The following is a 118,430-nucleotide window of genomic DNA, read 5'->3' as shown; positions in this document are numbered from 1 at the left end:
AAGATGTATAAACTGACCAATTTTATAATCCTAGTTCTCAATTCATTAAAGATTAAACAACTGTAATATGAATTGAAACAAACATTATAAAAAGTGAAAGAATATCACTGTTACCTTAATATGAGGATATGAAGATGCTTACATAGTAAATAACTAAACACAGCATTGTGTTTCTTGAAACATTTTCCCTATATACTTCTATGTTGAAATTTGATAACATCTTGGGGCCCCAGCAATGGCCCAATGTCACAGTTTTTACAATTTTGAATATACACTTTGTTAGGGTGCTTGCATAGTAATATTACAAATTGTAGCATTGTAGTTCTTGAGAAGATTTTTAAACATTATCCCTATATATTTCTATGTTTAACTTTGAACACCTCTTGGGGCCCCAGTGTTAGTCCGGGAGTCACGATTTTAACAATTTAGAATCTTCACTATAACTAGAAACTTTGGTGTAAATATTTATAGTTCTGGTGCAGTGGTTCTTAAGATTTTTTATGACACACAGCCTATTTCAACTGTTTTTTGTAATTATCTCCCTTTAAACCTTTAAAAACTTTAAAGGTTTTGACCTTTAATTTATCAATGTAAAACCTTCAACCAAGTTTGGTGTTTTGCAAAGTGGTTTTAGAGAAGTGTCAAAAAGTTTACAGATGGACGTTGGACAACAGGTGACTAGAAACACTTGCTTGAACCTTCAGTTTAGCAATGATGAAAATGAAAATAAGGTGGATTGAAAGATTGATCACTATACTATACTATAGCACCTGAAGAGTGGGACCATTATTACTGTATGAATTGGAAAGGTTTTTTTTACTGTATTATTCTTTTAATGAAAAAAAAAAATATATTGCATTAATTAGTTTATTAATACATGTACATATATATTTTACATAAACATATACATGATATTTTTTAAAAAGTACATAAAAGTATAAATATTGCTGCACATAGATTATCACAGATACATGGTAGTCACTCATGGAATATAACAGACTGGAATGTTTTATATAGGAATGTTCCCTGACGAATGAGGCTCCATAGACACAGAGATACTAGACTAGAAAAGAGAAAACACTTGGCAGTCACTCCAACATACATTACACAAAATAGCTGCAAAAGAACAGTTACTCCTGATATGTTGTCTGATGCCTGAAGCTTTTTTTTTTTTTGGCCAGCCTGTCTTTTTGTGAATTGAGGGATTGTCTGGAGGCAATACCACTGGGGAATACTGTATTCGGGGTTCACCATATGTTTGCTACGGGTACAACCTCTTCTGATGAAAATCTCTGAAGAGAACTGCACACTTGCGATCTTAAAAAATTTAGTGATGAAACTCGGTCAGAAGCTGTTCCAGCTGTCTTGCACTAGCCTCCTGTAACAGAAAACATACAATAAATAATGAATAAATCTGAATATCACAAAGCTAATTAATTTATCCAATAACAATTCATTGCAATGACTGATACAGAATCTTTGTAGAATGGGCCAATCAGATCTGCAGCCATCTTCATGGTTTGCTACCTTATATTTTTGGTGCTTCATTTCCAGGTACTTGGCGTGGTCTCTCTCCTGCTCCAGCTCAGCCTGAAGTTTCAGCAGTTGGTGTTTAGTGTCCGTGTCTGCTATTTCTGCATAGTTAGCAAGCTGGTTGATTGTCTGTCTGCTGGTCTGTATTATTTAAGATAAACATAGAATACTATTGCAGATTTATAATTGAAAGTCTCTTGTTTGCCAATAAATTTTACAAGATATTCTCAACAGACAATACTTTTACACAACCATATAATTTAAATGTATGCACAAGACTTTGCAGTATTTTATTATTTTGCCTGTATATGCCTGTAAGGCATGTAAAGCCAACATACTGGTATTTCATTTACCTAGCATATACTCAGTACACACTGGCATTGGCAATTCAGATTCTAAAACTGTTGCTTAAACTTGATATAGTTAGTAAACCCAAACCCCAGAACAACCATAAATGTCCAATGGAGGCCACACAAATCATTTAATCATATACCAATGGCAAAAGGTGCAAAGTGTAAAAGAAAATGTGACTGAGGTAAAATGCCTTGATTCCATATCTGAAGGGAATGGTTGGACTAGATATCAGAGCTGTTGTGAACATTTACATTGATGGAATGTCTTAAATGGGGGGGGGGGGGGGGAGGGAGGGGTGTTGTGTTAAAGAAGGAGGCACATGTATATTAGTTGTTTTGGCCATTAAAGATTTTCCATTTAGTGCCTGATTTTGGCCAAAAATGTGACCAGAAGATTTCATAAAAAAATTTTTACGGTTGTTTTCCATAATCTTTCAAAAATCTTTTCGATGGCATCTCTTGCTGTGCAAAGTTTTAAAGTTTAATGATTTCTACCATACTGAAATAATTTGGATGAAATTAAGCACAAATGTGACATGTTAGTAGCTGCTCTAAAAGCTAAAACTATCTGTAACAATGTACCCCGTTTTTCTGCTTCTTTTCACTTTGACATGCCTTCACATAAATAAAAGACACAGAAATACATGAGAATCATCTAAAATTTTCATTGACTTTTCATTGACTTGCCCAATTGGTGTTAAAAGTTACTTTGATTTTGACATAATATATATGAAAATAATTTGATTAAAGAAAACATTACAGTGAATTAATACATTCTGATAAGACAATTCTTTATGATGTGACACTGAATCATGACTCATTGTCATGGAAACCAATTGCTAAGTTTTAATTGGCTACCTTTATCATGTCCCTGGCTTTCTCTGCAGCAGCGTGGGCTCTCCATCGCTCTGACTCCAGTTGTCGCTTATGCTCTTGGTTCTCACTTTCTAATACATTCTGGGTTTTTCTGTAAGACATATCATATTTCTATTTATTCTTTAATGACTATCAAGTTCAAGAGGCATTTTAGAATAAAATACATGTACCGTTAAAAGACCAACCTAATGCTGCCATTTTAATACCTTGAGTCTAGTATCTCCTGTTGCAGCTTATCAAATTTTGACTTGAACCATTCATGCGCATCCTGCAGATGACCCGATACCTGAAAATACATAACAAAATAACAAAATCATGACCATTATAATAATTTCCTTGCATTTGAGGACATGAAGTCAATTCTAATCTCACACATCACTCATCACATTAGCTACACATCTTATCTTCTATTTATATGCATCAAGATTGACCCCTGACCTCTATTGACTCATTCTGAGCTCTTCGGAGCCGATCCTCTGTCTCTCTTCTCATCTTCTCCACTTCTTCTTGATGGCGTCTTGAATCCTGAAAGAAATCAACATCTTGACAAGTTCATTTTGACTTTGGGCTATTCAAATTAATATGATAACATATTGCTTTGGTAAAGTTTTTATCTATGATAATATGTTAATTGTATTGATATCAATAATGATATCGATAAGTACCATGATCTTAAAATATCACATGTAAATCAGCTGAATCAGATTGGTTTCTGATTAAAAATAATTTTTCTTGTTGAATGATACTTCTTCCCTTTGTGATCTCACATAATTAACGTTACGGTTACATTCAACTGCAGTCAAAATTTGTTAAACATAATTTTTTCTTTTTTAGCTTGAAAATTATTCATTGTTTAAAATATCACAGCACACAAAACTGTTAGTGATGCTTAATTTTTCATTGTTTAAAAACAACAATTTAAATCTACAGATGGGAATACTGGGAGAAGTCTGAACCCAATTTCCAAGATAATTTTTTTTTTGGGGGGGGGGGGGGGGGGGGGAGGAGGGGGTATGAAAATACAAAACATTTTTTGTAAATCAGCAACAGTCTTGACGCCACAACCTGCAATCCTTACTGATATTAACTTTGTACATTGAATATCAACTATAGGAAGTACATCGTGCTACTAAGGGAATTGATAAAGTTGGATTGGATTTCTACATGTAAGGAAGAAAAATTTTATAAGATGATGAACAGAAATGTATCTGATAATTGGAAAAGGAATCATACGTTGGGATTTAAAAACCCATTAAAAACTCTTAATTCAAACAGTACAATTTATAATTCCCTTCTGTGAAATGTCATTTACTGATGAAAATGATATATACATGTATTAAGTTACATGTATAATTGTAGGTGCTAACTCCTTATGAAGCTCTTTGCAATTCTAAAACTAAAAGCAATTCAGAAGAAAAAAAATAAATGCAAAGGAAGAATTAAAACTGTCAACTTTGAAAAAAAGGACATTGATTTGCACTTTCTCTACATATCAGTTGAAAAATGCTTAAAGATGAAAGAAAGTTACATTTCTTTTCTCTTACTAGCTACCTGTAAGTGCAATTTACATATTGTGCAAACAATTACCGGTAAGTGGTATAAAGTAAAAAAAAAAAAAACAACAGTAACTGGTAAAATGTCTTTCTTTTCTGTGTACAGAAATACAGATGAGGAAGCACATTACTGGTAATTTAGGTTTAACAATTCATGGCTGGGTGAAAACTGCACAAGGTCACTAGGTCAGTACACGACATGCATCAGTGCACTGCAAGTTCCACTGTCTCAGACTCCGAGATACTTACCACTACCTTAGATTTATGCTTATGTTGTCCATTGTCTGCATCAGATGAATTCTGTCCAAATACACCCAATCAAAACTTCAACTCATTTATCAGTTTCAATAATTCAAGATAAAATGGGATTCCACACCCTTTCCAAAAATGATGGCTAAATCTTTCTTACCAAGCAAGCATTATCGGTGGTTAAAAAGTCTGACCTTGATTTTTTTAAAGTTTTGTTTATCGTAAATAGTTTTCCCTCTCTGAATCACTATCTACCTTGTATTTTTTCTTGAGCTCATCCTTCAGGATTTTTTCTTTCTCCAGAGCCTTGTCTCTCTGCTTGACAAGGTCATTTGTTCTGAGCTGAGCTTGAGCAAGCTGTTTAAGCTCGTCTTGGAGCGAGCCAATCTGTATCATGAACGAATTGATCATCTCCCCTTGTTCAGCGTTTCTGTGAATGTACTCATCTCGTAGTTTCTCTAATTCTTCAATCTCCTCCCGCATCATCTGTAGAAACAATTTTCTGTATACTCAACACCTACACACTGTACTTTAAAACTGTTTTTCAAATTCTACTAAAAATTGTGTTCAACAGAACTGAATGTTTACATTAAGCTTTCATGTTTTTTTTAAATAAACAAGTACTGATCTTGTTCTCCCACCAGACACCCCTACCTTCATCCTCTCTGAGTTTTCTTCAAGGTCTTTCTTTGACCTGTTCAGATACTCTATCCTCTTCTTCTGCTCCGACACTTTGTCCTTCAAGTTTTGGATCAGGTTGTCAGAGTCAGACTGCTTGTGGCGTAGATCCGTGTTTGCCTTCACCAACTCCATATTCCTTGTTTGTAGGTTATCATTCTGTTTCTTAATCTGTAAAACAAAACATTTTCATACACTCATATATACCATTAGTTTATCATGAAAATGTGAGAAAAGTTTCCACATTCGCATCGAAAATATATTTTGTAAATTTTACAGTATATATTACGGTAGAATGTTTCTTGAACTGTGTATATTTACCTCGCCTATGTCTTTGAGATTTTTGCGCTGTGATTTATCTCGCTCCTTTTTCAGGTCCCCTCGGAGGGCCTCCATTCGCTCCTCGAACTTCCTCATCTCGCGCTTCCATTCCTCCTGCTCCTTGTTTCTAAAGCATTAAGATTGAAAAAACAAATAAGAGAAAAATAAATACACAATTTATGTTTATAAATCAATAGAGAAAAAATAATGTCACAACTACACACTTGAACTCATTGAATACAAAAATAAATAGTTTATATGGTTTCTAAATCTTAAAAAAAAAGGATTGGATTGTAGGCACACTTGTCTTGATATATTCATGATAAAGTACATGTATATGAAGCAGAGTCCTGCAATTCCACTATAAGAATTTAACATTTCAGAAGTACAGGTAAGTCTGCTAAATATGATTACATGTACTGGTATATGATTAAAGCAAGTTTTGCCTGAGATACATATATACATATATACTGTACATTGTACCTGTATAAGACACAGGTATAGGTAATTGTAGGTTAATTCACTAAACAAATAAACTTACAATTGTACAAGATTAGTTCAATCTCACAACAATTCTTAAAGATACAAGTATACAACTGCAAAAAGTAATTGTGATACATATACATCAACTCAGAATACATGTAATGTCAGTTCTGTGGTATACATGAATTACATGTATAGATGAAGGAGTACTTTCTTCTGACATTTCATCAAGTACAGTGTTGTTATAGCACACAACAGTATATCTCAATGCAACAGCATGTAATATGTAATATTTCATATAAAGTGTATTAAACGTAAATGTGGCTATTTGAATAGTACATGTAAATCATAATGTTATTACAAATTGTAAACTCAGGACTGCAATGAAAGTGAAAAATTGCACTCTAAAGAAAGTGTTCAGCAACACAACTCACATTTCATAACTGAAATAAAATTTACACAGTCATGTGAAAAATAAATAGGATGAGTCTAATTGATTAAGCTTATGTATATACCAATTACCATTTGAAAATCTCAGTATAGTCTATACTAGATACATTGAATATGTGGCAAAAGCTGAAAACACAACTGATAAATCATCAAAAATACCGGTATATACCAGAATTAAAGCTTAATGATATACTTGGTATGTACATCTTGTCAAGTAATTCACTCTAGAACATTCTAATCATTTCATTTTCACCAAAAGTTAGCTTTCAAATACTAGTCAAACTGTTTTATAATGGTCCAATTCTAAACCACACCATATTCATGTACAAGGGGGGGGGGCTTCTCATGTTATCATACATCTGATTTTTTTAATGTGCACCAAAGGCCAGCTTGTTGTCTTTTGTCCTCATGGCCAGTATATAGGTATAAGGTATAAATAATATATAAGGGTCAGTGATTGTCTTACTTTTCTGACTTGAGGTGAGCCATCTGCGAGTCCTTCTTCCCGAGATCGACCTGCAGTCCCTCCACCACAGACTGTAGCTGGGAGTGAGAGGACATGACAGCCTCCAGGGTGGCAGCTATCTCCTTGTTGACCGCCTTCGCATCATCCAAATTCTTTTGGAGACTGCTCACCTGAAAATACAAAGTTTGTAGATAAATTGTTTGATTCATTCACAAAGAAATTTTTAAAAAACTGTATTTTTGTTTTGTTGATGATTTGATTGTATGATTTGCCATTGAAAGTATGGTGTGTAAATGATTGGAAAAAAATTGAAGAAATAGAACAAAAGCAAATTGATCCGAATCACTTTTTCTAGTATTTTTTCAGCTATTTTTTGGACCTTGTCCTATACATGGAGGTTAAAGTTACCAAAGTATACATATTGCTTTCCTACACCCAGGTTTACTTGCTAAGTATATATACATCAGTAGTAAGATATCACTGAGTATGAAATAAAGAGACAAGACACATAGTAACTGATGATTAATGTGTTAAAATGCTGTTAATTTTTCTATGAACATGTCGTTAGATAAGCAGATTTAACGTGGCAATAATCCTCGATCTGTCCAACAGCTCATCTGTACACAAAAGAACTAACACAGTCAATCATTACGAGAACATTTCACTTCAAACCTCTAATTCTGCCTCTGTTATCTGCAATACAAGTAAATTTTACTAGCAAGGAATTTCAGTTACCGTTACCCAGCATACCTCAAAGAGCAACTTTTTTTTTCAATCTGTAAACTAATCTATCCACTAATGATATTCTCATTTTGCCAATTAATTCTGGATTTTAAAATTTCTTTATGTTAACTTTGACTTCCCACCTTTTTCTTTTCCCTTTCTTCCACTTCTTTCAGTTTCTCCATCAATCCTGATTTCTCTCTAAGCACCTCATCACGTGTTGTTATGGCAAATGTGTAGTCTCGTTCCCTGGTTTCCATGGAACCCTGGGAAGTGCGGAGCTGGTTTTCCATTCTCTGAACATTGATCTTTAAATCGCTGATTTCCTTTTGAGCCTATATCAGTTATCAAACATAAAGCATACATTTTCTTGAACCTTACAAGTAATTAAGTTTTTAGATAGCAAAGCTTTATTAGTTACCGTAACTTTGACTGCTGTTGCTGAATGTATTGTTTTGAATGCAAAGTACAAAATACTGTGAACCAAACAAGATTTAATTCACAATTTTATATCTTTCATCTTGAATAAATTTGTTACCACACAAAAACAATCATAATACAGGTCTTATTATAGATTAACATGATAATTTTGAGATATCTTACTAGATCATATCTTGACTGTAGGCTGCTATTCTTGGCCCTGAGCTGCTCAGCGTCAGTACTGGAGATTTTGAGGATGTCCACCTGACCGCGGAGCTCCTGAACCTCTGTCTGTAGGCGGCCATTGTCGTACGCTAACTTATTCTTCTGCTCCATCATGTCTTTCATCACCTTCTCCACTCGGCTTTGGGAATCCTAAATGTATGTACCAACATAACAATGACATATACAATCAACCATAAATTGATAAATTTTTTTTGTGGGGGTGGGGGAGTCACATTTTTCCTCTTTATTTCTGAAATTCACATATCAATAGAGGAATGTGTTTCTGGTTTAAAAAAAAAGACAGATATAGATTGTTTATCACAAACTCACCCTCTGCTGGTCAAACTGAGACACCCTCTCCAGCAGAGAAGCATTTTCCTGCTCCAAGGCATTCCTCCTCTTGGTCTGTGATTCCAGCTCAGATTTTAGCTGATGAATTTCATTGGTCAGTTTGCTGTGTTCTTCCTGCATGGTGTCCACTGTCTGACTGACCTAAATCAAGAAAATTAATTATATACAGTAAAACATGGTTATAGCAAAGTGCCAGGGACAACCCAAATTTGTTATATCTAACAATATTACTAAATTCATTTCAGATATAAGAATAAACCTAATTTCACTATACCAGTAAATGTGAATACAAGTATCTCAACAGTTCACATCTTTTATCATACATGAACTGAACACATAAAATGTTTCCTTAGAGAAAAATAGACACTGGGATTGATGTTCTGACAATACACACATACAACAAAGCCTACTCAATAAGTACTACTCATACCTCTTCAAGCAGGTTCTCTTTGTCCTTGGTGAGTTTGAGTTTCTCCTTGCTGACCAGGCTATACTTGTGTTTGAGTGCGCTCAGTTCCTTCTCCAGCCCCTCTGAGGCCATGTTGTATTCCTCATCCTTGGCAACATACTTCTTGCTCAGACTCTGTAACTCCTTCTCAGAATGAGCCCTGAAATGGTCAGATAAAATTTTATATCACTAGTCAAAAATTAAATCAGGGATGGAAGACAAGGTTCCTTAAAATTGTTCATTTCACAATCCATGGTATCCAGGGAAAAGAATATCTACAGAGACACTTACTGCCAATCCTTTTTTTAAGATTGTTAATTACAATGAAGACAAATTCTATCTCCACAAATACATTAAAAGTCTGAAACTTTAATCTATCCACTTATTATCAATGTGTGATGTTAATGGAATAAAACTTAGAGAGGTTAAAGTATTACCTGTATTATACAGTTTGAGAAAAACTATGAGTTATCATATATTTTTAAATAAACATAATAACTTACAATTTTTTCTTGAGAGTTTCATTCTGTGATGTAAGTTCCTGTACTTTGAGTTTACTCTGCAGTGCTTCCTCTTCAAACTTTTGTTTTTCATTCACTCTCTTTTTCTCTGCCTGCACATGAACGTACACTCAATCATCTTATTAAGCTTTGGTAATCATCAAATTTTTAAAAATGTAAGGTTATGAAAACAATTCTGAGCAATGGTTTGAAACAATATGAGAATTAAATGCAGAGTAATATGGCATGAAAGAGTAATTGCCTTGGTTCAAAGAGTAATTGCATAAATTAAAGAGTTTTCATGTGAAGATGATACATGTAATGATACTAGTATATTATACATACATTGAACATAAAAGAATTCCACTTCCATTCAAATAACCCTTAATTGTACATATGATAATAGAGTGACCAGATTATGAATAGAACAATAGTGGATTGAACCCTATTCCAGTAAACCCTTCACCAACACACAATAACCTGTACTATGTCAAAGGCACACATCAACTACCAACAAAATAAGACAGCATCATTATACTCAATCCTTTCTGAAAAGCTTCTTTTATCTATTAAAACATTACTCTGTTTTTTCTGTTGTACCGTGTTTTACTGTCAATATTTATAATCTACAAGCAATATACATTACATTAAACAATCTAAGCAATATTGTATAAATTTATTTTATCACTGCATACATTATTTATTGCATAAATATACATTCATTTGATTATAATACATGTATATAACATGCGTATTCAGTTATTCCTTGACCATTTTGGTCAGCTGATTAATTCCTAACCAAGATTCATAAGAAAGAGGTTTCCTATTCTATCACACACAAGTACTATTACAGCTGAATCTATCACTAAATGTAGACGAATCGATGAGATGCTAATTCAATGTTCTGTAGATGCTGAGAACCTACCTCTAGTTCACGTTCATGCATGGACTTGATTCGCTCCTTCTCCTCTGAGGCAGAACTGAGGATTTTGTTAAGATGTTCATTCTCTTGTTCTAGCTTGGTGTTATTGGACTGATACAAACAGAAGCTAATGTTAGTCCTATACATGAACACAGTACGGTCATTCACATACTTGTCCTATATGGTTATCGATGGTGAATTTGTTATCTGACATTGTTAAGATTTTTTTTAAGTTTTGAGTTCTGAAAACATGATGTTATTCACAATGTGTTATATTTGTTTTTAATTAAAACACTTCAAATGTAAAATGATGCAATGTTAGATATATTCCTTATCCCATAATGCTTAGTTGTAATATTTCCCAGGTGCCCTACACAGGCTTACCTTCAAACGAGAAAACTGATTGGCTAATGTAATTTTGTCTATCAGAAGCATTTCCTGTGTAATGTACATATTATTTGAAGACTTTCCAACCTTTAAAACTTTTTTGTATAGTAAATGATCAAAGAATAAAAAAAAAGCAAGAAACATTAAGAATGTAAGCAACTCTTATGCCTACAAGAAAATAAATCTTACTCATGGGTGAAATTACTACAGTCAGAAGTAATGGGTATGATATGCTACATGTATGATGATCAAGAAGTTTATAACAGCTTTGAGAAAAATGAGTACCGGTACTTAGTCTAATAACTTTTGAGAGGAACTGTAATCAGATGTACAGTATACCAATTGAAAAAATATTCTAGAGGATAGTGTCTATCATGATTACACAGGTACCTTTTGCTGGTCCACAATGACTTGGGTCTGTTCCAGTTGCTTTATCAGGTCCTCATACTGAGTTCTCAGCCGTTGCATCTCCGTTATCAACAACTTCCTGTCAGATTCGGCAGATTCATAGTTCTTTCTGAGTTGTTCTGTTATGAAAATTATTTTCAAAATTCTTCCATTTAAAATTCTCATTTTCTGAGGTTGACACTCAATATTTCTCAAGTACAATTCATGGTAGCTTTATTCTATAACTAAAAGTACATGTATATTTATTTCGTATGGAAATCCTAAGCAAATTCTAATACATGTATCTCTTACCATTCTCCTGACTGGTTTGTGTGAACTGTGACTCATACAATTCCCTCTGAGATTTCTCATATCTCAATTCTTCACGAACTTTTACTGCATCACTCCTCAAATTGCCACAGTCATTTGACAAAGTTTTTACCTTGAAAGGATAAATTAATTAATTAATGCATGAAAAACAAAAATAAACCATTGCTCAACTTGATATTCTAATACAAAAATTGATTACTGTTTACACTTACACATTCAGTGCATTAATTGAAATAAAGTATAAAATGCACAATAATCCTGTTTTGTTCATGATTAATGCTTAGCAACATTATTACAATTATACATTTTTATACCTCTTCAGAGGACATTTTCCCAAGTTATAAATCCATGGCATTGACACAATGAAAAACAATCATTCAACATGAACAAAAAAAGGACAAACTAATGAAAAATGTCAGTATCTTTAAATGTCTTATAAAACAATGACATGTCAACGCATTACAGCTGTAGCATATAGTGAGAATATAAAATCTAATTCTGTTGTTTGAAAAATAAATACAAAGGTGGACAGAGCAAACAAATGTAAAAATTCTCATGTTGACTGAGTGTGTTACTGCTTATTGTTTTTTGTTCACCTGTATCCTGAACTCATGTCTTATCAACTAATGTACATCAAACCTGACCAATGACAGAACTAACATTTAAATCCTCCCGGTTCAGTGGTATCTACACAGGGATTTGAAAAAATTTATTGACATAAAAAGGACCTACATTCAAAGCAATACATCGGAACTTAGAAATAAAAATCTTTTTGATCCAAGATCAAGAAGGATTAATAGTTTATCAAAATATTTTCACCTATGTTCCATAGGTATATAAAACTGAGGCATGTTGGGCGCTAAAGTAACAGTTTGAAATACTGGAATAAAATCTCTCTAAGACATTGGTTGGTGTTACAAAGTTTTCTGCTAGAAATTGATTTTCTACAATGTACAGGTATTTTCTTGATGGAGACAAATAGAATTTTTATTGTTATTGTTATACTTCTCTCAACCAGAAATGTTGGTTTTGATTGAAATTTTGTACATGTGCATGTCGATTAAATTGTATTCTGACTAAGAAAACGCAGGTGTATTTTGCATTATTCACAGTCTAATTAATAACTCAGTGAGTGAGTTGTTTGAATCGAATGACACAAAACAACAAGCAAATTAAAAGAGAAATCAGAAAACATTACAATAACAAACAAATAAACAAAGAACCATGAAAAAAAATTTAATATCAGTTTTGATTTTATGTACCATATTTGGTAACACACTAGAGAAACAAAAAACAAATAGTTTTTTTATGTTCAAATGGATCTCTGTTTTATTGCCTTATTTACCAAATCTTTTAAGATAAAATACCCATAATCAGTAAATCTTACCTCTTTACTCTCTGACTCAACAATCGATTCCATTTCCCTTATTCTGGCTAATAAAGTGTTATGAGATTCTTCTAAACTATGTCGTAAACTTTTCTCTCTCTCTATTTCTTCTCGCAATTCATTAATACGTTTTTGGAATTTAGATTTCTGCGAGGACAACTCATCTGTTGCAGCACAAATAGTTTCCTACAATCAAAATTATTTCATATTACAGATAATTGTACATGTATGTAATTAACAAGTTTTCAGTAAGAGTGGAGCACTATTTGACAAATAGTTTCTAGAGATGGAAATTTCAAGTTATATAAACAAGAATACATGTATAAAGAAAAGTTGTATTATTATTTTTCTTATCATAAATCCCTATACATTTGTCTTTGGGAGATGGGATGGGGGTGAGTAAAGAATTATTTTGAAACTTTATAGAATGATACATGTATCGAATATATGAGGAAATGAGAATATGATCATTCTTTCTTATTAGGAATTTTATAAATGCACACACAGTGAGCATGATGAGTTAATTAATACATGTAATACATATCATTTACTGGAAAAAAGAGAAAAGAATTCTTACTTTTGAAACAGTAGCATTATCCAGTTCTGTTTTCAGTTGCTTTATTTCTTCCTTGGCCTTTAATCTTGCCTCGTGTTCTGTTTTTAAGTCCTCTGTCACCTGATTGAGTTTTCTTCTCATTTTTCCTAATTCTTGTTCATACGTCTCTTTTAACATATCATACTTTTGCTCATAATCTTCATCTGAACATTTCATTTTCAAATCCCTGTCACCTTGTAAATTTATCATGTTCAATTTCAGGGTCTGAATTACACTCTCCGTTTTACACACTCTTGACACAAGTGTTTCATAATTATCCTTTAGAATATCTACGTCCACTATTTGAGCTTGGTAAGGGGAAATAACTTCCCTTTGATCCATCACATCTCTTTCTGCTGGTCGAGTATTTTTTCCAAACCCCATTGTTCCCAATTTTTCAATCAAGTCTTGTGTGTCATGTTCTGCAGCCTCTAAGCGTTTCTCTAGAACCTCCAGAGTCTGTTGCGATGAGGGCCCCTCCATTGATATTGACATTGGTGGGATCACAGCTCTTGACATTTCAACTCATGCACCAACTCTCCAGTTTGTTACTTTGCTGTCTGAACCTGTATACAGCTCTTCATTGTTGAGATGCGTGATTCAAATCAGTTCTGTTGAAATGGATTAAAACCGGACTGTGAATCAAAGATATTAGATTTTATCTCAGCTTTTCAGCATGCTTCACACATTCTAAAGACAAAGTAATGATAACATTCCTAATTATGCTTGGCACTGACATTAGAGGTACATTTAAATCCCCATTGAGCACAGTGATCCAATAATGGGTTGGAATTCTTGCAACTTATGCCTGAACAAATAAAAGGTTGGATACAAGTTATTGACAACTTCAGAGATTTACTGATTTAAGATAGCCTACAAGACAGCGATATTTTCGCTGAACAAATCAACTGAACGAGGCAGTTAAACCTCTATGTGTATATAGCAAACATTCTGTAGGGGCTTTAATACATCAAGTTGTTGACTTTTCAGCTATATTTCATTGTAATATCAATGGAGTGTATAAACAATACAAAATGAAAGTAAAATATTATGCCCATTAGAATATATTGTATTATAACAAAATGTGCAAAAATGTACCGAACAGTTAGAGTTTAAATAGCACTCCGCGTTAATTAAATGTAAGCAAGAACACTATGCAAACGTGTCTATACATGTTACAAACTGCATGAAATATATTTCAAATTCAAGACATAGGAATTGAATAATTGATTTTTTTGTAATAAACATTGTAAATATCAGCAGCAATAGCTAAGACGAATGTTAAATTTGTCTAAATTATTTTTTTTTTTGGTCTTTGTGAACAAATGCGTCGATGGAATGTCAATGCATCACTTTCTTTACTGTAAAGCAAAAATTAAATATCTAATCATGAATTTAAATACTTTTTAAGGTGTCCCTGAACTTTTAAAACTTCATAAAAACTGTATGTAGTCTTACCTGATTCTTAAACAATTTTACATTCGAAATATGTGCTGTCTTTTATCTCGCAGACTCCATATTTGTATACAAAAAATTTGATTGGTCGAATCGCTTTGGCTTTAATCTGTTGAGTGTTTGACATATGGCTAATCATTTGATGTATTTTTCAAGCGCCTTATAGACATTGTCGATGCATTGTATAAAATAAAACCAAACCTTGTCTGGAATATTATACAATGACGGGTATTTATAATTTTATTAATATGTAAACGGTGTGACCGTTGGACCGAGCGCAGATTTAACACAGTGCAGGTTGATTTATGTATGATAAAATATATTTAAAACGCACACAGTAGGATCCGCTCATACCATTCGTCAAAGTTAAACTAAACGTCGCGTGCTCCGTCTACACATTATGACGTCATATTTCAGACGTAAAACGTTCAAGTTTTGTATTCGGAAATAGCCGAAGACAGTTACGCGATTCCGAATTTTTTTTATTTCTCCTTTTATTGTTCATCAATTTTATTCATATGAATGCCGCTGTAATAAAATTGTACTTTGTTCAGTATCTAAAAGATCAGTTCCTTGACGTTTATGTTTTTATTTTCAATCTGATAATTTGATAAGACATACATAGAACAAGTCGTGTTTCTTGATTGAAGCACTATTGAAACTTCTCTGGTTTCCTTTTTAATTTCTTTTAATTCAAATTCACTTCTATTGAAACACTAGAACCTATTAAAGCGAGTTTAGGGTCAATAAACATCGAAAAGTACCTGCAATCAATGATCGAACTAACTTTTTAAAAACAAAATGGCTGCCAATATGGCGGCGCCCAGGGCTGGAAGAATTTTTCTTTGGCCTTAGTACCCCTGATTCAACATTCATTTTTCACTGATTTTCTTATATATACGTGTTACCATTAATCCTCGCTTCGCGAGGCGGGCTTCGCCCGCCTCTCGCTGCGCTCGGTATTAAACGCAATTTCATGATTTTTTATTGACATAATAATGGCTGAAATCAGGGACTATAGTATACGTCCCAGACATATACTATTTTTTCATATTCTGTGAAGTTACAAATGCCTACCTGGATACTCTCAGGCTACTTTCGGTTTTACAGAAACGTTCGGACATGGATATATTAATACTGGCATGCCATGTATTTGATTTTGAAATGCTTAACTGTTTAATCTTTAATTTTCACATTATTTTTATCTATAGGGTATTCTAAGACTTAGTACAACGAATGACAGAATTGGACAATGGATAGCTGAAGATTGGTATTGCGCAACTTGACAATGTTCAGCAATTGACATGGAAACACACGAGGAATTACCGTATAGTCTGGTGATTGGTTCACTACTGATGGTCCTGGTGATGTCTTTTGTTGTTACACGAGTATTAACAGGAACATGTAGGTCATATTTGATATCAAACAATCTTTGTTTTATTAAGTCTAGTACCAGTGACGTACGTATATACTATTGTAGATACGTCCACAGCTCAGTTTGATTTTGACCTTTCCCTTATTGAATTTAGAAATTAAGTTTAATGCTAATTATGCCGGGAGATTCTTTGACAGACTCTAACACTTTCACATATTTAATGCACGGTGATATGGAGGGAGTTCACGTCAAAGAAGTCATGGGTTCTTGTACAATATATGCCAACTCTTTTTAAAGAATTTTTAATTAACAATAAGATAACTGAATACGCAACTAATGTGGATTTCTTCTGAATTTCGAGTTAGACACCTTTTAAAAAAAACCAAAAAAAAAAAAATAAATATGGGTTGTGTGGTTAGTTGTGATATTAACTAAAATTGTGTGCACTTTTGACGTGTTTTTTTTTTATACAGGTAAGAATGCTGCCGATTTGCGACCTGTACCAAAACAAAAGTCTAACTGAGTCATACCAGCTACACCATATCTAGCAATACGAATCGTCGATTTATTTATGTAATAAATACAATACAATAAATATATAAAATTGTTAATTTCAGTTTGTTTACGATTAGTAACCCCAATTTACTATATATGATATGTCAGAGTAGTATGTTTGTGTAAATATAAAGTGTATACACCTGTTCGGTCTGTTTATTTTTAGTGAAAGTTTCTCGATTTCCAAAGACCTTCACAGTCGCACATGTTAATAAAGTTTAACGTTCAAAACCATCTATATCTGAAAGCAAAGTGTGATAATGCTTACTTAACTATGCAAGTCTTAGAGTTAAACTATATTCTAATTGTTTATGTACACTCATCTAAAATACTACCCAGTATTCTTCAAAATAACTTCTATAACGTTATGACTAAAAGTCGTTACAATGGACTGAAAATGACAAATCTGGCAGAGAGTAGACCAGAAATCGGAAGCACATAACGGGTCAAACAGTAAACTTATCACCGTAGTTTGTGATGACGCCCAAACCCGTGACTATGTCTCTGTACTAGTGGTGTAGGAATACATAATCTAACGTATATCAATAGTAAATATAGTCAAGGAAGGTCATTCACGTGGGGTATACACCTCGTTACAAAATGACTAAAAGCCGTTAGACCAATCAAATCACACCTCTACCCATTCATCGTCATTTACGCCATATAGTCCTTACAACTGGCAGACACGCTTACCTACAGAAAGACCCCGAAATACGGCGGGGGTCGTACAGTAGAGGGTGACTTCATCCTGATTATATTATCTGATTTAATGTTATGCATGTATATATAACCAATAATAAGATACACATTGAATGAAACAGTCTTGTTGCCACAGAAACGCATTTTTCATTGCTGCAATTTCCAAAGCAATAACTTTTGCAGTCAATCATGCAGCATCAAAAATCAAACCCCGTAATATACTCAGTTCAGATCATATAACAGTTAACTTTAGCACGAGCTGTAAGCAATGAAGTGCATGGACCTTTGTCTGTACCATTCACAGGCACCTGACATGAGAAAAATACGTTAGGTGCCTGTGGTCCAATTTGCTAAAGGGAAGGGCTACCAATTTTATTAAGATAAGGATCTATTTTAAATAAAAAGTAAGATAAAGTATAGTGAATGTTACCTGTACTTCTCGGTTCTCTGACTTTGAATATCATAAAATTACTGATAGTTTGTACATCATTTATAGAATATAGTATTTATGATTATTATACTTTCATGTTAAATACTGAAATCTGATTGTTTAGACGCAGTTGATAATCCGTTCTATTACCCTCAGCGTTAGCAACACACTTAGCAACGGGTAACACAACGAATTGTTACATGCGCGTAAATTATGTGCGTACGGTTCGCCGTAGAATTCACGTCATTTCTATATAAAAGCAATATAAAAATTCTCTAGAATTAAGACATTCAGTATAATAAAATAAATAGTGCCTGTTTGGGATAACAGTTGAAATTAACACCCCCCAAAAACCATTGTCAACCTCCGCTTCGCGTCGGTTCATAATGGTTTCCTCGGGGTGTCAATTTCAACTGTTACCCTCCCAAACAGGCACTATTTATATAATATGACCTTCGAAGGGCTAAAGCGTCAGTGCAAAAGTAATAGTGGTCAAAATATATCCTTTTTAACCTTGGAGTTTTTTTCTTTATGTATGTAACATCTATTATTCATTGGCTGTAGCCTATTGCTTTAAGTTTCTAGCCTTTTGTATGCCATTGCATTAAGAGGTTAAAATGCATTTAACTTTAATCATTTTTAAAATGCAAAACTGAATTTTTCAAGAAAACCACGAGTCATTTTCATCTTATCCATTCACCTATGTTCTTTCAAACCAAAAGAGCCTCATATAGTCTTTCAAAATATAGAGCTTTCTTTGAAAATACATACACCTATTCTAGTTTTTACTGTAATCACTGATGTTTTCGCTGATGAAAAGAAAATCCTTTATTTTAAATTATTCCCGATGATATTATACGATTCAAAACCCATGAACTCCTGTTTTTCAAATTCTGCTTCAAATAATAATTTTTTTTTCATTAAGGATCGATATAAAGTAAGAGAAGATCGAAACTCAGAAACACCAATGACATACTTAATGTTACAGCCTTTATGTTGATGTCTGACCTAACGGGGTCAAGTGGTCAGGTGTTAAAACCTGTGTCGGAAGTTATTGTCCTAGAATCACCATACGTAACGATTACACAGGTGTCATTAGTATTACATGGGGGTTACAGCGATATCAAGATATCAGCACAAACATCGTATTTCTTTAATAAGACAAAAAATTCTTGGACTTTTTTATCACGATTTTCATCTTTAAATTAATAATCTTTTTTTGATAATGTTGCTTTTTATTTCTTTTTTTAATTTTGACATGGTGCATATAACAATCTATTAACGCTATGCAATATCGAACGTTCAAGGTCAAAGGCCAGAAAACGTACAGAACTCATTCATAATCAAAAGTGGGTGTTCAAGGGCATGTCCAAATGTACTTCTGTATGACACAGCATGCAATAATTGTAAAAAAAAAAAAAAAGTATGAAATCACTATTTGAACAAATGTTATAGTAACTGGAAATAGAACAATTTTTATTGACTGAATGATATACAGAACGTGGTATTACAATCTGTATACTACTACTTGGTCTTGAAATATAGGTTTGTACATATAAAAACGGAATATGATTTGTAATGAAACATGCACCTGAATGCAAATAATAACAAAATACCAAGAAATGCAATCCCCATCCTTTTAATATTGATGATTAATTCATAAATTTCAAATAACTGTGAAAAAAAACCACGTAGGACAAAATGTAATATGTTTGAAGGAGCCATATATTTGAGGTTTACTTTTGGAGTTTGTCCGTTTTACTCTGATCTGACTCACAGGACTGGACTCAATCTGAAAGAGAAAAAAGTGGTTACACAGTATAATAGTAGTTATATTGTACTATATACCCACCCTCTCTTTTTTGGCTCAGATTGAGTCAGATCCCTGTAGTTTGACTGTACTCTAACTTTGATCCGGAACGGACAAAAATGACATTAATTTTAGGTCGGTTGATTAAAATGAAGATTATCCAAATTCCCTTAAGAGTGTTTGACTTCGGATGAAAAAACTTGTCTTCTACTTGTTTTCAGGTTGAATACAACTGGTTAACACCATAGTATACTAGCAAATATGATTTAATTAAACATTGAGTTTTATAACTAAAATAATCGGGAAACAAAGGTTTGAAAATTAAGGTAAAAAGAACAAGATAGAATGACAGAAGATATTTTATTGAAAACTGTCACTTAGAATTATCCAAATGAAAAATATGTGTTTGGTTTTGAATTAGTTTATCAAAGAACCTTTTAAAATGCTCAACGTTAGTATTTGCTCCAAGGATATTCCTAAATCTAAAATTGATTTACAAACACTCGCTTGTTCAGAAATAATCTTACTGAAATCGATGGTGAACCAAAATCAACAGTTTTATTTCACTGCCCCGAGGCATTAACTAGTAGTGTATAAATGATACTGTACTTTAAGGTGTCAAAATCATTGTACACCAAGGAAGTTATGTTATCACAATCTGTTTACATAATTATTACACAGATGTCAACCAAAGATTACGTTGCTATTACAGTTACATATCAATAATAGCCTGACAAGATAAATTTATAAATCAATTATGGACGATTACATTTCATTTTAATTAAAAATAATAGGAATATGGTTTTCTCACCCTAGCAAGAATGCTGTTAACACTTTCAAATTGTTAAGTAACAGATTTCTACAAAAATTGTCCCATAAACTTGGAAAATATTGAAACTATACATATTTACAGCTTTCTTCTTTACTTATTACCATACTTAATATGATCCGATATACATATTTGCTATAAACGGATATGTCCATCGCAAAAATGAAGAAAAAAAAGAGTCCACACCCTGTTCTCTCTGCTGTCGATTTTTTTTACCCGATAGACACAATACACCCAGATAATGCGGATATTACCGACTACCATAAATCATTCTATAACCGGTGTAAGTGATTACGACATCACGTGTTCTCGATCATGTAACATTGTACACCGATATACATGTATACAGAAAAAAGGTACACTTCCCGGGACCCACGACAAATGACTTGTCAAGATAGATCTTATCAGCATTTTATCATCGCTTGTTTTCTGTATTTGATGCAAGCAAAATAGAAGTTAAAAAAAATGGCATATTTGAGTGTAATTAAAATGAAATTATATATTTTATAATGCCAAGATTTGTTCAGAAAATAAAATCCACTCACTGAATGTTTCCCATTTTCTTTTATTTATATTCAACAACATTGCAAACCTGTGAAAAATAGGCGGTTTTGTGCTTAAAATGCACACAAATCAAACTTATCTAATCCAACTAATCCTTGTTTTGTAAATTGCGAATGGTATGTCAATGATTTTTGAAATACGGTATTTCAAGCAACAAATTGCCGATGAACATGAATTCATAAAAGTTCCGGGGATATACCGGCATTTTCAACGTTAAAGAGACCCGCTCGTGCATCAAAAAGGTACACGTTTTCCGGAAGGCTAATGATTCTCTATGAGTAATTAGCAATATACCTGCCGACATTGCGGCAAATCTTCACATGGTCGCGGTCGGCGTAATGTACACTAACCTCAAAAGGTGCGACTTGGTTGAAGAACCGACCCATGACGTCGCTAATTAGCTGTAATGATTGGCGACAATTAATCACAAATAGTTAATGCGGATGTTAGTAAATAAGGTAGTATTCTGTTTCGATTCTTGATTTATCGCATCTGTTTGGTTTCATTGGTTTGCATTCTCGTTGCGACAAAATTTAAAAGACATTGCAACGGAGTTTTGCAATTTTAGAAGCCAAAACTAATTCAAATTTTAATGTAATATAATCATGTAACATCAGAAAACTATTAGAATGCAAACCCATCTTTAAAGAGCTTAGATTTGCATGGTAACAAACGAAATAATATATCTAACAATATTTCAACGACTTGATTTGGATTTGAACCCTTTTACACGACCTCCTATCTGTCATTCTCATTTTTGCCTTGAAATTTATAATGATATAAGACAGAGAGACTACCTTTGCACGTTTGAACACCAAGCCCATTTCATCTCCCTCCCTCCCTGACGCACACACACACAACCACAAAATCAAAGTAAAATTTAAATAAGTAAAATGTGTAAAAAAAAATAAATAAAAATATTGGAAATTATTTGAAAAAAATGACCCCCCCCCCCCAAAAAAAAAAAAAAAAAAATTACGACTCCCTCCAAATGTATCATATCAGTTTCATAGTTCCGAATACATTACAAGCAATTTAAACGCTAACAGAAGGAAATTTCATTTTTTTAACAAAGAAAATCAATTAATATCATTTGTCCACAAATAAAAAACTAATAAGTATAGTTTGGATATAGAAGGGTGTCTAGAGAACAATTTGGCGAACAGATCTATATTCTGTTCATTGACAGGTGCGTGATGGATGACGTTTACTTGTTGTAGTTGACAAGAGGTTACGGCACTGTGCCCCCGGCCCTCACTGAATAACAACCCACGGGACGCATTTCCTGGTCCTTCCTGCGGTACCTGGCTCCTATATCTACCCAGGTAACCCGCCCATCTCAGACAGAACCATCAGCACTCCAGACGGGTGAACATCAGCAGATAGAGCTTCACAAAGAACTTGACTTAATATCATTTCGGCAACATTTAGCTTACTTTCGCAGTTGTTTGTGAAGTTCATTTTACGTTGGATCTCATTTCTTAATATTCTTAAGAGATGTGGAAATTTATCATACTTTTAGGTAAGTATAGTGATTTCTGATGCAAAAAAAACGTATCAGGTTGATGTAAAAATTAGCTTTAGTTTTGAAAATAATTCATTTTTGATTAAACCTCAAATGTCTTAAATATTTGGAAAATGTCCGCAAGTGACCGATTCTCGATTTCTTTTGAATCGAAAAGCAGTCTCTTTTAAAGAGAGAAAAAAAAATCAAAATAAGATATAGAAAAGTAAAATAAAGCTGAAAAATATTAAGGGAAGTAAAATGTAAAATCAAATTTTAAATATAACCGTGTTCATTAATGTCAATATATTTTATATAACTAGAAAAGTATAGAATACTTCAAGTAAATATTTGGGTGCTTGGAAACAAATTACTTTTACTGAAGATCTTTACAACAATATCAACATATTAAGCTATCCTTTTCCGTATTAGATACGAGAAAGAGAGTCCTTAATGATCGCAATAATCACCGTTAACATAGGCATGGCCAAACAATGCGCGCTTTATGTCCATTTTATTTCGGACAAATCATAGTTGTCACCCACCAGCGAGCGCGTATTGATGATCTGACCATAATAAATCTATCTTATGCACCGATGTTAGCCTTATGTTAACTATCTACTTAAGATATTCAGCAAAGTACAATCATGACTATGACAAAATAAAATACTAAATGTTAAAAAAACACACACAAAAAAACAACCCGAGAATTAGTTAAACAATTCAAGTTTTCTCAATATTCATAATTCAGATGGCCATAGTTACTATATACTCAAAATTATATTATATAATTTGGGTAAAAACATTTGGAATTAATCTAAGAATTTTACTCGATCATCGTAAAGAACATATGAAATTCATTTTTTAAATGTTTTACAGGAATAACGATAGGTGGCGCTGCTGCCCAGGGTCAACAAGGTCAGCCTGGACAGGGACAGGGACAGGGACAGGGATCCCAGTTCAACTCGCCATGTCTACAGATGTTTGACCAGAATTTCAGGAAGTGTTTCAAAGATAATGGAAACTTTGAACTGGAGGTCATCTTCTCGCTGGTTACCAACGGTTCCAGTGGACCACTGCCACAAGGAACATCCAGACAACAGCTGATGCCGGTCGTCTGCGGGTATGTTCAATAAATTTTGGAACGAGTTTTATATCATTGAATTTTATTTCTTGATGATCATGTATAATTGACCAACATTTGAACAGTGCAATTTTTTTTTCTGACAGAAACCGAGAAAAGGTTGACGCATGCGTGAAACCCATCATCCAGAGCATCCAGGTACAGTGCAGTGATCGCGAGAATATGATGATGGACTCCACCATTCAGTCCACCGGAAGAGCCATCGCCGTCATGTGTGGTGTTACACGTAAGCTAATCTTTTGGAATTGAATAAAGATCAATTATAATATGTTCTAAGGAATTGTTTCAATTAATATAAGACCTATTTTTACTTTCACAACTGATGAATGTAATTTTTTCTACAGCTGAAATGCCACCTTGTTTGAAAAGGTTCGACGACAATTTCAAATCCTGCATGACTCAGCAGAAAATCAATCATGACAACTACTTCAAACTGTTGGCCAACCAGACCGAAGGAACTGGGATGACATTTCCACAACTTAGAGACAGCACCTGCAAGTAAGTGCTTCAAATGTTTTCATCAAATGATACCTAGAATTCAAAGACAATACAGCGTAATCAATCGTTGTCGCTTTTTTCGATTTATAAAAGAATAAGAAATTAAAATTGAGATCTGTATCGTATTTCAGCAAACCAACACAACAGGTCATCGTTGGTTGTGCATCAGGTGGTTTACAATCACTGGCCAACGAATGTACAAAACAGGAACAATTCATGGTCGGCCAGACGCTCCAGAACATGATGGCGTCATACCAGGCTGTATGCACGGGCCAGCCTCTTGTCGGTCCGGGTAGGGCTCCCAGTGCTTGTCTCCAGAAGTTCGAGGAAGAGTTGAACCAGTGTTCCATTGACACCATGGGCGCTCCTTTGAATGACATCATGATTCTGCTGACCCGAGGCCAGGTCCCAGAAGGACAGGACATCCAGAAACTTAACAAAACAATTTGCGAGTAAGTGCATTAATCCATTTTAATTCTTTACATAAATTCCAGTTAAGTAACGTTTAACACAAATGAAAAGTTTCAATTCAATGTTTATTTTGACATTTTTCTTTTTTTAAATTACAGCAACTTCCATAGTTTTGAAGAATGTGGTAAAAATGTGGTAATCAAGAACCAATGTAAAGGAAAAGACCTGCTCATCTCGGAGGGAACCTTCGCCAACGTTATCATCACGGTCGGGGCTTACTGCCACGACACCACCGTCCCCGGAGCCTGTATGCTCACCCTCCAACAACAGTTCACTAAATGCTTCGGTCAGGTCGGTCTTGACCCAGCTGTATATTTTTCCAATATCACCGCTCACAAAGGAGCCATTCTTGGAACCAACAAAGCTATGGCTGACAAATATTGCAGGTATAACTTTTTTTAATAGCAAAAAAGAATGAAAGAATTAAATTTCAACACAATACATGTTAAAAAATTATTACAGCATGACATTCTACTAAACATGCCATTAAAGCTTTATTCTTTTTAACTTTTTCCAGCAAAAAGAGCGAACTTTACACATGCATGAAGAAGGTTATGCACCAATGTCCAGGTGCCGAGCAGACAATGGCAATGACAGGATTTGATCTGGTGTCCATGGAACGGGCTGTGAGCATTCTTTGTGACGATATTCCAGAGTACCTCGCCGGAATCGATTGTTTTGCTAAGCCCAGTGACAAAGCTCGAGTCTGTATCGCTAACATGGGACGCGACATTACTCAAATGTCCGCAAACCAGATGGCCAAAGGAATCAGTTTAGATGGATTTTTGAACGAGTTCTGCAAGTAAGTGACTTGATCAATATTTACCTTTTTTGATTTCAAAATAGACAAATTCTTAATAAAGAACCATTAAATGACTTATCATTGAGTGTAATGTGTTATATTTCTTAAATTGCAGAATCCGTGTTGATCACGTGACCTGTGACTCCCAAGCCTGGCCAACCTGCGACCCCAGAGCTATTGCCCTTAAGACCAAATTTGAGTGCCACTTGCTTCCTGTCAGATGCCACGACGTAAACGAGGACGAAATCTCCAAAGTCTGTCCAGCTGATTGTGAGTATTTTGACTGTTATTTCACAGAATTACCTCAATGATTTATATTCTAGGCTTAGTAAATAATGCTAGACACGGTGTTAAACTTTTCGACTTTTTTTACAGCTCGAGTAAAGCCACATACATGCGTCGACGATGTGAAGGTAAACATTGGAAACTGTTTGGCCCCATACAACATCGATCCGGAGACCTTCATCGTCAACGTTACACATGACCGTAGCAACATGATAGGCAGCCGATCTCAAGCTCAAAACTTTTGCCAGTAAGTATCTTAGAAATCTTTTCAACTAACGATTCAGTTGAGTCCTTGAAAAAAAAACATTGACTACCGAGATTACAATATACAATATTGTTCTTTTTGTCATTTTAGGAATAGGCAATCCGTTTTCAAATGTCTGCGCGATACCTTGGACAGGTGTGCCGGAGCCTCCGAACTCTTAGCGTACTGGGGACACCAACAGGACCTTCTGGAAGATGCTTTGGATCTCCTCTGCCAAAACATGGATGGTAAGATCTTTTGATTATACATGTGATCGATAAGAAAAGATACACTTATTAACAGAAGATCGAAATGATTTGAAAAAAAACAACATTATAATATATTTTTATTGTTTTGTATTTTAGGATATGAGAAACTCTCTACTTGTGCAAGTGGTGCAACATCACAGATCAACCAATGTCAGAAAAATTCCGAGATGAAGATGGGAGATTTAACAAATCTAACCCCCAACAGTCAGACATCGTCTTCCTACTACACACAGTTCTGCAGGTAAGACACACATTATATTCTGCAAAAGAAACCCAACTAAAAATAATAATATTCCGAAAAAAGAACACCTCTGGAGCTATTTACTGATTATTTATTGATCATTGATCTTTTTTGCAGCGTCCGATTGGAACAACTTCAGTGTGACCTGAAGGCTGTCAAGAGTTCCTGTGACGCAGCCTCAGTGGGCCTGAAGACCGAGTTTGAGTGTAACCTTATCCAAGACAGGTGTCAGGGGCTGAAGCGGGCCGACTTCAACCGGATCTGCAATGTGAACAACTACGCACGCTCAAACCGAGTGCGTAATAGCGGCGGTTCACCACAGAATACGATCACCAATAACAAACCCAATGTACAAGGCGGACAGGAAGGCAATAATAGTGCTGGTGGACTATTTAACATCTCAGCTACACTAGTCACCATAGGTCTATCTCTTCTTGTATTCTTATAGATTAAACTGTAGTGATATTTACTCTAAATCACATGCCATTACCGAAATACCAAATTCTGTCATGAAGAAACCTTTCGTGTTTCTGATTTAGTCAATTAACTTTGGCTTATATTGAATATGGCATTAAGGTTGAAAAAACTGAAAAAAGCTTTTAGAATATGAATACTAGTAGGCTATTTTAGAGGAATCTTTAATGAGATATAGATAATCTGATGACGTCATACAGACCGAGGAAATCTGTGGGAGGAATAATGTCTCAAAAATTCTTATAGAAAAAAAAAGAAGAAAAAGAAAATGTGATAAAGCAAATCCTGTATAAAGCTACAAATGACGCAATTATACTGCGGTCGACATCCGCTCGGTGACCAAGGGTGCGTTGTATGCTGTGATGATTCCACGAATCCACTTTTTGTATTATGTGTGTTTTGTATTTATGTGTGTGCGTGTTCTTGCAAGAAATAATTTATGTATATGTTTTCCGATCATAATGAGCGCTCATTCTGATCCTGTTGATTTTTAATAAAAATATGATTTATAAAAATAATGTTCCTTATCATTTCTCAAACTGTATAAATAAATAAAGACTGAATAGCTTATCCATAGAGCAAATAAATCACAAGAAGCAAACGTGTTTTAAAATAACAAACAAACAAAAGAAACAAATACAAAAGCCAAGTACATGCGCTGTGAGAATCCAAAAAGTTCATATCGGAAAAATGTCCGACATTTTTTTGTGGATGACATCATTTTGCAGAATATCCTGCTTCAAAACATGGGAGATTTTGGGATGGGGGGGGGGGGGGTCTCAGGGGCTCCGAATTCGAGTGAATAGTTTAGACTTGCGGTCTCGCGAAAAAAATATTAAACTCATCCCTCTAAGCAAACAATTACCCAAATTAGTTGAAATATAGTAGTTTTTAGATCTGTTTTTTTTATGTATCCTTACGAAACGCTAGAATAGGCAATTTTGAAGAGGTTCCTGTTTTAGATTAAGTTACCCACCCGTCCTATATAAGATAAAGTGATTAAATCAACATTTGGTAAAATAGTATCCTTTGGGCTGATTTCAGCATTACATATATGATATAGATATAATAAACGAATTAATGAACATGAAATAGAAGTATATGATTGGTCGTCAGTACCCGCTTATGATAGAGAAAAGATGAATGAACCAGATCATCCTTACGCAGAATTTGATTGGATAACGAGGTAAGACGCTCTTGCGAGTGATTTGATTGGATTACGGCGTGTCGTATCTGTGACGATCGGGATGTAATTATGTAAACTATGATGTCACAGGGAAGTAACTCATTCATCATACCTGTCAGGACGGGGCAGGTAGGGCTGGGTAGATCGTAATACACGGGGAGACACGTCTATCAGTCGCCCGGTGTTTGTCAAAGGAATGAACATAAACACCCTCTATAATTCACAAATACTGTTGGAAGTAGATCTCATGCTATCTTTTTTTCCATATATTTATTATTTCGCTTCAGAATCTTAATTAAATAAAATACATATAATTATTTTTGCAATGAAATATGCATCTAATCTTGTTTGTGGGTATGTTTATTGTTTTGTATTTCATTTTTGTTTTATTTCATTCAGGTTTTGTTTTCTTTTATTAATCTGAATGTACAATTACAATGTACAATTTTTTTAATGAAAAAAGAATACATATTGTTTTACATTTGGCACACTAAAAGGACATTTTAGAGGGGCATGGTCACGATTTCTGTCAAAAATTATTTTTCTGATTTTAATGTTTACAATGCTTCAGTGAGGCATTTTTAATAGGCAACAATAATTTGAGTGTCATTCATTGAATTATTAGCCAGTTACAGAGCTTACAATTCTTCGATATGTAAACAAAGCTTTTGTTTACATTTTTAATGTTAAAGTAAAAATTCCAGTTTAGACAAAAATATGAATGTGTAAAACGTTTGAAATTGTTTATTTATGTTTAAAATGAAGATATACAAATCAGCTTGAAAAAACTTTTTTACTGGTATATTGAACTTATGTAAACAAAAACATGACAGAATTGTGATCCCTGTATCTTTCTTATATTTCTACGACTGACTCTCAAATTTCACTTGATCATTAGAAATGTATTCCTAAAGCATCGTAAATGATAAAAACAGAAAAATGGAAAATTGATCAAAATCGTGACCATGCCCCTTTAAAGTGAAGTGAATAGATGAGAATTATTTTATATTGGACTTTTGATTATTTCAATAGACTGTACTAGTTTCGATTAAATTTCTATTCACCAAAAAAAAAAAGCAAGAAAAAACAAAACAAAAAACAACCAACAAGCAACGAAATTTTTTTTTGTTTAACAAATTGTATTTTACATCATAATCTTTGGGAGAGTAGGGGTAAGATTGAGCTACATGTATATATAGTAGTCTGCAAAATCAATCACATTGCTTTGAATTTGGTTTGAGTTTGTGTTACGTTAATTGTGATGAAATCTGCATTTCTTGGGTATGAATGTTTAATTGATTTCTATGCAACACTTCAATAAAAAAAACAGAATAAGAATAAGAGAAAGTAGAAAAAACCGACGAAGAACTCAACCGGTATTATTTATCAACAGTTTATTTACAAAAGTTTTCACACATACATAACATGTATTCTAAATTGGAGTAAGGTAGAATAAATACAGTAAATCAAAAACATTTATTTTATATCTATTTATTTTTATCTGAATGGCAGCTGCAAAAATCTTCATGCATTTAGTATTTGGACAGAATTTGATCCAGAAAAAGATCATGTAAAGTCTTACTGTTAATTATAGTTTTTCTGTGTTAGTGAGAGTTACTCCCCTTTGTCAAAATTATTTAGAAGGCTGATAAATTATCGAGATGGTTTATCGTTTTCTCGTGCAGAGAATAAATACAAGAAATTTTGAGAAGTAAATCTGTAACTCATAATTAAACATCTATTTCTAATACAGCTCTCAAAACAACTATTATCTATTTATATATTCCCTCCCCCTTTTCCTATTAAGAAGTAAGCTGTACAAATAATGTTTGGTCGATAAACATGTTGTGATATACTTGCACGTTTTAAACTGATTCCACACACGTGATTTACTAGACAATGTTATATTTTTTACATTTCACACACAGGCATCTGACGTTAAAAAATATTTATTTTTATTAATGAAATAATTCTCGTGCCATAAATATGCAGGGAATTATTTTACTTTAAAAAGAAATATTTTTAACGTCAGATGCCTTTGATTTAACAAGACATTTTGGGAACACATCAGTTTTTATCTTAAAAAGTTAGCTCTAATTTGAAAGAGATAATTTCCAATTTCCATGTTTCCAATTTTTTTCCCGCTAAAAAGGTAATCGAAATGGAAAATGCAGAACAACTAAGGCTTGTTTTCGTTTCTTGGAATCTACAATATCTGATCCCAGAAGATGCTAGAAGCAATATACCAGTAAGCTAAATTATTAAATTGTTTCATTAAATATACTTCATGGGGATTACTAAGAATATGAGAAAGAACTTCAAAGAAGTCACATCAGTGCCCTATTTGATATGAATGCATTTCATCAAAGAAAAAATTAGTCCTGAAAATGTGAGCTACGAGCAAAAACATGAAAAAGTAGAATGGACATCAACAATTTTTTTTATAACGCACATCTTTTTAAATGACAGATGAATTATAATAGCAAGAATATCTACATCTTAGTAGCGCTAATGATATGAATGAAAAAGAACCTAAACAAACAAATAAATGTGGACTATTTAAATATTCATGCGCGTTTCCTTTGTTATTGTAGATATTTTGACTTCTTAAAAAGGTAATGTAATACAGTATGCGAATACGGTATAACAAAAACCTGATAACAGATTTCTACTAATACTTACTTTGTTTCTACATAATCAATTTCGATACAAAACATGAAATGTATATGATATGTCATTTTGAAGCAAAAGGAGAGTAGCAAAACCAAAATATATGGACGACCTTATCGGGTAAAACGCCTGCATTATTCATTATTTTCGATGTGTATTTAGAGTATCAATTTTTTTTAACACATACTGATTCTAGTTTGTGTTGGGTACCACTTTCTATAAGTCCCTTTTTTAGAACTACAACGCCTCTTAATCCATAGCAACGTCTGTGATCCATTTTTTGTCCTATTTTAATCATGGTTTAAAGAAAAGCTTGAAGTGATGATCAACTTTACATTACATATATAGTTTCCTAGCACCCCAGTTGAACGCTTAGGGAAATAATATAGAGCATCAGATTTTAGATTTATTGAAATTCTTTTTACGTGTTTGTTAAAATATTCTAACCGACTTTAGTAGAAGATTCGATTTGTTCATGATTTCATTAAATTTTGAAAATGTATCTTTCTGTTGTTTCAACAGACATTTACACGATTCCTATTTGCTAATGTTCTTTAAAAGCAGCAAACAAAAAGTGTCTTTTATAGTGTTATGAGTGCAAACAAATTAGAATGATTACGTCCCCAGGGTACATAAAATCTTATAAACATAAGTCATTATTAAAGCCTTGCGGGTATATCCATAACGCAAGAGATGACTTTTACAGCAAATATCAACACTCTTTACTTAAATATATATATAGAATGCAGATATGTAAAAAAAAAAAAAAAAAGGGGGGGGGGATTATAATTAAGTCACGTTTCTTTATTTGCTGCCATATTTAACAAATCCTTTTAATTCAAGATTAACAATTCAACTAAAAGTAAACATGAAGTCTACCCAGTGACAAGCAGTGTAAAAGCTAGTCAGAGGTGTCGGAATTCGGTGATGCATGGCTATGGAGAGCGACACCATGACGAATCGTTGGAATGCACGCTGGGTCATCTTGCTGCTAAATATTTCTACGATATAATAATTCACATGTATTAATCATCAATTCAATTACTTAAAGACTGCACACTCTTCACATTTGTTCATTTCAGTTTTTGGTCGGATTAGTGGTATGAGGCAAGGAGACACCATGTGGCTACTTCTTTTAATGACAGGTACGACGATATATAGTAATTTTGTTTAGAAACTGTTAATGCAGGTGAAAGCTATACTTAGAATATCGTATTTGTAAAAATTATCAGCACGTTTCAAATATTACCATTCTTAACGAATTTGGAGCGTTTTTCACCCTTCCATTGTACTTTCATTATTATTTCTCATAGCTTTGTGTAGTCCATATTTTTGCAATGGCCAACAACCTATTCCCCAACCTCCCATTAGCCAGTGTGTTCGAGAGGTACAACAACTCAGCGCCTCTTGCTTTCAGAGGTCTGGACTTCCAATGATGACTATTGATGCTGTTTTGACCAATGGAACTATTGCTCCATTACCCAGCAATTCAAATATCATGGACCTTAGGAAGAACCTTTGTGGGTAAGCATTCCAGTAACATAAAGACATAAACATTCGAAATTTTTGGCGTGTTATCTAGGCGTCTTTTGAATTTTCATTAAATGCTGTAATCAAGGTCGAAATTTAATCATCATATCGCATAATGAAAATCCATGTTTCTGATCTACTTTTGGAAGTACTAGTTTATGAATTTGTTATGGTAACTCAGTACATCAGGGGTTATTGATTATTTTAAGACACTACATCACAAGATGACGATATAAATGTTTTGTGAAATTGTATCGATCGATTTAGAATCATGATAGCTTAGTAGTCAAAGTATTGGGTTTGTGAACCTAGCAGGCTTGCTCAAGTACCACTTTTTAGTATAATGTGTATAATTATCTGAAGAGAAACATATGTTAAAATCTTACTTGAGCAGACCTGCGCTCTATACTTCCAAATGCAAAATTTAAAGCAAAAATGAGAATATTTTCTTCCGTTTGCAAATTTGCGGGAATAAGGTCATAAAGTTGACGTCATAGATAACTAGCCAATGAGCAATGGTGGTTAAAATCAAGATTAAAGTGATAGGCGTCCTCTGTACAATGATTTATGAAGATTTTATTTTTATACGACACTATTTAAAAATTGGTTAAAATTGGGGGCAGATATTAGACCATACCGCACATAGTCCTTTGCCCGATATGCTGTTTTTCCTCATATTTACTGAAAACCATTTTTAGTAAATCATATTTCTAAAATAAAAAAACTGTGTATTTTTCGCCTATTTGACTTATACGCTTCTTATGCATCATTGCTATTCTTCATGATCAATTTGTTTTCTGTTGATTTGAGAAACTACATATTATTCTAAGGTAAATTTCTCCACCTTATTTTAAAAAAAGGTGTTTAAAAAGCTTCTTTGAAGTTTGTTAAATTTTAAAAATGCAAGACAAACATTTAATTTTTCATTTTAGAATACATATTCACTTAAAATTTTGACTTTTTTCTTTCCTTTGTATATGATTTTGTAACAAGATTATTGCAATTGCGCGATATCGAAATTTTATTCACTATAGGTAGATACATGTATTGACATATACATGTATACTAAGCTTCTGACCACAGTCAGTCTCTCTTGACTCAATTGATGTCATCAATCAGCCCCCGTCGCTGACCATGGGTCAACACGCCGTAAAAAATTTATGACAGATGAACATGTAGATGTAATACATGAAAAATTAAGTCGTCATAGATTGCACATATTTAGTTGATATGTCATCTTTCTACGTTTTACTTATTTTACCTTTTTCCTTTTTCAAAATAACTCGGCTGGTGAAAGAATTTTCCTATATACAATATGATTTTTACCTTTCAGAATAAGGGCACAGATTATACAATGCGTCGTTCCACCCACACTGAACATGCGCGGAAAGCCTCCTTGCACAGACAGTGCAGAGTTCAATTTTGCCGAGAACCAAGTAGTCAGGAGACTGACGGCTTTGCAAAATGCTTGTGGTGCAGGTAATTTCTATTTTGATCCTCAGAAAATACCGTAGTTTAAATGGTCGTAAGTGCAAAAACTGATAAGAACAATTAAATATAAAAGTATACAGATATATGTATAAGTATAAATACTAGAAGTTACATGTATATATGTCTAAGAATTAAAAAGTAGTCAAGTTTGATTTTTGTAATTTATTTACTGTATTTTATAGGTGTGCTGCCACAAGCCAACTCTTGTATGCGCATGCTTGACGCAAACATGCAGCAATGTTATACCAAAGCTGGACTTAGTCCAAGTATGTTTGGCTCCAATGAAACCGAAATAAAAGGCGCCATTATTGGAAAAGACAAAGAGGCAGCGTCCAGATTTTGTGGGTGAGTAGCATCTATTTGTCAAGATGGTGTTAAATTTGATATTGGTATGGTAGGAGAGAGAGAGAGAGAGAGAGAGAGAGAGAGAGAGAGAGAGAGAGAGAGAGAGAGAGAGAGAGAGAGAGAGAGAGAGAGAGAGAGAGAGATGCAATATTACCATACTCTAATTGGAAGCATTCTAATCGGTGCCAATTTCTACTTAAAAACACCAGTTATATTTAAAATTTGTTAGACAAAAAGTCGAAAATACTTGAATTGTATAAAAATCACAATATTGAAAAGATAATTTCCGAATTTATAAAAGAACTGAATGACAGTCAAATCCGTAATCAAGGTAACTTATGATTATCTTTTTTCAGAGTAAGGAACACACTATTTTCATGCATGAGAAACGTAATTGACAGTTGTGAAGGAGCCAATGAATACATGTTATTGACTGGTTATGACCACGCCTCAATGGAGGCTAGCATAGACCTCCTTTGTGGAGATATAGATGGTATGTAAACGAGTCTGCAACACATTAAAGTAACAAATTAACAAAAACTTCTTAACAAACTCTCCAACAAAATTTTTACAAATTTCTTTGTGTTACCACTAATTTCAAAAACATTTTTTTTTCATTGTTACATTATATTAAGAACGAAAAAAAAAAACCCGATTAAAATCGGTTGATGTTATTTTGCGTCATTTCCTAAATCCGTTGATTTTCCTTTTTCAGTTTATGTAGAGGGTCTAGTGTGTTTCCAAAATCCAACAGACGCCGTACAAAAATGTCTGGACAGCATGTCTGCCAGTATGGTGGACCTGGCGGCGCGTCAGATCCAACAGAACCTCGATATGACGGGCTTCTTCTCCGAATATTGCAAGTGAGTGCATTGAAATTTGAAATAATACGCATGTGCAGATAGAAAGAATAATCAGTGGGTATTGCGTGAAATGAGCTACGAGCATTGTGACCCTCTTAATATCAAGACTGTAGTGGCCACTTTTATACGGTATTGATCTCCTTTAAAAGTAGAGCTCTCTATAAAAAAAATAAGAAAATACCCAAAATTTAACGTCAAAATTTATTGTGGTTTTCTTTAAAGTTAATAATAATTTATTGTTAAGGTAAACAAATAATATCTTAAATTTTAGATCTGATGGTTAATCATTTTTTTACCATTGTGCCTTCTAAACACCAAAAGAGAAAAGAGTGCCTGTTTAGTTTTATGAAAAGGAAAAACCATGCATATAGTTTGAACTATTCATAATGTAAATGTCAGCAATGACTGAACGTTTCCTATGATGCTTATACAACAAATAAGAGACACGTGTAGGACGTTATCTATCCAGTACTTTATTATACGTTGTACTTTCGATATTCTTTATACAGTACTAAAGCACTAGTAATCGATACAGGAACTTTATTATATTCTTTATTGCTTTCTCCTCCAGAATCCGCGTAGATCATCTTGGCTGCGACATGAAAGCATGGAAGCAATCCTGCAGTAAAGCCGGCGTAGGTCTGAAGAACGAGTTCGAATGCACCATGCTCCCTTCCACCTGCCAGAAAAATATCAATTTGCAGACGATGTTAAAAGACAATGTTTGTAATACTACCTCTTTCTACAAAGAGTTTCGCCAACCTGCCGGCAAAAACTCGGCGTCTCAGTTGTCTACAGTGCTGGCATCGGTAGTGACCCTCTTGTCTATGATATTAATTTTGTAAGAATCGATACGTGTGATCTTCTACACCAAGTACGTTTTGCCCTGCCGATTATTTAAATGTGAAGTTTGACAAAGCCTGTTGCTATTTGCAACCAAGATATCTTCTACAGTAACATTTAATTGGTAAAAAAAGGCAACGCAGGTAAATCCAATCGTTCAGATTAAATGAAAACACAGTTTAAAGAGATGATTAACGACATAATAATGAGTGCTTTAGTGTATATATATATTGTATATAGTTTGTACGCATACATTGTTGAAATATGTAGATTTCAAAGTACAGTGACAAAGAATGTGAATTAGAATTCAAAGTATGCTTTGGGTGATTCCAAGCTAAATACAGCAAATACCAAATACATGTAGCTACGAACCGATCATCGGTAGATTGTAGATTTTTTTTAAATTTGTGATAATAAAAAAAGTCATTGATAACAATTGTTAAGTCTTGATTATTATAGAATGTGTCAACTCCCCCCTTCCCCCCGGCGAAAATTTAATTATAAAACATGAATATGATATTATTGCAACTTGAAACGAAATATGTAATTTTGCAATAGTTGTTACTAATTTGTCATTTAGAACCACAGAATGCACTACTCTGAGACTGAAAAATGATTTTTAACGCATCTTATCATTGGAATATACAATGGCGGAATATTGACGCCTGTCACGTCAGGGCATTCACCATGCTTGTTTCTATTTTTATTTCATTTATTTTTTTTTTGGGGGGGGGGGGAGAGGGGGGTGGAATGAAATATTGTCTTGTCACTAATTACATCGCGATAAAAAAAAATCATAAGAAATCTTTCCTATAAGGACCCAAAATGACATAAGAAATTACGTAAAAAGTTGACATTTTCTACTGCTACAGTTGTATACGTTTGCTTTGGATTTGGGGAAACTTTCGCAACTTGTGTTGTTCAACGTAGATAATGCTCACGTTTGGTGTCGTAGATTCAATAAAGTCGGATTTATGCCCACATCTTTCGAAGAATATTGTTAGGTATAACCACAGGGGCATCGTATCCGCTTAACTCTCTATGACATATATATATATATATATATATATATATATATATATATATATATATATATATATATATATATATATATATATATATATATATATATATATATATAATACATTTAGTTATTATTTTTATATATGTCATAGAGAGTAGAGCGGATACGATACCCCTGTGGTATAACCTAATCATGAAGAATTTTCACTAAATGCATGAATTAGGAAATCAACGGACTACAATATTAATATTCTATTTTTAGACATTAGTACAGGCTTTGTTTGACTCTGTCAATGTCTCACCGACCAATATTTGTCTCCAACACCTTCTGTTTACTTTGTCTAATCACGGCATATGGCATCGGTAGCAGCACCAGACACCGCACATCGATACAGGGAGACTCAAATGGTTTGATGGTGGCCTATTTCTGCCCTCTGTGTCCGAGTTACATTTTTTGATAAATTATGTCGACATGCAATGCAAGATAATTATGTCGACATGCAAGGTAAATAAATCAACATTTAACACAACACTTTATAACTATTTTGTCTTGCAAGAAAAATGTTATCATGCTTTATGCAATTCTTGTATGGTTATATTTTTCTTTCATGTTCGTTCCATTAGGTATTCATGCTGCATGTTGACATGATATCTTGCAAGTCGACATAATATATAGAGTAGTAGCATTCAGGATGCAGAAATATGCCACGCACGCGTCACAATTTGTCATTAAAAAATTGACGCAAGCGTCAAAAGAACGGTCGCAAACCAAAACATATTTGAAAAGAAAAAGATCGAAATTTAGCATTGCATGAAAAATCCATTTACGAACATAAGGTCATAGTTGTGTACATCGTCCATATATATATATACATATAGGTACTGATGTATCATACATTTAATAAGTATTAAAAGATCCTAAAGCTAAATTTTTAAAAAAGATATAGATTTACTGAAATTTAATTTAAATTTTCACAACATAACAAATTCAACACTTTTGATATTTATGGTTTGAATACAAAACTAATACGTAACGCAAAAAATATTCTTTTTTATTCAATTCTTTTTGCTTTTGAAAACTATTAAAATGCGAAACACAGTAGCATTTGTTTCACTAAAATAAAATAAAAATTATTATATAATTTATAATTTGTCATGTTCAGCCACACACTCGCTACAAGGAAATTGCATATCACAAAGCGTCTGGTTGAACTAGACAATCATATGATATAGCCCCGCAGAAACGCATGGCTACTTTTTTCATATCATATAACCGCCATCTTTCTCACCATTGGATTTAAAGGACGAATAAACCTATTAGAGTTATATTTCAATTAGTTCTGAAAGAAATGCAACCCTTTAGATAAAATACCGGTAGAACTTATGTGTGTAAAGAACTTATATGTATAAAGTAAACCGTGGAACGCTTGGCATTGACAAGACTTAGTATATGGATTGTTCATTCAAAAAAGCTTCTGATAGAGACACAGGAGTTAATTTTGACCCCTATGGTATCAATCACCTTTTTAAAATAAAAAGTTTCAAGAATTTTTAATTGGTTTCTTATTTTGTTGCAGAGTTAATCCTTTAGTCATGTTTACTGATTTTTATGCACCTTCTGGCAGTATATGACGCAAGAAATGACACTTTTTTGCAATCCAATACAAAATGAAGTGTTAAAAACGGCTTTTTTTGGCAATTTAGTTTTTTAAGGAAATATAGCTCAGAGTTTGAACGAGGAAACGTTTTCTGCCAATAACTCATATCAAATGGATACATTTTGAAATGAAAATATTATAACTGTTTAGGCCTGCACTCATGTTTTCTGGAAGATAACTACTTGAAAATATACCAACTCAGGTTTCTGCAAAAATTCAAAAATGGCGGAAATGGTTAACAACATGTTGTAAATAACGTTGTAATTATAAAATGAAGGCAATCTGACCAAACTTAGAATGAGAAATGAACCTTCCATCTATATTTGTACAAAGTCAACCTAAGTTTACAAAATTTACTTTAACTAAAAAACTAAAATGATGATGTTCATTTTGTCCTTTAAGTTAGTTAACAATTCACATATGGTTGACATATCAAAAGTGTAACTTATTACAGAGTATCGATGAAATCGACTGACAAAATTTGACATCCATGTCAAATTTCTTGAAGAATGTCAAATCTTGGTAAATTACGAGTTAGTAAGTTAGAAGATTATTCTTCGTTACACAAGTGTCCTACATAATACTCCGTTTAGGTTTTTTCTTTGATGACGTTTAAAATTAGCTTCTAATATGTTATTAAATATTGCAATAAGATATATTTAACAAAGATAATATTAATAAATCTGGAATTACAATAGAGTGCTTAAGGGTAGCTAAAGGTAAGGCAACAGCATTAAAAAATAATTCAAAAGAAAATTGACTGTTGTACTATAAAATAACGCAATATCATAGAGTTGGGAATACTGCCATGGAGGAACATCGTTAAAATATGTCCAGCTGCATAATAACAATAAATAAAGTTGCATCAGAATAAAACAATGCAACTCAAAAATCGAAATAACTTAGTTTTAGAATACCTGATATTTTATCTTACAAGAGCGTAAAATTTCTACTAGATCTAATAATGATGGCCGATGAAAAAAATATGAGGTGAATCAATCAGGTGAAAAGAATACGATATTGCACGTGTGGGTGCTTAGCCCCACCCCTTCTTCATCTCTTTCGAAAATCGAGTGCATTGTTTTAGCAAGTTTTTCGCCAAACGTATACGGGTAGTCTTTTCTAGGCACATAGCATCAGAAGGGGGGGGGGGGAGGCTCCCCCTACTTTTTTTGCATAGATTTTTCTTAAATTTACATACAAAAAATTGAATTCACATGGAGTTGGCCCCCCATTTTATGTGACCATGTAAAAGGGTCAAAGTTGAATTGAAAATAAGGAATAAACAGTGAAGTTGAAGTGAAAACATGGAGCCCCCCCCCCCCCCACTTTTCTGTGACCATGTAAAAATTGAATTGAAAATAAGGAATCAAACGATGAAATTAAAGTGAAAAGTATACCTGCCCCCCCCCCCCCTCCACACACACACACACACACACGGATTAGGATTTTCACGAATTTGGGAAGTAACCTCCCCCCCCCCCTTTTTTTTTTGGCTTGTCAAGATTTTTGGGATGAGTCTGCCCCCCCCCCCCACTTTCAAAAACGATGCCACGTGCCTGTTTTCAACAGTGAAGCCGGGCCCAGGTTAGATTCATCCTTAAAGGCATTCACTATAAATTTTCATCCTCTGCGCATACTCGGTATGGATTGTTAAGTACCAGTACTTTATGGTATCTACCAAAATCTGTATCAGTATTACAGTTATATTTAAACTGCAATTGCATGAACTTATTCTTACGAAAATTAACATGTATAATTGTATATATAACAATTGGTTTACTATCACGTTGACGGTATTTAACTATACTATATATAAACCACGTGATAATTGCCGATCGGGGTCAGATAGGAAACATGACAATTGGCCTGCTTATTGTTATATTGCTCCAATTCGTGTGTTAGAAGGATAATAAGCCACAGGTCGTAATGTTGTCCACCCCAAAAATATGCAGGTTGGCTGAAATGCGTAACCTGTTCTGGAAATAGGTTGGAATTACTGGGCATTGCCTGAAAATCCAAGACAACCCGAGAATCTATCCTTCGGATCGATGCCATTGGCCAGGTATCATAGGACCGCGTTAGGATTCAGGCAGCAATTGTTCCTTCAGCTCTATTCTGTTACAGTCACAATATCAATCTGGATACTCTATATATTGGTGCATGTCGGCTTTTAATCGACGAACTCAAACCCTTGTGAAATACCGACAACAATTCAGCAAACGTCAGAGTGAGTATTTTTATTCTTCTTTACCTTAATCTTAAAAACCCTCTCAGAGGCAAGTCTAATCTGTTCCTATATTCTTCAATAATATAAGGACATGATGTTCAAAATAGGAACATAGTTTTTAATTTAAAAAAAAGGCTTTGCAGATGACATATGCAATGCAATAAATTAAAACAAAAACGAACCGAATAATTTGAGAAACAAAATTACAATATCCTTAAAAAAAAGAATGCTAATCCTTAATTAAAGGGGATGTGGGAACATATGAGTGGTTATTGGTTTTCCTATGACAAAACCTGTAAAACAAAGGGCAATAAAGTAGAGATTAATTCCTGCTTATCTTCGTTCTTACCGCGTCGATGTTTCCCAGTTGACAAAGCGCAGAGAATGGTGAAAGTCTGCAAGATAACGTGGTTCGCTGGGTGCGAGATGACAAAACGGCCATGATGGTTTATGACAGTGAAAATAAACGACACACTTTGCACCTTATCCTTCTATAAATATGGTAGAATGTGAATTCGATAGCGGACCCAAAGCTATTTCTGGTAAGCGTCTTTTACTAATTTTCCGAAGGAAAAAAAACCACCGTAAGGTGGTTCAGTACAGCTTGAAATAGCTTCTCAGATCAGTCGAGAATTACTTGATTGTGATATATAGCAAGATGGATAAGAAGTATATAATTCAAATAGGCGAAGAAGTTATTCAATTTTGGATAGAAACTTATTTAAAAATTTAATTCAGTAAATATGAACAAAAGCTGGCGGTAGATTCGAACTCATGATCTGCGATTCACAAGCCCGATACTTTAACCACTGAGCTATGATGATATTCAACGAAATCGTTAGATCTATACAAATATAAAACGCCGTCTTTTGACGTAGTGTCTACTTGATCTACTGAGGTACCATAAGGACTGGTCAGCAGCGATTATTGTTTAAATTGGCGAGATTGCATTTTTCATTACCAGTTCGCTTGGTGCTGAATTTAGTTACGAATATCATGATAGAAGTTACACAATTCAAAAAAAATGATTTATTCACAAGTTATGATCTTAAATCAAACGGCAAGACAAATAAAGGTTTTCGGTTAGAGTTGGGATTTATAATATGACATATTGCTTATTTTCCATGACAACACTTTGATTTGCACACCTTATCATTTTAAATTAAATTGATTTATAAAAGTGTTAAAGTAAGTATCCTCAAGTAAACCCTTGCTCAGTCTTTCATGCTACCAAAATGAAATCCAAAGAAATAAGTTTTTCCGGCTTTCTTTCTGTGTGTGTGGGGGGGGGGGGGGGGTAAGAGATGTTTTTTATTGGTCGTTTCATGTATGTTTCTTGTTCTTGTTTACAGTTGTAACTAACTGTCCTTTGGATATCGGATGACAAACATAAAGTCATCATCATAAATAGATAACGAGATGTCTTGTGATCGATATACGCTGGGTGTGTGTAATACAGATATATCTATTTGTATGTAACCATGAAATATCCAAATCATCTTATCTGTTTTATTCCATGACGTGCTTTATAGTCGCGGACAAAGTCTTGTCCATTGGTGCACAGATCAGATCAGAGAAATAATCATATACAGAGTTCTTTGTTTAAACAACTGCTTACCAAGGAATACTGGACATAATTAAACATAGAAGATTAAATATCGGTTTTATGAGTCTTGGCAATGATTGTGGTCTAATGCAAATCGGGTACACTAGATGAATTACAATGCGAAATCAAAATGGATTGCTAGAGTTACTCAAGAGAGAAATTTGTAGAAAACCCCAGAGGCAGTTTATTTTCTAATGGGAAATATGATTTACCAAAAGTTAGGAGTGTCAACGAGTTATGTTGGTACATTCATTCGATGAGCTGTTGGAATGGAAAATAATGAATCGAATATTCAGTTATAACATAAAAAATGACTATTACACAAAAATAATGTTTGTTTGGATGACATTGCCGATTTCATTAGTTGATACATGTTTATGGTAACGTAACTCATGCTTGGTGAATAGACGGCTTATACTAGGAACCAAACAATCGACGGTCAAGTAAAATTACTGACCGATTAATCCTTTTCAACATGATTATAATTATACAAAATTGCAAGTATGATGACCTATATTGTTGTAAAAGGATCAATTTCATGAAAAAAATATTTATGATTTGTCTACCTTTTGTTTTATGAATCGTTATTAGGAAGTTAGGTGATTTGCTGACTTGAATTGCTTATTAGATGATTGTTTATAATATATAATTATAAAATAACATTTCATGGGTTCATACACCATTTTCGAGCAAGTAATTTTTTCTCGCGTGTTTTAAGAATGTGTATGTTGGTAGTGAGACGATACGGAATCATCTTTTGGAGCTATGATATATCTGTTTTAAATTGTGTTCTCTTGGTTTTATACAGCCATCAAGTATCAAACACATGCTATAAAAAATTATTCAGAATCCCTTGTTGTTTAAACAAAAAATTCCAAGGTCTCCTTTATAAGTTAAAAATACGCTTTGACATTCAAATTAAGTACCCTGAACCAGCTACTGATTGTCGAAATTTAGAACCATTTTTAACAAGGCCTTGGATTTTCAGTAGAACGTAATTATCTTTTTCTTTTGCAAAAGAAGTAATAACGACGCTAAATCTTTTTGATTTCAAAGAGCCATGTCTGAGTGGCCAGCAATAAATAGATAGGCCTACGTTCTGTTATTTTGTTGTTACATTGTACCATCACTGTTTGTCAAATTGGTTGTTTAAGGAGAGGGTTCAAATATGCAGACTGCCTGCTGCATAATCCTTATTATGTAACAGTTTTACATAATAAAATATTCTTTAAATAACATTTAGAAAGTTATTTGAAACAAAACTCTACCAGTATATTTGACTAATAAGGACAAAAAAGGTGACAGGAGCCTTGCATATTTTTTTATCTCGCTTACAGCTCGAAAAATGACATGATATTCACTAGTGAAGAAATGTAAATAGGGCCACATTGACATGATTTGGCATTGATATGATTTTTTGCTACGAATTAAATTATTTAGCAAAAAAAAAAAATAGGTTTAAAACTTAATTTTTTTTTACCAGATCCCTATATATAGAGGTATTCGTCTTAAGGAGATTAGTGTTATAAGTGTTATAACACTTATAAGTCTTATAAGTGTAAGCATTAGTGTAAGAATGGTCACGACATTCCATCTCCAATAACTCGTGATGACTTATTATAAACTAATACTTCACAACTATATACATGCACGCGTTAATTCCTTGTTAAGAATATATATCATTTGTGTACTTTTGGTAGCTCAATTTTGTGTATTAACAAGAGAATACTAGAAACATTGAAATTCATCGCTCATAGTTGGCGCATTATTCTCCTGTATATCGTTTAATTTTTTTAGGCATTGCACTTCTATGTATCTGTACACAGCCATATCCAAATACTAATGTATACATAAATACTGTATACATTGAAATATCCGCCCCCGTTTTATTTTCGTCCCTTTCGCCATTGTTGTCAGCGGGTGAATAAAGACTGAGCGATATCTCAGGTTATCTCTCTTTAAACACAACTTTGTCTGGGCGAATTCAAGACGAGGCGAAACCGATTGCAAGCAAAGAAGGGCGAAAATACCGTAGGGTGAAAATAACCCGATATACACTTATCACATTTACCTACTGCCTGATTCCATCATTACGAAAAATTAATTATTACGAAATTGGTACAGATAAAAAAAAAGTTCTTTTCTGTTTACACCTATGCATGTTGCTAACATACTGATTTTGAGAGCGACGAAAATAAAAAAATAATCAAGAAGATTCCAATTTAGTTTACAGTTCTATCTGTTCTCTGTAATAAGGAAGTTGTTATCTTCATGCCCTATCCAATCAGCACAAGAACCCGGTGTCTGCCGCTTTCAAGAACAGACGGGCAATTGCATCGGTACTGCTTTGTAAATAGAGACCGGCAAATGCCAGCTTGTTTCAGGAATACGTCTCTTTTATCAATTAAATTCCATTAAACATCGGATAACCAGCAAGCTCTGATGACCTAGTAATACCAATTTCAATAATGATTTGTTTCTAGTCATGATTTAATTGCACACGAACAATGAGTTGTTTTTTTTTTTAAATTTGCAAAATTAAGGGGAAAAAAGAACATGAACGTAATCTTTTTCTTGTTAATTGATTTTCAGAAAAAATAAAATGTGTTTAAATTTGCAGTGATACTAGTATTACAAAGCATTTCGAGTATGAACTGACAATGTACTGAATTACGGACATACTATTACAACAAGTCTAGGATTAAAAAATATTGCATAATCTGATACCAATAATTCGTCAAAATAACACCTATTTACCATTTCGAGTTGTCATTGAATTTAATGATATTTTCTACATTAATAAGATTGTTTGTTTGCTTCATTTTTGCGTAAAAGCTGAAAAATAATTAATTAGTAGATAGTGAAACTTAATTACCGCATACTTGCCAACTGACCCGATTTCGTCGGGTCACATCCGATTATTCAACCCTTCACCCGATTATTTTTTATGACCCGGCGGGTCATGCTTTTCACCCGATTTTTGTCGTGCAGCCCGAAAATCTCCCGATTTCCGGATTTGGTTCGTAAATTACGTTGCGCGTTTGACTTCCAGTTATGAACCCAAGCTGAGCTTGGATTTACGTAACATGTAAACAATGCCGGTGGCTATAACAGACACATTAAGTGTAATTATTATCGTGAGTTGTTTTGACTAAGCGAAGGTTTAAATCATTAAGTGTGATGGCTTCCAATAAGAAAATGTCTTCATCAGGGCCAGCGGAATCAAAACCAACAAAAAGAAAACGATATTTTTGTAACTATCAACATATCTGGGAAAATCAAAGTAATCGAGTACAAAACGAGGCTTTTGCGTTCTATGTAACGCACATTTGAATATTGGATTTTGTGCCCAAAATGATCTGACTAAACATTCAAAAACGCTAAGTCTTGTATAGGATGCCTTTTAATACACAGAAGTCTTCCAAGTCACTTACAACTTTCATGCCATCATTTACAGAGTTCAAAAGCAAGGTTAATGTAGCAGAAACTCTTTTTGCATTTTTTTTTCAGCTAAACACAACCTACCATTTTCTGTGTCAGATCACTTTACAAAATTCAAAATCAGCAACTGTTAGTTAAAATGCTTCTTTGTAATAAAGTATTCCACATAAGTTTTAACACATATTTCTATTGTATATACCTATGAAATGCATGATAAATATGTCGTGAATGTCGTTACGCGCTATGACCAGATTTTTTACTTTCCAAATCTGGTCATGACCAGATTTTCACATGTTGGAGGTTGGCAAGTATGTTACCGTCATATTTAGCATTTGACGATAGAATACCGTATCATCACCAGACATATTTTCACAAATAATCTATATGACTAAATTATTTGATGGTCTTTCAGATGTGATGAAAATTCAGACATGTCCGTAATACTAAGGCGACTTTTGTCGTCCTCCAGTCTCCAATGCAATGGAACAAATTTGGACTGCGGCAGTGAACCGAACGTCGGATTGGCTCTCATGGCGCTGGTAGTCGGCGTCATTCTAGCGCTCTCCTTGGCTATGAACAGTGTTGTTTGTCTTGTATTCTACAAAAAGACGTATCTACTCAGCGTTTCCAACAGTTTTGTGCTCAATTTGTCGTGCTGTCAATTATGTAAGTAAACGATTATAACAAAATTCTAATGTTCAATGCTTTTCGGAAGGTATCAGACTTGTTTTATTTGATAATGTTACGATTATTCATTTTCAGGTTTATCTATTCTTGTTGTGCCATTTGTTTTGGCCTCTGTGTTCTCTACAAAGTGGGCATTTGACGACACCTTTTGTAAGGTGCAAGGATACTTCTTCACAATCTGCATCATCACTATTCAGTTTTCCTTAATGATTATCTCCATAGACCGAAACTACGCCATCATCAACTCTCTCAGATACCCGTATGTATTCACACCAAAGCTGGGACATGTCCTTATTGCTTCGGCATGGGTGTTAAGTGTGATGATTGCACTTCCGCCTCTGGTAGGTTGGGGGTCATACGTGTACATACCTGACCAGTACCTTTGTGGAATGAATTGGAAAAGTGGAAACCAATTTATGTTGTTTATTGTTGTGATATGTTTCTTAGTTCCACTCTTAGTGCAGAGTTGGTGCTACCTGAGCATCTTCAAAGCTGCCATTGGTCAAACAAAGCGGCGCAGTCGCATCTTTCCCTCAATGCCGTCCACAGTACGAGATCCGCCCAGCAACTCATCGGATAGCAGTGATCTCTCACAGAGTGTGCAAGTACAATATCGAAACGTGGAATGCAAAGCTGTAAGAACTATTCTACTGATAGCTTTTGCTTATGCTTTGTGTTGGGTTCCTTACTTAACCATTATAATAAGCCATTTAAGAGACAACTCCTTCACGTCTGAAGTCAATTCCTTTGCTATATGTCTCGTGTTCTGCACGGGAATTGTCAATCCCATCATATACGCATTTATGAACAGGGTTACTCGTCACGAGATCAACAAGTTCTTCTGCGACACTATAAACAAGGGTAATGGTCGCACCACCACAGGTAACGACAGCGACGAGTTCTACTCCACGACCATGACCACCTATTCTTCAACCAAACAAAACGTCGTCGTGTGGACAACTCAGAAAACGCGCGGAAAGATACCGACTGCTTGTAACATAGAAATGAACACCATTCAGGAAGTTCGCGAGGCATCCACATCAAGCTCCCCAAAGGAAGAACGGAAGAATTTGGAAAAACCGACTCATGCGCAGCAAGCTGGTGAACCGCCAAAAATTTTTGTGTCTAGAAATGCGGTCTCGGTTCCTGGAACTAGTCAAAAACACTCCATGAACCTAACCAGTGACTTATCAAGATGTTCTGTTAAAAGTCCCGATCTGCGGCACAGCCGTGCTCTCAGTCCGGAAGTGACGCGGCAAAGGGTCTCTCGGGCTCAGTCTGAGTTCCTGTCTCGTGGAGAAACGTTCTTATCACAGAAACAAAAGGACTGTGGATCCTTTTTGTTTTTCGAGGGCAAACACAAAGAAACTCGTGTACACAGAAAAAGGTCCAATTCACACTTTCATGACTCGTCCAAATCTCCGTGTTTGCCATCATCAGCTAAAAATCTCACAAATATGAAACGGGTAAGCGCGGATTTTTCCTCACGTGAAATGTTTTTTTCTCATCCGTCTTTTCGGAACATCCCTGAAAAGGCTATGTTACACGAGGGTAGAGAAAGGGCGATGACCATTGGTGAGAACTACGTTTATCGAGAACATAACACGAACCGGAAGGATCATAAAGTCCCGGAAGAAGATTCAATATCAAATCACACTTAATTATATTTGTCGTTAATGTTTCTGTTGGTTACTACAATCAATAATTGTTTTTGGTGTTTCCTCATCATATTGATGTTTGTAATAAAAAGTAATAACAGTGAAAAAAAATCCTTATCAAATCGTGATTTTTTTATATCAAAAAAGTACAACAAAAGAAGTATATTAACTTCTAACAGAAAAAGAGATTAGGAATTCTATTTAAAAAAAATATTTATTTTAAATTCTTCGTTTTCATTGTTATCAAAATTAGATAGAAGAAGAAGTTTAAATCTATTATATTTGCACGTTTTGAAAAGCTGTCAGAAGTTTTCACCATGTTACATGTACATGTAGATGATAACTGCCATTTGTCCATAAAAAATGGTTCACTGCCAAGTCCTGTGTTAAATTGAAACGGAGTACACTTTTCCAAGAATTTCTTATTTTCTTAAGCATCGAGCCAAAATAATTACATCTTTCTCACGCCCAACCCGGTTTCTAACAAAACTGACTTTTATCAAAATATTAGTATATCAATTTATTTCCCAAAAAGAATTAAAAAAAATAAACACGGACTGCACGAAATAATCATGATGACGTCAAACTCAAATTCCCATAGGAGACGATATGGCTGCTTCTTTTAGCTAACGTACTGATGTATATTATAAAAAACCCCAAAAAACTCTGTCCCGAGTTTTTGCTTCCACCACTTTTTGCTTGATATTTCAATAATAGTAAATACCTTTGTGCTCAAACTACGTTCATCCACTAATATGAAAAATGTCCAGATTATCTGTTTTGAAACGCCCCCTCTACCGCTTCAGGTTTCAATACACAATCCCAAAATTGAAAGTCTACGGAGATTTTGCATTGCATCAGCCATTATTAAGCCGGATGATAACGTTAAAAATAGCGCGATGTATTCCGAGTGTATTCCGAATGGAGAAAAGATGTAAACATTTGCCATTACAAATCTCCGTAAGAAAATTGTTTTCATTCCTGTGAAATTTTATGAGTGAAAATGGATAATTGTTCAATGAAGATATCTTGGATATATTCCCTTTCATCGATTTCAATTGTATTTCTTTTGCAGGTATGTGTATTTTTATTAAAAATCGTCAAAAATTGATGGAAGCAATAACTTGGGACAGACTATAGTGAATTTTATCTACTTTTTTCAAATCAATTTATTAACTTGTTAAAAGAAATATATTAATAAAATGCTTTATTTGATGATTCATGCAGGTTATGAAAGTTGCGATCATTGCAAAAAAATTACAAAACCCTAATTGTCAATCGTAATTAGTAAAAGACACATGTATGTATTTTTCTGCAATGTCGCCACCTTCATATCCCCCATAAATCACCAAAGAAAGCATTTTATTGTTTAAATGAAATGAAAATAACGTAAAAATGTCATTAATTTAATAGTACAATCGCTGAAAAGTGTGTACATATTAGACCATAATTGGATTTGATCACGCCCCAGCCAAAATTTTCACCGCATAAAACTTAAAAAATGATTCCCTATTCCTTAAAAGATGTACAATATTTTCACTACAACCGTACAGTTTATTGACTTTTATTCGTAAAAACAATTATATCCTCGTAATATCACTTGGAAAACAAACAATATGATAAAATGAAAAAAAATCCTCCAAAATGAATGATGTATTGTAATAATTTCACATCCTTTTTCACACGACTTCAGATGAAATAAGCAGGCTTCTTGACATTGATGCCATATTCTGCCAAGGCTGGTGTCAAATCGTCCATTGACAATATCAGTTTCTTATCCTGAAATTCACATAAATTCAAGTGAACATTGAACTGAATTTTGCCGTGATAAAAGTACACACAGAACCATTTTTACAAGACCTTGGACTTTCGGTAGGATGTAATTATTATTTTCTTTGCATCAAAACAGGTTAAAAATGACACTGGTTTCGAGTGAAATATGCATAGATTGCGTAGCCTTTGCCCAGGAGCCAGACAAGTCTTGTTGATTCCAAAGAGCCATGGCTGAGTGGCCAGCAGTGAAATAGACAGGCCTTCATCACATTGCTGTTTGACACAACTACCCAAAATCCAAGCTCTTGTTAAAATGGTTCTGTATACATTAATGTAGGCTTTATTGCTATGCTTACCTTTCCTTTGTTCTTGGACTGTACGGTACCCTTCATTTTACAATGCTGCAGCGCATCGTTAGCAATATCAGATATGAATTTTTGGGCAGCAATTGAGATCAGCCGTGTTCTGCATAATATACACGTAATAATGGTACTGAGAATTCAAAAACCGATATGGATTAATTAAATTACATTGAATATATAATGAACATTTGAATTTTTCAAAAATTTACAATTTTTGACTCAAAGTGAAATTTAAAGATTCTTGTGATAAAACCAAGCCGATGTTGATATATGGCTTCCAGAAGACGGGTAAATGTAAAACAGATGTAGAGAGCAAAGAACAGCAACTCGTACAGGCATAATCACTTACATTCGCGGGTCTGAAGCTTCGAAGCCAGCTCGGTTCAGATAAAAGGCAGTGACAGAGTCCGGAATCTTCAAGAATAAAGAAATGAATGACACGTTTTTTTAACAACCACCATGATATTAAAGTAACAAAGAGCGAGATGGGAGAGTAATCATCATTATGAGGCTTTAGCAATTAGCTTAGTGGGGTGCTGTGTTACCGTGGGAGCATAGTCCTCCAACTGCTGTACAAAGTCCGTTAGGGGAACTCCCGCCGTTTTTTCCTGGGTGGGCGTGACGGCAGATGCAGCACTAGGGGTCATCCCTGAAGGTGTCCCACCCCCCGTCATCTGTCCTGTGTCATCTGAAGAAAAATCAAACCAGTTTCAATCATTATGCCACATATTTACATACCTTGAGTGCACTCGGCAGAAAAACATTCACCCCTTTTAACGAAATCCAACTTACTCAGTTTAAACATTGTGTAATCCTACATGTACACTCAGAACTGTGCTAACTATATATCCTCAGTAGTAATTGTATATTGTCTTTAATGCCACCGCATGTTTATCTCATTGTTAGAAGGAAACAACAGGATTGGTTAATAATGTGAATTCTAATTACATGTACAACCAGATATAGGATGTGCCTGATTAAAAAATTTCCGCTGTGCTAAGTACGCATAAAGGAAATAGAAACCGAAATGCATTTATTTATGCATCTTAAAATAAATATTTCCTCTTATGATCTGTACAATGTTTTTGGTGACAAATTTCCTGAAATTAAAATAAGAATGAGGATAATTTTCAAGCAAATTTAATTTATTCAAAATTGATTGATGTTTGTAGTAAAACATTATCTTCTAGTGCGTATCAACTGTTGTTTACATTTCCTTTAATAGTTTCAGCTGCACAGTAACTTGTCACACTTTAATCAATATTAGCTTCGTTTATACACGGTATGGAAACTTGCACGTTTGAGAATGCAAATTTTATTTCTTGGGAGCAAAAATCGATTCTCAAAGATAACGAATAAACGAAAATGACCCATCTCGCCTTTATTGTCAATATTTACGACTGACATTTTTTCTCGTCAGTTATTAACAAAACAATGTAAGATGCACGGATCTAGATTTCCCGCCTTTGTGCGTTCAAGAAATAATTTTGTTTTGCTGGGGAATTGAGGGTCTGGGACCCATTTTCTGTGACTTTAATATGTAAATTTGACAAGTTTGAATTTTTCAGGGGGGGAGGGGTCAGGGCCCTCTTGACCCCCCCCCCCCCCCCCCCGGATCCGCACGTGAACAAAGGAACAATATTCAGCAGAAATTATAGCACTTTATTTTTAAACATTCACAAATACAATTTTTATAAACCAATCAAAAGAACTGAACTGCACAGCAAAGCTTATGATAACAGAAGTGCCTTGCATTTATAATCATTTTGAAAAAAAAAATCATTGTTCGCTGGGCAAACAAATGACTGAAATTTCCACTTGTCGGCCAGTTGTCGCATGTCTATTAATTTACAATCCACAACAACTTTATCTTGGTAACTATGAATTCAGGTAAAATAGGCGACCAGTCTACAACTTCTTGAATGATTTATTAGGTATTCATGACACACTGTAGAAACATAAAAAGTTCTAATCCAACTTTTAATACAGAAGACTTAATTTTTTCTTAGACTTTAAACACATGGGATACTCATGCGTTATGATATTTGTATAAAAGCTACATTGTCTTCGATATGGCTGACACATATATTTACAAACAAGAATTTTGCTGCAGTAGTTGTAAATCATACAGAGAACTATTAACCAACACAACAATCAAAATAATAGTTAAAAGTGTACAAGTAGTTACTGGATGAAAATAAAAGACTAGTAGAGTAAAATAGGATGACTAGCTAATCTAATAAAAATAGTGGTAACATTGGCATGCAAAAGACTATAAGTTTGTCTGTGACAATTTTAGTTTGCTGATAATTTTCATTCCCTTCTAACAGCAAAGTGAAAATGTTTTGAAATAATTTTGTATTGTAGTCATTAACATCCAAAATATAAATGATTCATTATTATATTTATAAATACATATGCATACTAGTAATACAATCAAAGATATGGTTTGAGAGAAATGTTAATGCCCATTGTATGGTTTTACAAAACAGAAAACTTATATCCTCCAAAAGACAGTACATATATAATTATATACTTTTAAAACTAAAATAAATTTGTACCTAAAAACACTAAAAGCAACACAACCACATAAAAAAGCAAACATAATTGTAAAATATTGATTCATAATAATGTATATATTGTAAAAATAACTGAAAATCAGATAAAATATGGCAAGACAGCAGCATAATGATTTGAAATTGACCCAAAAACAATATTGCTACATTGTAAACACAAAACAACTACATTCCTTGAAAAATATTGCAATCAAAGTCAAAGAACACCAGATTAAATAAATCTGAATTTTTTTTTGATTCATAAAAAAACAAAGGGATTTGCTTACTATATTATTGTATTAGGGTTTTTTGTCAATTGTACCCAATAAAGCACGACACTACAAAACCATTATCTCTAAAAGTGTGCTGGAGTTAATTTCTTCTTATAATGCAAGAAAGAAAATACAAAAACAAGGACAAGAATAGAATCAATGATGCACTGTCACCATCTACACTGTTACATGCAAACACTGGTATGTGTGGAGAAGTCATTGAATGCACTGCTTCATAATCACTCTGTACCCAACAGAGGCACTTCTCTGATTAAAACTAATTCTATTAAATCCTGTAATAGGTAATGAATTTAGATCAGGGGGTAATCACCTCCCCTGATGATAGTGGTTGGCAACCAGTGGAAAATGTCAAAATATGCCCCCGAGGGCAGATGTTATCTAATCGAGCTCACTAATGTCAAGCAGAATTCCAACCATCCCAGTCAAACAATCCATTTGCATCTTCTTTCAATCCAATCCTTATTAATCATGGTGCATTTCTGTACTGTGATTAAGATGATTTCAATTGAGTTTGGTTTGTGTCTCTCTCAAGTTTGTCTTGATTTGTAGACAGTGCAGGCATGCCTTGCAGCTCCCTAACAGGCAACACATATACAAGGTTCTGCAAACTTGAAACAATTTATACAGAGTAATGCACGCTTGAACATATTTAGTTTGCTTACAAAAATGCACAAAACATTCGGAGAGCAGTTATATCATTTATGTACAATAAAGAAACTGCAAAATGTAAATAACATCATCACTCTCCATTTGTTGACACTACATCTGGAACATTCATCGAAAACTGGGGTTCAACATATCCATCCATTGTGTAAATTTTCTTCTTTGATTCGGACAAGGGGGGAATTCCAGCTTTGGACTCCCATTCATGAACTATTTCCTGGTCTGACGAACAGGTTTTTCGGAAAGTGTCGTTTTCATAGGCCAGTTTCAAATATTTCCAAAGCCCGACCATATCATCTGGAATTTCGAAATCTTTAAAAGCTTTTGCAGCTACCCGAATGTGTTGAAATTTTGGTAACATTAAACAATCAAGATGACACAGCTCATCTCTGCACATGAATTTGTTAGTATTGGTTTCTAAGTAGTCATTTACTGCCTGCAACTCTTTCAAGAGAGCCTCTGGTCCATGGCTAACCTGCTTGATGTAGTAGGAAAACTTTGCAAAGACGTCTAAACAGACGCTGTGTGCAGTCATGTTATCATACTTCAAAGATGGAAATGGGAAATGCTCATCAATGTACTGCAAGATTTCATCATTATCCACCAAAATTTCATCATTATGTTTGAGGACTGGAAGTCGATTTGCTAATCGTTTGAAATCTGGAGGTGGTCTGGCCATGTTGATGGTGATGACATCATATGTCAAGGTTCCATGCTTGGCTTTGATATCCAGAATCATGTAGAACCTCTGGCAGAAGACATTGGCTCCATAGCTTTCTCCATCTTTTCCAGCCTTCACATAAAGTTCTACATGATTAGAAGGCATGGATTCTGACTGTCCATTCATGATGAAATTAATTTCCCAAAAAAAACACCTAAATGGAAAGTTTTGAAAATCTTCACTGAGAAATGTGTTAGTGGTCCTGGTTCATCATTTCACAAAGGAATGATGATTGTACTAAACCTGCAGAAAAAGAGAGAAAACAGGGTTAAGTGGTCATTCAAATGAAAGTTACAGCTGACAACCAATAAAAATTGCTTTAAAACAGGAAAAGTAAATGCTACTGCCACCTCATAAAAGAATGCCTTCATTACATCTCAATTTAGCTTTCCTGAAGACATATTTTATCATTCAAAGGATAAGAAAGTTTGCTGAAGATAAACATCGTAATTTGGTGACATTCCATAAAATCATGGCAGCTTGCCATTAGTACATCTACACAGATTTGGGTAAAAAGTCCTTCAAAACAACAACAAATGCATTCTCTTCTCTGAACTGCCGTATTCAAATTTCTACAGAAACATTTGCACCTTTTCATATATATAACCTCAAGTGTAAAGGTTTCTAACAAAAGTAATTACTCTGAAATTCATGGAGCCGGCAGGAATGAAGATAGGGCTTGTGATATCTCAACCAAAATATAATATGAAACTTCATCAAACACAGGAAACCGAATCACACAAACAAGTGCCACATATGATGGGCCCCACACTGGTGTAAGGTTCTTAACTCCCAACAGATGTACAAAATCATTGAAAATCCCAACTGTCCATAATGAGCATGCACAAGATTTCGGCAGAACAGTAACTCAATGAAAGATACAAAATGTCTATTAATGTAATGTATGCAGAATCATGCAACCACCTTCAGCTCCACTTGATTCTTTTCTATCTCTGACAAGGATAAGGGCCATTTCCTAAAGTTACATTTTTATCTTAATGAGATTATTCAAAGGTGTAGCCATTTGAGTCATATCAATGTTTAAACTGAGAGTTTCTACACAGTTTACGTTTTAAGATCTGAAGGATAACAAACATTACCTGCTAAGTTAAACTCTCTCCCTATTTGTTTATGGTCATACAATTATAAACATAGCTCTTGGGAAATTATTTTCCAGCTAAAACTTATGATGAAAGTAGCAACATTAGTCCTAGAGAAAACATGTCTCCCAGCTGATGAATTACAAGCAGTTTTTTTTTATACAGTCGAAATGAGAAGACGTGCTGTGTTTTGACAATTATTCTAGTCTGAATATAAGACAAAACACACACACACATTCAATTATTTGGACGAAAAATCAATGATCACCCAACCAGAATCTTTTCCATTAAATACAGCAGCTGGACAAGACAATATAAGAGGGCTCAGAGAATAACAAGAGAATCTTATAAACAGTGATAAATCAATCAACACAGGTGCCCCAGGAGAAACAAAGCAGTCTAGAGGAATAAGAAGCAATAACATATAATAGCTACTCATTGAATAATGTAGGTAAATTCTGTAATGATACAAACTGTATGCATGAATAGGTACAAAATACTTAAGAATTAAGTTTAAGATTTTTTTTAATGAAAAACAACATCTGAGCAACCTGTTATTTGTGAATATTTACATGTACATGTACAGCTATGTAACGGATGAAACATAATCCAAATACCAAGTGATGATGGAACTATAAAGGAATGTCCTTGAGACATATAATCATGAGGCTCAGGAAGATCTGGCAACCTATGAGATACTACAGGCTAAGAATCATCTCCCTGAATAGACAGGTTAACTTTTGGTAGAGAAACACTCCCTTCTAGCTGCAGACTACACAAATACAGACCACTTAATTCAAAGATCTGTGATGATGAAAATCAATACACACACTTGTACCAAAATAGCTTTGAGCAATAAGTAGTACAATGTACCGTTCTCACATTAATCAATTATGTATATTTTCATCTACTACAACTTAACAGAAATATAAGATTCTCTACAAGAAGATAAAGAGAAAATAAAGAAAGGAAACTTACAGCTTTTATGGTCAGCATGAAGTGGCTGGAATTTAAATCTCCAATATCCTAGGCTGTTGCGGAGAAACTTGGATCACACCCAGTCTGAGTGAGTCTACCAGTAAAACTACCTGTTCGATACCACAAGTTTTTCCCGCCTTATCAAAATACACAGGTTTATATATAAAGATGTATAAATCAATTTCTCTCAGTCCATCAATCAAATCGACATTCTGCTCGGGTCACAGTCAAACTGGCGCACACAGATCCAATTCACATAATACACGCATAATGTATATGTACTCAGGAACAGGGGTGCCTCCTTTACTTGTGAGGGCAGTGAAAGTCAAGTATGGCTGCCTTCAGAATCCCTCACTGCTTACTGCGTCTCTGATGAATTAATGCCTGATGGCTGTCTGCTCCCTCAGTGGCTGTGTGCTGCTCTGTCAGAAAGATAGGCATGTGCAGCTAGCAAGCTGGATTTCAAAATTTATAATTAGATCCACTTCTATTGGATCCGCTCCTTTGATTGTGCACTGGTTGCGTTTAGTTGTACACATGCTGAGTTAATCTGCACACATTGCCAAGAAGTCGAATCATGCTGATTTTATTTGCTGTGTTTTTTTAATCCAATTTGAGTTTTTTTTAGTAAACAGCATGTATCTGCATCTTTATTAATCTTTCAAAAGACGATTTTTGACCATAAAAATTAGACTATATATATATAAAGCATTTTTTAAAGTACCAACATAAAAATTGTTTATATTTTTAAAGAAGTTACATATATACATATGTATGAAAAAGCAGTATACATGTACCGGTAAATATTTAAGATTTCTAAAATATTTACCATGCATGTAGCATAAAATTGCTGCTGTATTAAAGTGCATGTCTGTTCACAAATCATACACATTTATATGTTATCTATATGTAGTTATACATGCATGTACACCAATGTATATATACTCTAAGAATTAATGCTCACAAAGCTCATATTGTATGCCATTAATTAACGTCACTGATTTACAAAGTCATTCAAATCTTAATAATATAGGAATTGCATGTGTTTCTATACATAAACCTTTCACTGCATGATCCAACCCGTAGTTTCTTTAATACATATCAAAGTTTTCCCAATCTCGTCCATATACAAATATGGAAAAGCAATTAATGGGCCAAACTTTCAATGGGCCAACACCTTGTTTACTGATATGGCATCCTACACAACATTTTCGGAAATAACAATTTCCCACCTACAATTTCTTATTCTAAGGTAACCCCTTATTATTTTTACTTGGATAGAAAAAAATGCCTAAATCAGAACATGTTCATTTCACACCTACATCTTCCCATCTTAGCCAAGAAGAACCCCTCCCCCCGTTCAATGTTGACCATGTTTGACTTAAATCGATAGCAGTTCAAAAGAGAAACTATATAGATGTCGAACTGTTTACACAGACCATTCCTAAGTTGTGGGGAGGGGTTGTAAATTCCAACGCCGAATGCCCATACACCCAATATTCACTTCTTATCGGGAGGAAATCTGGTTCCTCCACAAAGAATCCATAATAAGACCTCGGAGGCGTTGGCAGTCAATCAAAACAAGGAATCATAATCTGACAGATAGGCCAAAAGTTTTGACCAATATCAGGACCCCCTGTCAAATCAAATAAGCCTGGTCATTGAAAAGGTAATTAATGATACGTCCCTTTTTTTAACTCAGTAGAGTACAGGCGATTTTGGACCCAGTTACCAAACTCATCCTAACATGTATAAAAAAAATAAACTATAGTATACAGGTGTTTTTGGACCCGCCAACCCAGTTACCAAACTCATCCTAATATACAGAAAAAAACTATTGTTTCGTAATTTTTTTGCTCTAACTATTATTTTCAATTTAGGTTTTAAGTTAAAATACTTTAGCCATTTTAAAAACCAAATAAGCGTTTATTGAATTGATTTTTTAATTCAAAAAAAATTATACAATAAATTATTGTGTATAATTTTTAAAGAATGTAATTATATGCATGTACAACCCTTAACTCAAATGCATGTGCTTTATCTTTGAGCTAAAGTTCTGAAATAACTGCACCTGTCAATTTGTAAAGCAAAGTCAAACAACGTCTGCCCACACAGCATATCTCAGGCTATAGCAACACTTCATATTATGGTTTTGTGACAAACTTTGGATCAATCAATTCGAGGCTATTAGATTACTCTTGCTGGGTCAGCAATTACTGCATCTTTTGAAGAAGCTTTGAAAGTTCTATGTGCATGCAGTCTTTGTGTGTTCCTAGTTTCATAGGAAGTCTGCTTTGAAAAAACACTTTTTAAATATCATCGTTTAAGAGTCCAAAGTGCAATTTGACTTTATAGCCAAAATGACACAATATTCATAATTACGTACCACAAGTTTTACTTAGGAATTTTAAAACTGCTTGGTCCGATTTAATGTCAGATTTTGTGTACACTTTTAAATAATGGTTCTGCTGAGTATGTGTTTAATGATAGACATTGCAGTAATTTCCCCAGTAAATTAAGTCATATTTCAATGAGAAAATAATTACAAAATTTGTTTACAAAACAAACTTTACATAAAAGGGAACCGCCTTATTTCGCCCCTTGTCAAATTTCGCCCAAATGTCGAGGTGGGTATGAGTATGATTGTATTATGACTGTGACATTTGCTTTAAATAGAGGTCATAATGTTTTGGCAAATCCAAAATAAACCTGTATACATTTTTTACACTTATTTTTTTGAAGTTTGTTTTGTTTCAAATTGATGCATAATAAGCAGGTTGAATAAAACCAATCAATCTGGGGGTGAGACCAAATGGTTTCCTTTTCTAAACATATCCATGATGCATTTTTTGTGTTCCCAAAAAGAAATTATTTCTATTTACTTTGAATATTTCTAACTTTAAAAGGAGACCAATTTTGCTGATGTAAATTGGTGAAAGTCTATAACTTTCTAAGACAATTGGTTTGTATAGAAAATTATTTGATACTGTAATAGCCAAAAAATTGAACCAAGCAGATTTAAGAATTGTGAGTTAATTTCTTTGAGGAAAAGTATATTTTCCAGTAATATAAGATATGATTTTTTATGTTATATCTCTAAAAAAACAAACTGCCTGTGTCAACATAACAAATATTTGATATTTGAGTTATTCCCCTTGCATAGTCTGTACAATGTATCTTGAATGATCCTTCAGTATAGAATGATCAACCTACTATGATACTTTTATGATACATATTTATCATATTTATACTATGAAGTATGAATCCGCAATGCATGTTCCTTCCTTGGTGAGAAACAAAAATTTAAATTTTCTGATAACCAGGCTTTTCAAGTTCTTCACATTGCAAATAAAACAGTCACATTTGCTACCAGACATTTGATTTTGCGACTCCAAATTTTAAAAGAATTTTCAAAGCATTTTCATAACTGAGACAATTCTAGCCTGCAATCGTCTGTTATCTGATAGGGATTGAAGTTTTAAGTTAGATTCATTTTTTAACAAGAGCTTGGACTTTAGGTAGTTGTGCCAAACAGCAATGTGATGCAGGCCTGTCTATTTCAATGCTGGCCACTCTGCCATGGGACTTTGAAATCAACACAGTTTGTCAGGAATGTCAGGAATTTGAGCTCTAATTACCGGTACGCAATTTATGCATATTTTATGCATCAGTGTCATATTCAACTTGCTTTGATGCAATGTAAAATCCCCATAAACTTTGTATTTTGGCTTGTGTATCGAGATTGCGGCCTGAATCGGTGGAGGGAGGGGGTGTTAAAAACAGATAATCTGGACAATTTTCATATTAGTAAATGAACGTACTTATGTAGTTTGAGCACAAATGTACATCTATTTATGATAATTGAAATATCAAGCGAAAAGGGGTGGAAGCAAAAACTCGGGACAGAGTACAGTGTATAAACAAGATTTTGACACAATCTGAGCAACAGCAAGGGGTGTAAATAGCTATACTATATACCTTGTTTTGTTGGTGTTCAGATTTTGTGTCACAATCTGTGAAGCTAAAAAAAGGGGGTGGTAATTGGTATAATATTTACCCGGGTTCCACCTTTTTGGTGTTCAGATTTTGTGACATAATCTTCAACTTAAAAAAGTGTATCTATAGATCTATAACCCCTTTTCTTTATTGCTTCGATAGCGTCAAAACCTTGTGTTTTTAATTTTGACGTTTTCAGAATTTCCTCCATCCTCATTATATGAATATCATGATTATAAACTCAAAGAATACATTTTTAATGTTTTCTATTACATGTCTATCGCTTAAATGAAAATTATTTGTATATTTAAAACAATTCATTCATTCAATTGACCATAAACAAGGAGATAAAATAAAAGTAAAACTAACCTGATTCTGCATTCATTGTTTATCTGACCCAGCAGCGTTTGTAAAACTCAATTTGATTGGTTAATGCAAATAATCCTAAAACTTAAAACGATATCCGTAAATCTAAAATATCCGGCGCTAAAAGTTTTATGAATGTATTACTGATAAATTCAGAACTTGAATTGCGAGGGTCGTTCAAATTTTACAGAAACATTTTGAATAGAAAAAATATTTGATGTCATAAATAAATACATGTCAAAGTCATACTCGCCGAGATAATTTTTTTTTAACAAAAAATATACACAAGATCGAAAAAAAACACACCAAAATACCAGGGTATTCATATATTTATTCCTCACATTCTATATGTAAATGTAATTATATAAACTTAAATGTTTTAATTAAGTTATATTAGTTATATTCTATATAATGATTTACGAGTAATAAAGACAACACACACTGTAAACAACCAACACTACCTAACATCGGTGAATATGAAATTCCTTGACTTAATTCATGATACAATATGTAGCAACCTAGAACAAATAGTCTCCTTCCCAACTAGAAAAGATCATGTGTTAGACTTGTTCATGACCAATAGACCATCATTAGTCAATAGATGTGAGCCTCTACCAGGAATCGTTGATCATGACATTGTCTACATTGTCACAGCTAGCAAAGATAAACAAGCTTACCCAGCGCAAAATAAACTTGTGGGAAAAGGCAGATAACACCAAACTGGAAGAATTGACGAGAAGTATAAACACCGATTTTCACTCAAAATTCCACCCAATGATCCCTATCCAGGAAAAGTGGGGCTTCATTAAAAAGAACTTACTGAAGATCTTAGAGGATAGTGTAACATCAAAACTCTCGTCCAAGCGTGGATAACAAGAGATATAAGAGATTATCAAGACGAAAGAAAAGGAGCTTTTTCAAAGCACGGAACACCAACAATAAGGCCGACATCAAAAGATACCAACGTCTTAAAAAATTAGCAGGAAAAGAATGTAAAACAGCCTATAAGAACTATATCGAGAATACGATCGGCCCTGATTTAACGAACAACCTAAAACGGTTCTGCAGCTTCATAAAGAGCAAACGATGTGAAACAACAGGAGTTGCTCCAGTCGGAGACTCAGATGGCCTAACATACTCAGACGGGGAGTCCAAAGCAAACATCTTAATTAAACCAATAGTTCTCCTCAGTCTTTAACAGCGATGAAGACGTGAGCACAATCCCAGATAAAGGGTCAAGTCCACACCCTGCCATGGATAACATCACAGTGACAGAGAACGGAGTGTGTAAACTGCTACATGTACGTAACCTGAACATCCATAAAGCAAGTGGCCCAGATGAAATACCAACTCGACTTATTTTAAAAGGAACAAGCAGAGAACTTAGCTCCAATGTTTACAACATTCTTCCAGGCCTCCATTACACAAGGAAAACTAGTAAAACGTAGTTCCAATCTTCAAACAAGAGGCCCATGGGCCACATCGCTCACCTGGGGAACAATAGGTATGATAAAATCAGCTTAATGGAGTCATAATACAAACAATCTGGACAATGTACAATAATACATGTAGATCCTGTATAAATAAAATTCATTTTCCCCCTGGATATTCTTATGTTTATAATCATTAGTCCCTTTTCTAACAGGATGATTTTATAGTCATATCACATGTTGAGTATTGCAGTCCTCAAAAAGATCCTTTACAATTGTTTAAATATGGGATATTAAGCTACATCAAACTCTGAACCTTCTTGTGAGGCCGAAGAATTGTCCTGGAGCCAAAGTCTTAACAATTATAAAGAATCATCTATCTGATTAGTTTCTGAGAAGAAGATTTTTAAAGATCTACTATATATTCCAATGTAAAACTTTAACACCCCCCCCCAATGTGGCCTCACCCTACCCCCAGGGATCATGATTTTCACAACTTTGAATCTACACTGCCTGAGAATACTTCCACACAAGTTTCAGCTTTCCTGGCTGATTAGTTTCTGAGAAGAAGAATTTTAAAGTTTTACTAAATATATTCCTATGTAAAACTTCGACCCTCCATTGTGCCGCACCCTTCCCCCAGGGATCATGATTTTCACAACTTTGAATCTGCACTACCTGAGGATGCTTCCACATAAGTATCAGCTTTCCTGGCTGATTAGTTTCTGAGAAGAAGATTTTAAATATTTACTCTATATATAAATTCCTATGTAAAACTTCGACCCCCCATTGTGGCACCACCCTACCCCCGGGGGTCATGATTTTCACAACTTTGAATCTACACTACCTGAGGATGCTTCCACACAAGTTTCAGCTTTCCTGGCCGATTAGTTTCTGAGAGGAAGATTTTTAAAGATTTACTCTATATATTCCTATGTAAAACTTCGACCCCCATTGTGGCCCCACCCTACCCCCGGGGGTCATGATTTTCACAACTTTGAATTTACACTACCTGAGGATGCTGCCACGCAAGTTTCAGCTTTCCTGGCTGATTAGTTTCTGAGAAGAAGATTTTAAATATTTACTCAATATATTCCTATGTAAAACTTCGACCCCCATTGTGGCCCCACCCTACCCCCCGGGGTCATGATTTTCACAACTTTGAATCTACACTACCTGAGGATGCTGCCACGCAAGTTTCAGCTTTCCTGGCTGATTAGTTTCTGAGAGGAAGATTTTTAAAGATTTACTCTATATATCCTATGTAAAACTTCGACCCCCCATTGTGGCCCCACCCTACCCCCAGGGATCATGAATTTCACAACTTTGAATTGACACTACCTGAGGATGCTTCCACACAAGTTTCAGCTTTCCTGGCTTTCTGGTTCTTGAGAAGAAGATTTTTGAAAATTTCTCGAAATTTTTGATTAATTTCTAATTATCTCCCCTTGCAAACAAGTGTGGCCCTTAATGTTCACAACTTTGAATCCCCTTTGCCTAAGGATGGTTTGTGCCAAGTTTGGTTGAAATTGGCCCAGTAGTGCTTGAGAAGATGTTGAAAATGTGAAAAGTTTACGGACAGACGGACAGACGGACGACAGACAAAATGTGATCAGAATAGCTCACTTGAGCTTTCAGCTCAGGTGAGCTAAAAAGGAGAAAAGTGTAAAGCTGACAACTATACAGACCTGTTTCTCTCACAGTAGTGAGATCATATGATACAATATATGATATTGTAACATATGATATGACATATCGTGTTATACATTATTAGATTTGATCACATAATACAATATCATAAAATGATAATATTCAAATATGATACAATACAGTATCATATGATACAATATCATATCACATCATACATTACAATATTGTAACATATTATATTATACGAATACAACCCTTTTATGAGGTTGATTCATAGCTATATCGACTTCACAGAAAAGCATATTGACCGAGCACGAAGTCGATATATCTATGGATCGACCTTATATTATGAAAGGGCTATATTTGTATAGTATCATTTAAAACAATAGTGTATCATATCATACAATTTTATATCAGAAGAATCATGTTATATGACATTTAACAACAAACACATCTTTCAAGCAGGTTTGAGTGAGGTGGGAATTTTTTTTTTTAGCAGATCAGACTTTGCATCTGAAGCTACCACTGTGATTCTTTTACATGTATATTATAGTTAAATCAATCATTCAAGTTTGAAATAGTACTTTTATCTATTAAATATACGACCTGTTCCAAAAAACTAAACCTCATTCAGCATCCGAAACCTATGGCTCAGATTCATCATTTAAGCCTGTCAGGTGCATCAGTATCACATGAGCAAGATTGATGAAGTTAGGACCAGTACATGTAATTACTAAGATATAATCATCAGAGGGCACCTGCTCCAAAAACTTTAACCAGCTCTAGAAACCTTATTAATAACCTTCTCCAGCATCCAAAATCTATGGCTCAGATTCAGCATCCAAGCCTGTCAGGTGCATCAGCATCATAAGATGCACCATCCATGCAAGTTTGGTTAAGTTAGGACCAGTGGTAACTTTGAAATGGCAATCAAATGGTACCTGCTCAAAAAACGTTAGCCTTTTCAAACAAGAGGCCCATGGGCCACGTCGCTCACCTGAACTACAGTTCCTTGTAACATTCTATTTCATAGCATATGTTATTTCTATTTTAAACTTTGAACCCCTTTCTGGGGCCCCAGTATTGGTCCGGGGTTTATGGTTGGCTTTAACAACTACACTATTTGAGGATCCTTGCATTGTAATCTCACAAACTGTAGCATGTAGTTCTCAAGAAGAACATTTTTAAACATTTTCCATATATATTTCTATGTTAAACTTTGAACCCCACTTGGGGCCTCAGTATTGGTCTGGGGGTCTTGGGGCCCAAGTATTAGTCTGGGGGTCATGATTTTTCCAATCAATTTAGAATATACAATAGCCAATTATGCTTGCATAGTAATCTCACAAACTGTTGCACTGTAGTTCTTGAGAAGAAGATTTTTAAACATGTTCCCTATATATTTCTATGTTAATTTTGAACCCCTTCTTGGGCCCCAATATAAGTCTGGGGGTCACGGCTTCCACAATTTGGAAACTTTACAATTTGAGAATGCTTGCATAGTAATCTCACAAATTGAAGCATTAGTTCTCCTCCATAAGATTTTTAAACATGTTCCCTCCTATCTTTCTATTTGAAACATTGAACCCCTTCTCCTGGAGCCCCAGTATTAGATTACTTCTATAATTTAAAGTTTTTTACTATTTGAGGATCCAAGTAAAGTAATCTCACAAAGTATGACATTGTAGTTCTCGAAAAGATTTTTTAAACATGTTTCCTATATATTTCTATGTTAAACTTTGAACCCCTCTTGATGCCCCAGTATTAGTCCGAGGGTCATGATTTTAACACTTTAGAATCTACAATTGCTAAGGATGTATGCATAGTGATATCCCAAACGGTTGCATTGTAGTTCTTGAGAAGAAGATTTTTAAACATTTTTCTTATATATGTTAACTTTGAACCCCACCTGGGGGGGGGGGGGGGGGCAGTTTTGCCCGGGGGTCACAATTTTAACAATTTAGAATTTTCACTATACATACAAGCTTTTGTTTAAATATTGAAATTTCTGGTTCAGTGGTTCTTGATATGAAGATTTTTAAACAATTTTCCTACATATTTCTATGTTTAAGTTGTAGCCGGACCGCCTGGGGCCCCAGTCTTGGTCCGGGGGTCAGGATTTTTACAATTTAGAATCTTCACTATATATACAAGCTTTTGAGTAAATGATGGCATTTCTGGTGCAGTGGTTTTTGAGAGGGAAATTTTTAAACATTTATCCTATGGATTTTCATGTTAAACTTTGAACCCCGCCTGGGGCCCCAGTTTTGGTCCAGGGGTTATAATTTTTACAATTTAGAATTTTCTCTATATATACAAGCTTTTGTGTGAATATTGGCTTTTCTGGTGCAGTGGTTCGTGATATGAAGATTTTTAAACATTTATCCTATGGATTTCATATATTAAACTTTAAACCCCGCCTGGGCCCTTAGTTTTGGTCCGGGGGTCACGATTTTTATAATTTAGAATCTTCACTATATATACAAGCTTTTGTGTAAATGTTGGCATTTCTGGTGCAGTGGGTTTTGAGAAGATGATTTTTAAACATTTTTCCTACGTATTTCCATGTTAAATTTTGAACCCCGCCTGGGGCCCCAGTTTTGGTCTGGGGGTCTCAATTTTAACAATTTAGAATCTTCACTATATATACAAGCTTTTGTGTAAATGTTGGCATTTCTGGTGCAGTGGTTCTTGAGAAGAAGATTTTTAAACATTTTTCCAATGTATTTCAATGTTAAACTTTGAACCCCGCCTGGGGCCCCCGTTTTGATTCGGGGGTCACGATTTTTACAATTTAGAATCTTCACTATATATACAAGCTTTTGTGTAAATGTTGGCATTTCTGGTGCAGTGGTTCTTGAGAAGAAGATTTTTAAACTTTTTTCCAATGTATTTCCATGATAAATTTTGAACCCCGCCTGGGGCCCCAGTTTTGGTCCGGGGGTCACGATTTTTACAATTTAGAATCTTCACTATATATACAAGCTTTTGTGTAAATATTGGCATTTCTGGTGCAGTGGTTCTTGAGAAGAAGATTTTTAAAGACATGCACCCTATTTTCACTGTTTCGTAATTATCTCCCCTTTAAAAAGGGTTGTACCCTTTATTTTAACAATTTAGAATCCCCTTTTCATAAGGATGCTTTGTACCAAGTTTGGTTAAATTTGGCCCAAAGGTTTTTGAGAAGAAGTCAAAAATGTGAAAAGTTTACAGACGGACGGACAGACAGACGGACGGACGGACGGACGGACGGACGACGGACAACGGGTGATCAGAAAAGCTCACTTGAACCTTCGGTTCAGGTGAGCTAAAAACCTTAACCCCCCCCCCCCCTCAGCATCTTAAATTCATGGCCCAGATCCAGTATCCAGGTCTAGGTTCAGATGCATCACCCATGCAAGTTTGGTGAAGATAGGACAAGTAGTAACTTAGATACAAGACCTGCAACAAAAACCTTAACCAGTATCAGACGCCGACACCAAAAGTAAAGTATAAGCTCCCCCCCCCCCCCCCCCCCCCCCCAACTTCATCTCGGTGAGCTAAAAAGGATTGTTTTCACACATTGTGTCCCTTTTCAATTTTGTTATTATATAAAAAATTTGAGAGTTTTTCATGATTACTTTGGACATGTTTGGAATCATTACGCATTGAGAGAAGAAAAAAAGAATACAGCGACAAGAGTGCCAAAAACAACTATCATAAAATTTTATTTGAATGGGAATTTACATGACTGTAGCCTAGATATTTTCAGAAGTTATAATAAAACTGTATTCATTGAGACAGACAAGTGTACATGTATGTAACTGAAATCAGTTGACATCGTTTGTTCTAAATTCCGTTGCTAATTAACGTTTCGGATATTTGTAACATTTTTTTTTACTAGTATTCAAACCTCACACATTCTCTACCACCAGGTACGTACGTTTTTTGAAAGGGGAATGAATGTATCCAAAAATTCGACAAGCAAAAAAAAAATAATTTTAAGTTTTCTGTACTTAATTTTTTTTAAGGAATCTACCGGTATGTCACAGGACGAAGTTTCATATATTTTGTTAAATTGTTTGTATTGCTAGAATTAATTGACTACATGTATCACTAAAGCTGTGTCTATATTTTTTCAATCTTCAGGAAGGCGTGGGGTGTTCTGTAGATTTGCATAACAATGAGCCAATGTATTTTCAATTAGCTGTAGTATCAGCATTTACTAAACTTTGTTGTTTGACCACTTTTATATAGTAAAAAATCTTTCTACTGGAATTTGATTGTTTGGGAAATTCATAACAACACACACCGTATATGAATTATAATATTTATTCATGATGTGAATTATATAAATATATATATTGAAAATAATAAGCAATGCCACCAACACTAAACAACCTGTAGAGTTAACATATTAACAATGCGGTGCGATGCAGGGCATTCACATAATTCTTATAGCTCCAAAGCGTGTGGGATGGGAACACTTAAACAAAAACCCTTTCTTTGGTGATTTATGCCGGATATTAAGGTGGCGACAGTGCAGAAAAAAATAACATAACCCGTGTTAGCGGGCTATGAATTTTTTCCTGCAATCATCGCTACTTTCATAACTCACATGAATTATCAAAGAAAGCATTTCATATTGTCAACATTTACCTCTTTCTTTTTACAAATCGTCCAAATGTGCTGCATAAATATCTTGGGACAGACTATAGTACGTTAGCTAAAAGAAGCAGCCAAATCGTCTCCTATGGGAATTTGAGTCTGACATGTAAATCATCATGATTATTTCGTGCAGTCCGTGATTTGTCCTAGGTCAGTGTAGGTTTCTACCAATCGATAAAAGGAGCGTGTAGAGTTTAGTCAGTTTCAACAGATCTATGAATTGCAAACAATTTCCGTTAGAGATAATGGGAATCATACGTGATGGATGTAAATATTACATTGTTGATCTTGCTTTCATCTAGAACACCGCTCCATGGCAAATTAAACTAAATTTCTCTATGTTTTTTTTTTCTAAAGAAAGCTGTTGTGCACACAGCTAGTGTTCCAAAAGATTGTGAAATTGTTTCATACAGAGAAGATTTACTCAGAATTTATCTGAAAATAGATGAATGACACAATTTTAGAATCACAAATGAAAAGTAAATAACCAAATAAGAAAAATTCAGCGGAAATTTGTATTTTGATAATAAAAAAATGAGCAGCAACCACATTTCAAAATGATTCAAAATCAAATTTTTGTTTTGTTTTTAAGCTTGTATATCAATTTGGCTGGAATTGTATATTGTGCACATGAGTTTCTGCACCAAAATATATAATGCCGTGATTTACAATATCATTCATTATATGCATTCATGAAGGTTGAATACAATTTTAAACTGTAAAAAAATAATTGGATTTAACAATTAGTCCCCCTTCAACAACTCATTTAACAATGCACCAAATTCATGCAGCAATTTTGTCAATTTCATCCAATCACATTCAAAATAATAATTGAAAAAAAAGATCTCCAAAATCAAATCTGATCTGATGGAAGAACAAAGCATTTCCAAGTATTTATATTGCACAAGGATGATGGATGGTTCACTCTTGAAGAGAAAACTTAATGATCATGTAATTATTAAGCAGCTAATGAGGCTGATGTTTAAGTGATTAAATCACCGGTTATCATTAATAATTTGGCACTTGTGTGCTTGACAACTACTAGTAATCAACAGTTGATTTACATAATGTACGTCATACATTTTCACACATAAAAATTCTGATACATGCAAAGATTAACAGAGATATGAACATGAAGTTGACTCTTCTTTGTATTAATTGCTCTGTCTATAATGTGAACAATGTACACAATTTAAAAACATGGTATGTAAAAAAACACCATTATTATGATTACATTCATTGTATGAATATGAATTTTACAGACTTACATGTATTATATAACATAATCAAATCAGGAATCTTCGTAGCATTATTTGTGCACATACATAAACACATAAAAATCCAAGTATAGTGTACATCAGTAATGCCAAAACACATTTTTGAGAGAAAGCACAAAATCTGTACAACTACTGAACAGACTAAAGTTTTTTTTTTTAACAAAAGCAATTCTTAAAAAATAACGTTATTTATGCTAACATAAATAAGATCACAGTTATCAGCATTGGATTATAAATAAGGCATTCAAAAGACCAAAATGACCCATATATCAACATTCTTGCAATCTAAACCAAGTGGGAAATTAGGATCAGAATAACTGAATTTCAAATATCAACGACTGAAATCAGAAATATTTCATATTACCCTTTATTCAAAGCACATGTAAATAACACAGTTAAGGGCTTGGGGCCTGGTGTCACTCAAAACTGTGTTATATTATACTTTTAACTAACAGTATACATATGTAATACATTTTACTTTAATTTTGAATTTCGTAAAATTCTTCTAAAGACGTTTCACATTTAAATAATGGTTGTTTTAGAATAACTACATTTCATTTTCAGCTTCTTGTTCTGTTATTCTTTCTCTTTCCTGTTCAATGCCTGAAATAACATATCTAAAAGTTAACACAAGTTTTCTTGCATTTAAAATAAAACAAATTATGAAAGACTATGTAAAGAGACAAATTACAATGTATAACACAACTTACCTTGGGCATTAAGATGCAAGCTGTTCCCCTCACCAGCCTGAATTACTGTGTTATGAGTGTGCTTATGTTGATGAAAGTGGTTCTCTTGAAAATTGAAATGATACATTATTCAAACATATCAAATGTTCAATATCTGCAAGTATGGTAATCAAATGTAAAGTAAATTAATTTTCGTTCTCTTGAAAATTGAAATAATACATTATTCAAACATATTAAATATTCAATATTTGCAAGTATGGTAATCAAAAGTAAAGTAAATTAATTTTCATCCCATGGAGCCAATTGGTTTCAGAAAATTGGAACCCTCCTTCATATAGATCTGCGCATGAATTAAGATACCCTTTGGAATTGGGAATGATTCTTCAGTTTTAATAAAGCTAATTTATTGCCAGTGGATGCAGTGCATTAAATTTGGTTGAATAAGGGTCAAGATACATTTGAAATATAAAAAGATGATGTTTCTTCCTACTACAAATACTGTCACAGCTGTTGTTAAGTTTGATCAGAAAAGTTCACTTTTTTTAGAACCTAAAGATATCATACAATATCTAACGAATACACTCTAATGGAGACAATGTGTAATCGAAACATACAAACAATTTAAAAAATCATATAAAATGTTTTTCTACTATCTATATGCAGTAAATGTAATGAATTTTTTTTTAAATAATTTGTATGGCTCAGAAAGCTGTAAAACTCTGTGTTGACCTTTTAAGCAAAGCTGTAAATTACAGGTGGGACCAAAAAAGAGTTAATCATATTACATTAAAATTGTGTTCAATATCATAAATACTTGCATACAATGACTCTTTAACAATAGCAGCATTGGATACCTTACCTACATGGATGTGATATGGTGTGGAATTTCCAGACGTTGGATACTGGTGACTGCTATCAGGTAGTCTGGGAACTAATTCTAAATCATGAAACTGAATTCTTAGAAAACTGTACACATGTATATATCTCTCATATTTCTTAGAATCGGTGGAACTAAAGTACCGTAGTAGTATGTTTTAAAATGATACTCCCCAATTTTTGTAGTCAATACTGATGATGACAACAAAACTGAGGGCATCACAAAATTCCCTCCCAATTTGGGGAGGTTATCAAGCTTACTAAATTAACTTATTATTGTTAATTCAACTACCAGTATGTGTTCACATTTCCCATTCTTTAAAATAAAACAAAAACTTGAGTACTTTGCTTACCTGATTGGGTTCTTGACTTGGATGGGCTCTTCGATATTTCTGAAGCCAATTCTATCATTTTCTCCTCTTATATGCAAATAACAACAGGCTTTCATTATAGACATTGTTTATTGTTTATACAAATTTATAAATTTTTAAAGTAAATTAGAGATTAGGCCAATGGGCCATATGTAAGTCACCTAAGTAACCAGTGTCCCACTGTGATCCAACATAAATTACCAAAGAATCTCACTACATGTATTAAATCACACAAAGAAAACAAGAGACCCATGGCCCACATCGCTCATCTGAGCAACAATTAAAATCAGTTTTATGAATATCAGGACAATGAAGCAGAAAAGATCCTGTATGTAAAGATTATCAAATTTTCCCCCTATTTATTCTGTTTATCATCGGGCCCCATTTGTAAAAGAATGAATTTACAGTCATATCACATATTGAGCACTGTAGTTCTCAGGAAGATCTTTAAAGTGACAAGGTGATCGACTCAAAAAAGATATTTTACTTTCGATTATTAATAAGAGTAAATACACAAAACTTCATCATATGGAAGGTTTCATGCATCATAAGTCATCACCTATGAGTTTACAAGTCTCTAAAAGTCATCTGGAAATAACATGAGTAAACAAATTAAGTTGTTTTGGACATTAATTTGAGTGTCACATGATTGCGATTGATGTCTAGAAACATTATTAAACATTATTAAAATTCAAAGTTATCCCATGTCTGTAGTAACAAATATGCATTCATAGAGAGTGCATCTTAAAATAAACATTGATAAAAATTTGGCCGCCCAAAATTAAATCTACATTTAACGTCACTTCAAAATACCAAACTTACGAGTGAGGGCTTTAAAAACAAACAAAATTTTCAAAAAAATTATTCTTATTTCTTAACGTTATAATAATAAATACATTTTAAGTGAGTGTTCAGACTACTTATAGTCTGTTCTTTCCAAATAATCCAATTCATTATCTGATTTACAGTCCATAATGTGCACTAAACATTTCAAATTTCTACAGATTACAGTATTAAATAAAATTAAACTTGAAAAAATCAAATTAAAATAGGGGTTTGTTTGTTTTTTTCAAACCCCAATTTCTCCTAAACCTCCGTGTGTGGTTATGTTAAATTTAGAATTTACTTTAAAAACCTTAGGATGCTCGTATATTAATCTTACAAATTGTAGCATTGTAGTATTTGAGAAGAATATTTTTTAACATATACCCTATGTATTTCTATGTTTAAATTTGGGCCACCCTGAAGCCCCGGGCCGCTATTAATCTGCAGGTCACCGAATCTACACTATCTTTAAATGCTTGCAATGAGATCCAACAAATTATAGGATTGTAGTTCTTGAGAGAAGATTTTTTAACCTTTCTCCGATATATTTCTTTACTGAACTTAGAACCCCTCTTTGAGCCCCAGTATTAGTCCAGGGGTCACAATTTGAACAACCTAGAATCTAGGATGGTTCACTGTATGATGGAACCTTTGGTTCCGATGAGCTAAAAATCATTTACAGTGAATTGTTCCCATATAACTATACAATATTACTTATTAGGTTTGTTACTGACTGTTTAAAGAAATTTGTGGGGTCGGTAAAGTCCATAGAAGGCGAGGCGAAGCCGAGCCTTCTATGGACTTTACCGACCCCACAAATTTCTTTAAACAGTCAGTAACAAACCTAATAAGTGTTTTGTTTTGTCGAGGACCTAAAGTTTGATATGTAAACAAACGTTTGTGTAGAAAATCAATTCAAATAACGTTACGTCCGCCATGTTGCCCTATAAATTTTGACGCTTGCCTTTTAAAGAAATTTGTAAGGCAGCCACGTGACGCGTTTCATCCAATGACGTAGCGACATTCTAGTCCGAGGCAAAACAAAAGGCCTTGTTTAAAGATAGATGTTTTACACTATATTTTTTTCTCTCTTTGATGCTTACAAAATATGAGATAAGAGAATTTATATCTAAAATAAAGATACCTGTGATGTCTCTTGCTTTTGGCAAAGCACTCCAAACAGGGTTTGATTTCTTTTCTTCATTCAGGTACTTGACACAAACGAATCCTGATTTTTCCAGGTAGTGAAGATATCTGTTGACATCCTTTTTACTGGCAGATTTGCCGATGCATTTTTTTGCCACATCCAAAGGTCTCACTTCACTGGAACTTTGTAGTAATTTAATTACCCTTTCAATAATGCCTGAAATAAATTTAACAACACTTCAAGTCACATACATGTACAGTGTATATAAGAGTGCCGATTATCTCTTAACTGATTACTCAACATTAAAAATCAGTTTTGCTTTTTTTTTTTTGGATAGTAAGCTATTAGGATATGCAGCTCTGAATTTGGATCACAAATTACCAGTAATGCAAACTAGCATTTAAATCAACAGTGTTTACTGATTTTTTTCCACTATAAAAGAAATCAAATATCATGTACAATTTGATAGAACCTTTTTCTTGTATGATTTGCATAAATTAGCTACATCATCAACTTAAGAAGTCCATGTGTGGTACATTTTGATTTGCAAATTCTATATGAAATTATGTAAGAATCCATAACCATAAGATAAACAATGTTTTTCTATAAATACCATCATCTTGCTATTGATAAAATCATTGAACTCTAATCACGAGTTTTAATTATACATGTACTATATACATATATTGTGATATGAAATTGAATAATCTCCAAATCTAATATTCACTGGATTGATATGATAAAACAACACTTCATATTGGCTGAAATATTTTTTTGATAACTTTATAACAAAATTTTCACAAACTTAGCTACTATACTACCTAATTTATTGCCATGTTGAGTACGTAGTTTTACTGCATGCATTTTCTATTTTAATCTTATATTAATATGTTTTTTTTAGAATACATATATTTAATTGTAAGAAATTAATCATATTTTTTAATGGAATTATTGACAGAAAAATTAGACGGTTGGAAAACTTTTTGCATCAGTGCTATTCACTAGCACATTCGATTTTCCATTCAATTCCATTCACTGAAACCTTAATTAAGACTGCCGGATGGTATATCCACAACAAATATACAAGTAAGTTTCATAAGCAAATAATTTTTCTTACTTTTGTGTGGATTAACTGTTGATAATTGCATTGTATTCACTGTTTCACTTGTCTCAATCACTGCTCCTCCAACAGCTGTAACATTAATATTAATTAAATTAATTAATAACAAGATTTAAGAATTAATCAGCTAAAGGTTCATTGACTAAGTATAATAATGTTACAACAGAAAAAATCAATGGAAGTGTATTCAAGCCTGTCTAATTGGTGTAAAACAAATCTCACTGTATGTTTTACCCATCAATAAAGATATTTCAATACCAACCTACCAATGGTTGTCGGGTTCGAGTTCTGTCTTGGGACAACAGAATGTGTGCGAGGAACTACCATATTATCTAAAGAAAATGAACATAACATTAGGGTTTTGTAAGAAATAAAGGTGAAAATAGAAAGTAAAGGAAAATATCATATAAAGTCATCGATAAGAAATTTACCTTCTGACAGTGATAATAAAGTACTGGTTTTAAAACCAAAAGTGACCTAGCTCAATTGCTTCGGTAATTCAAGTCATACCGGTATCTGCAGAACAATAACTTCCAAATCCAGCTGTAAGTCTTACAAAGTTACATAAATGCAGTTTTTATGTCAATTCCGTTACAGTACCTGAAACAGGCTGAACAGGTTCTTTTAATGTTGTGGCTTCTAATGCTGTACACAGATCTACAAAAGAGCATTGAATAATGTTTTTACTAGATGTATATAAATTAATGGTTAATTCATTTTTAAGAAAATTAACATTGCAAGAAAGATTTTTTTAAGGCAATTCATTTAAAATATCAATGAAATCTTTATCCAATTTTCCCCAAATTTTTTGATAAAAAACCCCAATGGAAACTTGCTTAGAAAAACCAAGTTAGCCTCATTAAATCAATTTAACATTTTAAATGACTACCATATTTTCCAACACACTTAAAATAAAGATTTCAGTGTCTATTGTCTGTTAAATACGAATTTGCAGGGATTTAGTTGTAGAACTGAATCAGGAAATTAAGTGTTCATTGAAATAAAATTCTGAATAACATATTGTATCAATAAAACTACTGTATTGGCCACGATGTATCTTTGAAACGTTCTTTTCCCCTAAATCTGAGATAAGAGAAAAGCTGTCGATGTGACAGCAAACCAGTTTTCTTAACTAAACAGTACATGTATCTATAATCTATTTGTCAACCCTGAATTGATAAACACTACCTATCCAGAGAAATGGGGTACTATACATGTATATGCAATATTTTGCCCCCAAAAATAACAATATAAGTTCAACAGCTAGGTGGTATTTTTTTCATAAAATATCAAATATCCAAATCCAAGTACCGGGTACATGTATTTGAATATGCCCATTTCTGATATATGTAAAATTGATCTACAAATAAACAACTTCTAATCTTGAAAACTGTGGGAGACAGCCACCCGCCTGCCTGTATTTTCACCATTATAATAACCGGATTTTTCCTTTGGAAAACCCAGTTAAAAAATTGATGCCAATGAATATCAATAAAACCACAGAATGCTACATGTAGATGTAACAAAAAAAAACTTGTTCATACCATCTTCTCCAGATAAAGTAACCTCCTGTATAATTGGGGATGAAGAGGTACCATTGGTGTCTGACACCTTTCTGTGTGGCATACTGAGATTTCTGGTGTGAGAAGAACTAGCCTTAGGCTCATGTTTCGGTGGGCTTCTCTTATTTCCAACATTTGATGCTGAATAACTGGGCTCCTTTGGAGTTGTGTCATGTGAACTCGTAGACTCCTGTGGAACCTTGAGTTCAGTTTGAACAATCATAGGGTCAGTTCGAGATGTTGCTCCCTGACCAAAACTGTAATGATCTGAAAGGGAGCCACTATAACATTCTGCATCCTGGCTGAGATCATCCTTGTCATCTGTTGAAAGACTCCATAGACCTTGAGGGCTTACTCTTATAATTCCTATATTTAGCAGATTGTCCAAGCTCTTTTTTACTTCATGCTTCTCTCGACAACACTTTCTGGCAAGGGAGTCAACAGACAGTGGTTGTTTAGAAGCTTCAATAATTTCGAAGATACTACCGCCCAAACGATCTAAAAGGGGGTAAAAAATTCCAAGTAAAAATTAATTTAAAAATATAAAGATACAAAACAGACAGTCATATAAGTGATTAAACTCTGTCCCAAGATATTCTTGATTCACATTATGCTTATAATTACAAAATAACTATAAATATCTCAGGGTTCAAACAATGTTAATTTAAAAGTATGAATATAATTTCCAAGATTTCTCATTTAAAACACCCCCTCTAGCTGATCAGATTTCAATAGGCTAAAATTAAAGATGTCTTCATCGTATTTGCACTGAACAGCTAGTACTTGAATGATAATTAACACTGAAAAATTGTGCAAGGTAACGTTATTCTGACTGAAAGATGTCAACATTTCCCATTTAAATATCCATAAGAAATCTGTTTTTTTTTCTGTTATTTTTTCCTGAGTGAAAAATCATCATGATCATAATGTTTCAATGAGTGTATCTTTGATATTTTTCCTTTCATTGATTTCAGTCATATGATATCAATTGCACTTCTTTCACAGACCTAGCTGTTGTATGTGTATAAATTTTTCTTTTTTTTTTTTAATCAAAAATCGTCCAAATGTGCTGCATAAAATATCTTGGGTCAGACTATTATCAGTATTATAAACTGAAGACAACAGTATCATATTTTTCTCTCTATTAACAAAATCACTCCAAAAGATGATAAATAATCTAACGTTCATTTCACTGTATAAATCTGAATTCTGTTAAAATATTTATGTTTGCAAAATTAATAATTCTAAAGCAATTAGCATGTGAATCTGGTGATTGCTGACAGTTATTCGATTTTTTTAATATCTTGTTTTAAACTGATTTTAAAAAATCCAATTTAGAGCTTTGCTTTTATCTTAAATTTGGATTCATGGTTTTTTTTCAAACTGAAAGTAAGTTTTTCCACTTTATTGAAAGTTGTATACACTTATATACAGTCTAATGAAACATTACTGTATAACAACTCTGATGATAAAAAGATACAAAAACCAAGAAATCGACAGTGTCAAGATCTCTCTGTATACAAACCCATGATCAGTTGATTCTTCCAATCCTTGGGCTAATTTTGACATCATCAAGTCGGGCTCAAAGCACTATTTATTTCTGCACCTTGTCAATTCGTCTCCTGATTAACTCGACACTTAAAAATACCACGTTAACTCGTCACCTGCTGGCTACTTTGGAATTTGTGAAATGAAGTTTAAAAAAATTTAATGGTTGATTAAAACCACCATTGCCAACGGTGAAAATGTTCATCGTCGTCACTGATGTAAAAAAGGAAAGAAAAATTAGCATGTGTGCCAATTTGCTAAGACCTGAAATGTCTCTGGACCGGATTGTTTCTTTAGTGGACCGAATTGTCTCTTGTCTTTGGATCGTGACTGATTTACGTTTCATTTGAGGAGAAGAGACCAAAATGAATATTCTTCATCACAAAAGGTGAAACTTTTGAATTGTTTTGTAACGTTTTACCATTAGGGAGCCATTAGATTAATCAAAGACATAAATAACATTATAACATGTTATTTATGTCTCTGGATTAATCAATAATAATATTATTGCGGTAGGGTTTGGTATGGTACTACCAAATTTACATTGTTATACAGCTGTTATAATTTGTACTTCAGTATAATCAATATTATAACACATCGATATAAAAGATAATCATTATCAAATTTTATATTCACCAGGTCCAGTACAATCTCTTGATTTAGCTATATAGCTTGAAAAAGTTTTGCAGCTTTTAAACACTTATAAGCAAAAAATATATTTCCATTGTTTGGGTAACTGTTTACCACTTTGTTTGCAATGAGGCGTGGATAGGTATGATTTCTTCTCATTGTGATAAATTATTACCAATCAATTATCTTGTTTACCAGAACTGACCTGCTTTATATTTCATTCAAGAAGTAACTGTGTGGTCATGAATCAGTTACCCCAAAACTTTTAGTGCAAAGTCTCTTAAGGAGACGCAAATTGATGAGTAATCTTTACATGCATTGTTCACAGAACAGTTCAAAGTTGAAAACTATCACTGGATTAAAGTGCGATTTTTTATACATACTGATAAAATTACAGATTTAAGAAAAATGTATGACAAAATAGCTAAATGAAGCTACTCTGAATAGCTTAATAAAGCTATTTAGCTTATTCAAGCTATATAGCTAAATCTGGAGATTGTACTGGACCTGTTCACATATACCAGAACAAAAAGAGTATAATACAAAAACTTCTGTAGACATGTTAGAAACAACATGAATCCGATAGGCTAGTCAAACAAATGAGATATTGGAACAATCAAGCAGAATTATTATTTAAAGGTTTCTAACATTATATCTTCCAGTTGGCATGTTCGTAATAAGAACAACATCGAAAGAGTCAGACGAGACGAAGAGAAGGCAGCACTTGAAGAGAAAGAGAGACAGCGCAAAATTGCCCTTGCTGTAATAAGCTTGATTTATTTAAAAAATCTTTTACTGTGGATTCCCTATTAAATGCGAGGTTTAACATCAGCATAAAACTGAAAGAAGCAACCCTCTGAGATTATAAGCTCTCATTTTTAACCGGGTTTTCCAACGGAAAAATCCGGTTATTAAAATGGTGAAAATGGCGGGCGGGCGGGCGGATTGGCGGGCGGGCGGGCGGCTGCCAAAAGGGTACCCTCATTGTACGGATAACTCCTCCTACAGTTTTCAAGATAGGAAGTTGTTCTTTTGCAGATCAATTGTACATATATCAGAGGTGTGCATATTGCTAGGATTTTGATTTCCGATAATTTATCGAAAAAATACCAGCTTTGGAACTTGGTCATTTTTTGGCAAAATGTTGCATATAGGGTACCCTCATTGTACGGATAACTCCTCCTACAGTTCTCAAGATAGGAAGTTGTTCTTTTGCAGATCAATTGTACATATATCAGAGGTGTGCATATTGCTAGAATTTTGATTTCTGATAATTTATCAAAAAAAACCCAGCTTTTGAACTTAGTCATTTTTTAACAAAATGTTGCATATAGAGTACCCTCATTGTACGGATAACTTCTCCTACAGTTTTCAAGATAGGAAGTTGTTCTTTTGCAGATTAATTGTACATATATCAGAGGTGTGCATATTGCTAGGATTTTGATTTCTGATAATTTATGAAAAAAATACCAACTTTTGAACTTAGTCATTTTTTGGCAAAATATTGCTTATAGGGTACCCTCATTGTATGGATAACTCCTCCTACAGTTCTCAAGATAGGAAGTTGTTCTTTTGCAGATCAATTGTACATATATCAGAGGTGTGCATATTGCTAGGATTTTGATTTCTGATAATTTATGAAAAAAATACCAACTTTTGAACTTAGTCATTTTTTGGCAAAATATTGCATATAGGGTACCCTCATTGTACGGATAACTCCTCCTACAGTTCTCAAGATAGGAAGTTGTTCTTTTGCAGATCAATTGTACATATATCAGAGGTGTGCATATTGCTAGGATTTTGATATCTGATAATTTATGAAAAAAATACTAGCTTTTGAACTTAGTCATTTTTTGGCAAAATGTTGCATAAACATGTAGGGTACTTCATTTCACTGGATAAGGGTTGACATGGATTATGGATACAGTTTACATAAAAGAAAACCCGGTTTGCTGTCACATTGACAGCTTTTCACTTGTTATTTTTCAGACTGTTTCGAACTATATGAAATTATAACACCCACATTATAACATAAAGTTGGTCCTCGCAATTATGTATGCTCGTGATTTGGTACAAAACACCAGTGAAATTGCAGAGTTAACTACTCGCATAAAATGAGGAAGTGACTGTTATTTAAATTCAACGTTTCATCGAGGTCATTGTATATCTGCAATTGCTTATGAAAGCAACGTAAAACTGACAAAAAACAATCAAGTTGTGCATTTGTGCCATCCAACTGATCATAGTTAACTGACAAATCTACATAATTTATTATACAGATACATGTACCATGGTATGAGAAAAAAACCTGGAAAACTCTAGACTTGCTGACTACAGTTTCCTGGGTCAATCTTTTCACTTTCCATGATTCAATTATCATGATTCCCATGTAACAATTAAACTGAGTTGCAGAGAGTATATATATAAATGAAATAATTACAATGTACAATGCTTTTGACCCTTCCGTCAGTCAGTATATCAATCAGTCCACCAGTCCTGTTTTATTTTTGTTATTTAGTATTTCATGAAAACTTTGTACCATTAGGTATTAAGTACACAACATGTAGATGTGCACATTAATTACTAGGGAATTACAATTACTTTATTTTTCTGCATATGTTGGCTCTTTTGAACTTAGGATTTTGTTGTTGCTAACATGTTAGAGCATATTTGTAGGAAGTTTTGATTTTTTTAGTTAAGCCCCTTTATTAGAAATTATTTTATGCACCAAGTATATATTGCATATTCATTGCGATATTCATTTTGTGTAGCATTGTCAAGTTTTGTTTGAGAGTGGGGTATGTGAGATTGCTCACTTTTTCTGTCATCATGGATGGTTCCTAATGAGGCATGAACTATCTTAAATGCTTAAACCTGTAGAAATCTATTGGAAAATGAAAAAAAAATATGATATACATGTAATTTACTTTAAGTATGATTTGAAAAAAGTAAGTGATATCCTTTGTTGCAATGAAAACCCCTTATTGAAACATTTATTCAATGCAATAAAATTCCGTGAGGTTAGTGGGAACCTTGATTGCCAATCTAAGGTTACATGTATCTGAATAATCTTTGATGCAAAATTTAGTCACAATGAATTGGTAAATCATTGTTAAACTGTAAAAGAAAATTGGGTTTACAAGTGTTTGTCTTGCTATGATTTATCAATATTCAAGTATATATTGACAAAACCTATTACAGGAGCAAGAAGCTAGGACTGAGTTTCTACGCGTGAAGTCAAGAAAACACATAGAGGATGCAGGAAATAGCTCCAATCAAGTGGACAGTGGCAAATCAGAAGAGAGAAGTCAAGAATCAGCAGTGTCCACATTTGGGGCAGGTGCCCTCTCAGAAGACATCTATTCTGGCAAACACATCAACTTCTTCAAAGAAACAGATGGGGTAAATTCTTTATAGGCACTAGCTTGTACCAATTTACATGTAGATATCATGGCCCTGAAGATTGTGAAAGCTATTGGACAACACTTTGTCAAATGCATTGATTTTTTTAATGCTGTTAAAAAGAGGATACCTGTATAAATGTTGATAGTAACATTCATATTAAACTGAAAATTTTACATTAAATTATTATACATTTACTAGTATCTAAGTAAAAGCATGTCAATATAATTTTTTACCATAGCAAAATCTTTTGGATTGCCATTTAAATTTTTTTGCAGATGGTTGTATCAGACCGGAAGAACGCAGAGCATGAAGCAGACAAGAAAAAGGAACAAGAAGAATGGGAGAAAAAAGTGGGCATTTTGACCTATTTGGGTCAAAGTTCAAATGAAACATCAGGTATCTGTCACAAACTGAACAGTTTCAAATGGTCATAGCTAGTGCATAAATACTGTTGTAGGTTGCAAATTGCATATGTTCAATGATAGCTTTAAGCTTCAAAACTCAAGTGTCATCTATTTAATTATTTACATGTGGTTTCTTATCAGTAGATCCTTTAAATTTTGTTTTAAAAATGTGTCAGCTCTTTTTTTCCTGACGATAGTACATTTAAAATGCAACTAATAACTTATTTTCCACAGCATCTTGGTATAATCAACGGAAACGGAAGCATGAAGACGAAGAAGAGGATTGCAGTTATGAAAAACGGAAAAGGTTTTTGTGATTAACAAACTATATGTAAAAATCATAGTTATAAAGAAGTTTTTGTATTTAATCATTGTAAATGATATACTGTAGTAGCACATATATTCGTTGGGTTAAATTTTCGTTGTTTTTAAATGAAATAAATTTCGTTAATATTTAATTTCATCATATCGTAATCTCTAAGATGTATTCCATATTCACTCCGTATTTATTCATACTTAATTGAGTCAAAAATTCATCATGGATTTAATTTCGTTTATTAATACTGCCAATGAAAATAATGAAAATAAATCCTCGGCGAATATTATATAAGTATTAACATTTGTTTTTCTTAAATCATTTCAGTATCATATATTTTGCAATAAGTTATTTTGTATACTCTCCTAGGTTTATAGATGTCAGATGATGTTAATCAGTGGTATCAATACATGTACTATTGTCCATGCATTTATTATTACCGGTAGTTAATTCCTACATTGTAAACCAACTTTTATTCGCAAACGAGAAAATTTGGTGAGGCATCATTGTAGCAAAGATTTCTCACCACAAACCAACCCTTGCTCTATGATTGTAATAACAACATACTTCTGTATAAGGCTTACTCATGAAAATAAGTCATTGCAAACCAGTTTGTCTCCAATAAATTGTGAAATAATGTTGTGGAGGATAAAAGTTGGTTTACAGTAAATAACGCATACCAATATACACCTAGCTGTAATACATGTACTTCTGGGGGGTTTTTTCAGTAGAGAAAAGAATCGCAAGTTACAGGATCACTTGGATCCCATCAGACAAATGGACTGCTATCTTGAAAAGAAGAAACACAAAGATAAAGATGAAAAGGTAAAATCAAAATGCTTGGACATATGTCCTTCTTTTAAGTGTACATATTCTAAAACTGGTAATCAACACACATATTTCATTTAATTTACAGCATAAGAAACACAAAAAGAAGAAACACAGACAGGAAAGAGAAAAATCATCAAGCAAACATAAAACTTCTTCATCAAAACAAAAGCCTAAAGCCTCAATAGAACAGCTTAGGGCAGAGAGATTGAAACGGGAGATGGAAGAGAGACAAAGGACTGCACAGTTACTGGCAAAGCACCGAGGGGAAAAAACAGAGCCAAAATCACAAGAGGTCTCAGAGAGGGAGCAGACATATAACTCGCAGTTCAATCCAGAGTTAGCAAGGAAGCCCAGGAGGAAGGCACACATGACTTACGATTGAAAGTGTGATTAAACTTCATTTCATGAATACAACCTTGACTTTTTTCCATGCTTACCAATGAAAGCAGGCACAATTCTTTTGCTGTGAATTCTTTGGGCTTTTAAGAAGATAAACATGCATGCACTTGAATACCAGTACATGTAGTTCATGTTTTTGAATCATCTGTATTTCATTTTAAAGTTTCGAGTCTTAATATTATTGTGCCACAGGTATCAGAGGCGTGTACACTAAGAGTAGTTTGTATTTACCGGTACGTCCCTGCAGGCACCTTATATTATATAATTTCCTTATAACAAAATAATGTATTACTGTAAACCAACTTTTATTCGCATGCAAGAAATTCACGCGAGGTTCGCAAGAGCTTTGTTGTTGCGAATATTTCTCGCCGCGAACCAGCCCTTGTCATTTGATTCTTATCACAACATGGGTCTGGATAAAGCTTGGTCGTGAAAATTAGTCGTCGCGATCCAGTTCATCTCCAGGAAATCGTGAAATAAAGTCGCGGCGAATAAAAGTTGGTTTACAGTATTCCATAGGGGGTATTTATATTCTTTTTTATTATAAAAAAGTGTGGTCTAACATTATTGGAGGAAAAATTTATAATGGGGTTTTTGTATGCAAATATTTATCAAAATTCTGATGATTAATTGAACATTTGACACCAATTTTGTTTTTTGTTTTTTTATATCTAAAATAATATAGATTTTGTACATAATTATTTTTGTGTATTTGATATCATTTGATAAGAAGATGGTGCGATAAAATAGCACACATGCCCATTTGGTATACATGTAGTTGTAAAATTAAGTTTTAAATTCAATGATTTCCAATTAGGCCTTAAATCTTTTTGATAATGTTTTAATACAATTTTGAAAAAGCACAATTTCTAACTATACTCAGTTTTGAATATTTTAACAAACAATAAAAAAAAATTATTGCCTTAAGATTTTGCGGTATCAAACCCACTACATAAAAACCCTATAGTTTATGAGTTTAATTAATGCCTGGTGCTCTATCTTCTGAGCCATTTCAGTCGCAAAATAGTGCATTGTTTAAATGCTCTATACGATTACCTATTATTTTTCTAAAACGTTCAATTGTTTGGATACAAAATGATAATTTTTGTGTATAGTAGGTCATTTCTCCCCGTTTTCGTTAATTGAAATCGGTTTGTTTTCTATTAGACCTTATTTATACTATGACAAAGATATGGACCACTAACTCACTCTATAAAAAAAGGCATTGAAGTTAAAAAAAATGACATTATTTAGAGGTTTTGATATGCATACGCTGGTTTATATCAAAATATTCCAAGTATTAAACATTTCTAAGGGCTACAAATTGATGATATGTCAAATATATATTGTTTTGAATGATAGCTACTCTAAAAATTATCAGGGTTGTTAATATTTTAATTTTTCAGTTTCTTATCTATCTTTATATAGGCATTATACATGCTTTATCCATCCTCTTTTAAAAAAGGTTCCCTTCACACAGCAAATTAAATAGCATAGCATATCATTTTATTTTTTTTTTCATTAGGTTTGATGATAATGTGTTAAACATTAATACCTTGATAGGCCTATATATTTCATAGTCATGATTCTCTGTTAAAAAAAAACACCAAACAAAATAAAAAAAAAAAAAAAATCAAAAAAAAAATCCGCGAATTTAAAACGTACGAGTTGTTTAATAAAACTGGTTCTTATTTTTTACTGTTCAGATGGCCAAGAACTAGTTTTTCTATAGGAAAAATTACGTTATCGATTTTCTTTGGAAGACAAATTGGCAAATGAATGAAATGACTGCACAACACGAGAGACACAGGAATTGATTATTCAAAAAGTAGAGGAATAATTTAGGGACGGAAATGATAAAATTCTTGCATAGTTGCAATGGACTCGCGAATCCGGGTATGAAAGCTTAGCCTCAGGCAAGATATTTTTTGTATGGCTCAATTTGTTTGTTTTTTATGTAAATAATAATCGTGTTGTAATGAATGCTTGATCATACATTTGAATGAATTTATAACAATTAACTGTTCACGAAAATAGCTGAGAGTGGTTTTTCTTTGGCTTAACTCACACAGGTACACTTGTTTAACCAACTTGTGCAAACCAGAAGAACAGTATTGTAATTTAATCTCCAAAATGTTCAACCGGCTTGTTAAATTTCGGAGAGGTGGTGATAAATATGAAGATCTTGATGAGTCAAACATCGACCTGGATATCACTGATCCAGCCATGAAAAATATTGTAAACTCTGGAAATTCCATGGAAATGTCCGACAACCCAGAGGAAGTTCAACCTAAAGAAACTGTAGAGTCTCCAGATACAGAGGGTGAGGTTACTTAATTGTATAGGCTATGGTATCCTTGTTTACCTGAATCTTCTCATATATTAAGAAATAATTATTGTAAGTATGCGACTAATTCTCATGAAGTATCATTTCTTGCCTGTGCACTGTAATTTTATGAGTTGATAAAATGACGTAATGTACAATGCACTGATGAGAAATGAATCTGTCACATCCCAGTAATATATATTCCATCTATTCAATACTGCAGTTTTTGCAGTAGTGGATTTAAAATATTTTACCAACTTTAACAGTAAAATGTTTAATATGATCATACCATAGAGTGCACTTGGTCAGAAATATATATATATATATATACATAGCCTGAATAAAGTCTGCCATCCCCATATTGACTCCATATTGACACATATAAATGGCCAGAAGGGAGAGGATCAAACATATTGCCATAATGTTGGCTATGGTTTCTGACGATTCAAAGTTTCAATACATATGTATAATTTTTTTTTCTGTAATTTTCTTCAGAGAGCTACACATTACAACAAGCTATTGATGCAATAGGGTTTGGAAAATTTCAAGTCAAACTGTCAATTCTGACAGGATTTGCTTGGGTATGTGATATCTTAATTACATTGTAGCTTCCTCAAGTTTTACATTGGTATTTGTAAGTAAACATTTATAAAAAGTTCTCTACATTTAACATGATACTAGTTGAATTCTAACTTTAGATGGCAGATGCTATGGAGATGATGATACTGGCTATCTTGTCACCAGCTCTCCACTGTGAGTGGCAGTTAGAGGGATGGCAGCAAGCCAGCATAACAACAGTAAGGGAGCTTTATTTAGTGAAACAAAAGGGACTACTGTATAAAGGGAAATATTCGCCCCCATTTTATTTTCGCTCCTTTTGCCCTAATTGTCAGCTGGCAAATTTAAGATAGGGTGAATCCGAATGTCTCAAATTATTTTTCTTTAAACAAAACTATGTTTGGGTGAATTCAAGGGGTGAAACTGGTTGCAAGTGTAGTAGGTCGAAAATTACAGAGGGCAAAAGTTACATGTTATGAAAAAAACCCACTGTATACAGTATATAGACAAGACAGAAAAATAACAGTAACATACTACAATGTTTTGATTGTTGATTTAATACAGTAATCATGATAAGCAGAAATTGGCAATGCTGTCTTTGTTAAAGTATAATGCTCTGATAAAAGTGGTCAAGGAGAAACATCATGTATTGCCAAAATGTCTAGGGGACACTGTATATATGTTTTGTCTTTTGAGTATTTTCCCTACGATTCTTAAAGAAAGTAAGTACCAGTTAAATAAGCAAGTAATTGTTTATTCAAGTGTCACAATTTATGCCAATACAACTAACTAGATTTCATTATAACACATTATACAAGATATTGTCCCCCTGCCTGTGACACTTATAAAAAGATGACAGGTTACATCCCATTAAAAGAAATTCTATTGTGTTCACACAGCAGAAGAAAATCAAAGTACTGAAAGTACTGTTAGACGGTGGCGTCGTTTGAAAGTGGCATATTACATGTAACAATGAGTGATGTATGATAATTATTTTTGTCGAAAACCGCGGCCAGTATCGCATACATGTACTAATACTTAACGCTTACTCGCACAACTGGTCGTGAGTTTCCTACATGGATAATTCTGTGGAAATCGTACACTTTACAAATGCTGTGTCTCTTGGTCGTCATCTTTTGGGAAAAACCCAAAGATTTATCACAGTATTCTTTGTCGTATAGAAGTTTGCATCTATATATTTTGTATCAATATGTTTGTATCTATATCAGTTGACATTAAAACCCCGTTTGAATGACTCATTAAATATGTGGGTTGCCACCACATATTGAATGAATAAATCAAATCCAAAGCGATTTCATCACAGTACGCCCAAATATTTGATTGTTTGAAGAAGGGGAATTTTGGTTTTTTCCCTTTTGACCTTTGGGTTGACCCCGCAAAGGGGAACAACTTTTGAAAAGTGTGGATTGGACTATTGTGCTTTAAATATATTGTAGATTTCTCAAAGTAACGAGAACAAATAAAGCTTTGGTATGATAAAATACTTATTTTTAATAACTATTTGGGCATACATATAGTATGTTAATTGTCCCTCTCGACAACATTTTACCTCAATTTCTTCACGGGGAAAAAGTTGCAGTCTTGTGGATCATCACATTTGCTTTTTTTCCTCATAGTCAGTTAATACATTTATTAATAGGTGTAAAGAAAACGGAATGGGTTTACAAGAACCTGTTTGATAAAACTGGTATTGCCTTTGGAATGCACGTCATCATGACACAGAAGAGTAAATCAATATTTTATCTTCGACTTTAGTGGATTATTTCCATTTGCTCACAACGAAAGTGAATGGAAATTTAAAAAAATATAATACAACATTCGGCCGCGGCAGTTTCATTAATCAACGTTTTAAACATTTGTTCTATTGTATTATTTAGCTATAGATTTATTTAAATCATTTGAATGAATTCGGGAAAGTCACATGTATATTTTATCGCTTCTCAGTGCACTTTAACACGCATAAATTACTTGCTACATTAAACTTTTCTAGTAAACTTACAACAAATATTGATTAATTATACAAAATAAGTATTTAAAAACACCAAACAAACAAAATTCAAGCTTAACACACGTTTTTCTGACCGCACAGCTGTGTATATAAAGTAGATGGGGGAATAAGATGGCGCAACTGCCCTTTTGGTTTAGTCGTTAAATACAATTTCAAATTTAGCATTTTTTCAATAAAATATATTTGATATGTTATAAAACAAGTTTACATGGTAATCTCTAACTATATTCAGTTTGAAATATTTCAAAAAGATAAGAAAAAAATAATAAATCTTTAAATTTTAGTGGTATCGAACCCACAACCTAAAAACCCAAGTTCTATAAAGTTTCCTAATGGCTGGTGCTCTAACCACTGAGCCATTTCATTCACAGCAAAGTGCGTTGTTTAAATGCTATATGAGACTATGGCCACGAATTAACAGACTTGTATTATATTTCTAAAACGTTGAGCTAAAAAATGACATTTTTGAACTCTAGTGGGTCATCTCTCCACATTTTTGTTGAGTACAATCAGTTTAAATTCCATTAAACCACATTTAGATTGTAAAAAAAAATATTGAGATCAGACCCTCTCTATGAAAGAAAATGCATTGAAGTTATAAAGTTTACACGATTAGGAGGTTTTGACACGCATACGCCAGTTTAAATCAATATAATGCAAGTATTTAAAATATTTAAAGATTACAACCCGATGTTACGTTAAATATACATTGTTTTTAATTATTTTTTAAAAAAGTGTCAGATTTAATGATATTTTAATTTTGCCGTATCTAATCATTCCTACGAAAGACGAATAGGGCCACATAAAAAATATTTTTATCTCGTAATTACGAGAAAAGATCTCGTTATTATGAGTTAATTATCTCGTTATTGCGAGAAAAGATTTCGTTATTACGAGTTAATTATCTCGTTATTACGAGAAAAGATCTCGTAATAACGAGAAAAGATCTCGTTATTATGAGATAATTTTCTCGTTATTACGAGATAATTTTCTCGTTATAACGAGTTAATTATCTCGTTATTACGAGAAAAGATCTCGTAATAACGAGAAAAGATCTCGTTATTACGAGAAAAGATCTCGTTATTACGAGAAATGATCTCGTTATTACGAGATAATTTTCTCGTAATTACGAGAAAAGATCTCGTTATTACGAGTTAATTTTCTCGTTATTACGAGAAAATATATCGTTATTACTATAAAAGATTTATATAAAATGGTGCATTTCTGAACGAATTCGACTGGATCGCCCTTTCAGTCTTTCTTTTTCATTCCAGAAACATTGATTCAATTTTGATTAATATTTAAAAATAACAACGATCATTATTCATTAATTTCTACAGATCGAAAAGATTGGATTTGACATTTTATCCTATCTGAATAAAAGGAAAGAACTTCATGTTATTTTACTATTCAACTTATATTTATTATAATCACACTCCGAAGTAAATACCAGGTAGTCCCATAGTCGTAAAAACACAATTCTATTAGTTACAGATATCTTTAATGACTATATAGTTTCATTCATCGATATGGATATACAGGATTTACCCAAATTTGTGTTTTATATGTTCATACACAACCTACATGTATATTGAAAATGATTGATTTTGTATAATTATATATCGGAGTCTGAAAACAATTACACTTACGTATCCTTCTTAATTATTGATAAATAGTTCAATGAATTTACTAATCAATCTGCTTTGCCACTTCTTCTGAAATTTCTTTAAAACTGCTTGGTTCGATTTTATATCAAATTATGCGTATGCTTTTAAACGATGATTATGCTAAGTATGTGTATATTAATAGACATTGCAGTAGTTCATACACTTTACATAAAAAAGAATAGAATAATGATTCGTGCCATTTTAAATAGATCTTGTCTCGTTATAACGAGATAATTAACTCGTAATAACGAGATCTTTTCTCGTAATTACGAGAAAATTATCTCGTAATAACGAGATCTTTTCTCGTAATTACGAGATCTTTTCTCGTAATAACGAGATCTTTTCTCGTAATAACGAGATAATTAACTCGTAATAACGAGATCTGTTCTCGTAATTACGAGATCTTTTCTCGTAATAACGAGATAATTAACTCGTAATAACGAGATCTTTTCTCGTAATTACGAGATGAAAATATTTTTTTAAGTGGCCCTATTCGTCTTTCGTACATTCCTCATATGGGCATTTTACACGCCTTATTCACCCATCTTCTTTGATTTTATTCTTTGCATGTACTAGACAATAGATCTAGGGTTCGCAAATCCCGGCAATATTTTCGGAAAGCTGTATTTCTGTAGCTCAGCAGAATTCTACAGTCATCTATGAAGCACCTTTTTTTTGCCTTCATGTTTCATTATTTATCGCAAATATAGCATGGATGTATACGCTACGGCCGATGTAGCATTGCGTTAAGTGATGACACTTTCTAACCGGTGTGTATTTCAATTGCGAGTCGCAACAAACTGGCGCATTTATATAGGCCCGCCTTTTTGTAAATGCATGTTGACAAAATGATACTTACACTTTGAAACAAATGTCGAAGAAAGTTCATAATAGAGTTGTACTCGCGAGTTAAAAATTATTTGAGAACAAACGGGGCGATGTTTACGTACATGTGTAAATAATGTTATCTGTTAGTGAAAAAATGCCCCCAAACCAAAGAAAAGATTCTCTAAAAAAAAAAAAAAAGTCTGTCCCAAGATATTTTTGCCGCATATTTTCTTCAATTATTCAATATTTATAAATACCTCTTGGTTCAGACGATGTTCATTCAATAGTATGAAAAAATCCCAAGATTTCCCCTTTGAAACGCCCCCTCTAGCTTGTCGGGTATCAGTACACGGCTAAAAATAAAAAGTCTACGAGGTTTTTCCATTGCCAAGGAGATGAAGACGCCCGGATGATAACGTTGAAAAATTGCGCGAGGGGTCCCGAGTATTTCCGAATGGAGAAAAGATGTCAACATTCCCCATTATAAATCTCCGTAGGAAATCTGTTTTCGTTCCTGTGAATTTTTACGAGGGAAAAATGATAATGTGTGAATGAAGTTATCTTGGGAATTTTCCCTTCCATCGATTTTAATTGCACTTCAGTCAAAGGTATGTGTATTTTTATTAAAAATCGTTCAAATATGCAGCAAAAATAACTTGGGACAGACTATAATACATTTAGCAGGGACGGGCGCATATGAATTAAAGTCACTATTTGTACTTCGCTCATCGAATTGCGTTATTCAGTTCATTGTGAAAAAATTCGACAGAAACTGTTTAGTTAACAAAATTATTATATCTTACATTACCGTTCACAATGTACCATAAATGTATATGGAGTATCGCATGTTTTTTCTCACAAAAAAAGCTAGCGTTTTGCTGCAAATTAGAGATACACGAGCTGACACGCCGTGAAATCCATAAGACGATTTACAGCATATGTAAAAAAAAATCTGAACTAAAAATCTTTAAAACATCGTAAAATGTAGTTTATAAACATTTAAAATGGCGACTCGATTTGCACGTGAATTTTACAATCCGACGTCGATTAGCGTGTTTGAGAGAAAGTCAGCAGCAAGTAAAGCGTCAACATCTGCAGTAAATATTGTCTGATGAATATTGAGGTGCCTGTAATAAAATTAATGTTTCTACAGACTGAGTGAGGTACAAAATAAGGTATATCAATTGTAAATCACAGGTCAGTCGAAAATTAAACACATTTGTATCGTAAATTTAAAGTTTTTTGTGAGTTTGAAAACACATGCACACTTGTAGAAGAAACTGTGCCATTGATCGGTTGAAGTTCAATAAAATGTAATTTATGTAATATTCATTGTCAGTATCTGTTGTGAATTCTTTGGAATAAGCTACAACAACATAAAATATACTACTCAACTAAAACTAATGCGTTGAAAATGGCTGAATTTATCGATGAAGCATAATTGCTGAAATATGAAACTTAATGGCAAACCAGTTTCAATAGTGCGTTTCTGACAATTATTTATATCATAAAAAAAACAAGAAGCAATTATTGTGAGATCTCTTGACCAATTATCGCAGTGATATAGTTTATGCAGTCCTGATACAGAGTTAAACGTCAAAACTGGCAGTTGGTGCTTACTAGTATGTTATTAATACCGCGTAAGCAGACAGGGTAACGGCTCATTTAAAATAAAACACAATTTCATACATTATTTAAATGTATGTACAAAATAATTAGCAGCTATAATGCTTAAAATATCTGATAAGATTAAAATTAGTTCTCATAATGAAATCGACACGTAGATAAAACATTGTCTGTATAACACTGTATACATGTACCTAACAGAGTTATCGTTCGTTATCCGCTAGGGTCCCCGTGAGAAATACTCTTCCGGTCAGGACCGTAGCAATAGACCGTGGCTATTTATAGCCACCGTCTAAAAATGGTTATGATCTAACCAATTTGAAATAATAGTACATCTGTATTTGTACATGTATAAGGATGTGGATTGATCCGTTATATGCATTTGCTAAATTAATGTTTTAAAAATTTATTATTAAATAAGTAGTACTTAGCTATGTTCAGAACAATGAGTAACTCAGTAAAAAAATGTTTTGGATTGGTAGTGTAGCAATACTGGAAAAATTTCTTGATGCAAGTCATTTCCTTTTCCTGCAATATTCATTATCTTCATATAAATTGTTTTAATCCCAATAAAAAAACAGATTGTTGAAACAAATTGTGAATTAAACAGTGCATAAGATTTATCAGCATGATAAGTTATTTAAGAGTTTTACATGTTATATCATGTACAGTTGATAAAATAATTAAGTTGGCCGATTGCAGGTTGTTTTTGCTGGAATGATGTGCAGTTCTAGTTTATGGGGAAGTATCAGTGATAAATACGGCAGAAAAACGGTGAGTTAAACCGCATACTTGGTGCAATATTTATTATAAAGTGCATTGACAATCAAATTTTACAACATAATTAACTGATTCACATTCTAACATTTATCCATATTTCATGTATGAAATTACTAGTGCCTGGTTTTTGTATCTTTGAGATTGTATGTTGGACACCAATGATTGTCTTAGCTGTGTAATTTGACCAATTTAAATGATTTTGTTGTATTTTCAATACTGTTCACGTGATAGATATGAAATTGAAATATATCTATGCTATATCTTACATTATGATATTTAACTCAAAATGTTTAAAAAATCTAATAATTAGTTTAACTTTGACAGGCTTTGTTTTTTGCTTTTGACAGGAATTAATATTGTGTTCAGTCATCACCTGTTACTTTGGAATTCTCAGTGCATTTGCTCCAAACTTTGTGTGGATCTTGATTCTGAGAGGACTGGTGGGATTTGGTATAGGAGGTGCCCCACAGTCGTAAGTCTAGACCTTTTGGAAATCAGAAGCAGTCTACTGTTCCAAAAAGAATTATCAATAGCATTGTCACAAAAATTGATCCTCTCAAATCTAGCAACTTTGAAGTTTTGCAAAGACTTTCAGCTAACCATATACTGTTATGCAAGGCTCAATTATTACAAGCACATTAATTTCTTTCCTTCATAAAAATTTCTCATTATATTTTAGTCTGATTTTATGTACTTTGTTAATTGTTTGACTTACCTGGAGTGGTAAATAAAATACACATGTACCTGTATTCATGAATTGTTATTGTAGGGTAACCTTGTATTCAGAATTTTTACCAACAGCCTCAAGAGCCACATGTGTTGTGCTGGTTGAGGTAACTGCACTTTAAATAATAAGTGTGTTTTTAGTGCTTAGATTTTTTCTTAACAGGGTAGGGAGAGAAAATCACTGTATCATTTAGGACATTATGATGTTTAATTGAATATTTCAGATCTTCTGGGCCATCGGTGCTTGCTTTGAGGTGTTGCTGGCTCTGGTCGTCATGCCCTGGCTGGGCTGGCAGTGGCTTCTTGGGTTATCTGCCCTTCCACTTCTTCTGTTCTCAATATGTTGTTATGTAAGTATCTTAGAGAAATGATATTTTCAATAGTCATAAAAAAAGCAATCTTCTTTTGTGAAAACAGATATATGATGATACTAGTACCTCACTGAGCAATACATGTGCCATACTACCAGGGTATTGGTATTTGACTTTCCAGTTTACTTTGTATGACAAATCTCTCTTCATTAGTGGCTACCTGAAAGTGCAAGGTATGACATAACCAGGGGAAATGTAGAGAAAGCCATTGCAACACTCAAAAGGATTTCATTTGAAAATGGAAAACCCCTGCCCCCTGGGAGACTTGTGGAACCGACCAGTAAGGTCAGTCAGAAATACTTTACTTGTCTTTGATGATCCTCTAATATGTTGATAAAATTCCCTTGATGCTGCTTCAAATGTTGTGTTTCACACCTTAGAGATACCTGTACAAGGTGCCCAATGATTTATTTAAAGAATTTTGGTAATTTACCGGTACATGTACAAGTATCTTCAGTTTCACATTGTTTCCTAAGCAGCATGTACATCAGCAATGAGAATCATCAGCGGGATTTACATTGAATGATTACACAGTAAATCAGAATGCCCCTATCTGCTAATCTTGTTTGCAGAAGGAAAACCAGTCTGTAAACTATGCTTCAAGGGCACTTTATTTTCTTTTTATCTATGTTGCAATCACATTTTCACTTTGAACTTGATAATATTGATACATGTATTAAAATAAAAAGTAATGAATTGCATATCAGACTTAATAGATTAATCAGTTCCATGTCTATTTTAGGCAACAAGTAGAGGGAGCATGAAAGACCTTTTCATGCCAGAATTTCAGAAGACAACCTTTTTTCTATGGATAATATGGTAAGACATATAATTACAGGCCACATGGTACTGAGCTACATCCATTTAACCTTTATTGTATATTACACTTTATAACAAAGAAACTGATTGGAATTAATACACCAAACATAAATAAAATTTTAACTGAATAAATATATGATTAAATAGTGGCAATTTGTTCCTCCAGGCTCGTTGCTGCTTTTTCATATTACGGAATTGTTTTAATGACCACAGAACTCTTTGAAATTTCTGATGGATGCCATGGTAAGTATTCTGATCCTCCTATTCATTTTCAGAAGGTTGAGCTTGAGTGATACATTGCTCTTGATGCTTTAAAAATTTTATTGTAAAGCATAGGTTTTATTACGTGCACCAGGGCTGCGTTCAAGATCGTAGCTGCTTCGTAGGGCTACGTAGTTGAACGATAAGCTAGGCTAGCTGCTACGTAGATATTCGTAGCCTAAATATTTTATGCTAAGCATCAAATTCAAGATGGCCACCTTAGTTACCACTTTTAAACAAACATGAAATCTATTTATTTAGTGATATGATATTCATCCTTTAAGTTATAATAAATTGTAACTTGCATATTTCCGCTTGAAATTAACAAATTAACTTGAAATTAACAAATCAAATCTGAGACCTAGCAGATAACTTAGCGGTCCATTCAATAGACCTAGCGGCAAGGCTAACTGCTATGATCTTGAACGCAGCCCAGGTATTTGATAAATTTTAAGGTTTAGGAGAACTTTGGATTTGGATGTATTTCTTGCAGCAACATTTTGTAAAATCGGTCATCATAAACAATTTTTTTTATGGCAAATAATGAAAAATTATGAAATAATGTTGGTTTGGAATAAAATAATGTGCCTTTATATTTGTATTTTCAATATGCAATTTTTACATGAAGTAAATTTGTGCTCTTTGGAATAAAATTATGTATAGCATTATGAAATGTTATTGAAAAACTGCTATTCTTTAATGTACAGGTTCCTCTGTGAAGGTTGAACAACCCTGCTTTGTTCAGTGTAAAGGTCTTACTACATCAGACTATGTGGATCTTACCTGGACAACATTTGCAGAATTTCCAGGTAAGTCTATTATATATATATATGTACAACATTTTTTTAAATTGAAATTTTTGTACAAGTTCATTTATGGTAAGTGAAAACCAATTTTGTCTCTTTCTTTCAACAGGACTGTTTGTGACTGTTTTCCTTATTGAAAGAATAGGAAGAAAGTTTACGATGGGATTTGAATTCTTTGTTTTCAGTGTGTTTGTTTTGTTGGCAAATATTTGCACATCAAGGTAAGATTTTCAATACATGTACTAGATCTGTAGTGTACATGTAGCTATAATAAGCCCTGGTTCATATAGACCTATATTTTGGCAGATACTGGTACATATGTTTCAATTTATAATCTTATTTTTGACCTTGAAAAGTTGAAAATCAACAAATGTAGCCCTTTTATTTAATTTGTCCATATGTGTGCATGCATATCAACTTCACAGAAAAGCACAGAATTATTGGCATATGACATTTTATGCTCCGTCAATATGTTTTTCTGTACAGTCAGACTTTTGGATTTGCCAATTGAAAGAGCTATTTATGTACATATACATGTACATACTGACATTTTGATTTAAACAATATTTTATTTCACAATGAAATACTAGCAATACATGTCTAATTAATTTTTTTTATGAATTAAATACCCTATATTAAAAATCTATTAAATTTTTTTTTAAATTTATAAAATGTAAAGGTCACTGGAGTTGTCATTTCTCAGCTCATTTCCAGTATTTAACGATGTTTTTGTTTTGATTTCTTTAATTTCCATTCTAATATTTCAGACCTGTATTGACATTTTTCCTATTTGTTGCCCGAGCTTTTATATCAGGAGCTTTCCAGGCAGCCTATGTTTACACACCTGAGGTGAATTAAGTTTATTTAAAAAAAAATACCAAGTGGCACTGTACTTCTTTTCAGATTTTATTTATTTGATTTCTGCATTATTGAATAGTTACTATTAATGAAGGCGTTTTGTAATTTATTTCATGTTACGTAATCAGCCTTGATAAAACTTAAAATTTCAGTAATTAATTTGTTACAGTTGGGAAAGAAAATTACTTGTATGTGTCTTTCTGCATGTTGTAGGTGTATCCAACGTCTATGAGAGCTATTGGACTGGGCTCTTGTAGTATGATGGCAAGGATAGGTGCAATTGTAACTCCTTTTGTAGCTCAGGTACAATCAATTGCCTTTATAGTCATTGCATACAGTTTTTATTGTACCGTAATTGTTTTGTCCTTCTGAAATACAGGTAGCCATCTAAGGATAATTTCCATGCTTTGAAACATTTAACAGAACTAGTTTTGCAATCTTGAATAGTTTTTTAATTGAAAAATCATAAAACAAAGATACTTCGAAATATAGTCTTTATGTTAGAATAAGATGTGTTAAATAATGCAATAATAGTTCAGGTATAGATAATTTACTTGGAAATGATAGGAAATGATATGCATCAGTAATGTTCTGGAATTTTTTATGCTTTTATCTTAGGTTTTATTAAAAGAATCTTCCTATTTGGCAATTTCCACTTACGGAGTTATCTCCATTGTTGCCACAGGAGCTGCCATTTTACTTCCTATAGAAACCAAAGGAAAGGAAATGAAAGTAAGACTTACCTAGAATTTTTTTCCAAACTAGTTGACTCATAAATATCTGGATAGTATTTCTAGTCCATAGGTATAATTTTAAAATAAAAATAGATATTTAAATTCAAATTAGATTTACACTTAAAGCCATACACCAAAAATATCAAGTTAGTACTTCCTTTAGGCTGGGTGTGGATAATTTTCTCCAGAAAGAGGCTAGCATAGCAAAACTGATACTCTTTCTGTCCCCCATATACTGTAAATTCCTAATTAAACGCGAGAAATTAATTTCTGCTAAAATCACGAAAAGAAACACTTGCAGATTTTAAAATCTCGCTTTTATTTTGAAGACACTTTTAAACTATAGGAAATTATTACAAAAAATGGGGATCGCGATTTTATGTTTTTGCGATTTCATGCAAAACAAAGGAATCGCGGAATTAAGTACTCGTGTAAAATAAGGAATTTACAGTACCTAAAGTTTCTAATACCTCATGTCCATGGATACTGTAGATTCCTTATCTTACGCAAGTACTTAATTCTGTGATTCAACAGTTTTGCATCTAAACGTGAGAATATTAAATCGCTAATGTTGATTTTTTTAATTTATTATAATTCCAAAAAGTTACATCTGTCCAAGAAATTAAAGCGAGAATTTAAAACCTGTGAGATGCACTTCTTGCAATTTTATGTGGATATTAATTCCTTGTGTTTAATTAAGAATTTAAGAGTATTGCATCCTTTAGAGCTGATTTATATACTGAGAAGTTCCTTTAATTACTCTGTGTACATTCAGTGCTTTTAATTCTAATACATATATTGCATTGAGGCAAAATGACATGTGCATCTAGTTTCACCAGATACGCTTTTTTTAAAACAATTAACAAGGTATTTTGGTTTTATACTACATGTATGTTTATATTGTAGGATACCACTTCAGAAATAACAGTTCAGCACTAACTCAGTGCCCTCTTGAATGAGAGGACCAACAACCAATAGAATCTCAGCGTGTTCCATATACATATACCTGTAACCTGTCTGTTGTCGTATGTGTATGTGATAGATAAATCGACCTTGTGTTTATCCTGTGATACCAGTACAGTAGGAAGCAGACCATTATTATTGTTGAATGTTCATATTGTTTGTTTTTATTTTGTTTTTTAATGGGTTTTTTTCTCAGATTGTATACTCACAAGAGAATTGCTAAATGGCATAATCTGTCAACATTTTCATATCCCAGGAGAGGGATATTATTTATTTGCTTCTGTTTTAGTGATTGAAAAATTGATGTTGAAATAGCCTCATATCCTTTTTTGCTTAAGAATCAATTTTGATAGTGTGATGGAAAAAGTTAATCCAATAGGACAAATGTCTGAATACTAATTGCCTAATGTTTTTATTACAACCATAAATTCTTAATTAATGATGTTTATGATTATTATGAGCATCAAGATTGTTAATTTTGCCAAATTAATATTTTCCATGTGATGTTAATTTTGTCAAATTAATATTTTCGCTCTGAAGTTCAGTTTTGATGAGTATGTAAATTGAATATTGTGGTACAAACATATTGGCAGATACACTAAGCAGGTATTTGATTTTTTTTGCTGTGATGAAATGCTATATAACATATGCTACTTAACCAAACCATTAACTGCACACTGCTATTAATTATGCATATTTATTTTTGTATTATAGTATATGTATTTTACTGGGGGTATTGAACATTCCATTGTATTTATATAAGCTAATGAAAAGAAGTTTACAATTTACATGTTATTTTTACACTGTGGTACACAACATTCCATGGAGAAAGTACAGAAATGCTCTGTTTTATATGTAATTCCCCAGGTATGAAATATTAAATGAAATACTGGTACTAGGCATTCTTAGGCATTCCTCTAATGATTTATATTTATTTACTAAATGTTTAATTGCTGTTCCTTGGAAAATGTCATTTTTAGTTTAAAAATACAACCTTATGAGCATTAACTAAAACATTTGAAAATTCAGTGGCAGTAGCTGACATAGTAGCAACATATTATTACCAGTTAAAACACACTTAAAGCATGCTTTGAAGTTAGAAGGGATTGTTTCAAAAATTGTCAAAAAATACCTAAATTTACAATGTAGGGGATCAATAGTTCATTCTTGGCTGTGATGGACCCATGGACCCTGGTATTGTGATTATATAGCCGAACATTCCCCTTGAGTATGAAAACTATTGTTTTTGTTCATTTTCTACTCTCATTTATTTAAATCATTTAATAAACATCAAGAAAGTCAAACTGGTATGATATACTATTTGATATTACAGTACATAATGTGGATAAAAGATTGATTGATGTTTGTTATGACAATTCTTGAATCTCATTTTGATAATTTTTCTTTAGCTTCATATTTTACCATTATCTTGTACTATAGTCTACTTGATATTTATTTCTTTGTTTTTTTTGTAATTTAATTTTTAATTAATACTTGTTGACATATATGTAAAAATTGATCCTTTTGTGATTTATTTTTCTTCTGATGGAATGACTAAATAATTTATTTAATTTTTTAGTGCTTTTGATTTAGGTTTGGCATTTATATGTTTTATTTTCACCTTAGTTAAACACTAAGGATGATATTCATTTTTGTTAATTAGAATATGTTTAATTGACAATACGTGGTTGTGCTGTATTACTTGAATTGTACATGTATATTTTGTTTTACTCGCTTAATTATTCATAATACTACTGCATAATCACACAAACACTTTTTCCAGTTATTAAAGTTATTAAACTTTACCATTAATGATCAAACTTTTGTTAAACTAATGAGTCACTGTAAATTTTAACAAGACATAGGAAATGAATGAAATGATGCATCTATTATTGGAGATTTTATTCTTTAAGGCAATAACTGTCACTGCTATAAATAGCTCATCAAAATTGTTATGATCAAGAAACTATTTGTCTACTTTCATTGTTTATCCAATCAATGTATATATTAGAAGCCTGTAAAACCAGTTATTGTGATGCCATGTCTAATGCTCTGTGCAATACATTTCTAAATTAATGTTGTTATCAATTTACATGTAATGAAAGGAAGACTGTTAAAAGGTGGGAAAATTCAAAATCTGACTTTGTGTCTATTCTTAAGAAAAACATATAGGAAAGGTTAAGGAAGTGATATTGCTTTACATATAAAATGCCCAGCATTGCCCTGAGTTGAAAAAGTTTAAGAAGGAAATGTTCAGAGATAATGTTTTCAATGAAGAGGCAAATAATGTGAAATTCTTTGAGGTGATTTTGCGCCAAAATCCTCAATACAGTGCACAGACATATATAAATGTTGACTTTAAAAATAAAGTCATGCATGTCATTTTTAAATCGGTTCAAAAGCTCTTACCAAGAAGTATCTATGTTCAAGTAATCAAACAGTGTCAATGAAAATGAGCTAAACCCAAAGTGTGACAGGCAGACATGAGGACAACGAACAAAAGACAGACATGACAAACATTATATGGCCTGGTCACATATTTATGTACTAGTATATGCATGACTGGGTCAAAGAATATCAAAGATGGAAGAAAGTTGTACTTGTTAAAACAAAGTGGAAACTCGTACATTAACTTGCTTCAATAAAATTGCTCACAATTTTATTCTGGCCCATGGAATGTGTGTTATATATATATACTTCTATTTAGGTACCTCACTACACTTACACTTATACTTTTTAAGACACTACGTCACAAGATGGCGATTTAAATGTTTTGTTAAACTGTTTATATCTTTCGAATGTGTAGAATATCGTCGTAGCTCAGTGGTTAATGTTTTCTGAACAGCAGATCATAAGTTCGAATCCACCTGGAGCTTTTGTTCATGTTAATTGAATTAAATTTTTGAAAATGTATTTTTTCATCCAAAATTGCACATTTTTTGCCTATAAGACTTAAATACTTCTTATCCATTATGATATCTATCACAATAAAGAAATTTTCTGCTGATTTGAGAAAATAGAAAAAAGAAAATCCGAATCCTTTTCTATATATAAAATTCAGAAAAATGTATGTTGCGACCCCCCCCCTCTCGATACACGTACCTGGACCCCAAAGAACATTGGATTGGTATCCTTATTTTCATCAATTCATTCATTCTTCATATATATATGTGACTGCACCCTAACCCAGCCCAGTTGTGCCATCTTGCAAACTCAAAGGGGTTATGGTTTGGGAGTATACGTGTAAGATTAGCATGCAATTTTGCAAAATTAACATAGACAGTGATAGACATGTTTTAAAATACAACAAATTTTTATTTTTTTTGGTTAGCCTAAGGCATCCCTTAACAATGGCATATTAGCTAAATCAGAATTAATTGAATAAGGTATTTTGGGATATATCGTGGCAGAATTTATATTTTAATTTGAAAATCTTTAAATCTTCTTTTCTGGGTTGAGTGCATATGTTTTAGTTTCTATATATAACCGAACATTGATGCCATAAACAGTTTGATTTATATAAGATAGTGCTTTTTATGCAAAAATAAGTTTGACTGTTACAATTTTAAAAAAAATGGTGTTTAACTTCATTGATTAGTAAGTTCGCAGAAGTGTGATTATTTGGAGTCTTATAGTTAGCTTTTTAGCATTCAAATGAGAAGAAATGTTTAACTGCTTTAAAGGGTTTTATGCCTAAAGATTCCGCTAAAAATAAAAATGAAAAATATCTCCGGTTATAACATTGAAATGCACCTGTTGTGTAGTTTTTTTTTTTTAAAGTTTTTAAACGACTTTTAAAAGAATTCGATATTCTATTTGCCTAAAATTGTGCAGCTGATTGGTCTCATAAAATCCATTCTTAATCGGAATGGGGGCTTGGATTTAGCTAATTTTCTGTACAGGACCCCCCCCCCCCCCCCCCCTCGGGGGGATCTTGGTCGGCATCCAGATCCCTCGCCGAAATATTTGTGTTTTTTAACATCTTCAAAGTTACAGCTGCGCCCATTTTTCACGAGGTAATATATCAAAAATTTCCTGTTATATTTATCTAATGATCTTTGCACTTTACATTTCCAGCTAATTTGTATGTATAGAAAGCTTTCAATCATTTGGATGTTTTAAAAATTGTTAAACCTTTGAACTTTTAATTTGCAAATTTTAAAATATCTTAACTTCCTTGTATTTTTTAAAAGTAAAGAAATTTCCGGTATTAGACATTGACCCCATAATGAAAGACAAGGAGAGGGCTCAAATAGGCAGATTGCCTGCAGCCCAATCCTATTATGTGATATTTTTTACATAATAAAATATTGTTTAAAAAAAAATGATTACATGATAAAAGGTTCAGATAATTTCCACGCTTTTAAAAATCAAAATGATGGGGAAAAAAATCAAGTCTGCTCATCAGTAACGTCCATAAATTCTTGTTTAATTTCTAAATAATGTTTTTTTAAAAATAATTTCTGATCATTGTGCAATCTATTTATATGTAATAAGCTTTCCGTATTCCTCGTTTTCATTTGCTCGATCAGTAGTATAAGAGAAATCTGTGATCATTCCTGGGTAAAGATTGTTTAGTTTACCCTTTATTCGATAGCCCTAGTCCCACTGAAATTTTCCATGTTCGGGTATTTATTACACTGAAAATATAAAAGTAATACTGTAAACGTATTATATTTAGCGTGTACGATATTTGGCGGAATATGATTTTTTAACAAGTAATTACAAAAGGATAATATTATACAATGTATTAACACGGGGGTAAAGTAAGAGTAAGTATATGCATAGTGAAGCAGGATAATTTTTGATAAAAATACTAAGATATTCCCAAGTGTTTAACTGGTAGAAGAACCAATAATCATGTCGTATCCCTATCATAAAATTTCACTTACAACTAAGCAAGGCAAACATGCTTTTTCTCTTTCAAAAGTCTCGGTAAATTATAAAAATATTTAGATTTCAATTTAATTTTTCTGTATAAAGTGTGAAAAATATATATTAACCTTTATAAGGATCGGGGAGGGAGCCCTTAGGAGGAAAATGCAACCAGCAGTTATAGTCTCAGTCATATTGATTTAACTAAATCTACATATACCTACATATACATGTACACATTTATGAGTAAATTTCATTCTGCGTCTGACGAAAATAAGAATCTTCTGTTGCACATACGTTCATTTAACGGTATAAAATAAGTTTATCTATACCATTTGTATCATATTAAAGTGTTATACACAGTCTGAAAACTACCTCAGGGTATAATTTGAAATACACGTATTGTATAGTCATTTTCATTTTAAAAACCTTAGATTTTTTTTTATATTTATAAGAACATTTTGTCGCGGGTTTCAAAATAAAAAATAAAAATCATATCATTTGCAATAAGGTTGGGGGGGGGGGGGTCTACCCCCCCCCCAAACTAGATCTCTTTCTAGGACCCGCTGGGGGTCTTGGGCGGCATCCAGACCCCCTCGCCGAGGAATCTTCATAATCCTAGCCAATCTTTATACACATGACAATGTATCAAAAATTTTTGTTGCTTTCATCTCTAACAATCTTTTATTTCTTGCACTTTTGTTTGTTTTTGAAAAAGTTACCCCTATTAGTTGTGCATTCAATGGAATTTTTACTGTGAAGAATGTGTCAACAACACATAATGCCCTTTTATTGACTGTTCTTGATCCATTCACTGAACTGGTCTGAACGAGTCTGGAGGGCAATGTCTAATTTGTTAGACAGTTTCATCCTTCCTTAAAAGTTTGAGGACAGACATGCACTTTTTAAAGTAAGATGCATGCACTCTTCAACCAGGATTTCTGGAAGCTTCAAAATCACGTCCAATTTTATAAACCCTTTAAAGTGTTGACCCCCCTCTTTTTCTAGAAAACCCATAACGAATTACATGTATATCCTACTTTATCAGATTGTTAAACAGTATCTTTCAGTCCCGGCTTCCTGAGACTGCTCCTGTAGAACATTTATTTAGTACAGATGGGAAGATTTTCAAACCCGACAGGATGCATTAAAAAGATGGTAGTGTTGAAGCCTTGATGTCCATAAGCAACACCAGTCTTGTATAAATCATTATATTTAAACCTGATTAACTTGTAGATATGTGAAAGTGTGTTTCATATAGTAAACATTTGCAAAAACATTTTACTTAGCTTTACTTTTTTTAAAACTTATTGACTTTTCACAAAGTAATGGTAATGCATTACTTTACTCGTGTAAAGGTAATGTAATGCATGAAAAGTAAGTAATGGTAATGGTAATTTAATGCCCAAATTCGTGAAGCAATGATATTGTAATGCATTACTTTACAATGTAATTCGGCCCAAGCCTGATCATGACCGTATAACTTATTTTTATGGCATTCAGAAGTTGGAGTTCTATTCGCTTTTCGCTATTCACTATTCGAATAGCGAATAGAATTCTGTGGTCGGTTCGCTATTCAAATTACCGTAAACATGCTAATAAACGTAAATTCAAAATTTCATATAAAGTTCCCTTTTTAATTAAACAAACAGTTTTATAGTAAAAATTATTACTTGCTGACCTAATCTCAACATTGACATAATGAACACGACCAGTAACAGGCTTAGCTAGCCTGGCGAAAATGCGACATTTCCTATAATACAGTTATAATGGAATTTAATTCAAGGGGCTAGCTAACACCCTGTATCCCATATTTGGGCCTTCATATTTATAGAAGATGAGGCCCCGGGACAGCCCAGCCGACTCTCAAAAGGAATTGGTTTTACACGACGAGTAAGAGGCTTAGCTAGCCTGGCGAAAATGCGACATTTCCTATAATACAGTTATAATGGGATTTCATTCAAGGGGCTGGCTAACACCCTGTATCCCATATTTGGGCCTTCATAATTCCAGGGGATGGGGCCCCGGGACAGCCCATTCGACACTCAAAAGGAATTGGGTTTACACGACCAGTAAGAGGCTTAGCTAGCCTGGCGAAAATAATGGGATTTCATTCAAGGGCCTGAAAAACACTCTGCATCCTAAATTTGGGCCCTTATATTTGCAGAAAATGGGGCCCTGGCAAAGCCCAGCCGACTCTCAAAAGGAATTGGTTTTACACGACCAGTAAGAGGCTTAGCTAGCCTGGCGAAAATGCGACATTTCCTATAAAACAGTTATAATGGGATTTCATTCAAGGGGCTGGCTAACACCCTGTATCCCATATTTGGGCCTTCATATTTGCAGAGGATGGGGCCCCGGGACAGCCCAGTCGACACTCAAAAGGAATTGGGTTTACACGACCAGTAAGAGGCTTAGCTAGCCTGGCGAAAATGCGACATTTCCTATAATACAGTTTTTAATGGGATTTCATTCAAGGGCCTGAAAAACACTCTGCATCCAATATTTGGGCCCTTATATTTGGTGAGAATGGGGCCCTGGCACAGCCCAGCCGACTCTCAAAAGGAATTGGTTTTACACGACCAGTAAGAGGCTTAGCTAGCCTGGCGAAAATGCGACATTTCCTATAATACAGTTATAATGGGATTTCATTAAAGGGGCTGGCTAACACCCTGTATCCCATATTTGGGCCTTCATATTTGCAGATGATGAGGCCCTGGGACAGCCCAGTCGACCCGCAAGGGATTGGGTTTACACGACCAGTAAGAGGCTTAACTAGCGTGGCGAAAATGCGACATTTCCTCTAATACAGTTACAATAGGATTTCTTTCAAAGGGCTGGCTTACACCCTGTATCCCATATTTAGGGCTTCATAGTTTGTGAGGATTGGGCTCCGGGACAGCCTAGCCTTCCCTAAAAAGGAATTGGGTTTACACGGTCAGTAAGAGACAAAGCTAGCCTGGCGAATAATAGGACAATTCCAATAATACAGTTATAATGGTAATTCTTCCAAGGGGCTGGCTAACACCCTGTATCCCTTATTTGAGCCTTCATATTTGGTAAGGATTGGGCCCTGGGACAGCACAGTCGACCCTCAAAAGGAATCTGGTTAACACGACCAGTAACAGGCTTAGCTAGCCTGGCGAATAATAGGAAAATTCCAATAATACAATTATAATGGGATATCTTTGGAGGGGCTTGCTTACACCCTGCATCCCATATTTGGGCCTTCATTTTTAGTGAGGATAGGGCCCAGGGACAGCACAGTTGATCCCCAAAAGGAATTGGGTTTACACGACCAGTAAGAGGTTTAGCTAGCCTGGCGAATAATAGAACATTTCCTATAATACAGTTGTAATGGGAGTTCTTTCACGGGGCTGGCCTACACCCTGCATCCCTTATTTGGGCTTTCATATTTAGTAAGGATTTGGCCCCGGGAAAGCCCAGTCGATCTTCAAAAGGAATTAGGTTTACACGGTCAGTAAGAGGCATAGCTAGCCTGGCGAATAATAGGACAATTCCAATAATACAATTATAATGAGATATCTTTGGAGGGGCTTGCTAACACCCTGCATCCCATATTTGGGCCTTCATATTTGGTGAGGATAGGGCCCCGGGGCATCCCGGGGCCCTATCAAAAGGAATTGGGTTTACACGACCAGTAAGAGGTTTAGCTAGCCTGGCGAATAATAGAACATTTCCTATAATACAGTTGTAATGGAATTTCTTTTACGGGGCTGGCTAACACCCTGCATCCCTTATTTGGGCCTTCATATTTAGTGAGGATTGGGCCCCGGGACAGCCCAGTCGACCCTCAAAAGGAATTGGGTTTACACGACCAGTAAGAGGCTTAGCTAGCCTGGCGAAAAAGGAATTGGGTTTACATGGTCAGTAAGAGGCATAGCTAGCCTTGAGAATAATAGGGCAATTCCAAAAATACAGTTATAATGGGATATCTTTGTGGGGCTTGCTAACACCCTGCCTTCCATATTTGGGCCTTCATATTTGGTGAGGATAGGGCCCCGGGACAGCCCGGTTGATCTTCAAAAGGAATTGGGTTTACACGACCAGTAAGAGATTTAGCTAGCCTGGCGAATAATAGAACATTTCCTATAATACAGTTGTAATGGGAGTTCTTACACGGGGCTGGCTAACACTCTGCATCCCTTTTTTGGGCTTTCATATTTAGTGAGGATTGGGCACCGGGAACGCCAAGTCGACCCTCAAAAGGAATTGGGTTTACACGGTCAGTAACAGGCATAGCTAGCCTGGCGAATAATATGACAATTCCAATAATACAATTATAATGAGATATCTTTGGAGGGGCTTGCTAACACCCTGCATCCCATGTTTGGGCCTTTATATTTGGTGAGGATAGGGCCCCGGGCCAGCGCGGTTGATCCTCAAAAGGAATTGGGTTTACACGACCAGTAAGAGGTTTAGCTAGTCTGGCGAATAATAGAACATTTATACAGTTATAATGGGAGTTCTTTCACGGGGCTAGCTAACACCCTGCATCCCTTATTTGGGCCTTCATATTTAATGAGGATTGGGCCCCGGGACAGCCTAGTCGACCCTAAAAAAGAATTGGGTTTACACGACCAGTAAGAGGCTTAGCTAGCCTGGCGAATAATAGGACAATTCATATAATACAGTTATAATGGGAATTCTTTCACGGGGCTGGCTAACACCCTGTATCCCATATTTGGGCCTTCATATTTGATGAGGATGTGGCCCCGGGAACGCCAAGTCGACCCTCAAAAGGAATTGGGTTTACACGGCCATTAACAGGTCTAGCTAGCCTGGCGAAATATTGAAATTAGTATGATACAGGTATAATTGAATTTCGGCTGTCCAGTCTACCATCAGCTGGAATTTGGTTTACATAACTTACAGACGTGTGTGTAAATAGCTATTTGAAGTGGCAAATATGATGTAAATTGCTATATGGGAAAAGTTTTGTAGGAAGTGACTTACATATTCATATCTTCTTTTGTCAAATGCGGTACTTGGTGAAATCAATGGACATTTAGGAGGGAGTTATTGTTCTGAATATATACATGTGTAAGGACATTCACATCATACAATTATCACAACAGTCATCTTAACACTTGTTTATATTAGATATTAAAAGTCAGCGCCATCTCTCTGAAAGTGAACAGAGGTTAATAATTTTGGGTATTACATGTAATAACATTTGCATGCATGTAGCACGTTTTTTATTTTTATAGTGTTTAAAATCGATAACGAAACAATATGTTTTATTATACTTTCATGTTAAATACTGAAATCTGATTGGTTTAGACGCAGTTGGTAATCCATTCTATTACCCTCAGCATTAGCAACACAATTGGCAACGGGTAACACAACGAATTGTTACATGCGCGTAAATTATGTGCGTACGGTTCGCCAGAGAATTCACTTCATTTCTATATAAAAGCAGTAAAATTTTCTTTCAAATAAAGACATTCAGTATAATAAAATAAATAGTGCCTGTTTGGGAGGGTAACTGTTGAAATTGACACCCCTCGAAAACCATTGTCAACCTCCGCTTCGCGTCGGTTGACAATGGTTTTCGGGGTGTCAATTTCTACAGTTACCCCCTCAAACAGGCACTATTTACATAATGTGATATGTTCTTTAATCCCGTGAGCAAAGGTCAACGAATATTTAAATCAATATGGGTCTTTGTTCGACTTGGGTTATCTCTCAATATACATATACCGGAGTTCACACGGTGTGTCATTTCATAACGATTTATATGCTATATGATTTATTATATATTATGTGAGTGTTATATGAAAATATAAAAAGGTCGACTGTTCAAGCCCCGATGTGGCCATTTACTGTGTGTTGTGTCCTTGGACAAGACACTTTATCTACATTTTTCTTAGTCCACAAAGATAGGTTCAGGCTGGAAGTTAATCTACGATGGACTGGTGTCGCATCCAGAAGGAGTCAATTTACATAGAATGTATTTAATGGACATTGCCCCATGATCAGTTTGCATTTCGGAGACAATGATAAATTTTTCAACACGTGATGAATTATTTGAATTTTGTATGTATTTTGACATATTTCCATTGTCAACTGTCTGTCTGTGATACAATAACGAATCAATTTTGAACCCTAAAACCCAATAACTTCATAAAACATGAGTGACACAAAATGGGCGTGTCTTATAGCATAACCGAAAAACGGTATTGGCTGCGCCGCGTAGTAATATATATTATAGAATGTGCTACATAAATAATAGTGGTTTTAAAATAATGTTGTTTTAAAGTGTACAAATTTAAAATAATGTAAATATAAGTAATAAGTAATCATTCTATGAATATTATGAGGTGTTAATTGTGGTCGGAGCGTGGTCAAATTTATTGATTTGACCACGCCCCGACCGAAATTATCACCTCATAATACTCAAAGAATGATTCCTTATTCCTTAAATATCTATATGTAGGCGTTGAATACATGTATATATAAATATACATACTTGTAATAAGCATATAGATATACAATAAACACACAGTTATAGAGAACACGCATATAATGAATTAACGTTTACAGCGAAGTGATTTTCATTCCGACTGAAATTATCACCTTAAAATTCCTTATTTCTTAAATATCTATGTATGGGCGTGAAATAAATGTATATGTAGATATACATACATGTATAAAGCATATAGATCTACAGTAAACACAGTTATAGAGAACACGCTTATAATGAATTGACGCTTACAGTAAAGTGATTTTCATTCCCCGTGACTAAATAGCACGTTGTAAATTCAAGCATATCTTTTACAACATACACCATAGCATAGCATAGCATTGAAATCTTATAGCATAGCATTGAAATTTTATAGCATAGCATTGGAATCTCATACCATAGCATATAATCTCATAGAATCGCATTCGTCATATCATACCATAGCATAGCATACAACATTATTTCAACTCGGTTTTAAATGTTTTTATTTGAAAAAATAAATGTTCACATGATAGATTTGTGGTAAACTTTGGCTTCTTAGTATTTTACTTTGAAAAGTGTGGAACTCTTCTGTGTATGAAGGCGCTTTTGTTCAAATCTCATAGCATACAATAGCATAGCATAGCATAGCATACCATATCATTAAGCCCTTCATTTCAATTTCTCATAGCATAGCATACAAATCTCATAGCATATCATTAAAATTGCATACCATAGCATAGCATAAAATTGTAAGATATGCATGTAATGACTATATAACGACTTTCGGTTATAACGAAGCAAAATCACTCACTGGCACTTTGTTAATCATAACCGTGTTTTACTGTACATGGATGCTGTGGTTTATATCCGTAACCTTTCAATCATACAATTGTTCCATCTTGTGGATGTGTTGATTGTACATTATGAATGTTTATTACAATTTTGCTGTTAACCTTTTTGGAACCCTTTATGATCAATACACAATATGGTTTGGTATGTATTGCGGCGTGAAAGAGCCTAGAACCAAATGAAGAAAAAAATAATTTAAGTTCTGACGAATTTGCTATATGTTCGAACAAATAAATTAATTGTTTATAAAAAAAATTAAAGGGTAGTTTAGAGTAATTTAGACTATCTTATCTGCCAATGATGTATATTTCGGGGGGGGGGGGGGGGGGGGGGCTGTAATCAAGCCACACCTTTCCTGGATTGTTTTTTTTCCCTTTTAACAACAATTTTTTTTATATACAAATAAATGCATACAAATACTAGTCATTGATATTGATACATTATTTGACATTTTGCTGCCGGAACATAGGTTCAGTTCTCTAAAACTATCACCATTTTGCATGTCGATAAAGAGTGGGCGGATTGAGAGAGAGAGAGAGAGAGAGAGAGAGAGAGAGAGAGAGAGAGAGAGAGAGAGAGAGAGAGAGAGAGAGAGAGAGAGAGAGGATGCCTTCAAGATCAAGAAAATTCAACCCAAAAGGAGGGGACTGGAAAATAATTTTATTTTCTTTCCCCCGGGAGGGGGGGGGGGGGTCCGACCCCCTCACTCTAGATATACGCATATAGTTGTCCACTCTAGGTACAGTTGGTTTTTCTCTGGTATCTATAAAAAATTACTTAATGTCATTTACACACCGCCTCCTTTATATAAAATGTTGTAAAACATTGAGTAATTGGTCGAAGGAAAGGCATATTTCAGGTGTTGGGGTTGGGTGGGGGTGGGGTCATTGCTGCTTATTTATAAACTATTTGGATCCGATGCATAATGTTGATTAGGAAATAATAGGCAATTTTGTGTCTTGCGCGTTTTTTTCTTCTAAATATTGAAAGCGAGCTCGACTGTCATATCAACAAACGGATATTTTGTTTATTAGGATAGGTGGCGTGGGACAGTTTCGCAGGAAAGACCCGGTCAAATTTTAGAAAAAAGGGCAAATGTGAGGTTTGGTTGGGTATTTGAGGGGTATAAACTTTAGAATATCTATTTCATTTATTGTGTGGATAGAAGACCTTATGTCTATGTAATTGACATGCAACACTTTAGATGCGAAACTGTGACTTTTGTGAAATTTTCACTTTCGATTTTATAATGGAAATGGGGGGGGGGGGGGGGGGGGTGTCAGAACATGAAATCTCACTCAGAGGGAAAGTGTATGATATCAAATAAACTCTTGAATATTTACATGGACATAGCTGCAAATCCTATCGTAGTGTATGGGAATTGCCGGGGATTAGAGAGTATATTGGGACCTACGTATCTCAAAAACAGCGAATAAGGGACACATCTTCAAAAATTTTTGAGATCGACCATGGCTGTTTAAGTAAATGTTTTATGTAAGTTGTACATCTTTTATTCTGCAATGTCTGGAAAGAGTCCTAAACATGTCTCCCCTACATTTAAACCAGTTTAAACCTATTTCAAAATCCGCTCAAAAATAAAACAGAAATACAACCAGTATCTGCTTCACATTTCCTCCACAGATAAAAAAAAATTCCCCTTTTAACCTACAGTTTAAAATGAATGAACATTTAGCAAAAACAAAAGAAATAATCCTCGAAAGATATCCCATTATAATTGTATTATACGAAATTTCCAATTTTCGCCAGGCTAGCTAAGCCCGTTACTGGCCGTGTAAACCCAATTCCTTTTGAGGGTCGACTGGGCTACCCCGGGACCCCATCCCCACCAAATATGAAGGCCCAAATATGGGATACAGGGTGTTAGCCAGCCCCTCGAAAGATATCCCATTATAATTGTATTATACGAAATTTCCAATTTTCGCCAGGCTAGCTAAGCCCGTTACTGGCCGTGTAAACCCAATTCCTTTTGAGGGTCGACTGGGCTACCCCGGGACCCCATCCCCACCAAATATGAAGGCCCAAATATGGGATACAGGGTGTTAGCCAGCCCCTCGAAAGATATCCCATTATAATTGTATTATACGAAATTTCCAATTTTCGCCAGGCTAGCTAAGCCCGTTACTGGCCGTGTAAACCCAATTCCTTTTGAGGGTCGACTGGGCTACCCCGGGACCCCATCCCCACCAAATATGAAGGCCCAAATATGGGATACAGGGTGTTAGCCAGCCCCTCGAAAGATATCCCATTATAATTGTATTATACGAAATTTCCAATTTTCGCCAGGCTAGCTAAGCCCGTTACTGGCCGTGTAAACCCAATTCCTTTTGAGGGTCGACTGGGCTACCCCGGGACCCCATCCCCACCAAATATGAAGGCCCAAATATGGGATACAGGGTGTTAGCCAGCCCCTCGAAAGATATCCCATTATAATTGTATTATACGAAATTTCCAATTTTCGCCAGGCTAGCTAAGCCCGTTACTGGCCGTGTAAACCCAATTCCTTTTGAGGGTCGACTGGGCTACCCCGGGACCCCATCCCCACCAAATATGAAGGCCCAAATATGGGATACAGGGTGTTAGCCAGCCCCTCGAAAGATATCCCATTATAATTGTATTATACGAAATTTCCAATTTTCGCCAGGCTAGCTAAGCCCGTTACTGGCCGTGTAAACCCAATTCCTTTTGAGGGTCGACTGGGCTACCCCGGGACCCCATCCCCACCAAATATGAAGGCCCAAATATGGGATACAGGGTGTTAGCCAGCCCCTCGAAAGATATCCCATTATAATTGTATTATACGAAATTTCCAATTTTCGCCAGGCTAGCTAAGCCCGTTACTGGCCGTGTAAACCCAATTCCTTTTGAGGGTCGACTGGGCTACCCCGGGACCCCATCCCCACCAAATATGAAGGCCCAAATATGGGATACAGGGTGTTAGCCAGCCCCTCGAAAGATATCCCATTATAATTGTATTATACGAAATTTCCAATTTTCGCCAGGCTAGCTAAGCCCGTTACTGGCCGTGTAAACCCAATTCCTTTTGAGGGTCGACTGGGCTACCCCGGGACCCCATCCCCACCAAATATGAAGGCCCAAATATGGGATACAGGGTGTTAGCCAGCCCCTCGAAAGATATCCCATTATAATTGTATTATACGAAATTTCCAATTTTCGCCAGGCTAGCTAAGCCCGTTACTGGCCGTGTAAACCCAATTCCTTTTGAGGGTCGACTGGGCTACCCCGGGACCCCATCCCCACCAAATATGAAGGCCCAAATATGGGATACAGGGTGTTAGCCAGCCCCTCGAAAGATATCCCATTATAATTGTATTATACGAAATTTCCAATTTTCGCCAGGCTAGCTAAGCCCGTTACTGGCCGTGTAAACCCAATTCCTTTTGAGGGTCGACTGGGCTACCCCGGGACCCCATCCCCACCAAATATGAAGGCCCAAATATGGGATACAGGGTGTTAGCCAGCCCCTCGAAAGATATCCCATTATAATTGTATTATACGAAATTTCCAATTTTCGCCAGGCTAGCTAAGCCCGTTACTGGCCGTGTAAACCCAATTCCTTTTGAGGGTCGACTGGGCTACCCCGGGACCCCATCCCCACCAAATATGAAGGCCCAAATATGGGATACAGGGTGTTAGCCAGCCCCTCGAAAGATATCCCATTATAATTGTATTATACGAAATTTCCAATTTTCGCCAGGCTAGCTAAGCCCGTTACTGGCCGTGTAAACCCAATTCCTTTTGAGGGTCGACTGGGCTACCCCGGGACCCCATCCCCACCAAATATGAAGGCCCAAATATGGGATACAGGGTGTTAGCCAGCCCCTCGAAAGATATCCCATTATAATTGTATTATACGAAATTTCCAATTTTCGCCAGGCTAGCTAAGCCCGTTACTGGCCGTGTAAACCCAATTCCTTTTGAGGGTCGACTGGGCTACCCCGGGACCCCATCCCCACCAAATATGAAGGCCCAAATATGGGATACAGGGTGTTAGCCAGCCCCTCGAAAGATATCCCATTATAATTGTATTATACGAAATTTCCAATTTTCGCCAGGCTAGCTAAGCCCGTTACTGGCCGTGTAAACCCAATTCCTTTTGAGGGTCGACTGGGCTACCCCGGGACCCCATCCCCACCAAATATGAAGGCCCAAATATGGGATACAGGGTGTTAGCCAGCCCCTCGAAAGATATCCCATTATAATTGTATTATACGAAATTTCCAATTTTCGCCAGGCTAGCTAAGCCCGTTACTGGCCGTGTAAACCCAATTCCTTTTGAGGGTCGACTGGGCTACCCCGGGACCCCATCCCCACCAAATATGAAGGCCCAAATATGGGATACAGGGTGTTAGCCAGCCCCTCGAAAGATATCCCATTATAATTGTATTATACGAAATTTCCAATTTTCGCCAGGCTAGCTAAGCCCGTTACTGGCCGTGTAAACCCAATTCCTTTTGAGGGTCGACTGGGCTACCCCGGGACCCCATCCCCACCAAATATGAAGGCCCAAATATGGGATACAGGGTGTTAGCCAGCCCCTCGAAAGATATCCCATTATAATTGTATTATACGAAATTTCCAATTTTCGCCAGGCTAGCTAAGCCCGTTACTGGCCGTGTAAACCCAATTCCTTTTGAGGGTCGACTGGGCTACCCCGGGACCCCATCCCCACCAAATATGAAGGCCCAAATATGGGATACAGGGTGTTAGCCAGCCCCTCGAAAGATATCCCATTATAATTGTATTATACGAAATTTCCAATTTTCGCCAGGCTAGCTAAGCCCGTTACTGGCCGTGTAAACCCAATTCCTTTTGAGGGTCGACTGGGCTACCCCGGGACCCCATCCCCACCAAATATGAAGGCCCAAATATGGGATACAGGGTGTTAGCCAGCCCCTCGAAAGATATCCCATTATAATTGTATTATACGAAATTTCCAATTTTCGCCAGGCTAGCTAAGCCCGTTACTGGCCGTGTAAACCCAATTCCTTTTGAGGGTCGACTGGGCTACCCCGGGACCCCATCCCCACCAAATATGAAGGCCCAAATATGGGATACAGGGTGTTAGCCAGCCCCTCGAAAGATATCCCATTATAATTGTATTATACGAAATTTCCAATTTTCGCCAGGCTAGCTAAGCCCGTTACTGGCCGTGTAAACCCAATTCCTTTTGAGGGTCGACTGGGCTACCCCGGGACCCCATCCCCACCAAATATGAAGGCCCAAATATGGGATACAGGGTGTTAGCCAGCCCCTCGAAAGATATCCCATTATAATTGTATTATACGAAATTTCCAATTTTCGCCAGGCTAGCTAAGCCCGTTACTGGCCGTGTAAACCCAATTCCTTTTGAGGGTCGACTGGGCTACCCCGGGACCCCATCCCCACCAAATATGAAGGCCCAAATATGGGATACAGGGTGTTAGCCAGCCCCTCGAAAGATATCCCATTATAATTGTATTATACGAAATTTCCAATTTTCGCCAGGCTAGCTAAGCCCGTTACTGGCCGTGTAAACCCAATTCCTTTTGAGGGTCGACTGGGCTACCCCGGGACCCCATCCCCACCAAATATGAAGGCCCAAATATGGGATACAGGGTGTTAGCCAGCCCCTCGAAAGATATCCCATTATAATTGTATTATACGAAATTTCCAATTTTCGCCAGGCTAGCTAAGCCCGTTACTGGCCGTGTAAACCCAATTCCTTTTGAGGGTCGACTGGGCTACCCCGGGACCCCATCCCCACCAAATATGAAGGCCCAAATATGGGATACAGGGTGTTAGCCAGCCCCTCGAAAGATATCCCATTATAATTGTATTATACGAAATTTCCAATTTTCGCCAGGCTAGCTAAGCCCGTTACTGGCCGTGTAAACCCAATTCCTTTTGAGGGTCGACTGGGCTACCCCGGGACCCCATCCCCACCAAATATGAAGGCCCAAATATGGGATACAGGGTGTTAGCCAGCCCCTCGAAAGATATCCCATTATAATTGTATTATACGAAATTTCCAATTTTCGCCAGGCTAGCTAAGCCCGTTACTGGCCGTGTAAACCCAATTCCTTTTGAGGGTCGACTGGGCTACCCCGGGACCCCATCCCCACCAAATATGAAGGCCCAAATATGGGATACAGGGTGTTAGCCAGCCCCTCGAAAGATATCCCATTATAATTGTATTATACGAAATTTCCAATTTTCGCCAGGCTAGCTAAGCCCGTTACTGGCCGTGTAAACCCAATTCCTTTTGAGGGTCGACTGGGCTACCCCGGGACCCCATCCCCACCAAATATGAAGGCCCAAATATGGGATACAGGGTGTTAGCCAGCCCCTCGAAAGATATCCCATTATAATTGTATTATACGAAATTTCCAATTTTCGCCAGGCTAGCTAAGCCC

General features: G+C 34.3%; 9 protein-coding genes and 2 long non-coding RNA genes across 27 annotated transcripts; 6 read left to right on the top strand and 5 right to left on the bottom strand.

The window, feature by feature from the left end:
* Positions 1-853: 853 nt before the first annotated feature.
* LOC105340193 (coiled-coil domain-containing protein 150) lies at positions 854-15,229 on the bottom strand. Of its 10 annotated transcripts, none has more exons than XM_066079459.1 (24): positions 15,096-15,229; positions 13,620-14,248; positions 13,043-13,228; positions 11,638-11,767; positions 11,329-11,465; positions 10,555-10,662; positions 10,110-10,136; positions 9,633-9,742; positions 9,112-9,289; positions 8,661-8,822; positions 8,289-8,480; positions 7,829-8,020; positions 7,635-7,655; positions 6,963-7,132; positions 5,564-5,690; positions 5,219-5,413; positions 4,820-5,050; positions 4,565-4,615; positions 3,201-3,287; positions 2,969-3,048; positions 2,745-2,853; positions 2,469-2,501; positions 1,528-1,674; positions 854-1,378 (listed from the first exon to the last, which is right to left on the bottom strand). In XM_066079459.1, the coding sequence occupies exons 2-24, from the start codon at positions 14,154-14,156 to the stop codon at positions 1,328-1,330; spliced, it is 3,261 nt and encodes a 1,086-aa protein (XP_065935531.1). In that variant the 5' UTR covers positions 14,157-14,248; positions 15,096-15,229; the 3' UTR covers positions 854-1,327. The 10 variants fall into 10 exon arrangements, with proteins under 10 accessions (XP_065935531.1, XP_011444429.3, XP_065935537.1 ...); XM_011446127.4 differs by having other exon boundaries at positions 13,620-14,272; positions 15,096-15,222; XM_066079465.1 differs by lacking the exons at positions 10,110-10,136; positions 10,555-10,662 and adding an exon at positions 10,936-10,989 and having other exon boundaries at positions 13,620-14,272; positions 15,096-15,222.
* LOC105340195 (uncharacterized) lies at positions 15,194-17,078 on the top strand. The gene is made up of 3 exons (XR_902124.4): positions 15,194-15,320; positions 16,304-16,496; positions 16,941-17,078. It is a non-coding gene; the product is annotated as an uncharacterized lncRNA (long non-coding RNA).
* A 5,548-nt stretch (positions 17,079-22,626) lies between these two features.
* LOC105340196 (uncharacterized) lies at positions 22,627-27,797 on the top strand. The gene is made up of 12 exons (XM_034479967.2): positions 22,627-22,876; positions 23,738-23,981; positions 24,089-24,228; positions 24,347-24,500; positions 24,632-24,952; positions 25,070-25,357; positions 25,489-25,773; positions 25,889-26,043; positions 26,149-26,305; positions 26,414-26,550; positions 26,668-26,812; positions 26,930-27,797. The coding sequence occupies exons 1-12, from the start codon at positions 22,852-22,854 to the stop codon at positions 27,258-27,260; spliced, it is 2,382 nt and encodes a 793-aa protein (XP_034335858.2). The 5' UTR covers positions 22,627-22,851; the 3' UTR covers positions 27,261-27,797.
* A 4,335-nt stretch (positions 27,798-32,132) lies between these two features.
* On the top strand, positions 32,133-36,640 carry LOC105340197 (uncharacterized). Its single transcript, XM_011446135.4, has 7 exons — positions 32,133-32,287; positions 32,456-32,666; positions 34,006-34,151; positions 34,346-34,508; positions 34,865-35,001; positions 35,224-35,371; positions 35,943-36,640. The coding sequence occupies exons 1-7, from the start codon at positions 32,245-32,247 to the stop codon at positions 36,214-36,216; spliced, it is 1,122 nt and encodes a 373-aa protein (XP_011444437.3). The 5' UTR covers positions 32,133-32,244; the 3' UTR covers positions 36,217-36,640.
* On the bottom strand, positions 35,931-41,600 carry LOC117692376 (uncharacterized). The gene is made up of 2 exons (XR_004603773.2): positions 41,475-41,600; positions 35,931-36,050 (listed from the first exon to the last, which is right to left on the bottom strand). It is a non-coding gene; the product is annotated as an uncharacterized lncRNA (long non-coding RNA).
* Positions 40,726-48,577, top strand: LOC117692375 (histamine H2 receptor). 2 transcript variants are annotated; one of them, XM_034479966.2, is made up of 3 exons: positions 40,726-41,125; positions 46,585-46,838; positions 46,935-48,577. In XM_034479966.2, the coding sequence occupies exons 2-3, from the start codon at positions 46,604-46,606 to the stop codon at positions 48,518-48,520; spliced, it is 1,821 nt and encodes a 606-aa protein (XP_034335857.2). In that variant the 5' UTR covers positions 40,726-41,125; positions 46,585-46,603; the 3' UTR covers positions 48,521-48,577. The 2 variants fall into 2 exon arrangements, with proteins under 2 accessions (XP_034335857.2, XP_034335856.2); XM_034479965.2 differs by lacking the exon at positions 40,726-41,125 and adding an exon at positions 41,527-41,667.
* A 1,488-nt stretch (positions 48,578-50,065) lies between these two features.
* On the bottom strand, positions 50,066-61,445 carry LOC105340199 (transcription initiation factor TFIID subunit 10). Of its 2 annotated transcripts, none has more exons than XM_011446139.4 (5): positions 61,328-61,445; positions 51,198-51,340; positions 51,002-51,066; positions 50,647-50,755; positions 50,066-50,296 (listed from the first exon to the last, which is right to left on the bottom strand). In XM_011446139.4, exons 1-5 carry the CDS (start codon positions 61,341-61,343, stop codon positions 50,207-50,209), a joined length of 423 nt encoding a protein of 140 aa, XP_011444441.3. In that variant the 5' UTR covers positions 61,344-61,445; the 3' UTR covers positions 50,066-50,206. The 2 variants fall into 2 exon arrangements, with proteins under 2 accessions (XP_011444441.3, XP_011444442.3); XM_011446140.4 differs by lacking the exon at positions 61,328-61,445 and adding an exon at positions 51,445-51,626.
* LOC105340198 (chloride intracellular channel protein 4) lies at positions 52,300-57,544 on the bottom strand. 3 transcript variants are annotated; one of them, XM_011446136.4, is made up of 2 exons: positions 56,963-57,544; positions 52,300-55,127 (listed from the first exon to the last, which is right to left on the bottom strand). In XM_011446136.4, exon 2 carries the CDS (start codon positions 55,008-55,010, stop codon positions 54,240-54,242), a length of 771 nt encoding a protein of 256 aa, XP_011444438.2. In that variant the 5' UTR covers positions 55,011-55,127; positions 56,963-57,544; the 3' UTR covers positions 52,300-54,239. The 3 variants fall into 3 exon arrangements, with proteins under 3 accessions (XP_011444438.2, XP_011444440.2, XP_011444439.2); XM_011446138.4 differs by lacking the exon at positions 56,963-57,544 and adding an exon at positions 55,526-55,774; XM_011446137.4 differs by lacking the exon at positions 56,963-57,544 and adding an exon at positions 55,235-55,362.
* An 8,531-nt stretch (positions 61,446-69,976) lies between the features above and the next one.
* LOC105340201 (uncharacterized) lies at positions 69,977-78,582 on the bottom strand. The gene is made up of 10 exons (XM_034479961.2): positions 78,444-78,582; positions 76,901-77,416; positions 75,957-76,013; positions 75,623-75,688; positions 75,354-75,428; positions 74,234-74,452; positions 72,247-72,312; positions 71,877-71,954; positions 71,039-71,122; positions 69,977-70,931 (listed from the first exon to the last, which is right to left on the bottom strand). Exons 1-10 carry the CDS (start codon positions 78,445-78,447, stop codon positions 70,876-70,878), a joined length of 1,221 nt encoding a protein of 406 aa, XP_034335852.2. The 5' UTR covers positions 78,448-78,582; the 3' UTR covers positions 69,977-70,875.
* A 123-nt stretch (positions 78,583-78,705) lies between these two features.
* Positions 78,706-85,152, top strand: LOC105340202 (leukocyte receptor cluster member 1 homolog). Of its 2 annotated transcripts, none has more exons than XM_066079458.1 (7): positions 78,706-78,854; positions 79,759-79,858; positions 82,298-82,498; positions 82,777-82,897; positions 83,140-83,212; positions 83,953-84,046; positions 84,138-85,152. In XM_066079458.1, the coding sequence occupies exons 1-7, from the start codon at positions 78,832-78,834 to the stop codon at positions 84,432-84,434; spliced, it is 909 nt and encodes a 302-aa protein (XP_065935530.1). In that variant the 5' UTR covers positions 78,706-78,831; the 3' UTR covers positions 84,435-85,152. The 2 variants fall into 2 exon arrangements, with proteins under 2 accessions (XP_065935530.1, XP_011444445.3); XM_011446143.4 differs by having other exon boundaries at positions 83,950-84,046.
* A 960-nt stretch (positions 85,153-86,112) lies between these two features.
* On the top strand, positions 86,113-101,939 carry LOC105340203 (synaptic vesicle 2-related protein). Of its 3 annotated transcripts, none has more exons than XM_066079455.1 (17): positions 86,113-86,347; positions 86,524-86,774; positions 87,273-87,358; positions 87,476-87,574; positions 94,188-94,259; positions 94,613-94,737; positions 95,035-95,098; positions 95,216-95,341; positions 95,516-95,647; positions 96,105-96,181; positions 96,348-96,424; positions 97,150-97,251; positions 97,358-97,469; positions 98,016-98,097; positions 98,320-98,409; positions 98,725-98,838; positions 99,747-101,939. In XM_066079455.1, exons 2-17 carry the CDS (start codon positions 86,585-86,587, stop codon positions 99,777-99,779), a joined length of 1,581 nt encoding a protein of 526 aa, XP_065935527.1. In that variant the 5' UTR covers positions 86,113-86,347; positions 86,524-86,584; the 3' UTR covers positions 99,780-101,939. The 3 variants fall into 3 exon arrangements, with proteins under 3 accessions (XP_065935527.1, XP_065935528.1, XP_065935529.1); XM_066079456.1 differs by having other exon boundaries at positions 86,137-86,367; XM_066079457.1 differs by having other exon boundaries at positions 86,137-86,381.
* Positions 101,940-118,430: the final 16,491 nt, after the last annotated feature.

Source organism: Magallana gigas, chromosome 3 (genome assembly GCF_963853765.1).
Source record: "Magallana gigas chromosome 3, xbMagGiga1.1, whole genome shotgun sequence".
NCBI classification, from domain to species: Eukaryota; Metazoa; Mollusca; class Bivalvia; order Ostreida; family Ostreidae; genus Magallana; species Magallana gigas.
Note: the sequence above shows the minus strand (reverse complement) of the source record. Positions and strands in the feature narration are given on the sequence as shown.

Bases quoted from the DNA above. Each gene is read 5' to 3' on its own strand.
- LOC105340193 (XM_066079459.1), bottom strand. From the start codon at position 14,156: ATGTCAAGAGCTGTGATCCCACCAATGTCAATATCAATGGAGGGGCCC. The intron at 9,290-9,632 runs GTAAGTTATTAT...TGACCATTTCAG, and splicing joins GAAACTCTCAAGAAAAAATT to GGCTCATTCTGAGAAGGAGT. The intron at 2,502-2,744 runs GTAGCCAATTAA...ATTTATGTGAAG, and splicing joins AAGCCAGGGACATGATAAAG to GCATGTCAAAGTGAAAAGAA.
- LOC105340196 (XM_034479967.2), top strand. From the start codon at position 22,852: ATGTGGAAATTTATCATACTTTTAG. The intron at 23,982-24,088 runs GTATGTTCAATA...TTTTTCTGACAG, and splicing joins CTGATGCCGGTCGTCTGCGG to AAACCGAGAAAAGGTTGACG. The intron at 26,044-26,148 runs GTGAGTATTTTG...CTTTTTTTACAG, and splicing joins CAAAGTCTGTCCAGCTGATT to CTCGAGTAAAGCCACATACA.
- LOC105340197 (XM_011446135.4), top strand. From the start codon at position 32,245: ATGAGGCAAGGAGACACCATGTGGCTACTTCTTTTAATGACAG. The intron at 34,152-34,345 runs GTAATTTCTATT...TGTATTTTATAG, and splicing joins GCAAAATGCTTGTGGTGCAG to GTGTGCTGCCACAAGCCAAC. The intron at 34,509-34,864 runs GTGAGTAGCATC...ATCTTTTTTCAG, and splicing joins GCAGCGTCCAGATTTTGTGG to AGTAAGGAACACACTATTTT.
- LOC117692375 (XM_034479966.2), top strand. From the start codon at position 46,604: ATGTCCGTAATACTAAGGCGACTTTTGTCGTCCTCCAGTCTCCAATGC. The intron at 46,839-46,934 runs GTAAGTAAACGA...ATTCATTTTCAG, and splicing joins TTTGTCGTGCTGTCAATTAT to GTTTATCTATTCTTGTTGTG.
- LOC105340198 (XM_011446136.4), bottom strand. From the start codon at position 55,010: ATGAATGGACAGTCAGAATCCATGCCTTCTAATCATGTAGAACTTTAT.
- LOC105340199 (XM_011446139.4), bottom strand. The intron at 51,067-51,197 runs GTAACACAGCAC...TTATTCTTGAAG, and splicing joins TGGAGGACTATGCTCCCACG to ATTCCGGACTCTGTCACTGC. The intron at 50,756-51,001 runs GTAAGTGATTAT...TATATTATGCAG, and splicing joins GAAGCTTCAGACCCGCGAAT to AACACGGCTGATCTCAATTG.
- LOC105340201 (XM_034479961.2), bottom strand. The intron at 75,689-75,956 runs GTACTGTAACGG...CATTTTCTTTAG, and splicing joins ACCTGTTCAGCCTGTTTCAG to ATAATATGGTAGTTCCTCGC. The intron at 72,313-74,233 runs GTATCTTTATTT...TTTGCATATAAG, and splicing joins AAAAGCAAGAGACATCACAG to AGGAGAAAATGATAGAATTG.
- LOC105340202 (XM_011446143.4), top strand. From the start codon at position 78,832: ATGAATATTCTTCATCACAAAAG. The intron at 82,499-82,776 runs GTAAATTCTTTA...ATTTTTTTGCAG, and splicing joins TCTTCAAAGAAACAGATGGG to ATGGTTGTATCAGACCGGAA. The intron at 82,898-83,139 runs GTATCTGTCACA...TATTTTCCACAG, and splicing joins AAGTTCAAATGAAACATCAG to CATCTTGGTATAATCAACGG.
- LOC105340203 (XM_066079455.1), top strand. From the start codon at position 86,585: ATGTTCAACCGGCTTGTTAAATTTCGGAGAGGTGGTGATAAATATGAA. The intron at 86,775-87,272 runs GTGAGGTTACTT...AATTTTCTTCAG, and splicing joins AGAGTCTCCAGATACAGAGG to AGAGCTACACATTACAACAA. The intron at 87,575-94,187 runs GTAAGGGAGCTT...GGCCGATTGCAG, and splicing joins AGCAAGCCAGCATAACAACA to GTTGTTTTTGCTGGAATGAT.